Source organism: Strix uralensis, chromosome 1 (genome assembly GCF_047716275.1).
Source record: "Strix uralensis isolate ZFMK-TIS-50842 chromosome 1, bStrUra1, whole genome shotgun sequence".
Classification (NCBI taxonomy): Eukaryota; Metazoa; Chordata; class Aves; order Strigiformes; family Strigidae; genus Strix; species Strix uralensis.
The window spans coordinates 43,009,158-43,133,479 of record NC_133972.1 but is presented as its reverse complement, the minus strand read 5'-3'; the positions used below and the strand labels follow the sequence as shown (position 1 = coordinate 43,133,479).

The 124,322-nt window shown below is 38.5% G+C and overlaps 3 protein-coding genes across 7 annotated transcripts; 2 read left to right on the top strand and 1 right to left on the bottom strand.

Moving 5' to 3' along the window:
• The first annotated feature begins 7,370 nt into the window (after positions 1-7,370).
• MIOS (meiosis regulator for oocyte development) lies at positions 7,371-20,620 on the top strand. 4 transcript variants are annotated; one of them, XM_074863801.1, is made up of 11 exons: positions 7,371-7,457; positions 8,423-9,789; positions 9,993-10,091; positions 11,023-11,280; positions 12,505-12,674; positions 14,291-14,356; positions 14,965-15,123; positions 15,896-16,048; positions 17,378-17,582; positions 18,664-18,793; positions 19,025-20,620. In XM_074863801.1, exons 2-11 carry the CDS (start codon positions 8,493-8,495, stop codon positions 19,119-19,121), a joined length of 2,634 nt encoding a protein of 877 aa, XP_074719902.1. In that variant the 5' UTR covers positions 7,371-7,457; positions 8,423-8,492; the 3' UTR covers positions 19,122-20,620. The 4 variants fall into 4 exon arrangements, 2 of the variants coding, with proteins under 2 accessions (XP_074719902.1, XP_074719890.1); XM_074863789.1 differs by lacking the exon at positions 7,371-7,457 and adding an exon at positions 7,467-7,729; XR_012628272.1 differs by lacking the exons at positions 7,371-7,457; positions 17,378-17,582 and adding an exon at positions 7,467-7,729.
• A 3,531-nt stretch (positions 20,621-24,151) lies between these two features.
• On the bottom strand, positions 24,152-27,899 carry RPA3 (replication protein A3). Its single transcript, XM_074863777.1, has 4 exons — positions 27,766-27,899; positions 27,352-27,426; positions 25,198-25,306; positions 24,152-24,699 (listed from the first exon to the last, which is right to left on the bottom strand). Exons 1-4 carry the CDS (start codon positions 27,862-27,864, stop codon positions 24,617-24,619), a joined length of 366 nt encoding a protein of 121 aa, XP_074719878.1. The 5' UTR covers positions 27,865-27,899; the 3' UTR covers positions 24,152-24,616.
• Positions 27,900-27,954: 55 nt separating this feature from the next.
• On the top strand, positions 27,955-113,162 carry UMAD1 (UBAP1-MVB12-associated (UMA) domain containing 1). Of its 2 annotated transcripts, none has more exons than XM_074863753.1 (4): positions 27,955-28,022; positions 35,954-36,067; positions 92,976-93,061; positions 111,584-113,162. In XM_074863753.1, the coding sequence occupies exons 2-4, from the start codon at positions 35,986-35,988 to the stop codon at positions 111,839-111,841; spliced, it is 426 nt and encodes a 141-aa protein (XP_074719854.1). In that variant the 5' UTR covers positions 27,955-28,022; positions 35,954-35,985; the 3' UTR covers positions 111,842-113,162. The 2 variants fall into 2 exon arrangements, with proteins under 2 accessions (XP_074719854.1, XP_074719864.1); XM_074863763.1 differs by having other exon boundaries at positions 27,961-27,983.
• Positions 113,163-124,322: the final 11,160 nt, after the last annotated feature.

Below are 124,322 nucleotides of genomic sequence, written 5' to 3'. Positions count from 1 at the left end.
GAATCAAATATGAAAAAGCATAACAGTCATAGGGAAAAAACCTGTTTCTAACTAGTATATTGAAACCCATTAACTAACCTTGGTATACTCTGACCTCTTATGAATTTTAAAGAGATCTTTAAAGAAGAAAAGAAGCTCAAAATGGAGCTTCCTCTGTACAAAGTCCCTACATGATTAAATATTCTTAAAGAACTCATAGACTTGTACATAGAGCAAACTTGGAATATTCTGTAGAGTTATAAAAAATGTAAATTTATACCTCATCCATGCAGAAAAATTGCTGAAAATAGTTTGAGATACAACTGCATGAAAGCAATTCCCACATAGGGTATTAGAATTAAGCAGATCTTACAAAGAATATAAAAGGGACTGATCAGAAGTGTGAGCCATGTCTGAGAGGCCAGAAAATGTATGATTAAAATGAGACTTGCTAAAATTGAGCTGAATTAGACCCTTAATGATTTTTTTAATGTGTAAGTTTATTTAGCCATATCAATTACAAGGAACCAGGAAATATAAAAAGAAGCTATTATGCAATGGTGATGAAGAGATTAATAATAATTTAGGCACAACCTCAAAACTAAATAAATGTTCTGCATTATTTATAAATAAAGATGCTGCTATTGGACGAAGGTGCAAATGTAGAGATAGCTACAGGAAAACTAAAAGTGGAAAATCACTGTGTGAAAAACATAAGCAAAGATCCAAGAGTTTAAAAGGCTCTGAAACTTTTGAGAAATTCACAGTGTCACTAACCAATCACTGGTCCAGCATTTACTCTGAGATCAACATATGAAATATAATTTCTGAGATCAATTATAAAACGTGTATGTCCCAACAGTTCATGTGATCTAGTAACTGTGACACAGTGGTCTCTGAGAAGCTGAAATTCTTTTGCATTCTTGAACACTGAATAACTCTTGTGTTTCCATTAAACTTGCTTGGTACTTGTCATTACAGTAACAGCATTTACTGGTTAAAAATACAATTTTTCATTTTTAAATTTCTCTGAATCTCTCTTGTGCCAGAGACACAGGAAACGCCTCTTCTGTGGTTAGTGTATATGTTAGTAGTGTATTTGGACCATCATCAGGACTCAAGAAATGAGTAAGATGTCAGCTATTTAGCTGCTGATTCCCTAGGACCTAAAGAACTTCCTCTTAAAATCAAAGTTACATGATACGGTTATTGCAAGTATTAACTAAACTCATGTCCCATACCTTCCTATGGAAAAATGTTAGGAACACACAAACTGAAGCTCATCTTTGTTATAAAAAGAACCAGTAGGTGATTATTAGAAACAGATGTGAAAAAGTCACTCTGTCCCACTTGAACAGTAGCAGAGGAAGTGGAATGATGAAAAATGAAACAGATAAGCATCAAAATACAGGCTGCCAATTTTGTCTTTGATATATGATAGACTACTCTATTTGAAATAGTCTTAATTTTTCCACACATTTTGGCCTACTTTATTTATCAAAACAATTGCTGAGTTCCTAAAGATTACTATAATTAAGGAAAAAATGCTGATTTTATGAGGAAAAATGCTTCTCAAATAGAAGGAATATTAGAATGAAATCTAAGCCAACTAACTGTTGCACCATTCGACCACATTTGTGGTTTAAATTAATAAACCCTGTGAATATATAACACATAAAATGTAGTTTCTTGGATAACACAAATTCTCCAGTATAGAAAAGAAAAAACAGCCAACAAACATTAACACAAATGATGGAAAAAACCAGTCCCTCCACATGTTTTTAAACTAAAGGCACTGAATACAGGGGGATTATTGGAAGGATGGAAGAACAATGGTTTATCGTATGTTTTCTTTAAAAAGTTTTGCAAAGCTATAAAATCATTGGAAAGATCATTAAAAATTATTTACTGTAATTCAAAAGAAAAAGTAGGAAAAGATTTAATAAGGAAGCCAAAGACTATGTGTTTGCTTTGTTTTCTGAGAAAAGAAATAAGTATGAGAGGCAGCTAAAATAAGGAACTAAGTCCCTGACTCTAACAGTGCCAAAGAAACCATTAAAAATGTGACATTTAAATATTTCCAGGCCAACTATCAGCCTTTATATCTGAAGAAGGAAGTTATTCAAAGGGAACCTGAAATTGTCCAAACAATACTTCAGTTTATAGTTTCTATTTCAGACAATTTTAAAGAGAGTTAATAACAAATAACAAATGGATGCCCTCTCCGTGGAAGTGTTCAAGGCCAGGTTGGACGGGGCTTTGAGCAACCTGGTCTAGTGGGAGGTGTCCCTGCCCATGGCAGGGGGGTTGGAACTGGATCATCTTAAGGTCCCTTCCAACCCAAACCATTCTATTATTCTATGAAATAAAGGAGAAAAGGTAAAAGTGCACATCTCCATGGCTTGCAGAAAAGCAGGTTCTGAAACCCTAATCACACAGGACCAAGGAAATCTCTTTTTTTCAGGTAATTCATAGGTAAGAAGAAAACTTTATTACTGTGAGTGTGATCAAACACTGGAACAGGTTACCCAGAGAGGATGAGGAGTCTCCATTTTTGGAGATACTCAAAAACCAACTGGGCAAGATCCTGAGCAACCTGCTCTAACTGACCCTGCCTTGTGCAGAGGAGTTGGACTACATAATCTCCAGAAGTGCCTTCCAACCTCAGACATCCTGTGATACCAGACCATATTTCACTGAGAAACTAGCCCGTATTTCAGAAATTTCACTCAAAGTATGAAAATGTTCTCATAAGTGTACCTTACTCCCATTGCAAGTTGTCAGCAACTGTGTGGGTTGGGTCCCAGACTTATTAATGCGTACCTATTTCACCTGACTTTTCATAGCGTTAAAAAACTAATTTCTGATCTTCTGTGAATGACATGAAAATGCTTATCATCCCTTCCTCTGTTAAATATACAACAGATCTGACAATGGGAAAAACTATACAAAAACACACCACTACACAGAAGCATTAGAAGTCACAAATCCACTAATGAAAAAGATAAGCAAAGCAAATTCTTGCTTTGTCAAAGCAAAACTGATGACCTAACCATACAAGTTTGGAAAGAACTGACCAAGAACCCAGGCATGCCAAACCCAGCATGCTCCAATTCAGATGCCTCCCTGTTTTAAAGCTGTAAGATCAGCTAATTTACTTGAGAGGAAAGACATGGGTTAAGGTAGGCATGCCTACCTGTTTAATAACCGGTTTTCCTGCATTGTAGTTTTGAGCTGACTACTAACTGAAAATGTTACCAGCTATTTTAACAGCTTTTCTCTTTCATTTAAATAATAAATTCTACCCTATTAAGTTAATACCTAAGGGACATGTAAAAATCACCAACATCTTATGTAAAAGTCTTACAACTCAAAAAGTATTCCAAATCATCATTCTTTTATGAGTCATTTACTTTTCTTTAGGAAATAATGGAACTTACTAATATGTAATCACCTATAAATACATTAATATAGATTGTTATGTTATTTATTGCATGGCATATTCATTTATACATTTATATATGTTAATTGGGGGTTGGACTAGATGACCTTTAAAGGTCCCTTCCAACCCAAACTATTCTATGAGTTATATGCCCATTAGTAAGTAATTAATTCCCACTATTTGTTGTTACAGTAAATTACTGGATCAATCCTCTGTTTTAGTAGAATATTCATCTACTTTTCAGTAGTTGTTTTGTTTGGTAGGAGAAGTCTGTCAAATAGAAACAGAATGTAGGCTGTTACTTTATGCAGCATTAATGCAAGGCTTGAAATGATTATAGAAGTAATAATCAAAATAACTAGTACATACTTAAGAGGTAATTCAATCTGGCCTGCTTCCACCTTAAAAAATTAGTTTAATAGAAGTCAGTTGTGACTTCACCTGGAAGACCAGCTAACATTTTAAAGTATACAAATTGAACACTGCAGTAACAGCTTAATTTCTGCAGGGAAATGCTGACTCCTTTGTTCCTCTTTTTAATCTGTTTCATGGCAGATATTAAATCTCTCAAATCCTTAATGTTCTTCTTTAATAATTATCAAGAATAACAAATGTTGGTTTTTCTTAGACAGCAAACATTTGGTTTTGCTAAAAATACTAATTTTGATTAGTATTGTAGAAACGACACTGTCCACTATAGGGAAATTGAGTAATATTGCTTTAAACTATGCGGAATGGAATTTAGGACTAAAGGTTCATGTTCTGACCCGAGTAAATTCTCGTTAAGTCCCTACTCTGTTTCCCAACCTCAACCATTCTGTGAATCTGTGATACTCTGTATGTGCTGTACTGTTTCATCTACTCCAGAGATGCTCATGTCCAGGCAGTCGCACTGAAGCGGAGTAGGAAAATTCTGTCCTCTCTTTGTGGACATACAGAGCTGGCAACATACGACAATGTTTATGAGATCCCTGTCACAGTAAGCAATTCTCTACAGATTCCTGTGTCCTCTCCAAAAAGACTGTAGAAGTTAAAATACCCAACAGCTGCTTTAACCCCTTCCATCAACCACCAAGACCAAAAGCATCAGGGACACCTGCCACTGACAACCTGTAATGAAAAAAAAAAGTGTGTTGGGCTACCAAGGGGACTCTGCTTTGATTTTTCTCTGATTCAGCACAGAGTTATTTAACAATCACAGCATTTTTGAGACTGCTTGATTGGTTTCAGTCTCTTCGGCTGTTGGAGGAGTTACTTTGCAAGTCATTCTGTGGAAGCTTCCACTTTGGCTCGCCAGAGTACCTCGCCAGAAATTCCAGCAGCAGGGAAAAAGAACTGGCAGGTCCTCAGTGAAAGGAAAATAGTGTCACAGCCTATACGGAGGGCCCAGCTGAACAGCTGACTGCACCAACACAGCTCTGTGCCCCATGCCAGATGTGCAGCAAATTCTTGGCATTACCAGAATGTATTATTTTTTGCCCCCAAATGTGTACCATTTAGCAACAAAATTAGATTGTGCACGAAATGCACAATCTCAGAACTCTCAGAAAACTATGTAAGAGCATTTCTATACCTTATGTTTCATTTACTTGAGGTCCCCAAGGTCCTTCAGGGCCAAATGGACCTTCCAGTCCCTACGTATAAAAAAAGGAAAGAAAAAAATATTTTTATTTATTAACATTTCTGAATAAATACCAATAATTTGGTTGGATTATCAAAAATTTAAAAATACATTTAAAATAAAACATATGCAGTATTAATTTTTAAACATTAACTTAATAAAAAATTTCCTTTTAAACAATATGCCAATATTCTGCATTGAAATACCCTGAACCATCCTCCTTCAGAGACAAACCAAGTCTTTTGCTGCCCTTCTTAGTTCATTAGTTCATTATAGTTTCTGATACTTTATAGACGATAAACGCTTGTTTCATCATTATCTTTTACAGGTTACCTAAGAAAGGTTTATAATCCCTCCCAAGAGATTCTATGTAGTTTTCCTGGCTCCTTTTTTTCATGTTCAGGTGGCCTTCAAAACATGCCCTGAATAATTTCCTGTTATCTGATAAAATAGTTTCCCTGGTCTCCCAACAGCTTCTTAAAAGGTTGTTTAAGACATTTTTTGCCTTTCTCATATGAGATACTAAATACTTCTTCTGTAATTGATGTTTTAACTTTTTCCTTTTCTATAATTCCCTCATTTCTGAAGAGATGCTACAAACCCCAGGAAAGACACAAAATTTCCTGTGCCTTCAGAACATTACGATGCTGCAGACTAATTTTTCTTTCTTTTAACAAAATTTCTTGCTTTCCTTTGAGCTCTTTACTGAAATACTTTGCTTAATGACCGCTCTCTAGGAATTTACAAATGTTTCAATTTTGTCTTTGATATTATAGAATGTAGAGAAAAATATTCAGAAATATCATTGACAGGATTTAGTTATGATCCACATCATAAATCTGAGCAGTGACAATAATACCTATTTTTCAGTATTTTTTATTCACATAAGTGAGATAATTTTGAGTTTATCCTACATGTCTAGGTAATAAAGCTTCAATTGCTCTTGCCCTGGGCATGCTTCTGAGTCTATGAAGTCAAAGACTCCTGTTTGGCATCTTGTAGGGTGTGGAACAGACTCCATATCCACTTGCAATTCCCATCACAGAGCACATTCAAAACCAGAGATGAAACAAAGGACACATCTACAGACCGTGTATAGAACACATCTGTATAATTACTGACAGGCTGGGTATCATGCCCTTTCACTAAGGTTGCCCAGTATTTCCTATTTAAGACTCTGGGTTTTGCTGTTTATAGCTTTATGCAACTTTGAAGACATAAACTGAATCTATTCATGCCAGATGTCTTTCCATCTAAATTTTAGCCAAAGCAATCCAGTCATTTCCAAGAATGCTAACAAAAGCCAGGTGTTTTCCTTTGGTTAAATAAAATCTGCATCCTTAATGTTTTAAAGCAGTAAGATATACTTGGGAAAGTACAGAATTCAGGGGAGAAGGAAGTTGAGAGGGATGTACTTGCTGTAGTTTTTATGCAGATCTGCTGAATTTTGGCCAAACTGTAAGCCTTTGAAAAAGGTAATCTGCACCCAGTCATGAAACACTTGGAACAGGGGAAAGAATTTGGAAAGAGACAAGATAAGAGGGACTAAATGTGAAAAGGACTGAACACGAAACTAAGAGAGCAACTGCTACCAGAAAGCTTGTGTGTCACACGCGGGGGAAGGACTCTGGAAAGCCCTTTGGAACGCAAACAGGCAACAGCAGGCTCCAAACCGAACGAGATTTTCTGAGGTTTTGCCATCTCAGCTGACACCCGTCGCATTTCCAGTGTCAGTAATACTGATCAGCTCTTCCTGCTTACAAGCTACTTCCACTAATGGGTAAAAACTGGTATCGTTGCCACTGTTAGCGCTTTCCCCACCTGCCACCGGCACGCTTTCCGACGCTACCCATTTAGTGATGACACTGAACACCGTTCCATAAAGCAGTAAGAGCATTTCATCAAACAAAACCAGAGCGAGTGCCGGGCGATCCATCCCCCGCTCCGTCCCTGGTACCAGCGCGGGGTGGCCCCTGTCCATTCAGCCGTGCGGACCCTCGCACCTTGGATCAAAACCCCAGTTTTTCACCCGTAATTAAGCCACCCCAGCCCAGCCCGCGGGTGTACGCTGCCGCCCGCGTGCCGCTGCCCAGCGGCCCCGAGGGCAGCCCCGCCTGAGGGGGGCGGCCCACTGCACGGCCGGCACCGCTGCCCGCCAGCCGCGGCGGCGGGGCGGGGCGGGAGGGGCGGGGCGGGGCTCCCGCGGGCCAATGGAGGAAGCGCGGCCCGGGGCCGGAAGTGAGCGCTCGGCTCTGTCCGGTGCGGGCCCTCTGCGCGCGCCGGAAGCGCCGCGGCGTCCCTGCCCCGCGCACCGGAAGCGCCGCTGTTTTCGCTGCCCCCGGAAGCCTGCGGTCGCCTCCCGCTCTTCCTCCTGGGGCGGCGGGGCCGGCTGGCGGCGGCGGCGGGCCCTGCGGGGTGGGTGAGCAGCTGTCGTGCCCGGGAAAGGTGGGAGGGGAGCGGGCGTCCGCGCTCCGGCCCGGCCCCGCCGCCGCGGTGTCCCGGTGGGCCTCGGCCGCCTTCTCGTTCCGTGGCTCCTGCGTCGTGCTGCTCCTGGGTGGGGGGCGGCGAGGCGAGTCGGGCTGCGGCCGGGGGGCCCTGCGCTCCCCCCGGAGCATGTAGGAACCGGGCTGGGCTACCCAGCAGACACACAGCGGAGGCCTGGGAGAAGTAAATGATTTCCACGTCTGGTATGTCCGTTTCTCCGATTGCAGGTTTATAGGATTTGTGGGGCCTTTTTGTATATAGGCACGTGTAGCGATTCTGGGCGTGCAGCTGCTGAAAGTGTAAATGGAATTTAAGAGTAATGTACCTCTGAATGCTGCTAGGCCAGATATGAGCGAAGACAAGGTAACGTTGGGGCAGAAGGTGGGGTTAAGAGCAATAGAATAAGATGGGGAGTTGAAAGTTGTATTTCTGTAGAAATCTTCAAAAGAGGGCAAGCCTTTCTAGGCTACGGAGCAGACTTCAGATAAAACAGACAGACTGCTTTTTGTCAATTAGTGCACTTCAATTTGGCAGAGACACTTTCTTCTATGTTTTAGGGAGTGGCTCTTTACCAGCAGCACACCCACATGTCATGCCACATCACATCTCAGTTAATCCCTTCCCTTCTTCTTTAATACTGGTGTGGAGTTTGTAAACACAGTAAGTCCTCTTGTCAGCTTGTAGGTGGCTGTGTTGGTTCTGTCTCAGTAGGTATATACCAGCAAAAACAGAGTGTGCTCTGTGGAGAATGCTTAAGATGTTGGCCTGAAACGTATATACTCAAACCCTTGGGGTAAAAGTCATTCAGAACCATGTTTTTGTTTGTTTAAAGATGATCTCAGATTACAAAGGAATTTGAGTTTTGATAACATTCCTACAAATTATTTTCTCCACAGTTTCCATATGCATGGATATCACCTGAATTTTCTTACGAGAGCTTAAATTGTGTGTCAGCTTACCCTAAAGATGAGTGGCTCAAAACCTGATATTCTGTGGGCCCCGCACCACGTTGACAGATTTGTTGTATGCGATTCAGAGTTGAGCCTTTATCACATTGACTCTGCTGTAAGTTCAGACCTCAAGGCAGGGTCCTTGCGGTTATCAGAAGAAACTACAGCTACGCTATTGTCAATAAATTCAGATACACCGTATATGAAATGTGTGGCTTGGTATCCAAAGTATGATCCTGAATGTCTCCTTGCCGTTGGACAGGCCAATGGTCGAGTGGTACTTACTAGCCTTGGTCAAGATCACAACTCAAAATCTAAAGATTTGATAGGCAAAGAGTTTGTTCCCAAACATGCACGGCAGTGCAATACCCTTGCATGGAACCCACTAGATAGTAATTGGCTTGCTGCCGGGTTAGATAAACATCGGGCTGACTTTTCAGTATTGATCTGGGATATCAGTAGCAAATACGCTCCAGAGACTGCAGTTGCTACAGAGAAAGTAAGACTTTCAGCAGGAGATCCAGAAGCAGGACTGGTAGTAACAAAGCCACTGTACGAATTGGGACAGAACGATGCTTGTCTCTCTCTCTGTTGGCTTCCACGGGATCAGAAGCTGCTTTTAGCTGGAATGCATCGAAATCTGGCTATCTTTGATCTGCGGAACACAAGCCAAAAAATATTTGTAAACACCAAGGCTGTCCAAGGAGTGACTGTCGATCCTTATTTCCACGATCGTGTAGCTTCCTTCTATGAAGGCCAGGTTGCCATATGGGATTTAAGAAAGTTTGAAAAGCCTGTTTTGACCTTGACAGAGCAACCAAAACCTTTAACAAAAGTCGCGTGGTGTCCAACAAGAACTGGACTGTTAGCTACTTTAACAAGGGATAGTAATATCATTAGACTGTATGACATGCAGCATACTCCCACCCCCATTGGAGATGAAACTGAGCCAACAATAATTGAAAGAAGTGTCCAACCATGTGAAAACTACATTGCTTCGTTCGCCTGGCATCCCACAAGTCAAAATCGAATGGTAGTAGTGACTCCCAACAGGACTATGTCTGACTTCACAGTTTTTGAAAGAATTTCTCTTGCGTGGAGTCCAGTGACATCCTTAATGTGGGCTTGTGGGCGACATTTATATGAGTGTACAGAAGAAGGAAAGGCTAGTTCCTTGGAAAAAGACATAGCAACCAAAATGCGGCTCAGAGCTCTGTCAAGGTATGGTCTTGATACTGAACAGGTTTGGAGAAATCACGTCCTAGCTGGAAATGAAGATCCTCAGCTGAAATCGCTTTGGTACACTCTGCATTATATCCTTTATTTTACTGTAGTTTATATCCTAAAGAAGTAATATACCTTTATATGTAAACCAGTTATATGAAATGCATGAAAATATTTAAATAGAATGCAACATCCTGTAAATAATTTTCATATGCTAATAGGATGTGAATTTAAATTAAAAAAAAAATTTCAAACACTTGGGAAAAATTAAGCTTCCTATACATGAAAATACTTATGAAGCAGTATACTGAAGATATGGATCAAAAACTTACAGGAAACAAAGGTCCCTTAGTTTATGCTGGCATTAAATCTATTGTGAAGTCATCTTTGGGTAAGAATGTTCCAACTTTGATAAGTTCTATCGTAGTATGTTTACAGAATGATGTACTCATGGGTTAGTCTTTAAAAACTGGTGAAAGAGGCTATTTAAAAATACAGAAACAAAGTATTTCTCTTTGTGTTTTAATATATGTAAGTTAACAGTTTGTATTAGAGTAATTTCCAGAACTTTCAGTGTTCTTGGGAAGTCAGTAATCATAAGAACAAAGTATCCTCAGAGGTGAATCTTCAACTGAACTAATACAAATGTTTGGGTTTTGACTGCAGCACTGAAAATTCTTGCTCCTCACATAACTTATGTTTTTCAAAGTTCCAGATAGGGGTGTAGTTCTAGGAAGCTGACTTTACTGTACTCACTGATAATGTATATCTGTATAATTGTGTTTAAATAAGCTGTCTTCTGAAGTGGTAATCAGCCCTGGTGCATCACATTATGCCTCTCATGCTTAGTGAAGTTTTAGTATAATCTATTATTTGAATCTTCTCTATTCATTATGTGTCTTATTAATATTTATGCTCCTTGGAGAAAAGATAACTCTTCAGTGGTGGGAAGAGCTTCTAGCACATTGATGCTTGCTAAGAAGAGAACTGGTACAGCAGGTGCTTGACTGTGTATTACATATTTTCAAAGTGAACATACTGATAACTCCTGTCAACTGTAACAAAAACCTCCAAAATCTTACGAGGTAGAGGAAAGAAAAAAGACTTAGTGGGGATTATGTATCAGGTTTAGATGCATGATTTTTAGCAGATCAAAATAATTTTGTGTATGCTGCTCCTTATCATGGAGTTTTTAGTGATGTTAAAGTACTAAAATATACTCAGCTTCTGTACTCTGCTTTATGATTGAAATCAAATCATTGCATTGTGATTGCAATTTAAATTGTGATTTGAGCGTAATCTGATTTATTTTCCATTTCTAGGAACAACAGAGAACCTCAGGCACAGCAGGAGTGGATCTGATAGACAGGCAGATATTATTCAGTATCTAAGTGAGGAGAGATCCTTGGCTTTGCAGCTCTGTGGGTGGATAAAGAAGGGAACAGACTTAGATGTGGAACCTTTTTTGAATTCGTTGGAACAGGAAGGAGACTGGGAGCGAGCTGCTGCTGTAGCACTTTTCAACTTGGACATACGGCGAGCCATACAAATTCTAAATAAAGGGGCTTCCTCGGGAAAAGGTGCGTATTCTGTTTAATATCTTTTATTTTGGCATTATATCACCTTAGATTTTTTTCTGTAAACAGAGTTATAGAAGATAGTATGGAAAAGATACCTGTTTTCTTAAAAGTAGTTACTCAAAGTGGTTGTATCGGAGCCTGAGAATCTGACAAATCCTGATCTTTGGCTCCTCAGACTGCCATATGCCTTACCGTCTAGTTAAAATAGATTGTACGTTTCAGAATTTCCTATTGATACATACCCCAGAAAGTGTTACACTCAGTGGGATTCTGTTATTCTAATGGAATCTCATTTTGGCTAGATGTGTATATCTGCTTCTGTTGGGCTGTATGCAGCTTTCCACCAGTGCGATGGTTGTGGAATAACTGAAATGTAATATTCAGGGTCTGCGGAAAACATTTGTTTTGGAGTAATATTTGGTAAGAGTTGCAGTGTATGAGGGAAAAATTAAGATACTGGAGACAGGAGATGGGAAGTATTTTTGTTCTGTTTTCTTGCCTGTATTCCTCCTACAACTCTGATTTGCATCTGTGTTCTCCTGTTAAATTTAAAAGACTGTCTTGCCACTGAAGTAGGTAGGTAAGACACGAAGGGAGCGGGTAAGGTTCTTTTGGTTTTAATATTGCCCTTTTTTGTGGGGGTAGGTGTGTGTGTGCTTTCTATAGGGAAGTTTTGAAGTGGAACCATGCTATCTTCCAATTCAAAAATAAAATTGAACTCTCTGACAGAATGAATATTTAGATTAAATAGATTTAATGTTCTTGGAAAACTTGTTAACTTGAAGCTGCTATATGCAGTTGTCATCATCCAGCTAGGTCTGTTAAGTGATGGCTATATATACAATCCTTCTTTTCACTTCTTGTGGATATGAATTATGATGACAGTCTTATGATAGCAACAGGAACACATTCAGCCATTCGAAACTGTTTCAAAATACCAGAACCAGAGTGATGTTGCTTAAAGTATAACTCAGGCTGTCATGCATGTGGGCTTGTGACTTTTAGAGCTGTTAACTTACTTGAACAGAGGCATTTAAAGCAGAAACTAATAAATAAATGCTAGCGTATGCACATTTATCTTAGCTAGTGTTAATTCTACTGCATTTTGTCTTGCCTCCTGACAAAATGTTGTTTCAAACGGATGCTTTCAATTACAGCTTTAATTGGATTTTTTTTAAGTCCTTAACTTGAATATTGTTTCACTGATTGTTTTTAATAAATCAGGTGATCTGAACCTTAATGTAGTAGCAATGGCTTTATCAGGCTACACAGATGAGAAGAACTCACTTTGGAGAGAAATGTGCAGTACTCTAAGACTGCAATTGAACAATCCCTACTTGTGTGCTATGTTTGCTTTCCTGACAAGTGAGTCAGGTTCATATGATGGTGTTTTGGTGAGTAAATTTCTGTTATGTTAAAATTCCTTTAAGTAATAGCTGCATATATTTATACACACACACATGCAGGGGAAGTGCTATATACCCATGAGGTAATGAGATTAGAATGTATTATTTTCTCCTGATACTGGCAGGTAACGTTTTTTTCTGCTAAACAGACATCTCATATTAGTGAATGTTACGTTAATGAACAAAACATGCATAAGCAGCCAAAATACCCAATATAGTTCACACATTTTTTAGAGGAAATTTTTTTTAGCATGGAGTTATTAAACCACTAGAAATACATTATGAAAATAATTTAAGCAGGTGGAAAAAAGGGGAGAAAGGTTAATAATGGAAATGCACAAAACAGAGTAAGTGCAGGGTAGTTTGCAGAACTTTCATCAAGCTATATTTGCACTGAATTGTATTTTTTTTCTTTGTTTACTTGTTAAAATAATTTTACTGTGTTGCAACAGTAAACAACAGTTTCACATCTTCTGAAATTGGTATAAAACTGCCATGTGAAGAGCAAACTAAATCTTATAATTATGAGATACTTTGAGCCTTTGGAGGAGTAACATACTTGATCCTTGGTTAGAGAATGACAGAAATACTTGATTCAGTAGGAGTTATTTAGCCCAAGGAAGGTCTCCTATAATGCAACAGGGTAATTGGCCTAAACCCACTGAAAACAAAGTTGTCATAATATAATGCTTTTAGGCTATTAAAAAAAAAAAAAAAGTAAGAATCCCAGAGAAGAGAAACCTGAGTCTTATTTTTTTTCTTTCTTCAAGAGAGAATGTTCTTGTTCTCTGGATGCTAGGTAATAATTTTATAGTTGTTTTTTATTGATGAATTGGAAACTGTCAGATCATAAGGTGTGTTATTTTAATTTTTACTTCAGTGAGACCTGTTGAAGTTTGCATGAAAAAGATTTTGCCAAACACATCTCCTTGTTTTGGCAGTGTCAATCACAGTTTCTATTCTGAGAACCTCAGAAGGGAAAAGTACGGGCACAGAATTAGTCTAGTGAAGGATTTCTTTTCTTCAGTGTAAAGGATTAAAAAGCAGAAAGTAAATATTACTGCATCGCTGCACCTTGAGTGTACCTGTGAGAAATCCATCTTCTGGGTGTTTGGAGTTAGTTTTTGGTTGGGGGTTTTTTTGTTTTAGTTACTAACTTATAGTTGTGATTTTAGGAAGGAATTGAGTGGTTAGGCTAGTTATTTTGTAAATATGGTAAATGAAGGTTGGCTTGTTTTTCTTCCGTCTGTGATTTGGTGAGACTCTTGTTTATATGTGCTAGAAGCACTAAGCGCAGCTCTACATGACTTGCAAAGTTGCTTTTTCTAGAGTTTCATAAACCACGTCGGATGTATTGTACCAGACTTTTCCTGCCATTTGAGTAGATTGTTCCAGTAGCTGCAGTCTTGCTCTGATACCTGTATCTGAGTATAAACAGTTAATCTGATACTTAGTGTGAACTTTCTTCCAGTGTTTTCTTTGTACATAATCAATGTCATAGTATTAGTTATACAGTAGTGCAAATGTTCTGACTTTTACAAACAATGTATTGAAAAAGTGGAAACTTGCACGTGATGGTAGTATTCCCGTTTTTCTCTCCAAAGTATGAAAATAACGTAGCTGTAAGAGACAGAGTGGCATTTGCTTGCAAGTTCCTCAATGATGCTCAGGTAAGTTTGTGGTTGCACATTTAAGCAAACTGTTAAGCTGGGCTTTATTTAGAGGCGGAAGAAACGCTGGGGTGGAGTGGTGAACAGTGGAAGCAATGAGTCATGAGTGATTTGTTTTTTCTTTTCACAGTAGGATATAAGGTATGCTACAGTCTGGTGTTCAGTTTGGACCTTCAGTTTGATTTTTTTTTTTTCTTGTTTGTTTGGGTTTTTTTTAATGACATGCTAGTTTGTTAAATTGCATTACCTGTATGTATGTTTTACTGGAGAGTATTTGTACTTACTTCCAGATAGTTACGTTCTCTCAGATTAAGGCCTGGTTTTGCAGCAGGAATGTTTTCTTTTAAATTCACTGAAGTATTTAAAGGATACGTAACCTCCCTCTCTGCATTTCCTATCAGGAGGCTTACAGTTTGTTAATAAATGCTTGATTTCTTGGAGTATAGTGGATATAGCCATCTAACTTTTTCTGTGTAATACCTAGCAAGCAGAAGACACTCTTAAAGAAAGCTATTCAAATTGTGAAAAGTTTTGTCATATGCCAACAGAAATGAGTTAGGAAGGGATGAACAGACGGCAAAAGTTAAGTAAATTTTTTTTTTTAATAGCTGAACAGGTTTATTGAAAAGTTGACGAATGAAATGAAAGATGTTGGGAATTTGGAGGGAATACTATTAACAGGGCTGACAAAAGATGGAGTTGACTTGATGGAAAGTTATGTTGACAGAACTGGAGATGTCCAGACAGCAAGCTATTGCATGCTACAGGTTAGTGTTTCACTCAAAAATAAATCTTTATAGAGGAGAACTAAACATAGTTTCTTTAGCAGTATAGTACTGAAATTTGTGAACTAAAAAGTATTTTCTATAATAAATTGGGGCAATATATATCATGCCTGTTTTGCAGAATCATCTGAAACACTCGATGTTAACTATAAACATCTATCTTCACTCTCTCTGGTTGAGATTTTATTAAACTCTCTGAGCTTGAGGAGATAGTAGGGGAAAGAGGCAAAAAGAAAACATGGTCCTTTTCACTAGCTGAATGGGGAATACCCATTCCCCTGCTTATTGCTGGTGTGTTATCCTGACAGGTTGATTATTTTTTTTTGCTCCCAGGATTTTGACAGAGAACTGAGGTGAGGTTCTTTATCTGTGGGCATCGGGTTTGGGTTTTTTCATGATGGACTTGTCTTGGCCCTTACACAGTTGCAGCTATTGCCAGCACTGTGTTTAATTGTGTATGTAATCATAACAATGATACAGACTGTGATATGTGACAGATTTTATAACCCTTCATCTGATAGCCATGAGTTTTTAGGAGGACATGGCAGCACAAGTATTTTCAGCCAGAGGGGCAGACTGAAGAAAATTTTTATCAAACTCGCATTACAGTTTAACAGAAAATTATTCTTTTTCTAGAGAAATTACACTGTATTATTTCTCAGATCTTGTACGCTTTGTAAAGCCTTTTGAAAAAGTGATTATTATGTATTGTGAATCTTCAGTGTGTCTGACATTTTTTTCCTGCCTGCCTTAGGGTTCTCCATCAGATGTACTTAAGGATGAGAGGGTTCAGTACTGGATCGAGAACTACAGGAATCTTTTAGATGCTTGGAGATTTTGGCATAAACGTGCAGAATTTGATATCCATAGGAGTAAGCTGGATCCCAGTTCAAAACCTTTAGCCCAGGTAAATGTAATTGTTGTATATGAAGTATGACTAGTCCAGAAAGGAAGGTGGCACAGTACATACTTCTGTGGAGAAAAGTTGCTGGCTGCACCTTGGCTTTCATGAGGATTCATGTGCAAAAGAAAGATTTCAACTAAGGCTGCCCTAAAAAAAGTAGCCGTGTTTTTTTCAAAATACTTTTTTAGAAAGGACTTGATAACTGTTTTGATAGAGAGTACAGAAATACGGTGAACAAATCTACGTTTCTTCATATCTAATCCAGGAAATCAGTTCACTACCATTTTATTTGTGTACTTTCTTTTTGTTTCTTAAACATTTTTCTTTCAGATAACAGGTTGTCTTTCAGAAACAAACTTTTCAACACTTTTTCTGGAAAAGCTGGGGGTTTTTTCCTCCCTTGTTGAAAAACAAAATCAAAGATGTATCATGCAGCTCGTGGGGGTGAGAATGATGCTAAAACCAGGGAATATGAACCAAGAACTAGTTCAAATTGGCTCTGTCTTAACTGATGCAAACTTCAAGCTATTGTGAAGCCCTTGAACCTTAAACTAAAAAGTGAACAGCAGCAACTTTCATTATCAGTTCTGAACATAAGCTAAACCAAAAACTAATGCCCTGCCCAAATGCTATCTACTTAACATCTGGTGGCATTTTTAGCCAACATGGTCTTACCACAGCACTTCCACTCCCTCGTGTCTGCTAAGTCTGTGCATTACAAGCCTTAGGGCCCAAGGGTTCCGAAGGAAGGCTCGTTTTGATTTCATCTATCCGTCACAGCTGTTTAAGGAGAGCTCTATCTGTACTGCTCCAAGTGGGAGGGAGTTGAGTTTACTGCTCCTTCCTTATGTGACCAACATAAATAGCCCCTAAAGAGTTCAAAATGTGTGCTCCTTGGTACCAAGTTACAACTTGTGGCATAAGGTATGCAGATAAAGATTATTAGGAAAATCTTCATGTTGGGAACTCTAGAGTGGGTCACCTGACTATAAGGAGGGAAAGACCAGATTTAATTACACAGTAAGACTAAACTTCTTTCATTACTGCAGATACAGATTTTTATTACCTTAAATAATACTTCTCCAAGTTTTAGCAATTGTGCATGTTTTTATGTACTTTTGTGGTAAGTGCACATCATTAAGGCCTACGTCTCAGGACTGTGTGCCACATCTGTAAGCCAAGAGGTTAGGAACTCCTTCACAGGTAACCTTGGCTTTCCAGGGCACTAGAATAGCTAGTAAATAAGTGTTTGCTAGCTTGAACAAATTTACTCATAGGTGTAGCAAAAGGGGGACCAAACAAAAAAAATTAATGGGCTTTTGTTCTCTTTAGGTGTTTGTGAGTTGCAATTTCTGTGGAAAATCAATCTCTTACAGCTGTTCAGCTATTCCTCATCAGGGGCGAGGTTTTAGCCAATATGGAGTTAGCGGTTCACCAACTAAGTCAAAAGTTACAAGCTGTCCTGGTTGCCGTAAACCCCTTCCTCGCTGTGCACTTTGCTTGATAAATATGGGAACACCAGTTTCCAGCTGTCCAGGTATGACACAGTGGGTTTTAGTTATTCAGCTAGAGTACTAGTTAGAGGCCTAATTAGTAGTTCCTGTTGGAAGATCTTCTGTTGCACCTTCTTCTTTCTATTTGTACTCATACTGTAAATATTCATTCTCGTCATTTTGAGGGAGGAAGACCCTAATAGAAAACTCATTTACATCCCATCTGATTTAGATGAAACCAATGTCTCGGTTCTTTAGTGTAAGACAGTACGCACAGTTACTTGGTTCTGACAGTTTTCTCAGTGAGACTGTCGGTGAAATTCCATGGTTAGACAGATTAAAAGATTCAAGTATTGTGGTGACCAGTATTGTGAGCTTTAAAACTGTAAGAAATAGAAAGTGTGTTTTCTTGAGATGAATTGTAGGGATGCTACAGAAATTTTGGAATGTAAATTAATTGTTTTTCAGCTGGAAGAGAGAATAAATTTAATGTGGTATACTTCTTGTCACTAAGCATGAAAGAACGTATAGGTCATGCTGTCACAGCTAATAAATATTACAGCTAGAATCTTTTGGTTCTAAATGTCTCAGGCTCAGCATTATACAAGGACTAAATGAAACTACTTTTGTCCATATTTTTAGGTCATTCTTGTTACAGAGCCATGAGCAGCTGTGCAGTGGTCATCTATTTATATATCTCTTCTCATCCTTTCACTGATCTGTGTTACAACTTCTATATTGTAGTTGTTCCAATTCATAACTTAGATTTTGTTGATTTTTCTAAAGCAGAACATTTCATGTGCAGTAAAACAGACCCATAATCAGTGGAACACAAATCAATCACTGAAACATGAATCACTGTTGAAAGAGATTCTGTAAAATTTATTTAATAGGCAAGTCTAGTATGTCCATAAGATGTGAAAGAACAGCTCAGCAATATAATTCTTGTTTTGGCATTCCACCAGTTCTTAATAATTTTACTGACTTCTATTTTAAAATCAGGCCACCTCTTCACATAATATTCCTAATTTCATATTTATTCTAATAACATTACTGGGACTGACATATAAATGAAGCATAATGATTTACAAGTGTATTTGTGGGGGTGGGTTTGCCTCTGCACAGGAGGATCCAAATCAGATGAAAAAGTGGATCTTAGCAAAGACAAGAAGTTAGCCCAGTTCAACAACTGGTTTACTTGGTGTCACAACTGTAGGCATGGTGGACATGCCGGGCATATGCTTAGCTGGTTCAGGTAAGTTGCTCTTAAACTCCTTATTTCTCATGTGTATGCTGCACCAAGTAGGACATCCTTTGCTGTATCTCATTACAGTATTTTGTTGGTTTAGAACATATGCAAAACTTAACAATGATGCTGAGTTTTTCTGAGATACTACGTCCCTGCACATACTTAAATGTATAGATTACAAAATTCTTCTTAGTTTTATTTTACCCATTTTTTCTTTTTTCTGCTATTGCTATCTAGGGACCATACCGAGTGCCCAGTTTCTGCCTGCTCTTGTAAGTGTATGCAGCTGGATACAACAGGGAATCTCATTCCAGCAGAGACTGTCCAGGTGTAAATATTGTCTGAAAACGTGGGGCTCTAATGGATATCCATCATAGTCCAAGCATAGATTTTGGACAAAGGTAATTTGTGACTTATTGACTGTGAAAAAATAAATTGCTATCAGATTAGTAAAATGCTGTGTGTATGACTGTGCTTGGTAGAAACAGGTATTCCTGAAATGAGCCTCTGGGTATCATCTGTGGTCCTTGTTCAGAGGATTGAAGCAGTTCAGTTCAAAAGCACTCCTGGAACTGTAGACTTTTTGGATTTGCTAAAATCCAAAGAACTTTTAATAAAAAGTTTTCAGGGTAATGCTGATCAGCCCTGTTATTTGTTTTCCAAACAAAGCAGTGTTTATATGCTGTGAAAAATGGGCCTTGAAAAAAAAACCACCTGAAGAGTGTTCTTCAGAAGATCAGTCATGCTGTGGATTCCTCTGTTCATTGTTTGATCACACTTTCTTGTATGCAGACTGTGTGCAGGTAAACTGTAGGAGGTTTGATTGATTAATTTTTAACGTAGTACTATGAAGATCTGAAATTTTAAGGACTGGAGACTTGTAAATATTTAAGTTTTAAACTACATGCTGAGTTTTGACTACAAAAATATTTGAGACTTTTGGATAATCAACATTTCCTTGTACTTCTGAAATATGCTGGGAAGTGTGAAATCAACCTGTATAAATCCTGCTTCTGGTCACTAGCTGGCACCAGTCTGCTCCCAAAACACTGCACAATATTAGGTCATTGACCAGAAGTAGTTTTAGATATGTTACCAGCTGGAATTAAGATTATTTTTAACTTGAGAGAGAGTCAATAATATTTTGCTAATACTGTGCTAGGAGCTCATCAGTATTGTTATCCTTGATTTTGTAGGCAACAAAATTGACACAAATTAAAGGAAAAAAAACCTGTTTTAAGGTATGGGATAATAACATCAGTTTACTTGGTGTGTGTTTATTTACCAGTAGAAACAGTATATGAGTTACTTAACACTTGCGTGCTATGAAATACTAAATGGAATGCTAGCAATAAACTGGTACCGTATTGCCAGGACTGTGAAATCTGGTGTCTTAAAAGAGAATATATTGTGATATATCACTAGTTCTAAGTGCTCTAGTGTAGTTGCAACAAGATAGAATGTGGAAATGTTTTCTGTAGATGTTCATGATTACATTCAGGACTTTGGATTCTATTTTCTAATTTAGCATTAATGTTGTAACATATCTGCTACATTTATTCTGATCTAAAATTCTTGCTTAATTGACAAAGATCTCTTTAAAGTTAAAAATCTAAGAGGTACTTGGTATTTGTGGGCATGGGAGTGCAGTTACTTTTTTTTTCTTGTTAGAGTATTTATTTCTCTTTCCAGTATTTTTGCACACTTCATGTTGCTGTTGAAGAGCTCTTCAAAATGTCCTCCATTTATAAATGTAAACTGGGGTTTAATGTATGATACCCTACCCTATTTATATAAATACAGGCAATAAAAATTTTGCTTTTTGGAAATGAGGATTTGTAAGTGTCAAGGATATGTTTTTATTCCACTGTAGTAACAAAGTTTAGTGAATTTTCCTGATAAATTCCATGCCCAGGTGAATGCAACTACAAACTTACGACTGTCTCATTTTTTATGTAAAGAAACTAATTTATAATGTTTTTGACTTGACTATACCTGTTGGTGTCCAATTCTATCACTTCCTTAAATTAGATGCTTACTTTGATACTCAACATGGCTTTGAAATGTTTTGGATTATGAATGTGTGCATATTCTGGCACAGTGTAACTATCAGTCTTGGCTGCTGTAATTGGTAATCAGGCTTTCAGGCCAGCAATTACAGTATTTGCAAAATTTACAAAGTAAGAGGTGTATGTGTTTTAATGATCAGATTTTTTCCTTGTTTTGCTTTTAAATTGATAAAGCTGTGATTTTGGGGGTGATTTGTCATCTTCTAACAAAAAGAATAGCTACAGACATTAGCCACAGTTACTTTTACATTTACTGTTTTCTGATGTCTGCTCAACTCTGCAGAGTTAACTAGATGAAGGTGGCCTTGCATGCTGAGATGTTTTGACCCAATGGTTCATGCTGATGACATTTTGTTATTTCCATTTCATTATATGCTCCAGCCTTGCCTCCCTCCCCTGATTAAGCCCAAGCACTTTCTCATCGTACGCACAGGCTGCTTGCACATGAGCACAACGTAAGTTGCGTGTGTGTCTGTGCCGGAGCAAGGACAGCAGAGCAGGTCTGGTGGTGGTGACCAGGGTCGGCCTAGAGTCCAGCCTGCAGTGACCCCCCTGAGGCTTCTCCCTGAGCAGCCCTAGGTTCCTGCACAGTACCTCAGGGCACAGCTGCATTCCGATGGCCTCCCTCATGATCCCTACTAGAACTGAATTTCCCCAAGAGAATTTGTCAGATTTTAGTCTGTTCTTCCATTTCAGACTCATAGACTGGTTTCTGGGACGCAAAGCCCTTTCCCCTCTGGGCTGTCAGAGCAGAGGGAAGTCACAGTAGCTTGCTGGCCCACAACAGGCACTACTCCCAGCTTCCTTACCCAGGTGTCCTTCTGCCCCACTGCTCCAGGCCTTTGAGCAGGAGTGACTCTTAACCACCATGTGATGATTTCCATGTCCACCAGGCTTGCCAAGGAGAGGTTTGGCTGGAGAAAGTGAGCAGCATGGCCCTTGTTACAGTGGCAATCTCTTGTGACTCCACACAAGGGCCAGTTGGGATGCAGCTGATTCTTGAGTATCTCCAAAAAGGGAGAGATTCTCTCATCCTGTGTGTAGGTTCCCTAAATAAAACTCTTCCTCACCTCTGTTTCATAACTTTCATTTGCAGTTTAGCCTGCTGGACAGCTAAAGCAGAGTGCTGGTTTAAGAACTGTTTCTCAAAACATAGCTCTCTAACTCAAAACTATTTCATGAAGACTGGCCCACCTAGCAGACCCTGCACTAAGGCAGGCAGCCTTAAGCTGCCTCTAATTTTTGAAGTGCTGAATAACCAGCTTCTGCTAAAGCCTAACCTCCACTGCAGCCAAGGGAGCCCAGTCTGGGACCTGCTTGTTCTCATCTCCACCTTTCCAACAGCTGTCTTGCCCAATCTGTGCTTCCCTGGGCCTCTGGCAGACACCCTTTCTATACCAGATCTGGTTTTTTTCAGTTATGCTTGCTTAGATCAGGATCCTGCCAGCTGTGACAGATGTTACAGGAGGAGAAGGCAATGTGACCGTGTCCCCCATGCCGATGTTAGGAAGGGTGCTCCAAACATTCCCTGTGTAAAGGCAGGGGAAAAGGGGCTGGGTCAAAAAGGGCCAGGTACTAGAAGCTGCTCACAAGTGTGGTGGGAGCAGTTGGCTTGCTGTCCTGCTCCAAATGACAGGAACCTCTCCCAGTCAGCCCCAATGACATCATTCACATCATACTCCCCTTTCTGCTCCAAGGCTCCCACCCTTTCCCACTTTCACATCTTCCCCAAGCAGCAAACAGCTCCCATTCACCCCTCTGTTTCTGGCCCTGGTTTTGGTGCCATCCCCCTTCAGTGTTTATGACCGTTGCCCTGGTGACTCCCCCTTGGTCAGTGACCCACAGAGCTGCTATTTCCCATTCTTTTCTCCTCAAGGCTTGGCAGTTTCTCACACCTGCATTGTGTCAGTGCAGCCCTAACTCAGGGTTAGCAGCCCCCTGGTTATTCCTTTCCCTTGGGTATTGGTTCCCACATTGCTATCCTGGTAAGGGCATATGTGACCTGACCATGACGTTAATATCCGGAATATTTTACAGTTCCTTGCGTTGCTGTCCTGTTAGTACAGCCATAGAGCCAGGGTAGGCCATTATTCACCAATGTTAATAGTCTATAGAAAAGCAGATAAATGAAATCCACATAGTGGAAACTTCTGTTTGTATACTGCTTGCCCAGCCACGCATCATCACTGTGGGACTGCCTGAACAAGAAGAGTCCTGACTGACAAAGGGAAACTGGAACATTTACCACTCAGATGTGTTCAAACATTACACACAGGATCACATATCCAGGGATGGTCTCTGGCTGGGGATAAAGTGCTATAGCCATCTGGTGGTAGGCTATTCTGATAGGCTTGGATAGTCTTGGTAACTAACTGTACATAACATTTTACAGACTATATATACATGCTCAAAATATCAATTTTCTAAAATAGAATAGTATGAAAGACTTCTAAATGCTAGGAATATATGCATGTAGTTGTTAAGAATGACATTCTACTGAGCACTAAAATATAGCTGTGATAGCACTACAGGACAGAGCATGGTATCATGCCACATGGACCACACTTTGCTCTATGAGGCTGACTCCTACTTCAGAAATCCTCCTCCTTCCCAGTGACAGTAACTTTGTCACTGTCTATCTTCTAAGTAGAGAGGGGAAAAAACATAGATCACCTCTTAACTTGATCATCCACCCAGTTTGTAGTAACTTTGGTAAGTAAGAAGTTTTTAAAACATTAATTCCTTGACTGAAAACGGAGATGTCTATAAATAAGCACAAAGCGAGTAATCTTAGTAAGGCACTAAATCTAGCTATTAAACCTGAAAGCTGTTTGCGTGAAAGGCTAATGAACACAACTAAGGTTTATTTAAAGTACTTTGAAGTATCTTATTTATTAATTCACAGAGAATATTTCCAAAGTTAGATTTTACTTGGACTATGTTACTTAAGAGATGCAAGAATTCTGCTATGTGCTCTAAGTAGCCTGGATAGTAACAAAATTGGGAACTGTGTGGAAGTTTACATGGTTAAAGTCATCATCACAAGCTGGCTGAATCTGGTACTTCTGCTTAGACTCCCGCCAAGAATAAAAGTTGTGATGGGAACTCAACTGCGCTTGAAATCTCCAAGACTAACTAGACATCTTCCAACTGTTTAACATCAGTGCAAAATGCAAGTACCTTGTACTCCACTTTGTTAAAATTACCTGTGTAAATTTTACATATATAAAATAGGGGTCACCATGTATCACTGAAAACAGCACTCTAACATGTAGTACTGACGCGAACAGTTAAATGTAGTCAGATCTTTTTTATTGGAGAAGAGACTATTTTCAAGATGCAAAATATGTCCCTGTGTTCAATAAATTTTTATCAAAGCAAATTAAAAAAAAAATCTTTACATTAAAACCCCACCAGATGTCTTCAACACAAGTTTCCTGTAAAGTATCCTAGAACCTCTACCAACAACAAAGTTTCCTACAAAACTTCAGTTTCTAGCAAGTCCAATCATGCAAGAGAACACTCCTTATGGATCCAAAAGGGTTAAATATATACAGACAGTGAGATATCCACAGAAGCATTATCCTTCTCGCTGAATAAATACATTTTAAAAAAAAACATTCTTCACTGGCAATACATGGCACACATAACAATGTCTTTTCAGTATATTTGTTGGAAATAAACTGCTATCATGCTGTTAAGGCAAGAAAGTTACGATACTGTTGTCCCCTCTGAACGTCTAAATATATGCTAAGAAAAATCAATTGTTCCTCCCAGTACCGAATGGGAAGTATTCAGGGAATTCATGAATAATTTTTAGTGCTTCATTGTAGAGTTCCAGATCTGAAACAGGGCAAAGAAAATGGTTATGACGCAGAAGCTAAACTCCGCACAAGCAAATGACAGCATTAAAGCACTACTTATTTTAAAGCAGTATAGCTGAGTGTTCCCAGTACCCCTCATCCTCCTCAGTTTTCCCAAGGCAGCCACACCCTCATTGCTTCCGATCTGGACAGTTATTTTAGGCCTACTAGCTGCACAATCACATAGGTCCAGTGCAAGGCAAGAACCACGAGGCTAGGAGTGGAACAATCATCAGACCATGACCTAGACTGGCTCCAACTTCCAGTCAGTCCCTACAGTTTGACAGTAAACCAGTATATTTTGTACAGAATTTTTCCCATGACACTCTCCTTTTCTACATTCCTCTCCATGTCTGTCTGGCAGCTTGAGGAAGGACCTTGTCCTTAAGAAAAGATTACCAATCAGGCTCTCTGTTCTTAGTTACTGAAGAGTTCAGAACACAAAATGAATTTGTCATAATGTATATTTCTTACTTACCAAATGGACTTTTATCTTCTCTGAACTGGACGTATGACATGCACATGATGGTTGCCTGATTTGTTACTCTTCCCACTACTTCAAGAACTCCTGAGATCTCTTCATCTAGCTACAAAGCATACCAAATACAAAGTTAGTATCACTAAATTAGCTGCCCTCTCTACTGCACAGCACTTAAGCTAGGAACTCTGCACAACTGAGTGTTTGTTCATGACAACAGATTCTGTTCCATGTCAAACAATACAGTACTACTGAACACCCCTGTCCCCCTCCTCAAAAAAACCCCACAAAAGACCTGAGCCACTTGGATTTACAGGTTTTGTAACAAAAAATTCACTACCGACACAAAAAAAAAAAATAAAAATTGAAGAAGCATCAGAGGGAAGATGCCAGTTTATAAGTATATAAAACTGTGTCATTTAATCACTGAACAGACTAATCTATGACACAGTGCGCAGAAGAATCCAGATTTTAATGCACTGCATTCAAACCTGAGTAAATTATAGAACTCTGTAAGAGCTAAGGAGGTATCACGTGTGCCAGAGAGCAGTTCCAATATTCCAGATTCAGGAGGTATAATCAGAAATTATTTCTTAGGTAATCTGTCTGTATGTGTTCAGAATACAAAGACACTAACAACAACAAGCCTTTGGTTGAACAAAGGAAAAAAAAGGCAAACAATTTTATCTTACCCCAAAAATTATATAGCTTGAACATGCTTTCTTTCTTTTTTAAGATACTAATTTTAAGAGTGCAGTACTACTTCAATAATGTTCTTCCAATATCTAACTCTTAACGTTCTAGCAAGTTTCCTGGAACACAGCAATAGATTTCCTCACCACATAATTTTGCATTTCTCTGTTGAACGAACTACACACAAGCAAACAAAGCAGGGGAAAAGTTAGAAAAGCATTTTGATTAGCAGATCTAGAAGTTCGTCCATTTACATCAGGCAAACCACAGAGATGAAGCTGGCACATTTTTCCTGTACACACCAGTTTCTCCTCCCTTACATATCAATACAGACTGCAAAGTGACCAACATAGCAGTTTTGCATTTATGAAATTCAACCATTTACTCTATTATGGAAAGTTGTGGAATTGTTGGTCAGATGCTGACATCTTAAGATTTGACAACCCAAGGCAGGAACCTTTTCATGAGCTCAAGAAAGAGTTAAGGTACAAGCAGAACTTGTAGGAGACATTTTCTTGCAGTTCGAAGATGAAGTCAGCAAGCTTCACGCTCATAAAACAAAACTCTGCAAGATCAAACCGTATTTTCAGTCAACAAGGTGAGACTCCTGTCTGTGAAGTCAGAGAATATCACGTGCAATTATTTTACAAGAAAATGGCCAGATTTCTCAGTTTAACAACTCATTCCAAGAAAAAGATGGAGGAAAGACTACACATATGCTCAGTTAAGCTAGAGCATTCACCATCACAATGAAAATAATCCTTTAATTACAACATTTCTTAAAGAAAAAAAATAAATACATAAAGACAGAAGAGAATGCCAGGGTATTATTCCCTTGGTGATATGCAATAAAAAAAGGAAGCAACATTTCTGTGCAGTAGTTATTAGCATATCTCATAACCATTGCAGTAATCACTAGATCTATTTTTTTTTTTAAGAAAGAATGCTTCAAGCTAACTATGAAGTTTACTGGAATGCTACGACAAGTGTTCTAAGAGTATAGAGAAATGTCAACTCAAAAGACTCTTGAGAATATCATATTCTTCGATTTTTTGGATTATCTTCACAAAATATTCTGTTAGGCTTATAAAGGCAATAAATAAGGGAGGAAAAAGTGAAAGGAAATAGAGCTAATACATGCAGTGGACTATATTACACTGTAAACAACAGAAAAGACAAAGTAGCCAAACAGGCTGTTAAGGAATGAGTTCTCTCTCTTAACACCAGCTGAAAATTGATGAAGACCAAGGCAGTTCATGAATATGAAGACTGCAAGTCAGCTGGAAAATGTAAGAAGCAGAAGCAATGAAACATAGGTGGAAAAGGGAGAAACCGGGGATTATTTTTTTTCCTGCCTAAAAACTCTATACATGCAAGGCATGCACAGGTTTCAGAAGGGACAAAACCTTCGGTATCCACAAGAGGCAACATCAAGTATTTCCAAAGTATTCCTTAACTTACAGGTTCGCTCAGCTCCACAGTCGCATGTTTTCCTTCTCCATCCGAAAGCACTAAAAGCTTCCCAGTAGGATGAATCTACAAAAGACATCAGGCTCGTGCGCTCCCAAGGCGGCTGCCAGCGTCACAGGCTGAGCCGCCTCAACCAAATCCGCGCAGCGGGTCTTTCTCCGAAAGATCCGACCGTTACGGCCGCCTCCCGCCCTACCCCGGGCCCGTCCGGAGCCGCCCGCCTCCCTCAGGCCAGGCCGCAACGAGGTGCACCGGGTCAGGCGACAGACACGCCCTCAGGGCCCCGGCCCAGGGCAAGGCCCTATCCAGGGCGACAGGGCAGCTACACATCTCCTCCCGCCCCGCCCCGAGTCCCCGCGGCGCGGCCCAAAGAGGCGGGAGCCGAGCGCCGAGCAGCTCACGGACCTTCTCGACGCGGCCCACGAAGCAGACGGGCTGCCCGATACGCTGCGCCAGGTGGCCAGTGGCGATGCGCGGCCGCGGCACCTCATGGACGTCCGCCATCGCGGCGCGATTTCCCGCCCTTTGCCGAGGGGTGGAGCGACGTTGCCCCTGGCAACAGGGGAACCCGGGGAGGGCGGGACTTCCTCTTCTCCTGACGCGACCCGGAAGCGGAGGCGGAGGTTGGTGAGCGGCGGCGGCGGCAACGGGCGGCCGGGCCGGTGGGTGACGGTGGGGCGGGTTGTCGCTTGCTGCCGCAGCGGGGAGGCCGGCGGGGGGCCGAGCCTCGGGGAAGCCGGGGCCCGGCTTCCCCGGGGCTCGGCCCCCCGCCGGCCTGCCCGACCGGCCCCTTCCCTGTCATTTAATCCTTTTCCTTAAAGCACCCCATATTTTCCCTCCCTAACGGCCGTTTTGCCTCTTCCTTTAGATCCTGACTCCCCTCAGGTCACCGTTGCCCAAGCCAAGCATTCCTGTCACCGGTCTGTTAACCCGGTGTTTTACAGGCCGTAGTAGATACTCTAAACGTTGCATGTTATGGCTGTGATACCCAACGCATTTCCACAGACACAAGTATAGATTGGGAGAAAAGTGGCTGGAGAGCAGCCCTGCAGAAAGGGACCTGGGGGTGCTGGGTGACAGCAAGCTCAATGGAAGGCAGCAGCATGTCCTGGCAGCCAGGAGGGCAAACCGCATCCTGGGGTGCATCAAATACAGTATGTAACCAGTCGATCAAAACTGGTGATTATCCTGCTGTATGCAGACTTGGTGCTTCCCCACCTTGATTTGGTGCATCCTCAGCTGTACTGTGTGCAGTTCTGTGCACTGCAGTTACATCCAGAGGAGGGTATCAAAGCTGGTGAAAGGACAGGAAGGCATGTCCTGTGAGGAGTGGCTGAGAACTTTGGGCTTGTCTAGTTTGGAGAAAAGGAAGCTGAGGGGCGACCTCATTGCTCTCTACAGCTTCCTGAGGAGGGGAAGCGGAGAGGAGGGTGCTGAGCTCTTCTCCCTCATATCCAGTGACAGAATGCCTGGGAACAGTTCAAAGCTGCAGCAGGAGGAGGTTTAGAGTGGGCATTAGGAAGCATTTCTTTACCGAGAGGGTGGTCAAACACTGGAACAGGCTTCCTGGAGAGGTGGTCGAGGCACCAAGCCTGTCAGTGTATAAGAAGCATTTGGACAATGCCCACAATATGCTTTAACTTTTGGTCAGCCTTGAAGTGGTCAGGCAGTTGGACTAGATGATCATTGTAGGTCCCTTCCAACTGAACTATTATGTTCTATTCTATTAATTTCATTTCATTTTGTTTGACCATTAAATAGCTTACGCTTGATCCCCAGAATTAGAGCAACTGATGGATGTTAAGACAGAGCCAGCTTCTGAATGTGGCACTCTCACCACATGTCTTGCCTTTTTCCTTGTGTTTTCCCCAACTGTCTCTTGCGTGGAGAGGTTTCTCCCCATTGCTCTTGTGGCAAAGCCAGCTACTGGTATCCTGGGCTGCATTTGACCTATGTTGCCAGCAGGTTGATGGAGGTGATCCTTCCCCTCTACTCAGCACTGGTGAGGTCGCACCTGGAGTACTGGGTCCAAGTTCTGGGTACAAAAGAGACGTGGACATACTGGAGAGAGTCCAGTGAAGGGCCACAATGAAGATTAAGGCCCTGAACCACTTTACGTATGAGGAAAGCCTTGAGAGAGCTGCAACTGCTGAGCCTAGAGAAGAGAAGGCTCGGGGGATCTTATTAACGCATATAAATACCTGAAAGGAGGGCGCAAAGAGGATGAAGCCAGGCTCTTTTCAGTGGTGCCCAGTGACGGGACCTGAGACAGTGGGCACAAACTGAAACACAGGAGGTTCCCTCTGAACATCAGGGAACATTTTTTTTTGCTGTGAGAGTGACTGAGCATTAGCACAGGCTGGCCAGGGAGGTTGTGGAGTCTCCATCCTTGGAGATACTCAAAAGCTGTCTGGACATGGTCCTGGGCAGCCAGCTCTAGGTGGCCCTGCTTAAGCAGGGGGTTGGACAAGATGACCTCCGGAGATCCCTTCCAACCTCAACCATCCTGTGGTTCTGTGATTTCCGTTTCCAGGACCAGTTTTTCAGGAAATACTTGAGAAAATCTAACTGCTCCAGCTTAAAAGGGCGATCCCAACATTGCCTAGATGCTGGCTGTCTCTTCTAACCAGCTGTGGGTTAGTTCAGCTTGCTAACCAGCACAAAGTGGTTTTTGTTAGTTGGCTGGGTTAGTGTTGTGATGGCTCAGCAAGCTGAGCCAGCTTGTCAAGGAAGCTGCTGCCAGAAGCTGTGCAAAACCAGCATGTTGCCGGGGAGAGGAGTGCTGTGGGGTTATTTTTGCTGGTGTGTAGCTGGTTGTCATCTCCTCAGTGTCACTATGCCATTCACCTTTTCAGTAGTTTATTTGCAAGAGAATATTCTCATTTTTTTAGTATATATATCTTCAGAGATTTTAAAGGAGACATCTCATAATGTAACAGTTGGAGCAAGGTGCAGTGCTGGCTGCTCCAAAGTGGCTCTTCTAGAGCTGTTTGTCTGCCACATCTGAAGGGTCAGCTGTTAGAAAAACACAACTGTAGACATGCTTACAAATATGTGTTTGTATCATGCTTAGCAGCTGTTGAAGGTCTGCAGTCAAGAGAACTGTTTGCAGGGAAAGAAGTAGCTTCCAGCCTACTCAGTATTGGTTCTAATAAACATCTAGCTTTCTATTTTAGCATTTTCTATCTTCTTCAGGGTTTTAAATGTTGTCATTGGTTTGAGTACTGTTATTTCACTCCTGGCTTTGCCTTTGTCACCTATGCTTTTATTGTCCTACTTGATTGTGGTGGATTTTTTATGATTCACCATCTTTGAGTGTTTTTTATACTATGGTGATTTGGGTTGCATAGTTCTTGGTACATCTGCTTCCCTTAAACTTTATGAAAACTTTAAAAATAAATATTCACATTTTATGTAAGTAAAAAAGTCTTTGATAGTGTTTTGTTATATGTATATGCCTTTTTTGTATTTGTGTTTCTCGTGACACTTTCTTCTGTTTTCAAGAAGCATAAACTAAGGGAATATGACTAATGTTAATGCCAGATAAAAGAAATGTTATGTTGTTTTTCCTTATGTTTTTTTTTCCTTCTTCACATAGTAACTTACACTAGGCCAAAAGCTTTTAAACTGTTCTCTTGGTGTCACACAAAAGTCTTTTCAACATGTATGTTCCTGACTCTTAAATTGGTTGTTTTCATGTCATAAGCAGGGCTGTACAGGGCTGTAAACATCTTTCTCTTTTTCTGATTGCTACTTTATTGGTGAATCATAGCAGATGCTAATATGGAAGAAAGAATTCCTCTGATGCTCTGTTTTTTCCTTCCATAGATTATATAGGTTAAACTGCTAGATGTGAAATTAATTATTCTGCTTTTTTCTTTAAGGTCGGTTTTGTATCTTGTTCTGACCTTATTTCATCATTTATGTAATTACCGGTAGTGCCACTGCAGTTCTGTTTTGCTGTATTCCTGAGCATCCTCTCTTTATCTTAGTCTGCGTCTTTGGTGTTTTTAATATTGAATTACCTTTCTCCTCCTGTCACTTGTGAACATGCAGGAAAAAGCTGAAAAGTAATGCTAAATATGCCAGGATCTTCACCGTATAGAAAAATTTTACTGGATTTAAAGTATTGGTTTGGCTCAAAGGTCACCCATACTTATTGTCAAAGGAGACTGACAAAATGCAGGAGGTATACATTAACCTCTTTGTGCAGCTCTGTAACTCATCTTTGTCCAATACCATGAATGTTCTAGGAGCCTTACAGAAAGACAAAATATTTTTTGCATCCTCACAGAATTGCTATAGTTCACAGTTTATTACTTGCTAATGGCTGAAGCAGTGCCAAAAGCATTATTCTTAACTATCAGCGATTGAGATTGGAGAAAGAAAAAATTGTGTTCACTTTTTGGTGAGGGGGAAACATGAGGAGAAGGGAATTGCATATTCCTACCAAGGGAGATTTTTATCTTTAGGCAGTGAATTCAATTTCAGGTCTCCTATAGAAATAAAATTAATCCCATCTGGAAAGGAAAAGTGCTGTGCTATATAGGAGAAATTACGGCAGAAACGTGGTACTATCTCTGAATGGTGGGTGTATTTTCTGTGATTTTGTGCTGACAGCTTTTAAAAAAACCCACACAACGAAGTGCTTTTTTCTCTAGTCTGTGTGACCATGCATCCAGGTCCACAAACTTCAAATTTAATTCTTACTCTGAAATGAAACTTGTGTGGAAACTGGTTGTTCTCAGCTTTCATTAACTGAAACCTCATCTTATCTACAAGTAGTAAAACTCCAGCCTGATTCTGCAAATGCTTAAACTGTGTTCTTATCTTCAAGTGCACGAGTGTTTCCATTCAACTCTGTGTTTCTTTGTTGGACAGGGGCTTTGTTCTGTTTTTAACATGTAATTCAAGAAATTTAGTGGTTGCATTTCCCGTTGTTGGAGAGATTTATGTCTACTTTTGAAGTACCACAGTTGATAAAATTCTTAAGAAAGCAAGTATCACGAATGTCCCAGCATTGCCTGTCTACAGCTTCTCCTTTACCTATGCCATGCTGTATACAGTTCTACTTTTTGTTTCTGTGCCCCCCTTCTGTATTGTTAGTTGTTCTTTGTTATTTAGTTTAAACTTAATACTGTGTTCAGCAACGGTACTGAAATCCTGTAAGTAGTAGTTGGCGAGCTCCTTCCTCCCCATCAGTTACACAGACCTGAGGTCTACAAGCACAAGTTTTGTTTCTAAGTGGTGAACACTCAAAGAAGGAAACTGCCTCACTAAGCACATTGGTCTTTTTAATATGTAGGTTCCTTACCACCTCCCCAACATTCACAATCACAAGATACAACCTATGCTATTTTCTTACTGTTGGACCAGTGATTCTAACAGCGTAAGAAGTTGAGGACTGAGCTTAGGGGGTACTTTTGTTAGCTTTGTTGTTCTGCTTCAAGCAAAAGAATGTGTGGGATTTTTTTGTTTTGTTTTCTGTTTGAGAAATACTGCTGGCAGTGGAATTAAGTTAAAGCTACTTTAGAAACTGAAAACTACAAAGTAGAAATCAACCCTTATGTATGTTGATAAGATGAATTTTGTGGGTTTTAGAAACAATTGGGATACTCAGGCTGCCTTCTGTCAATGAAACGAAAAAATCTAGTATGTGAAAGCACTTGTAACATTAATTTGACTAGATCAGATTGTACTTACTGTTAATTTACTCTGAACTGAAATGTCTGTTGTCCTTTAAGGAGTGAAGTTTAGGTATGTTAAATATGCAGGATTTAAAAGATGACAAATGCATGGTTTCCTATACAACTCTTTTGTGCCACATACATACCGATTAAGATGCTTTTCTTTCTGAAAGAGAGAAAGGAAGGGGAACGCTACGTGATAGAGCTGAAACCTGTACAATAACGCAGAGCTCAAAGACAAGAAAATGTGGCTGGAGCAGCTGCCTGACTGGTACCTGAAGGGGTTGACTGGAATCTGAGCCTTTACCAAACCTATCTGTAAGATTTTGCACATCAAGTTGATTTTGCTTCTTATTGTTGCACACTTAGGATGAAGGTAAAATTGCATTTTAAACTGTTCCACAACTGCCTCTCCTTCATACATCATTGGAGCAGAAACCTGACTCTTGAGCATTACAGCACAGGTTTTTACCACTTGAGCTATGGGACTGACAAGCCTAATTGGTAGCAGGAGAAGACTTACTCCCTGAGGGCTGAAAAAGGAATATGCTGCTGGCGCCATGTGTTGAGCCTGGGTGTGGGGGAAGGTAAGGAATAAATGAGATAATTAGGAGTTTCTACTGCGTAATCTCTACGGAACTGGAAATATCAGTATTTCACGTGGTAAGGTAGAAAAACAAGCAAAAAGGGATAAAATGCAGATAAGTAACATTTTTTAAAGTTACTGCATACCTGGAATTGGATGGTTTGTTCTGTTCTTGTGTACATCAGTGTAGTTTATTTGGTCACTGGAAATTGCACTGTGTCAGCATAAGCAAGCAGTAGCTGGCCAGCCTGCGGGGTATTCAGTCTTTAAGTCTCAGGTATCAGGGCACAGTTTGAATTGCTGCTGCTTTTGCCATGTTCTATTTATAAACTGTTCCTGAAAGCCAGTGCTTACACTTCATATAGGACTTTCTGTGATCTGGAGTATGGAAGTGTTTGCTGTTGCTTCTAACAGCGGAGTGTGAGGCAGTTTATATCTGGTGAATAATCAGTGCTGATTGTGAAGTTAATTGCTACAGGTCTCTGGCTAGGGCAAAAAAAGTCTTGCTTATGGTACCATGAATATTTGGGTGGGAAGTGAGGAATTCCGGCAAATAATTAATCCAGGATTTTTATCTTTCTTTCATTTTTTTAAAAATCCAAACACTACATGGTAGCACTATTCTCTCTTTCCCACCTTCTAAAGATTCTTTTCTTTAAACTTAGTGTGAAATAATGTTATTGAAACTTGACACTGTACACCTCTTTCTTGAGACTGGACTCCTTTGTTCTACTGGGGGTGTATACTAGATGTTGCTATTGGTTTGTCAGTCCCTTCTCCTTTAAATGCAGGTGTCCGCAAAGTAAATCAGGATTCTGTTCCTCAAACTCTACTTCAAACTTGAAATGACAGTGTTCCACTTTTCCCAATTTTATATTGGTATCTTAGCAGAGAAGATCTTTCTTTTTTAATACCTTTCTTTAAACCTTCCTGTTTGGCACACAGCGTGTTTCAGCCAGATGCCAGGCTGCTCCATAGGTTGGTTGTTGTCCAGTGGTCCGAGTTCAGCCCTTGAGGGCTGGAGGTGAGCACACCTTCAAGGGCTTCTGCAGTGCCTCTTTCTTCTTCTCGTTGTCCCAGCGCTATGGACAGAGCTGCTGTTCTGGAAGGAGTCTGGGGAGACTCTCAGTTGCTGCATTCAGTGGTGCCAGTTAGGCAGAAAATAGAAGGCAGGTGGTGGTACGTTGGTAGTCCTCTCAGTAAGCTGAACCTGTGAATACATGCTTTGCATAGTTCTGTTGGTTGTTCTTCGAAAGAGTGATGCTTCCTTACAAAGCTTTTCTTATAACTTCTCTTGGAAGAAGAGAAACTTCCTTGAGTCTACATCTTAAAAGTTTAGAACAATTAGAGAATTTCCTTAGAAAAAGGTTTGCTTAGAAAAATGTTTCAGGATGTATCTGTGTTTGTATAGGACTTAATTTTGTAAAAGCTGGACCAACTTTTGGCTGATGCTCATGGGGTTTTTAATATGAATTTGTCCTTTTAAAGCTATTCAGAATTGCCTCTATGTAATCTTCCAATCTTGAGAGAGAAAAGATACTGAGCATAATCTTTTGCAGTTAAATGTTTTTATCCCACGGGTTTCCTTGTTTTGTTTGAGCTGTTGTGAACTCTTACCTGCTTTGGAAGATTCTTTTAATGAATCATTGTTATGAAAAATTTGCAACATATGATTTTGTTGCAGTTTCTTTTAAGGGAATCAGTGGTAACTGTTAATCAAATACACCCAAGTGTTAAGCTGTCTCTAAGATTGCAGACTGGAAAAATGAAAATAGATACTATGCTAATATTGTAGGAGTGGGTGGGTTGGTCTTTTTAATTGCTGCACAGACATTTAAGACTAAAAATCTCTTGTGCAATTTGCTTTATTCAAGTATTCCTGCATTATAAAGCTGCATTTTCTATAGGATCATGTTTTGGGCTTTGAAGTTTAGATGCTTTAGCACTAACTCTGATGAGAAAGTTTGTGTAACAACAATTCAAAGTAGCAGAAAAATATGAAAATGTGCAGGATAAATGTTGAAGGGAGTTTCCTTCTTTCATTTTCTTTTAGAAAGGTTGAAGTTTTTTTTTTTTTTAATGGTTCCACTCCATTCATATCTTTATAGAAAAGTCTTTTATACTTCACTCTCTTTTTGCCTGTTGAAGTCAGTTGCTACATCAACAAGGTAATCTGTCCGACATACAAATGCCTGATATTTCAAATCAGGTAATAAAGATTAAACTGTAATATCATGTATGCGGCCTTTGGCATGGTGTGAACTTCTTATGGTAAATTCTGTTACCTTTTTTTATTTAACATGTTTTGTCTTCATTTTAGAGAACAACTTAGAAGAAAAAACAAAAGAGGCTATGTTCAGTTTCTTCCGAAAAAGTCAAGATTCAAAGAAGGTTACAGTGCCAGAAAGAGAAGCAGATGGATTTGTTATTGTGGGTAAGTGATGCTTCTGTATAAACTGATTCTTACCATCTTTGAAATGTAAAAATTTCTTTGAGATGCTTAGACCAAAGAGAAGCCATGATAAAATTTGTTCAGAATTCTTACTTTTCCTGAAGGAGTTCATATTCCTAGTCTCGTCATTTGGACTAAGTAGCTGAAGTTTTATTTACATAGGTGTGAACTCTTATTCAAGAGCATTGAAAATGTAGTTTCTTGTTTTCCTCTCCTATTGTGAGCAGGTAGAAGTTATGTCCTTACAAAACAAGAAAGCTTGAATTTGAGTCTTCTAGCTTTATGATTACAGTTGTGGGAAGAGAGAATCTTACTGCAGTTGTTAGAGGACTCTTTTTTTCAGGTTTGTTCCTTTTAGTGTTACCCCTGAAGTCTTTTTATATTAGAAGCCAAGAAGCACCAGTGTATTTCTAGTCATATGGTGAATGTGTATGTTCTGTCTTGGACTCTGACTCTTGCTTAGTTTGGTGAAAATTAAGCAGTTTAGGGTTTTCAAAGTCTTATTCAAAAACTAATCTGAAGTGTACTCACCTGTGAACTGGCTACATTTGCAGCTTTAATCAAGCTCTTTCACAGTCTTGTTGGATGGCTCAAGCATGCAGAAGATAAAGAATTTATTGCTGTCATGCTGTAACTGATCCTTTTCTTTTTCCTCTTCTGAAAATTTGTTTTTTCCTCCTTGTAAATCTGTCATCATCAATATTCGGCTTCCGCTGCTCTGATTTACTGACTTGTTCTTATCAGGAATCTTACAGTGTTTCTATATTTAACTGTTACTTCTTGAGCATTTTCAAGTCACAAAAGCCTCTAGATTATCAAAACCTAACAATATGAGAGACTATTGGAACTCTTTCTGAGGAGAACTTAATTACAATTTTTGTAATAGTTCTCCATTAAAACAAATCTGGTTTCACATCTGTGACTCTGTGTTGTCATGTTTAATGGTTGCCTTCCACTAGATCTTGTTCATCTGCACTGGTTTTGATGGCTACATCAAATCACTCCAGCACTTGCATTGTGGAAGGGTCAAAGGAGACACATCGTCATCCCAAAAAAGTCTGGAGACCGTTTAGACTTTCAAATTCTGTAGCAGGCAGAGACTTCTGCACCCAAACATTACTTATGTTCCACAATTGCTGGTCCTGATTCTGCATTCAAATTAACTTAATTCCTTTTTCCTGAAATGCTGTCAGTGACTATTTAAACTTCATTCATATAAATTCAAATTAAATTAATGTGTTAAATATAAACAAGAACCAACAATTTTGCTTGAATCCTTTATTTCTATTTATTATTATTTTTTGCTCAGACAGAAGTTAATTTAGCAAACTGCAGCAAAATGGACTGTAATTTCATCTTAACTAACTTTTACTGGGCAAAAGAATTGCCATCAACCTTGTCAGTGGAGCATATCACTGTCTTGCTAGATGGATATAGTTGCAGAATTATAGGTCAGCACTTAAGTAGATACTTATCTAGAGGTTTTGTTTGTCTAGGAATAGTGGCAGTCCAAAAAAAAAACCCCAAACTACAACACCTAGCTGTTCTGCGGTTTGTTTTATTACTCAGATGGGAGGTTCTGAAGCTTTTTTAAACTTAGGCATAAAATACTGTAGAATGCCAGCACTAAATGTCTTTAACAAATCTCAGTAGGACCATTAGTGTGAATACTTCTGTAGGCAGTGAACACTCCTGAAGGGAGTAAGAATTTAATTTCTTATGTTTTAAGTTGGTTCCTAAACCCAGTCTTTCATCCAAAACATACGAACAAAAAGCCTGGTTTGCTGATATTCTGTGGATTTAGGAGGAAGTGCTTTGCTTTTGTTTCCTGGAGAAAGAAGAGGAAGAATACATCCTCAGGGGACTCTTGTTGCTGATTTCCACTGTTGTAGTCAGGAGAGCTTGTCTGTCACAAATCCCTTGCAAGATTGTTCACACCATGCACCACTGATAAGGGCAGTCAGAAGTCTTACTGGAAGTCTGAATGAGACTTAACAAGAAAGGGTCAAATGCCATGTCCATTAAAGTATGAAAGATCTATTCAGTAATGTAGTGGGAGTACTGAGTATCACAATTAAATGTGGATAATTAAATGTGATTTTTCCCAACAATATTTAATTATTTTAATCTCTTTCTGTATCATCTGATATTTGAAAAAGAGGGAAGAAGTTCAACACTTCATTGAGAAAGATCCACCAGAGCTATCACCTCATCGATCTTGAGGATCATTTTTTTTGTTTTCTATTTTTTTCATAACTCCTCCAAGTCTTGTTATATATTACTGTATTTTAAATCTGCCTTTGCTTGTAGAGTATCAATGCCTTTGGAATTTCAATATCTGAATACCTAGTCTTTGACTACAAAGATGACTCATAAAAACACTGGAAGAAACAAAAACAACTTTGCAGCACAGAAGCTGAAAGAAATTCTCTATTTTAGCTTCTGAGGCAAATACTGCATGTGTGGGAGTCAAGAAAAAAGAATTTGTAATTCACTGTCTACAAAATAAAAACAAAATATAATTTTCTACCAGAAACTAAAGCATTTTTATGTGTAACTACCAGTTCACTTATTTTCCAGTTACTGGTCATCTCATCTATTCATGAAGCTGTAAAAGTGGTGCTTGTTCTGTAACAAGCAGAACCATTACTCTGAAAAGGGAAAAGAGGCTTATGAAATACACACAACACATGCAGTTGGTTTTGATGGGTGAATCAATTGCAGAAATATGAAAAATGTTTCAGAGGTTTGCCTGATTGTCACAAATTATTTCTAAAGTTAACATTCTGAATGCCAGAATTCAGGAAACAAGTATTCAGTTAGCTTGGGGATGTTGAAGTAGTTCTTAAGGAATTTCTTATGTTCTGTGGCTATTGTAATATAAAATAAATTCCAGCCTACCATCCATTCCTACTGTTGCTAGCCACACAGGTTAGTGCTAGCATTTTGGTGTGGCACACAACTAAAAATTTCCTATCAGATCTCACAGATGCATGCGACTGGTAGTGCTAATCTCAGCCTAAAATCAGGGATTGAAAAACTCAGACAGCAATGCTGGTTTCCACGTGGGTTTGGCAAGAAGGTCAGAAAGTCTGCAAACATCCACATGGTGCTGGTGGTTCCACTGGGGTGGGCGGTGAGTGTTTTTTGCTTGAAGACGACTGAAATATAGAATCATAGAATGGTTTGCGTTGGAAGAGACCTTTAAAGATCACCTAGTCCATCCCCCCTGCTATGGGCAGGGACATCTTTCACTAGATCATGTTGTTCAAAGTCTTCTCCAACCTGAGTTTGAACACAACTTCTCTGAGAAGCCTGTTCCAGTGTCTCATCACCCTCATCGTTAAAAAAACAAAACCACTTATCACAGAATATTGTTCTATATGTGCTCTTTAAAAAATACTGCTGAATGTTAATTTTGTTTTCAGGTTTAGTTTCAGATGCTGATGTGCAGGGTCTTGGTTACTTTTCTAGAAAAATTTGAAGTAAGCCAGTGTGAGGGAGCAGCAAGTGCTGATGGCTCCACCAGGCAGATGAGCCTGCAGCCAAGCGAGGGTGCCAAGAAGGCAGGGGCTTGGGCAGAGACCTCACCTGTGAGGGGTGGGGTCCCACACTACCTGAGCAAGGACAACAGGGGGGATCTGGTGACCGCGACCAGGGTCAGCCGAGAGTGCAGTGATTGCCAGGCAAGTCTGCAGGGATGAGGCAGATCTGAGGCCAGGCTGGAAGTCAGGTCAGAGGGTTGGGGTCATCAAGGTGCACAGGCAGGCTCAGGCATCCCTGCAGGGTGGCTTCTTGGCAAGAACCTGAGATGAGGCTTCTCCTGCAGCTCTTTGCCTGGACCCTGATGGATGTGCTCAGGCTGCACTGTGTCAGTGCCGGCTGTGGGCACGGACGGCCAAACCCCCTGGGGTTGGGGAAGGGGCAGCTGAGGCCAGTGGTGCCCTCAGAGCTGAAGAGCCAGGATGGCTGTGTTGTCTTTCACTAGCGCCTGGAGGCAGCGGGGTTCTCTGAGGAGCTCTTGATCTGAGCCTTTGACCATGCCTGAGTTCAAGCCTGCTTTGTTTACTTTTAACTTGTGTTTTAAAGACCGTCTGATTATGGATTTAAGAGTTGTTGATTTTTCTTTTGTTTTCTCTCAGGGATCTTTTTATGCCATAAATTGGAGTGGAGTAGATGGCTTGGAGAAGCAGCTCAGTTGCTGGTGCTGATAAACCTGATTTGTAAACATATTTAACTTCTGTTTCTTCCTGGAACTTAGGACAGCTTCCTGTTTCATTTTTTTAGATTTAAATTAAAATGGATTTTCAATACTGACCAATGGCTACTATTTCAGAGCTCTTCTCTCAGCCTCAGGTGCAGATCTCTTAACAGGTGGTAGGAAGTATTGTTACTGACTTATAGGGAGCACTTAACTGTCACCTGAAGGTAGTTTTCTGAAATTCAGCAATTTCGCTGTAGAGTTTTTCAAAGTTTCAAGAATAGGTACCCAAGGAAAAATGGACAGGCACGGGTTTCTCATCAGAGTGGAGTGACTGTCACAGGTGCAGGGAGGCTGTGGCCATGGAGTTGGCAGGAATTTTATAATGAAGATGCTATCCTGCTCTGTAAATCTTCCTTTTCCATACCCTACTTTCCTAGATCCTTGGAGGTCATCTAGTAAGCACATACTGGATTAACACCTATTCAATATGCTTCTCACTATTGGAGCAAATATGATTTTTTTGCCTGTTATGTTTCCTCTCAAGAGAACATAAATAGTCATAGACATAAGAAATTAAATGTTTGGAAATCTCTTCCCAATAAGGAGAAGGACTTGTGGTATTTAAGTGAATCTTGGACCTGTGAAATTAACCAACGTGTACCTTCTGTTTCAATGCTGATGTCTGAAGAGAAGGAGCTCTTTGGAACAAATGTGGTCAGGCTTGCACCAACATCTAAAACTTCACAGAAAAGGAGGTGGGAACTACTGTTTTTCATCCTGTGAGATGAAATACAGTATAAAGCAAATACTTCTTTCTTTCTAAGAAAGTAGAAGAGAACTGGTATTAGATGAAAGGTGGAAAGTTCAGGGATTTTTTTGCGAGAAGCAAGGTGTTGTAGAATTCATCACTACTACATGCTGTGACAAAGTCAGGAACATAACAGGATGCAAAAAGAGTGCACAATGATTTTGATAAATTATAGTGGATGATAGCAGATATTCTTACCTCACAATTTTGGTGATCAGGTATGACTTATTATTTTAAGCTAATCTCTGCAAGGCATTCAAACTTTGGCTTTATCTTAAATGAGGTACTTGAACCTTCCTCTGATGTATTCAGTATATATATTACTGAGTTAATTCAAGTTCCTTTGTGCAGGAGCATCCTCACTCAGCTGTGAGACTGTGAAAGTATGATTAACAGCCAACTGAATGTTTCCCTTTGTTAACTGCAGTTATATTGCAAAAGAACATCCTTAACAAATCCGGAAGTCTTCTGTACTGAAGATATAAAAAAGTAAGATGATCAACACAAGTCAGCCTTTAGTTCTGGAAATCTTGGCTGGTTTTCTGAAGACCAATTTTACATATATTTGTTCCCCTCCAACTCCCCATTTCTGTTTTTCCATTAATTTATTCTGCATGGAGATAGTTTTTGGGGTACTTTTTACTGTGGAAGGAACAATTGGATAAATTGTCTATTTGAATTAAGGGACACCCCCACTGTCACCCAACATGTAAAAAGGTCTTACAGTAAGATCCTTATTGTTTCCATATTGATCTTAGTAATACAGATATACCTACATATATTTTGAAGAACTCCTAAATGTTTGCTTCTGAGAGAAATGTGCTATTTCAAAATCTTCAGGAGTCTGTTATGAAAGGGAAATTTAATATATTGATCCTCCCAAATCAAAGGACTACCCCCATACTAGTTTATTACTGCAATTCAAATAGTTTTTTGGTTTCTCCTCTTTGCCTACACACCTCACAAATTAAATGCATCAAGAGATTTGTAAAATCATAGTGTAACTGCTGCTGTTTGTTTTCTAGGAGTGAGTACTAATGTGTAGTAGATTCCTGTGAATCTTTACATTGTTTTTCATTAATATTTAAGGAGCTTTTAGTGGTGCTAGTAAGGAAGGCTGGGCTGCTGCAGTGTTTTAAAATATACTATTACGTTAAAGAAATGCACAAGGCTTTGTGCCAGTTGGAAAAAAGCAGTCTCAATGTCCTTTCACTTTCTGCATCAATGGGCTTATATTACGTATTTTTTATATAACAATAAGTGCTTGTGTAGTTATTTCCAACCCTGTAGTTTTCAAATAACCAAACTACTATTCCATTATGTTGTTTAAGTTTAAAAATATTTAATACTAACTTTCTAATAATCTGAGATTTGGGGAAATCTTTTAATATTTTAATCTAAAGAATACTTTATAAGTGTCAGCCTGTGCCACTGTAAGTGAACACTTTTGATGCACACCAGGAAGTTACTGTATTAAGTGACCTGTTTCTTGAAGTGCTGCTTTATGGGTTTTTATACTTAAAAATCGTTAGTAGCTCATTTGGGCATTGAATTTTATAGTCAGAGTTGACTGAAAAAGGTGGAGGAGGAATTCGGAAGAAACAGTCCTCTCCTGTTACCGATCCTTAGTTGCATAAGGAGGTAATGGCTACCCTTCATTCAGTAATGAAGTCAAACTAATCCTCCTGGGTACTAATTTTGCACAAAAACAAACTGCGTTTTTCAATGGTACCACTAGATGGAGATTTCTCTTGTATTCCAGAGTTGTAGGGCTTTTCTCTTTCCCTTTCATGCACACACACACACACACAAAGTGGAGTAGTAGTAATTATCAGTACACCATTTTATTAGACTGTAGGTTTTCAGCAGATTTATAAAAAGCTTTTTAAACCCTAATATCAAATCTATAATGGCATTCCAACCTAATAAAAATAATGAAGCTTGAAGTGTTGACAGCATGTATCTAGATGTTGGCTTGTAATTCCTTCCAAACAGATCTGTTGAGGCCCATGTGGGACCTAAATAACACAAAGAAGTAAATTTGCATATTTTACAGCAGGGGGAAAAAACAGAATGCAAAAACATGAATAATTAGGAGCACAAGCTTCATGCTATATTAATACTGTTGAAAAGCATGTGTTGATTGTATTCTGAAAGCCAGTAGTGATCTGGTTGAGTGAACTCAGTCAGCATCTCTTATGCAGATTAAAGGAACTGGGTTACAGAACAACTGAAATTCATTGTTTTGCTGTATAAGTAGGTATATTTCTTAAAGGAAATTTTTTTTCTTGGATTATGTACAGCACACAGAATCTTTCTTTTTAATGCCTCGTCAAAGCATGTTTTTTTTGACAAAGGACCATGCAATTCTTCATTTACTTGTATACCTCTAGATTTTAAAAACCATTCTCTCAGCAACAAATCAGATGTTAGTATTTTTAGCACTTTAGTATACATGACCTACTTACTTTTCATTCTGTAACATTTCTCTTTTCTTCTTGCTTTCTAAGACTTGAGCCCCTGAAACACGTTCATGATGCTTCCATGCTATGAATTTCTTCTTTTTTTTTTTTAATTTGCAGAAATGCCCTTCTTTAAATGTTAGCATCCAGGCCATTTTTGAATCTGAATAATATGAATCATTGTGTTGGCTTCTGGTGATTGCAACATGTGCAACATACTTTTTATGAAAAAAAAGTTACTTAAAAATAGTAAATAGTATTAAAAGTGATTTATTGATTGCCTTGGCTGAATATTGTCTTGGCTCCTTAACTCACAGCTATCTCAAAAAGTTACCTGGTTTTGAACACTGGCTCATGGGAGCAGAAAAGAAAGAAGATGAAGACTTCTTTTTTAATTTCTGCAGCAGTTTTCATTCTGGGGAGAAAAAAGAAATATGTGCTGCTGTGTTAGAGCGCATTATTTGGGGGCTTTAAGACAGACAAAAATGCACAGAACCAAACATTTTCAATCTGTCTTTTAAGCACATCTTAATTTGCATAACCAAAAGAGGAAAACGGTAAAATGTACCAGTCCTTTTAGAAGTTGCTGTAATTGTAAGAGGTTAAAAAGGCATCTGGCAAAAGGTTGTTTTGAGGTCACACATGCATCTGACAGTTTGCTGCCAGCCCTCTAAGAAAATATTGTTTGGAGTTCTGTTTCTGTTTTTCATATTAACTGCCTTCTGACTTGATGTATAATAGCCACTTTCTACATGTCCAGGTCTCCAAATTGTTCCTGAGAGGTTTGGTCCTACGGATTTTAACTCTTGCAAATAGTGATGGAAGTAGAATATGCTGAGATAAGAAAATTCTTTTTTTTCTAGAAATTTATTCTCAGAAAAGATGAAGGCATTTCTTGGGCATGACTGTTCTGCAATGATGTATTTACATAGCTGACATAGCATTCTTTAACCTTTGCTTATAGTAGGGTGATTGTTTTTGACACCTAGATTCTGACAATTTTACTCCCATACATACTAGTTTACTCTCCACTAGTATTGCCTTAGTCTAGTGGTCCATATAGCATTCTTAAAGCAATTTGTGGTTGGAATGTAAGAAAGGAAAATACTGATTGCTTATTGTAAAACGGAGTAGAAATAGCAATATGTAGTGTAGAAGTAAGGATTTTCAAGTGCTGGTTGTAAACTTTGTTTCCCAGAATATGCTGGTCATTAAATCTCTTTTAGAATTAAAAGCTTCCTCACTTTATGATGCAAAGAACATAGTTCAAGACATGATAATAAATTTTTAGCTCAAGTCTGATTTTCCTATATAAGGTGAACTCACAGCTAGGGCTAACTGCAAAACAAGAAGTGGAAAATGTGTTGCAGGAGGGCAAGTTGCTATTCTGGCAAGTGATAAATTCAAGTTGAAGTCCCTCTTTCAGCAATTTACAGCATAGTTAGAAGATCGTTCTTTGCAAGGAGAGCCCTAGTCATTAGCCGGTGCAATCACTGCCTGTCTGGTTGGAGTCATTCAGACTTCTACAGGTGTTGACCAGTGTTAATTTTCTCTGAAGGAAATGTTACATTGAGATGATTTTACACACACCCCGCCCTATCTCTGCAAATAAATGGTTTTGTACATTTTTTCAATGGAAGAAGAAAAATTACTTTGCCAAAGATACATTATCTTGATTATTTTTAATTAGGTAGTATAAAGAAACTCAAGAAGGTTATGTTCTGTGTTTCACAAGTGTTTCAAGTCAGTCGTGTCATAGGCCTCAATATGAAATAGTAACATAAGTGTAAGGGTTTTCTTTATAAAATGAAAGATGGCTTGTTACCTTGTGCATAAAGGTTTTTTCTTTAGCTTCTCTTTCTTGACATACTAGTTAAGTACCTTTCAGTAGGGGCCAAATAAATGAAATGATAGAGGTGATTTATCCAATTGTTTTGCACTTCAGTGCTATTTCATCTGCTTCTGCCATAACACATCTTTGGTGGTTGCCAAAAAATGTAATGTGCTTTCTGATCTCTGCTCACACAGCTGAATGATCTTCAGCTTTTTCATGTTGCTTTTTCCCCACAAATGAGGGCTGCATGGAGTCTGTTCTGAAATTATTCTCTCTTCCTTCAGTCAAAAATAAGCATTTGCTCACAGCATTGACCACGGCTTGCTGGGGAAATTATATAGTCATCATTTTTTGTGACCATGATCACTTTGTGCTTTTTATATCTTTTAGGAAATTATTCTAGTGCTATTTCCATTTTCATGGGTATGTCCTTCTACATGATAGTAAAAAATAAAGAGGAATGCAAAGACGTCCTAGAAGTAGTAGGTTGCTTCGTTTGTGCAGTTTGTTTCTTTAACAATTAGTGTACAGTTTGCTGTTATTATGGTTAACCATGTACATCACAGGATGTAATCACAGTCTTAATTCTGGATATTGTTTCCTCGATTTATGCATGGTTATTTGCTACAAAAACTGTATGGGTCAAAAATGATAATGGACAGAAAATAATTCAAAAACTTAAGTGAGTTTAACTCAGGAATATCAATACAGTGTGAATGTTTCTCTGTCTTTCCCCCTCCCAGCAGCTGAGATAAATACAGGACTTCAAATACACTCAGCAGATGTACACAGTCTCTTCATTTCCTTTTTTTTGTTTTTGTCAGGGTGTCTAGGTGAAGTTAGGGGAATATGGATTAGGTGAATATGGATTTTGTATTTTGTCTATAAGAGTACAAGTACGAACTGTAGAGAGAGTTCTCACAATTGGTAGTTTTAAATTGAGGTTCATTTGTTTTGGTGGGTTTTTTGGTGTTTTTTTTTTATCTTCTCTTTCAATTACCCTCAGATTAATGATGAGGTCTTTGAGCATATGACTGCCTTTAAACATGTACAATATACCTTTTTTTTGTTTCGTTTAAAATGAGCAAGCTTCCTTAAAATGATCCAAAGTCCCAGGCCTTTCCTGGAACAACTAAAAAAAAAAAAAAAAAAAAAAGATTTTTCTGTTAGACTGCATCATTCTAAATCTCTTTCTGCTGAGATTTGTCTAGGCCAGCAATATACTGCTGTTATTCAGGAGTTTAAGCTCATAGTTTTCCTATTCCAAGGTGAATAATGGAGAGGAACAACTTAAAACCCACAAGATTAATTTTTTTTATCCTTCTTTCACTTTGTATGAAACTTCGTTTATTTGAGAGGGAGGGAATGGGACTTTATGGCTACTTCTCTGCCATTTTATTTTTTCAATGCGAACTTCCTACATTATTTCTTGAGTGACTTCATCCTTAGGTCTTGTGGAAGGGGAAGGCCATGACTAAGGAAGATTTGATTTACAAAAACATTAGCAAAGCTATTATAGCGGAAAGCAGCCAATAATATCTTTAAAACATGGGTATTAAATATACATACCGATGCATCCTTCATTAGGAGAGAGAATTAGGGGTAGATTTTTTTTTTTTGGCTAGAACTGCTTGCCTTTACTAACCTACAAGTTATGTCAACACTGTTATAAAGAGATGGACAAAGAGATTTCCTTAGATTTAAACAAAATGTAATATACTGACTCCAGTTGAATATAAACTTCAGTTGGCTATACCAACTCTTATAAAAATTTACTCCTACTTACCTGAGTACACCAGAGGTGAGACCCAGGAAAGAAGCAGTAGTAGTTTCCAACTTGTGCGCTGCATTTTAAAAAAATAGGAAAGAGCGAACCAAAATGTAGAATTGAACATCTCTGAAATTTGGTTTACAAAATGTGTTTTGAGCATATTTGCCTAAAATGACCCACTGGCAAAAGCAGAGACCAGCATGTATAAGCTTGTATTCTTGGTATGCTCTGGAGCTAAGTGTCTGAATCAAGGTATCATACATCAAGCACGTCTGTCCACTTGATTCAAAACCAAAATCCAAAGATACAGCGTGTTCTTCTTGAAATATGTTTGGTGTGTACTTGTGCTTATTCAAGCATTCATCTGAGAAGCGGGAGACCTCAAATTTAGTTCAGCACAGGTTTAGTGCAGTCAGATGCACATCTTCTAGCATCTAAGTCTAAAACAGTCCAGTTGGGAGGACCTCCACTGTTTATATTGGCGGCACAGTGGTTCTACTTCAATAATGCAGAATGTAGGAGCTTCTGTGATACTGCATTAATCATTGAACTGCAGTGACATGGGAGTAAGGAGACTGGAATACTGCTCTCTACTCCCTAGCCTGTGTGTGTTGTGGGTTTGTGCTTTTTTCTCTCAAACTGAAATGACTAAAGGTTTAAAAAAAACCCCAACCCCCCAAGAAACTGTGAAGAGACAAGGACTGTTGCCAACTCTTAGGCATCGGGCTCAGACTCTTTCTGATTTGTTTTAGCTCTGTCCCAGGCAACCTTTTCTTTTTGGGTGAACCAGGTCCAGCTTCAAAAGGAAGGGGAGAAAGGTGCCCCACGCAAATTAAATTGTAGCTGACTGGGAGGGCTGCCTGTGGGAGGCAGGAGCTTGAATACCTTCAGGCTACAGGGACCAGATCTCAAGTCCATTGCTTCTTGAGTGGGCCAGTTGGAGGGTGAGGGGACAAGTGGGATCTGCTCTCATTTCCCCTGTTTTAATTTCCAGGGAAAAGGTGCCCATTATGCCTGGAACATGCTTTTGGGGAGGTGAGAGGAGGTGGGAGTTAAGCTGCTTCGCGATCAGATCCAGGATACTTGTGTTCATGTACAGAAGTGACAGCTAATTAATTTAGATCCCTAATGCATTTTGTGGCTTCTGAGAAAGCTGCTTTTTTAGATTATTGTTTCAGGTATGCCTTTCCAGGCATCATACTCATTCTAATATTTTTGATAGAAAAATGTGCATACTGTGTGAAGATAATAAGTCATGGTTTGTTACAATATGCTTTTCATTTTAAATAGCATTAAACAGCAGTCAAATTCTATACTTGCAAGTCTTTGCTATTAGACTAAATCACCTTTTTAGGAGTATGAAGAAACTATTGAAAGAAGGGGGAGAACTTTAGGAAAAATAATTGAGGCTCATACTTTCGGTTGATACTTGTCACAGCTGCGAATGCATTCATTATCTGTCAAAAGTTGATTAAAAAAAGCCCTACTTCGTTGCTGGGAGGTGTGTTGCAGGCGCAGCTGTTCAGCGGAAGAGGGTGCGTTTTGTTTGTGCATGCGGCTCCTGCCGGCTTAGTGATTCGGCTGGCACAGGCCCCCGGCCCCCGTGGGGCTAGGGCTGACAACGCTGGCTGGTAAAAGAAATGAGATCTTCTTCTATGTAAAATAATAGTAAAAGCTATCCAGCACATTGTATAAGAAGTTTATTGAGAACTTCAGATTAGCAAATGTTTTATAAATTTTATTTGCCTGCATATTGGATTTTTTAAGCCTGAAGCACACAGTACTGCTGTGGTTTAAAGTTGATCGGGGCCATAGAGCGATAGTGTTGGTCTGCTCTTTATCCTTATACTCCCAATTTATCTTGCAGTGTTTGGGGTTTTTTGCAGTCTTCTATCTTAAAACAAAAAGGCAAAGATTATTTTTTTTTCTTTTTTAAAGACCCTCTCTTCCCCCTAATTTCTCATGATATCTTTTACTTGTTAAGCAATACAGGCTTCTACCTGCTTAATGTCAGCAGGTATCTTCCAGTTGCATGTCTTACACACTGACCTTCGTAACAGCTACTCTTGAGCAAGAAATGCTTTCTTTCCTAACCTCTGTTTGATGAATCAGATGTTAAGCTAAGGATGTCTGTGTTGCTCTTTTATGTTCTTATTTCAGAAGGTGTGATATGTGTAAGTGGTCTTGTCTACTACTTCCCTTCTCTTTTTTCCTACCCTCTCCCTTGGGTCTAGCGAAACTTCTGAATCCTCTGGGTTTATATTTCTTTCAGTCTTCAGCACATTCCTGGCAGCATAAGCCATCTGTTTGCTTACATTCTGTAGCTAAAGTCAATGAACTTCTTGTGCAGAGAATGAATTATGAAGTCAAGACATTTCTGGTGAGAACATGTGTAGGCACTTTTGATCTTAACTCTGGAGATCAGGCTTAATACGGGGTGCAAACGAACACACTCTCAGAGACTCTTGCTTTAAAACTTCTATTTTCATTCTACTACTGATGACTTTACTATGTATACCGTACATTACCTTTGCCAACTGGAGAGCAACCAACAGTTAATTTTGTTGTCTGACTTAATGTAAGTGCTCTGATGTGATACCTGGTGTTAAGGACCAGTCTATCGATGTAGTGTTTCAGGAATCCAATGTATTCTGCCCCTTTTGAGAGAATTGAACCATGTGCTATGCTGACATGCTGCAAGCAGAAGATGATAGCTGGTATACTGTGGGGATATTATTTGACTTTTGCTTTTAGTTTTACTTTGTAAGTATGTCCGAGATGCTTTTTATTACTGTTAAACCAATAAGAATAACAGAACTGGTGTTAAAATGAAAAAAGCAGACAGTTTTTGAGAGGTCAGGATTTTGAGTGTATTGTTTAAGATAACTAAACAGATAAATGCATATAAACTGCCTCCAGAAGTCATCTGAAGATCAGAACATAATGTGACATGGTCCTTGCCCTTCTTTCTTCCCTCCAAAACAACAGCTTCTAACTGGGAACTTGTATTCTGAATTATCAATTCAATGATATGTATGAAACATAGTTGTGAAGTACAGTGTGCAGGTAATCAGGATAAGTAATGTGACCATCACTGCTTTAGAAATACCCTGAAATGGTAGTCAAGCAGAGGCAGAAATATCCTGAAGTGCATTTACTTCTGCCAGTTGTTAAAATCCTGTCTACTTTTAGATATTCCTAGCTTCTGATGTATTTATTAACAAAAGATAGATAAGAAGAGTCTCAGCTTGTACACTTCATGGACAAAAAGATACCCAAAGAAGAGCTTTCTATATTCTTACACTCCCCACATTCTAGTGGGGTACTAACTAATGCTAAGTATTTTTTCTTCTTAAATGCAAACATCTTATTTGTGTATGTTACTATACACCCCGGAGCTAAGCATGATGGACTCTTTCTAAAAGACATGGTGAAGAAGCTCAGGAACGGTTTGTAGATTCCATTGAAATGTTAGGGATGTGTTTGTTTGTGGTCATGTCTGTGGCCTTCCTACTTTCCCAAGGTGGATTTATATACAATTCTTTTTGTTGGTAAAACTGAGGTTCTCTTGCCAGTGAGCATAATTCATGCTATAGTCATAGTGGAAGTGTTTGGATGTTTTAGATCTTGATGTAAACTTTGTAGATAGATCAAATAAATACAGTTTGAATAAACAGCATTGCAGATGGGGGAGGCTTTGTTACATTTAGTTGATTGTAAACCGAGTGTCTGGTTACGTTTTTTTCCCCCTTAAGTTCTGTCCCTATTTTAGTGTGGGAGGATCAGTTGTTGCCTTTTTTCCCCTTCTTACACAGTGTAGTGGAAATACTGGACTATGGAATTGATCCTTATGGAACACTACTAAAACTTTACTGCATGTGCACCACCTGCTTCTGAACAAATATTTCTAGCAAGCCATATGTATATGCTTTTCTATTGGCAATGAATTATTTTCTGAACAGTGAACTGAACAGCCTCAGTTAAAATAAGTGTGTGCACTGGAGATAAATTCAGTATAGTATTAAAGTTGAAAAGATTCAAAGCTAAATGTGGAGTTAATCAAGTGAAGCAGAGCTCCACAGTTCTTGACTTTTTCCTGTGAGATCTTCCAGGGGAGATCCTCAAGCAGTCAAGTAATAGGTAGACAGAGTAGCAAAAGGCTTGAAAAAGATTTGAGTAACTCATCTGGTCTCATAGCACCATTTAATTCTTGTATCCTGGTATTCTTCTTCATGGAGGAATACCAGGATATAGTCAAGTGTGATAGTATCTTCCATGATCATGGCCTCTTGACAAAAAAAAGTTTCAGGACATTAAACATTGTGTATGATGGAACCACTGCAACTAAATCCTCTGTTAATGCCTTAGAACATGAGAGGAAATGGGAGAGGGACCAAATATGTCTTTAATTTACCTTTGAACTAACTGATTTCAGGTGGCCTGTCCAGTAAGTTTGTTGGTCCATGTAAATTAGAGTGCCCTTCTGACCCCAAAGCTAACAAATTTCAGAATGAAGAGGTAGGCTGATAGGAAAAGCATAATTTACCAAAGACATGATACAAAGTATTAGCTATCCTCCTTCAGAATTCAGCTTCTATTGTTGATAAGACTTGTATTTTAAAGAAACCAATAGCTCTTGGCGAGTTTCCAGACACTCGGGAAACTTTAGGTTATAATTACTCTTTACAGCTTCTTTTGATTAAAAAAAAAACCCCAAACTACTTCATGTTGCAAACAATTTACTTGCATCTAAGTGCTTTCATTAAAATAAATATTGTACCAATGTGAAAATTTGGTTCATAAAAAATTGAGCCTAATCTTTAGGAGTTCTTATATGTGAATATATTTCACAGATATATATGATTATGTATAGAAATTGTTGGTTTTAAGATTTGGCCACAGTAAAGTTTTCTTTCTCTGTATAAACTGAAAGCAATGTTAGTTTACTTATGTTTACCTGTTATTTTTTGCATTGGATGTAAGCTGAAAGTTGATGACATCTATTTTGCATGCAGCTGTGTGCATTTTCAATATAGGAGGAAATACAATCAGTTCAGCATGACTGGATTACTATAAATAGTTCTAGAAAATACCTTCATTTCCTCTCCACATTTATTTTTGTCATATGCCTTACCAACTCTAAAAATCTGTATGATGTAATCAAAGTTGAGTGTTATATTTTTATTTTAAAAATTCAAAGTTACGACACAGAGTCATGCCAATACTTGAGAATAATAACAACAAAATAGAGCCAATCTTATAAAAAAATTTTGGGCATGTTTTGTTTATTGGAGGTAAAGAATTCATTTATTGCAGATAATAGTGATGAAAGCAAGAATGCAATATATTCTTTTGTTAAAACCATAAAAAGTTATTTTGGGAACTAAATAGTGCATTTCTGCATTAACAAGAAAAAGTACAGATTTCGATCCTCTTTTTTCTTCCTTCTAGTGGAAGCTAATTAGATAACAATGGTTTTACATTATTTCTAACTTAATATTCATTTGTAGGTTTAAAAGTTGAAATTTTAAATAGGGTAGTTATGCTTTCTAAGTGTGTCATCATCTGCTAAACTAGTGTGACTTGCCTGCTTCTAACTAGGTATGAAAATCACGCATTTTGTGAGTCAGATAAGTGCAGGCTGCAATAATACGCAATGCGCAATAACGCATCTGAAAGGAAAAGCACCTTTCAGAAGAACTTGTTGTTCCATTACAAGTAAACCCCATACAGGCTGCTGTCCTATGGCTTTACCGCTCGCTAGCCTTAGCCCTCCTCCCTTATGGTTCTTCAATCTCATCCCTTCTCCCACAAATCTCTCCTTTAATAGCTTGGCAAAGGAACGGCACTTCTGAGACTAGCTGGCATGCTAGTCTGAAGTCACGACGGTAGCCACCCTCAAATAAGCCTAATGGAGCGCTTGGCTTTGGGCCGCTGGTAGGTAACAACTGACTAGAGAGGCTGCGCGCAGCCATATAACCCTTGGTTGCACTGATCTGGTTTAGCAGCTCAGTTTTAGGGACTTGGTTGAAGCTTAATTGACACAGGCCAATGATCACAAAAGTTATTAATGAATAACAAAGGAAAACACACACACACACATCGAACTGTTAAAGCCTTTTTTTTTTTTTTAAAAAAAAAGAAATTGTAGCTGTGTAGTGCTTGAAGCTTTAAAAACACTAGTATTTTTTTGTACCCCTTGCCTGTGAAAGGGTAGGTGTTGTTATTCTAAACTAACTTTTTCTTTAAAATACATTTTTCAACCTTTTAGAAATGTTTTCCTTTGTTGTATCCATTACATAAAATTTTATTAAAAGTGAGAAAAGTCTTAGATTTTCATGCCGAGTCACTGTTATTTTTGCTTTCAAAACTGGGGGTTCTCAATGTATTCCTTTATTGGTAAAACAGTATCGTTTATGTATATAAGACTTTGTAGATTAGTTTTACGTTTACAAAAACTGAAGTAGCTGTAGCTTAGTTTGTTCCACAGACACAACTGAAGTATTGTGATACTGGGTTGATACTAATTCTTTTGTTTTGTTTTTTTGATTAATACTGTTTTTATCCTTTGTTTGGAATTATTTCACGTAACTCTCTAAACTCTGGTGGGTTTTACCCCAGAGTTTGTTGGGTTTTGTGTGTGGTGGTTTGTTTTTTTTTAAAAAAACCAAAACGTACTCAAGTCTATACTTGACTTCCTTACTAAGAAAGTAACTTTCAGGAGAGCTGCAAAAAGGTCATAAAAATATTAGCACTGATTGTTCCCAGGGAATTTGATTCTCACTGTTCTACATGGCAATTCCCCCATGCCAGTGGAAGATGAAAAGCCATCTAGCCATATAAAAGCTGGGTGTTAAGGGTTGTGCCTTTCTATACAAAACTTGCTGCAATCCCCAAATTCAAAGTAGATGAGGATGTGTGCTAGACATCAAGAACAATTGAACAAGGGAGTATGCGATGAAATAAATGTGCTGGAATGTAGATGGATCAGGGTGACTCTGCAGAAATAAAGCTATGAATTTTGCTGTCCCTAAAAGCATCTTATTAGGTGAATTCAAAGCCTGTCACTGGTGAGCTCACTTGTTTGAGTAGAAACAGTTATAGGCAACCTGTCTGAAAGCAAGCCATATGCCAGAAGTTGACTTAAGAGTATGATAAGCCAATGGTGTTTCAGAGATGTATCTTTCCGTAAAAGACAGTAGCGTGCTTTTGCAAATTTCTGTGCTAGCTAGATACCTGGATGGTTTGATATCTCAGATGGAGTCCTTTAAAAAGGAGGAAAGGCAAGTACACAAGAGAAACATTTGAAAAATAAAAAAGGCAAAAAAAAGCATTGGTTTTTAGAAGTCCCATAAATTGGGAGCAGGATGCCACTGCTTTTTTCCTGAATACACAAGTTGCCACCTGGAATTGTAGTGAAGGTGTCTGAGAATAGATGGATGAAGCGTGACACATAGTGGAAGAAAGAAGTCATGTCTACAGAGGTATTGGTTGATAGCTTGTAACTATTAAAGCCAAGCATCATCCAAAGAAAGTAGATCCCTAAATCAACTGACATTGTTGGAGAAAATACTGACATAATGCCTGTATGTATACAGATGCATCTGCATAGCCATTGCAAATTTGTTCTTTAAGCTGATAGATTCCAGGGTGTTTCCAGCTGTAGTTCAGGTAGTTTTACTGGTATGTTTAAGGGGCTTACTACTGTTTTTTAAATCAGCAAAGGCAGTTTTTTCCACAATGAATTAAGTACATGCACTGTGCCCCACAGTGAATTCAGGTTGAAGAAGGTTGGAAAACTTATTCCAGTGCTAGTATGAAAGATGGCTGATTATCAGCGGACTCAGGTAAAGTTAGAACATTTTATAAGGCTGCAAAAAAATCTGTAAGTCTCCAAAAAAAGCAGTTACCATCTGTATTTCTGCTCTGTATGGAGACTCATCTTTTTTCTCCTTCCTCCATGTTGACCAAGTTAGCTTTCACTTAAGAATTGCAAAATCTTCATATGATTAAGTGAAGTTTTTAGAAAGTTAAACAGTTTTGTATACTTGACACATTGAGATAAGGTGTTTAATATTACCCATAGGTAGTACCTTCAAGTTTATTTTTAGTAAAATGTCAGTTCTTAAGAATTCCCGAGTGCTGAACAGAGCAATTGTCACCCTGAAAGTTTACAGTGGCAAGTTTTAGCTTGTACTAACTCGAACTGGGGAGGAGACCTATCTTTTCGTTTATCTTTTCACCATGGTGACTTGTGAGGATGAAACAGTGTAGTTGGTAATTCTGGATTGCTATTGAAGGAGATCATCCATCTACGTTGTCGGCTATATGTCCTTCTAGTGTGTAAACATTTCTAAATTTTGAGAACCTAGAAAATACAGAATAGAAGCATGTAGCTATTTCTGCTTTAAATTAAAATGTAGTTGAGACTTACTCTCAGGTGTGCCAACCACACTTTGAAAGTAGATTTTTGAAAATAGCTGAGTAAGGGCAGAGCAAATGCCGAACAATTGACCATTTCCTGAAATCTTTGGACAGAATTTGGAGGTAAAGTAATAGAAAGAAATGCTCAGTATACAAGTGAGGAAGATGCAACAATTCATGAGATGGATTGTGTTGAGTAGGTCTAGAAGTTGAGTGTAGGTCTGGCATGGAGAGCTTCTGTTGGCTCTGCTGACCAAAGCTCAATACTAGTATTAGCCAAGAAAGGTTGATTGATTTGTCTTTCACTGTTGTTACGCACTTCAGCTAATGAAGTGTTCTGTGGCATTTGGACAATGGTAGTAATATGGTATTTTGGCATCTTTCAAAGAATGTGAGAAAGGCTGATAGGAATTCTGGGTCTGCGTACTCTCATGCATTACTGATCCAGATTTCATAAGATATGTCTATACTAATTACAGATGTTCTTGCATACCTTGTTCCATTACATCGTGTCCAAGTACAAACTGAACTCTAGTTCTGTCTTCCGGTGCCACAGCAGGTACGAGTGCAGAGAAATCTGAATGTTCAGTACAGTGGGTTTCAGAGTGAGAGCTACACCTACCCATTTGGCCACATGCTGGCCACACTGGTGTCTCAGAACCCACTTTAGATAGTCTTTCTGGTTTTGCCTGTTGGTGCATCTGAGGTGAGGATTTCCTAATCACTGGAAGACGAATGGAGTTGTTTTGATTCTAGAGGGGGACTTTCTAGGTGGAGCAAAGTTCTTTCTAGGTGGAGCTGTTCTAGACAGAGCAAAGTTTTCCCCTCTCTGTACATAGTCCTCCAGGGGGGGAGATAAACATCAAAATTTGCAAGAAGAAGAGCGTACCAGCAGAGGGTTTGGCCAGGCAAGCCTTTTTGCATCTGAGAGTGCAATACCTTGTTGCCACTCCTGTGTGTCAGAGTCAAGATCACAGAATAATAGAATCATTTGGGTTGGAAGGGACCTTTAAATGTCAGCTAGTCCAACTCCCCTGCAATGAGCAGGGACATCTTCAACTAGACCAGGTTGCTCAGAGGCCTATCCAACCTGACCTTGAATGTTTTCAGGGGCATCTGCCACGTCTCTGGGCCACCTGTTCCAGTGTTTCACCATCTTCATTGTAAAAAATTTCTTCCTTATATCTAGTCTAAATCAACCCTCTTTCAGTTTAAAACAATTACCCCTTGTCCTATCACATCAGGTCCTACTAAAAAGTTTGTCCCCATCTTTCTCATAAGCCCCTTCTAAGTATTGGAAGGCCACGGTAAGGTCTCCCTGGAGCCTTCTCTTCTCCAGGCTGAACAACCCCAACTCTCTCAGTGTTTCTTCATAGGAGAGGTGTTCCATCCTTCTGATCATCTTCGTGGCCTTCCTCTGGACCTGCTTCAACAGGTCCAATTCTTTCCTGTGCTGAGGATTCCAGAGATGCATGCAGTACTCCAGGTGGGGTCTTACCAGAGCAGAGTAGAGATGTGGAATGGTGGGTTATTTCTTGTACTCTTGAATAAAGAGCAAGGCCATCACTCTATTTTTAACTTTCTGGTGCTATACCTTTACCCTAGTAAAACCTTGTGGGAAAGAGAATGGTAGTGATACTGCTTGTGGATTTTCTTAAACCTTTCTGCCTGGATGGCCTGTGGCTTTTGTGATCGCTTTAAGTTATATCTTCGGTGTGTCTGGGTTTGTCTGTATGGATGAGTCCAGAGAGATTCCAGTTCATTTTGTCTGGACTCGTCAGGTTGTCTGTACTTTTTAAAATGCAAGTGCTGAACTGTGCATGAGCTGATGACATGGATGAGAGGAAAGTTTTGATTACCTTGACACTTAGGGACACAGTAATGGAGCTACATTGTCTGGGCTGGAGCTGTCTTGACTTCTGCCAGTGTAGCAGGGTTGGCAAAGGAGTTTGTCTGTCAACATATAGCTATATAGGCCCATACTTGGTTTCAAGAGCAAGTGTGTTACTCATTCCTGACTGTAAAATGATTGGTTTAAAAGGCTATTGAAATGAGGTGGTTCTTTAGGCTCAAGAGACCAATAGACCTTAAGAAAAATTAATTTATTGCTAGTGGCTGCTATAGAATTTATACTGTAACTTCTCTCATGATTTAACCCCAGCTGGCAACTAAGCCCCACACAGCCACTCGCGCACTCCCCCGCAGTGGGATGGGGGAGGGAATTGGAAGACTTAAAGTCAGAAAACGTGTGGATTGAGATAAAGACAGTTTAATAGGTAAAGCAAAAGCCACACAGGCAAGCAAAGCAAAACAAGGAATTCATTCACCACTTCCCATCGGCACGCAGATGCTCAGCTGTCTCCAGGAACGCAGGGCTCCATCATGCGTAACGGTTACTTGGGAAGATAAATACCATCACTCCAAACATCCCCCCTTTCCTTCTTCTTCTCCCAGCTCTATATGCTGAGCATGATGTCATATGATGTGGGATGTCCCTTTGGTCAGTTGGGGTCAGCTGTCCTGGCTGTGTCTCTTCCCAACTTTTTGTGCACCCCCAGCCTGCTCGCTGGTGGGGTGGGGTGAGGAGCAGAAAAGGCCTTGGCACTGTGTGAGCACTGCTCAGCAACAGCTAAAACATCCCTGTACTACCAACAGTGTTTCAGCATAAATCCAAAACATAGCCCCATACTAGCTACTATGAAGAAAATTAACTCTATCCCAGCCAAACCCAGCACATTTTCTTTACCGTGTCAGTCCAGTAAAATGTAACCCAGGGAGTCTATATTTGAACTAAAGGTCATATGTTTTACAATCTTTTGAGCATGTTCAAGAAAAGGAAGTCCTATGAAATGCCTTTTTTGGGCATCAGTCTTGTTCTAAACCTGTTAGTTTAATAATAAGTTCACTTAAATCTCTTGTCAACCGGTATAATTTTCCCAGAGTGATTATTTTCAGTCAAGCATTATAATTGAAATTAGGAGCTTTCCTTAAATCTTAGTATTTAACTCAAACAATTCTAACAGTTTTTTCATTCTTAAAGAGCATATGTTGTGATAAACTTTTTTCCTTCAGTTATGTGATCATGTGAGTTACGGTGTTCAAAATACAAGCTGATTGGGGATACCTAGGAATATTTAGCCATAAGTGATGTCATTTTCTTTAAAGATTTATTTTTAACATTGTTAACATTAAGACTACCATCATTTCCATTTTAGCTTGGTCTACAAGTTTTTTGTATTAGTAGCCTACAAAAAAAAAATTTCAAGTTGGAGGGAGGACAGTGGTTTTTCCCCCATCGTATTTTGCGTAACACTGCAAAATGGTTGGCAGAGCTTGATGTAGAAGTCTTATGAGAAGTTTTCCATTAACTGGAAAGCCCTGTAGATGTCAACTTTAAAGGTAAAATAGTTGAAGTTGTATACAATATGTCATAAATAGTTGTCAGGTATATTTACATTTGATTTTTGCCATAATATTTCTGGCCAGCTGCTGATTTTAGGAGAACCACTAAAATTGCACATGTGGAATATTTCGAAAGACTTTTTTGGCGTTGAATTTTTTTTTCTTCGTTTGCTCAGGAGATATGTTCTTTGACAAATAGCACAAGTCTGTTCTAGTGAATGGTCGTACAGTTTAGCTGTAATAGTTCAATCTGTGTTTGCTAAAGATCTTGTCTGATTCTTTACTGTTTGTTTGATATTAAGGACTGCCATTATCAATTTGGAAGGTATGGGGGAATCCAGGCTTTTACCACTAATTGTTTCCCTGTTAGACTTTTATCCTGATCAGTGAGTTTTATGTTTGTTGGGGTTTTTTTAATTGTAAATTTTTATGGTAAACCACATTAGTTTTTCACTACATCCTGGAATAAGCATGTTTAACTAGCAAAGAACCTCATCCTTGATCTTTTCTTTCACTTTTGTGTTCAGCTGTTCCTGAATAACATACTAAAAATAAACTAACTTTACTGAGATCTCTTGTTGACATTTGTGTTCAGTGAGTCATTGTAGTGTGTTGCTATATGATTAAGATCTGTTTTGGCTTTTAATCATACATCCATGTGGTGTACTCTTGAAAACAAGCAATTCTGATTTCTGTCTTACCAATTTATTGAAGTCTAAATCTCTGTATAATATTAAGCTTCCTATCTGTCTGTTGTCTGAATATATCAGGAGTCAGCTATGGTGCATTTTTTTTTTTTTGCTGTAAAGGCTCAACACTTATATCAGCAATAACATGGATAGTGTCAGTGACCTAGTACAGACTGTGTAATAGATTAAACAGGAATTATCATTGAACTGTACCAATTAAGGACACTTTTGGTGCTTTGTGAAAAGAGGACATCTAGAATCTAGACTTCAGCAAACAAGAGGGAGACCTGATAAGATCTGTGGGTTTTTTTAAAGTAAGATTTTTTGTACATGCAATGTTAAACTTTCTGTAAAAGGATCATAGGGCTGGTATAGAGCATGTATAAAGAAAATCAATATATCATTTGCCAAATAGCATATATGGCAATTTATATAAATTTATGTGTAGCATTTACTGTTATCCATGACATTTGCCGTCTTGCATGCTATTTTGGCATAAGCTGGCAGATAGTTTTTGTTAGTCCATGGTTGCTGTTTGCAAGCCTGTATATGCATCCCCTGAAAAGTGGCAGCGACATACATTCCATGTGCCAGCATTGCTGGTGTGGCTGCACACAAGTTGGATCAGAGAACTGATCAACTAACCAGGTACATGTTGAGAGTCTGGCCTGAGGGCGATGATGCAGTCTGGCTGGGATGGGGAAGCGGGTGGAGAGAGAGGGGGTGACAGCACAGCTGATTTCAGCTCCAGCTTGCACTTAATGTTGGTTAAATTGATTGTGAAACCAGCCCTCAAGGTAAACCTATAGAGCATATGTGTGCTTACTAAGTTTTTGTAAATAAACATGCAATGAGGAAAACCTAGTGCTTCTTATAAAATGATTATTACAGTTCTCTGAATTTTCATAGTAGATGTTGCTGTTTTTCACAAGCGTGAATCAGAAAATGTGTAGGCAATGCAAGGGAGATTTGTTTTCAAGAGTTGTCCTTTTTCTGAAAACTGGTTGCATTCAAAACTCAACATAGAAAAAAGTAATCAGAAATATATCTTAGAATTAAGTGGACATTATAATTAACATAAATGAAAAATCAGTTTAAGTTAGTGTATCATGACTGTATTGATTCCACTAACATAGTTACTCAGTAGATAGCTCTCTTAATGGTCTGGCTTGCTGCTCTTACTGAATTTCCTTGTTTTTATATTACTCGGATTATCCATGAGGTTAAATCAGTGAGGAGGAAAAGACCATATCTGCATGTACATCTCTGAGGGGTTTTTGAGTCCATCAGAGGCTTGCTCAGAATTTTCTTTAGGTGCAAAATTCTGACCTGGCACGGTTTAAGGCAAATATGAACATTGTTTTCTTAGTAAGGAATATATTTTAAGCAGCTGCAAGATTCTTGGTATGAAACCAGAAATTTATCTTTCATAAAAAATCATACCAACTGAAAAGTCCTGAGTCTCATTAATTTATGGTTCACTTTGTCAACTTATCTATGACTAAGAAATGGTGTTTTTCATGCAGTACGTGGGGTTTTTTTTTCCTTCTTGTTTTATTGTTACTATAGAGTATCACCAAACTGGGTAAAGATTAATACTTAATTCTTGATCTTCAGAAAACTTTTCCTAAGTTGGTTTACTGTAAAGATTTCAAGCAGTTACACTTAACAGTTTAAAACCAGGACATACTGGTTCATAAAAAGTCTTGCAAAATTAGGGAGCTATATGTAGAAAAACCCTAGGAAAACTGACTGCTTCCTTACACCATGCGTCAGTGCTGTACAACATATTTCAAAGTAACCAAAGTTAGCGCAGATGTAAGATTTATGTATGTATGTGTGTGGGAGGGTCCTCCACATCTCAACTATAAAAGAGCTGCTGCAGTATTGTACTAGTGGAGTTATTTCATTACCATTTTAATTTTCTACTCATAAAACTTACTGCAGGGAATCAGCTTTGCGCACGTTTCTTCAAAACAGTTTTCAATCATATATTTGTACTTTGCAGCTTTGCTTAAAATCACACAAATGGAGCAGATTCTTAAATGTCCATGCAGATGTATGTATTCATACGCTTTTCATACTCAGGGTATTGTACCTCTCTTTACAGTGATAGTAGAGATTTTTTGAAGAATACAAAATCAATATTTGGGGAGTTTTTAAAAAGAAAAAGATTGACGGATTCTTCTGGTTAGTTGATTGCAAATTCCTGTTAAATGACAGGTTGTTTTAAAGTCTGTTTTTACCAAAAAGTTCTGTTAAACACAGAGCAAAAATAATTTCTTCCTTAAAACTGAAAAAGCAGATTTTTTAAAAATATCTATTTGTCATATATAGAATGTACAGTTTTAATTGACCATTATAAAGTTTTGGGCTTCAATCTAGTAATATATATGAAATTCCAGCATTCACAAAGCTCTGATTACAGAGCATGGGACTAGGTGCATGGCAGATAGAATTTCTCATCTGTTGTCACTGCTTGCTAACCTAAAGAAACCATGCAGATACTGACTTCATCATTTTAATCTTGACCAGACATGCTTTAAAAGACTATATTAGTTTGTCAAGAACTAAATCTCACTTTGAGAAATACATGTACATTAAAAATCTGTAACCAGATCAACTTTTAAACAGTGTGCAAGTAGCAAATGAAGGAAACTACAGAATGGAAGAAAAATCACCTCCACTTTACTGTGTAAACAGTGTTCTCATAGAGCATTGCTCAAGTAATAAATCTTCATATTTACCAAACTTTCATGTAATAGAAATAGATGTCCAGCTGATAAGAGTTTGTTTTTTATAGCTTCATTTATGGCCCTATCACTATCCACCAAACTCGGAATGTAATAAATGACTCCCAGAAGTAGATCAACTAAATTATAGTTTAATGCAATAGTGCTGGGTATAGTGGAGGAGTGATTACACTGTGCCTGAACACTCCTGCTGGCTAGTCATTAGAGGAAGGGACATTGGATTATTTTCTGAGTATCTAGTTCTGAAGTCCTTGCTGAAGCAAAACACTTTATTTTTTTAGGGGGAAGGATTTTATTGTGTTAGTACAGGGACTATAGATTGAAAAGAAACAGTCCATTAGAGGGAAATACAAGGTAATAAACTGGCTTAATTTCTCCTCTGGACATGCATATGTTAAAGCCCAAATCAAGACATTTTTCATTTTAGGGATGGAATAAAAGAAGTTGTACAAAGCTTTCAGAAAATTTCAGCTGCAGTTACTTATTCTCTTTTTCATCCCATGCCTTTAGTCTTTGTAATAAAAGCTATATTTCAGCTCTGATTTAAACAAAATTGTTGCAAAGTAGTAATTCCTGTTTGGTAATAACTTTGTTTTGTTTAGTAGCCAACTTCATGATGCAGTGTTATGGAAAGTGTCCCTGTCCCAAGAGTTTGTCATCTGAAAGATGGAAAAGAGTTGCACAAATCAAGAAAAATATGAAAGATCGTGGAGATTTTTTTCTTTTTTAAAACTAAAGTTAGGGTTGTGGTTGCTAAATGGCAACCTGGTGTACGTGTTCCAGGGAGCAGAATTTTGGGCATTGTCTTGAAAATTCTTATGAATTTTGTGTTGTAATTTTTCCCACGCATGACTGTTGGCATCTGGGAGTTCATCAGAGAAACTAGCTGATGTTATCTTCATGGGTACATTGCAAAAGAAAAACAGCAGCAATACAAATGGTGGAGGTTTATTCAAAGTAAGGAGCTAACATGGAAAAGGGTGGCAGCAAGGCGTAGTCAGAAAAGGAGAGCAGAAGGATTTTGGCATCAGCAGTAATTTGGTATTTGAGTTATCTGGAGCAAACCTTCATGGTTGCAGCTAAAATGATGCCCACGCCATGCATAGGGACAACTTGTAGAGAATAGTGGTGACTACAGATTTTTGTGCATTACATAGAGACTTCTTAATTACAGAGTTACTCTATTAACTGATGAAGTGAGTTGCTGCTAGCCATTATGGATTTAAAACCAATTTTGTCAACCTGATTGTCATCTCAGCAGAAGGTTCGAGACCTGTCCATTGCATGGGCTTTGGATTGTCATGCCCCAGACTAGCATATGCTTGAGTTTCAAATATTGGCTTTTTGGACTGAATTCTTACCTGTGAGGGTTTTATCTAACCAGGCATTAAATTAAGGCCATTACTACCTTTTAAAGTACAGGAGACTCAATTAATTATATTAATTGTTACTAATTTTTCTCCAAGTCATAGTCACAGTATTTTCTAGGGCAAATAGGCCTAACATTTTGCTTTGAAAAGAGATGAAGATCATCGGTATGGTCTCTTCTGCTGACTGTTCTGCAGGGTTGGTGACCAGCAGCTGTGGGGATGGGAACTGCTTGAGCTGCTCCAACTGGTGTCAGATATCCTTACTGCAATAACGTGCGAGACTGTATTTGAGGTTTTGGCCAGATGGTGTCGGTTATGGAACCGAGAACCGAACTCAGGAAATGCAGAAGTTAAGGCTTGATTACACTGTGTTAACTGTTTATCCATACACATCATATTAACGTCTCTAATTAATGACAACAGGCTATTTTAAAAAAGAAATGTTTAAGATATGACTGTACTTTGCTTTCTGTGCTTAAAAATTATCTTTGCCTTATGCTATGGATTCTTTAATGTCTTTGAACTTACAATTGCAGAAATTTAATTGAATTTGCCTCATGTTTCAAAAGCAGATTAGTCTTTGAATTTTTAGTTCAGATTTTCTCTCCCTAAACCACAGTATATGAGAACATACTTAAATGTTATATTGAAAGCTTCTGTATTTCTCCTCTGCTTCTCTTGTTGTAACTCTGAGGTAACCTGATCTCTCAGTAACTGGTATAGAGTTTGTCTTTCAGAATTATTTTTTGATTCATTTAGGTTTTATTTTACATACTTTGTATATTTGGTAAAATGCCTTTAGGTAAGACATCTTTTATAGACAGAGGTAATATCTCCTATTAACCTTGAGTATTGTTAGACAAACTAGACTAGCTTTTTGGAGATACCAGCCCTTCTTCAGGTGTGAAAATGAAAGCTGCTGCTCCTCAGCCAGATAGCATCTGAGGCAATTGCTCAAAATGGAGGTAATCTAAACCATCCTGGGAAAAAAAGAGAGTTGATGCTTTTGAAAGGAGAGGAAGAGCTAGTGGGGTGGGAGGAAAGGTGATAGGCACCCAGATTTTCATGGCAGAGAGAGGTTAGTAGTGGATGGGGATTGAGAATTGCTGTAAAACAAAGATCTTTCTTGAGGGCACAATTTTTAATGTCCATCAGAGAAAATAACAGATACTACTTACAAACTATGTGCAAACCTGTGGTCAACTGCAGACAGTCATTTTGCACTCATATTCCATTGTCAAAACTTAATTGCTTCTGGTTTTAGGCTTAAAGGACTTGTGTGACCCAAAGCCCAATATTTCTGTCTACTCTAGTCGATCTAAGATATATTACCTTTGCTTACAGACTTTGTCCTTCCTGAGTTCTTAGACCTTTACAACCACAACAAACGACTACTACAGTTATTTTTTAAAGTTGCTTGTTATTTTTCCATAGTCTGAGAGAGATTTATTTTATTCTGATAGTTGTCTGAGACCATGTGTGGGAATATTAGGAGGTCGTTCTGGATATTTCCCCCTTCACTCTTTCTTGACCACCATTTTACATTTCACACAATCTACTATTTGGGTTCTCCAGCAGACTAAGCTTGTTTTTCAGTGAGATATGTAGACATGATTGTTATTATCCCACAGATATGTCCATTGTATTGTTACGGGGCCCATAGCAAAACATGCAGTTAAACTGGCAAGTTGAGCTTATTTAAAGTGCCAGCCCAATTTAACTTTTCTTGCATTCACATTAAATGCAATGCTTTTATTTGTGTGTTGTTTCCAAGCCAATTATTTGCATATGTTTAAAAAGCAATCAGATCTGGTCTGTTAGGTCAAGATAATATGAACATAAATGCACCTTCTTACAAATAAGCTGCCCTAAAATATAAAGTAGAAAAACAAATGTAGTGTGAAATGCTATGTAAAGCTCAGGCATGGCATAATTAGCAAAGGACAGTAGAAATGCTGTTTGTTAGGACTTGAATAGTAACAGTCAATTAATTTCTCACAACGGGAAACAGCAAAACATTTAACAAAGAAACATCATCTGTCTCTACAGCATAAAGACTACACACAGAACCACAAAACTGAGACAATCGTAAGTCATGAATTAAAAAAACAGAAGGGACTGACTTCATATTTCTTTGCAAAGAAATCTGTCTATACATTTTAATAATTGATAGATTTAAAATTTTTAATAGTATATAAATGATACTATTTTTTATAAAACAAGCACGTACACAAAGCACAGCTAGGTATGTATGTTGTGGTAAATAATATGTACAATGAAACTGTAGGCTTGATAACCTAAGCATAGCCATCGTTATTCAAACTAACTGTAAAAAAACCCTCAGATTATCAGTTCAAAGTTAAGCTAGTAAGGATATGATTAATGTTTCTTCCCTTCCTTTTCCTCAGTACCAGAATAATGGAAATGATCTAAGTTGGATAAACAGAGAGGCAAAGAAAAAGCAGTTATAAACAAATCAAGAGCTTGAGTTCTTGTAATGAAGTCAAATCCTATGATAAAACGTTTTAACACTTTCTACTTAAGTACCTTGAATTGCCCCCAGAGAGCTTCGGTGACCATGTAAACTCACTAGGCTTCAATTTAGGTACCTTCATTGAATTCCTTATTGTATCATGTGGATATCTGCAACAAGCTTATTTTCAGTATATAGACAGTAGAATCATTCTCCTTCTGTAGTAGGCTTGATCTTGCATCACTAAAGTTAAGTACTTTTCATAGGACCAGGATCAAACCCCATGAGAGGATACAAGGATATTTTAAGGGTAACATAATTAAGGGAAGAAATAACATTATCTTGAAGTGTTCTGTTATCTGGAATTTCTGGTTTACTTCTCAGTAGCTTTTCCAAACATCACATGTCAGGGCTGTTGGGAAAGGTACAACTTTCCATTTAGTTCTCCAGAGCATGTGGGGATCTGCTTAGCAATTTTTTGAATTGGTTTATTTTGAGAAAGGCTGATGCCAGATAGGTATTCAGTAGATTTTTAATAGCTGTGCTAAGTTTGCTAGTGATACCATGGGTTTTGATGGTGCTGCTTTTTACTCTTGTTTACCTAATATTTTGAAAGTCCTGTTACAAAGCACATGCAACTTTGTATCGCTCCTCTGGTTATTTGGAAAAAAAACCCCAAATCCTTCCCTCTTCTCTTTCCCCACCCAACCAAAAAAAAAAAAAAAAAAGAAAAAAAAAGAAAATATTTGGCCTCATTTAAAATAGAGAGATGAAGGCTAATGTAAATCAATTCCAGAAACAGTGGATAAGGAGGGAACAAGGAGAGGGGGGAGAAGAACTTGACTCTACATAGCCTCTTTTACCCACAGAGGAATGTTGCCAACAGGAATCTGGACTTGCTGGAAATTAAGTAAAGTGATCTTTCTCAGAGCACAAAAAAAGTAAAATATGTCTGAGTTGCTGTTTTTTAAAAAAATATCTGTTTCTGGGCCAGTGCAGCAACACAGTATTCGTTAGTCACTGCCGTTAGTCACGGCAATCTACCAACAGTCATACACAGAGTGTAATATGCTTGATCTAGTGGTGCTGCAGTCAGATATGCACATACAAACATTATCCAACAGTTAATGTTTAACTTTACTGGGTTGCCTTTGGTCTGCATGTTTACAGCTCTTTTTTTTCTTCTGCAATGTTTTAAGACATTTGTCCACTGTAGAAGTACTTTAAGTGTAATACTGGGGAGCAGTGGCAACATCTTGGAAATTGTGAATGCCCCAAAACACTTGGTAATAAGCGGTTGATAATGTACTGATATCCTGATGAATTAGGGAGTCAAATGCAAATGAAATTTAGGATATGCACAATGTGACATTTTGTACTAAATCCCAGGCTGCAATTTAAAAATGTAATTTGGATTCTATTGAACATGCATAAAGTGTTTTTTTTTTTTAAATTCTCCTACTTCATTTTCAGCAAAGCTCTAATAGTGTGTTTTTTTTTCTCTGTGGGGATACTACTCCACCCTTGCAACTTTAAAATGCCAGCAGCTTCTGCTACAAAGAATTTTAAAGAAACATTCTACTTAGTGATAATTTCAAAGCGAGAGGCAGAATTTGGAAACAACTCTTCATATATGTCCCTGGAGATACCCATCACAAATATTTAATATAAAATGGCTGACTTCCAGTGCCAAAGACATGGTGCTTTTTGATTGGTATATTTGCATATTAAAACTTTGGGCAATAAACAGTGTTGCATTATGTGTGATAAGTGATGAAATTTTAGAGCTCAGTGAATTGCTGATTTTTAGTTTATCTGCAATAAATGTCTGTCAGTGTTCACACACCCCCCCCTTTCTGAGGCACAGCCTAGTACTAGCTTCAAGTGCCATTCTTATAACATCCTTCTGTTTAAAAAAGGAGAGATAATTTATGAATAATGGAGAATAATCTCATGGGGCTTTGCCCAAGAGGCTTCCACTTAAGGTGCAGATAGGACTGATGAGTTCATTTAACAGATCACTGTCACTGAAAGGGGCTGGCTGCTTCTCCCCTGCACCTGAGTCAGTCTAGCCATTTGTCTGATTTCTTGGTGTTTTGATTCATTTCACTAAGCTGGTGAAAAACAAGTCACCCCCCCCCACACACACACATGCTTTGGCATTTCCTGCCTGCTTAATAAACTGAACTGTCTCTCTGAAGTGTCAGATGAACAGCAGAGACAGTTTGAAGGACCAGCTCCCTTTGTAAGGTTTTACCTTGGTTTAGGCTGTCTTAAAACTACAGGCTAAGAACGACTGCATGGTACATAATTTATAAGAAACAGAATCATGTTACTTCAGGTAAATACTCTGTAAAATCAGCTTGAGAGGTCATGTGTTTTGAGTTGCAGTAAAAATGCAAAGACATTCTGCTGCTGTTGAACAAATATTTGAGCAAAGATGGAAAGTAGCAACAAGAGCATAGAAAGGAAGTGGCATAACTGGGAGATAAAAATCCATAGAAAAGCTTAATTAAGAGCAAAAGAAGACAGAAGGTATTGAACAAACGGGTGGCTTTTTTGTTCTACTAACAATAGCCCTCAAAGACAAATATTGCCATCAAGAAAAGGTGATTTAAGCTGTGTCTGGTAGTCCAAAGGAACATGGTCTTCCCAAATGTTGATTCCTGTTTGTCTTAGCTTTTACCTGGGCTCAATATCATACATTTTTCTGCTGTACCATAATACATAAATATTTTTTTTTTAAATTTAGCTTTTTCAAATCCAGTAACTTCATATTTGCATTGCTTCATTAGACTGAAGAGGCTTAAAACATAAATTGATCACTGAACAAATGTTTTAAATGAGAGCTTGCAGGCAGTACTTTGCTGATTCTGTGTACTAGTTACTTCACTTCTTGAATCTCTAAAATGTGTGTGTGGTAAAATCGGCACTTGCCAGTTCTCTGAAATGCTGCAAATTTAGTGAGAAGTATGAATAAAAGTGTGCAGAAGCCACTTGGCCACCAGTCTAACGCTGGAGAAAGGAGGTCACTGTGCAAACTGGGTGATGAGTGTATTTGTGAAATTTGAAAGTGGAAACCTGTCCAGGATGGTGACTCACATAACATAGACCAAAGTCTTCACACACAAGCTGTATTACAAAGGCACCATGCTTTTGTTTTCCTCTACTGCCCTATGTCAGTGAGTTCAGCCTCTCAGTCTTCTCTTCCAGCTCTTTAGCTTGTCACTTGCAGTGCCTATTTCTAGACTTACCTTTTCAGAACAAACTTGTGTCAGTAAATGCTGTGTGGAAAGAAAAAACCCAACTCTATCATCACCTTACCATTATCAATAAAAAATGGTCTATAAAATGCATCTTGACTTTCTACACACACATTGCTCTGAGTTGCTTCCCCGTGTCCTGAATGTTGCAATCCCTGGTAGGAGATATTAATAAGGGAAGGAAAGCATAAACATTATGCAATATGGAAAATGTTCCATTGCAATAAGAAGAAACTGGTGTTGCTTTGCCATATATATCCATTTATTGATAATATTAGTGTGGTAGTACTGAAGCTAATCTATTGCCTCTTGAAATTCTTTCTTTCTGTCAGTTGTCCACACTGAAAAGGACTTTTATAAGGGTTTTCTGTAATGGAAAACATGTTGTAGCTTTTGAATCAGGTGGTATTATGCTCTTTCAGATATCAGTATCAGCACTGCCACTTTCAAGTTAATTGAAGTGCAGATGATTGAGAACAAAGGGTTCATGTGATTTAAATGGTTTTAATCCTGGATTATTTCATTCAGAACTCAACCTTAAAATATAGTAATACTAAGTGGGAGGGACAAGCTTGGGATTTTACTGCTTTTCATAGTAAATGATGGTATCCTGGCTTGCATCAGAAATAGCGTGGCCAGCAGGGACAGGGAAGTGATCTTACCCCTGTACTCAGCACTGGTGAGGCCGCACCTCGATTCTTGTGTTCAGTTTTGGGCCCCTCACTACAAAAAGGACATTGAATTACTCGAGCGTGTCCAAAGGAGGGAAACGAAGCTGGTGAAGGGTCTGGAGCACATGTCGTACGAGGAGCGGCTGAGGGAACTGGGGTTGTTTAGTCTGGAGAAGAGGAGGCTGAGGGGAGACCTCATCGCCCTCTACAACTACCTGAAAGGAGGTTGCAGAGAGCTGAGGATGAGTCTCTTTAACCAAGTAGCAAGTGATAGGACAAGAGGGAATGGCCTCAAGTTGTGCCAGGAAAGGTTTAGACTGGATACTAGGAAGTATTTCTTTACAGAACGGGTTGTTAGGCATTGGAATGGGCTGCCCAGGGCGGTGGTGGAGTCCCCATCCCTAGAGGTGTTTAAGAGGCGGGTAGACATAGCGCTTAGGGAGGGATATGGTGTAGTTGGGAACTGTTAATGTTGGGTTGTTTGTTGGACTGGATGATCTTGCAGGTCTTTTCCAACCTAGACAATTCTGTGATTCTGTATCTAGCCTGTTTAAAACATTTATCAAGATTTACTTCCTGTCAAAGGTTATGATAGTATCCAGTTGATTCCATTATTGCCATGATATTTTATCAAAGTAGGTATTGAATCCAAACACAGCTTCTCACCCCTTGAAATACTGTTAGGTCTGCTTATTTCTGATTCTGATCTTATTTTTGATCTACACTTTGCAGGTTGTGCCTTGTACTTTGTCACAAAATCCCTGTCAATCTTAAATATTTGGGATTTCAGAAAAGGTACTTTATAGCCTTGTGATACCCAGTATAAACTTTCAGACCTGCTAAATGACTAACACAATGACTGCTGTATATGCATAGTGCATTTTGGTGTTCATCAAAGTGTATTGATTGTGGTTAGTTTTTATTTTACATATCTAAATGACTACGTTTAGCTTCCTTTTGAAGCAGCTGTGTATGAAGAATATATATTTGAAAATGTGGTTTCAAAAATGTTTTCAGGTCTTACGTAGATTTTTGATCTTAGTTTACATGCTCCTTACTAGCTTTCTTCTGAGCCCTTAAGGAATGTCACCTGATTTATCTTACTAACATTGCTGTAGTAGGAGGTCTTCCGTCTGAGTGAATTGGAAAGTGTTATCAAAAGTAAAAACTACAAAAGGAGTTTCATAACAATCTGTTATGGTTAAAACAGTTTTCTTTAATTTGCATCCTAAAGCTGATTCTGCATTTCTTTTAATTCAAAACCTCCAGATTAGATAATGTTCTTGATGACACATTTATTAGATAATTAAAGATTAGACTTTCTTTTAAGCTTCTCATTCTCCCCATCTAGAAATACTCAGTTGTTGTAAGAAAATGTGATGTGATATATACATCATAACAGATACCAAGTGGGTTTTTCGTTAAAAACTTGTAATGGTTTTTTACCCTGCACCCTCTCCCCCGATGAATTCAAGTGAGACATTTTTCTGCTGATAAAAGGCCTAGGCCCATCTGTGATTGAAAATAAGGATTCAAAATGGGAGAGCAGCCAGCAAGTAACTAACTTTGCCTCTTTATAAAAACACTAGAGGACTTGGAGGAGACAAGGATCCTAGAACTTTTTCAAGTAGGCATTATTAGGAGATCTAGTACAATGAGAAATGACTTTCTGAAGAGGCTAAAAAAAAGTTAATATAGGCTCAATACGTAGGTACACTCACGTCCTTCTCCCCCCCTGCCACCGCCCCGCTCTTTGTATGTCAGTTATGCTGAAAACACACCAAAAAAAAAGTTATAGAGACTGAGAATTACATTGCTGCTTCTGGGAGGGCTGGAATTATTGTAGTCCTGACTCCTAGGGATTTTTCTCATTATTTATTGCAAAATCTGGCTGAAGGTTTTTCTACAGTTGGAAGCTTAGTTTCTCTCTGCACAGCTGCCTTGTCCATGAAATCTGTGAAGATGTAATAATTTTTGAGACATATAGCCTTGTGTTGTTTGGTTGAAATGAGTTGCTTGTTCCTCTTAGAAGACCAGACTGAAAGAGAGGGACTGTTGCCTGCGTTGTGTTGAACAAGGTTCTGTTTGTTTTTCTCATTCTTAATCTGGCCTGAAAATAGCTGGAAACTACTTCGGGGAAAATTTTAAACACTATCTCTTGACTGGGTTACAATGTTTAGAGAACTGCATATAATTCTCCAAATACCTAAATTTCAGAGACATTTTCATATTAGAGGAAGGACTGGGGAACACCAGCGCATCGGGTCCATTGACCTGGATTCGGTGAGTGCCGTAAGAAATTGAAGTCTTTTTCTTGCCACTTTGAATGGCCTCCAGACAGTCTGTGTCTTCCCTGTCTTCTGAAGTTAGAGGATTGAAAATCGAAAGTAGGGCAGGATTCTTCCTTTGGATACATGTGTATACTAGACTAAAAATTAAATGTAGATTCAAATTGTTAACTTTTGCTCCTAGAAGTATGAATTTTCAATACTTACACTATTTTATATGCAATCTTACCAAAACGAACATACAGTTTGACAGTTACCTAGAAGTAATTTCTAAAATGAGACTAGTAGTTTTACATCAAGAAGTTCAAAAGTTGTGCTGAATTTAACTGCCTCAAAGACTTTAAAAAAACAAAACAAAACAGCCTGGAAGTGGCACAATAACTTTGTGACAGGAGCTGTGGGAAGACCATTATAAATCCTTATTTTTCTTAAGGTCAGAACTTGTCTATAGAAAAACCGAAAAACACACCAAAGCCCCAAACAAATCAGTTCTGTACTATGAATACAAACTGAAAGTAGTGTTTCCACTGAAATTGGAAATTATGATTTGCAGATAAACATTTGCTTTCTCTTCATTTTTCACAGTCTTTTTTTGTTTACAGAACAGACTAAAAAAACCCTTTAAAAACAATTTACAAATCTGTTGACCTTTTCATATGGAGTGTGTAGACTTGTGAAGCCATATCCACCAAGTAGTTGTTAAAATCATGAGATATTTTTAAAGGAAATACTCAAAAGATATTCAGTGTTGTTAGACTGCTATCCTGAGTTATCACTTTCAGACTACATTAAAAAAGCAAGAAATGTGTAAAATTTGCTTGTAATCATTTGAAAATGCTGCAGTGATACATGTAGCCTAAAACTAGTCCTCGTTAATTTGCAACAAAGGTTTGATTTTTCAAACCTTTTCCAACTCCTAAAGGTAGAATGAAAAGTAAGGTAGACTAAATATTTGGGGTTTTCTCTTTTTATATGCTAAAAATTGTAATATTCTGAAATCTTCTGCAATGTCTAGTCTATACACTTAACCTGGTGTTTCTGATCTAGCTCAAGTACAATAGGGATAAAGGCAAAATAAATGAAATGGTGACAGGGAAGCTACAGACAGTATTTTAAAGAAAAGTCCTTAATGCAGCTCAACTTTTTTTTGTTACTGGAAAAGGAGTGAATTTAAACACCTTGAAGGAGTTGGTTCTCATTTTTGCAACATTAACTTAGGGAAAACTCCTGAATATTTTTGTATGAATAAAATGGGAAGTGTTTTCAGCTAGGCAATTTATTTGTGGCTGAGACATCAAATAAATTTCATGTAGCCAAATAACTAAAAAACAAAAATCTGACTAACCGTTCACTGTTTTTGAAGTACAAAAGTTAACTTACCTGTAAAGTGTTTCCTGGACCCATGCTAGCCAGTCCACCAAGGAGGTGTTACTAGGATATTGTAGGAAACCTATGTAATGGTTTTGGTTCTGATATTTTAATGAAACCAGTTTCAACAAAGTAGAAAACAATTCTCTTTCAGTATTTTTGTGCATATGTTTTGGGTGTCTTACCTTTTTTATTACAAACACTTATATTTTGTTGTGGTTACCTAAAAAAAATGAGGCAGTACATACAAAAGTTGTGCATTGCAAGTTTTACTAAACATGACTTTTATCCAAATTACGTATTATGACTTAATTTGCTGCACCTTCACTGTAATGAGATTGTTTTATTTCATGTGTTGTAGAGAAATGTACGTTCTTGGAGAGCCAGTGATCAACAGTTGATTGGTATTTTGTCTTGATGAAGGAAATTACATTTTTTTATAATTGTGTTAATGTAAATAATAATAATGATGATGAGAATAATAATAATAATAAAATTCTTATCCTTTCACTAAATACAGTATTTAACAGCTTCAGTAGTGATCAACTGATTAGCAGTATCTTGGTTTGTTAGGTTTTTTTAAAGTTAAGCATTGCAGTTGCTGTTTAGTACATCTGCAAACTTTCTGTAGATGGTCATTAAAAGTATCTACAGGAACCCGTGTGGTGTGTGTATGCTTGGGGGAGGGGTGGGTTTTGGTTTTGGTTTTTTATTCATAGAGGAACATTGATGTAGAAATCAAAAGCTCAGAGTAGAAAGAAAACACTTGTTTCCAGAATAGTGAAGACTTTTTTTTTTAAAAGTCTTTGAAAATTTGGAAGTAGTGTGGTTTGTTTTTATTGTGAAAACTCTCAGGAAGAACAATTCAGAGTCGGTGCCATTCTTCCCAGCTGAATGGCGCTTGGTTTGTGAAATGGAGCAGCTGCGGTAGTTTTAGCTTGGCTCACAAAACCATTTGCTTTTTAATCAAGAACTTCAGATTCTGTGGTGGTTGTTCATGATGGAGATGGCCAGCTATGCCCTGTGAGACAGCTGTAGTATAATTGAGACAGACTATGTGAAGCAAATATAAATGCTGGATGGATGTCTTAAAAGCAGAATATTCACTAAACTAACTGAATTTTTAAAAGGATGACAAGCATTGACACAGGCAAGAATTTACTACACGATGAAACATTTTATGTACAGTGATGTTCTTACATATATTGCATAAAACAGGCTTTAAGTCCTCAGCATTAGCATTCAAGTTATACAGTGCAATAATCCAGGTTTTGGTGAAGTGTGTATATAACTGCATAATGAGAAATGCCCCACTTTTCCAGAAACACTGTTACAAATACAGTTGAAGTCTCTTTCTTAAAATGTCTGGGATGCGTTGTTTGTGTGAATGTAGGTGTATATGTCACTTGATCATACATACGCTTATTTTAATAAAGATGCTTGTATTTTATCAAATGGAATAGAAGGCTACTGGAGGCACTGAGAGGAGCCATTAATCTTTGGTAGCAGTTATGGCTGTTACACATTTAGAAAAATTTTTTAAAGCAGGTAAGTATTAGAGAAATAAGTGCTCCATCTCTTATAATGTGAAACCTCAGACTGACAGTTTGTTTTAGAAGTATTTTTCTAAATAGCAGTTTGACTAAACCAAAAGTATCTTGTTTTACATCAAATTAAAAAGTGCTGCTCATATGTTTAGGAAAAAAAAAAAAGGTTGAGTTTTAACATTTTGTAGTAATTTTATAGTCACAGTTAATATGTATTTTGAACTTGGAGTGGCTAGTTGTATGTTTCATGCTGAACTATATTCATCTATATTCACTATATTCATATTCTTCATATATGTGACAAGTTTCTTATGGATTAATTATACAGATCAGAATGTTTCACTCTCCAGACAGGCTATTTCATGCTCTTGCCATCTTTTACATAAAGTTTAGCTTAACTTTTTAAAAAGACTTTTCCCAAGTTATATGAAGATTAAGGTGGCAGAATATGATGTTGCTCCTAGATGTTGTCCTTTGTTTTCAAACACTTTGTCCCATTTTATGTTTGCAGTGTGTGCAGTCTCAAGCCTCTTTGATGCTGACTAATTGGGGGGGGTGGGAAGACAATGTAAAAGGGTTAATCCGTTACACTGGTATTAATGAGTCAGCTGGATCCCTGCCATTCTCTCGTTTCTGGTTCACTTAGCACTGATTAGCACAAATGACACTTAGTTTTGTGGGAAGCAAGCTAGGAGGATGGTAGGTAATGCAGACCTCAGATGAGAACAGCCTGGTCTCAGGTTAATACAGGTAAATCAATCCATGCCATGTGGGTTGAGATAAGAAAATAATCCTGTTTTCCCGCTGGACCCCAGGGAACACTGAGAGTGTTGGAAGGGCTGGGATATTTTCAGCTCATATGTGGTAGATCAAAAGGTGGTCAGGTTGCTTGCTGAACTCCATTCTCTGATGCGCTGCTGGGGATTCGAGCTTTGGATATACTCACCTGCCACCCCTGTATTAGAAGGAAGATGGTGAAAGAAAGTAACGGTTTGCATGTCCGTGCAACTTAGAGCCCCTTTCTTAAATCTGAGACCTCTTGTGACAAAGTTTTGAAAAAGTCTGGTTGGATATTAATGCAGTGGTAATGTTTCTATGGTCGGTCCTGAGCTTTTAATTTGGGATTCAGGGACACTAATAAAGAGACACTAATTCCAGGATGTGTTGTATTTTCATTACTTTTGATTGCAACTATAACTGTAAATTGATCAAAGAAACAGATGGGGAGAAGGAAATCATGCTTCAGAACACACTCGCAGTCCAGTTACTTTTTACAATGTTTTTTATTAATTTAGAAATAAATTCAAGCAAGGCAAACTCAGAATCCCTCTCTTACACCTTCATTCAGCATTTACGCTGAAGTCCAGGTGCAGCTTCAACTCCTGTTGCCTGGTGCTTCTGGCATTGATCTTCCCATGGTTAAGGCAATGACCCCTGTTCCCACCTCATTCCTTCACTACAGGCATCATTTTACCTGCAGTGATGCCTACAAGGAAACACATGCAGGGTGACTGCAATATGGGATGGACCTCAGGCAAGTAGAGGGGGGTTGAAGTGTCTGTTGTGCCAGAGCATTTTCTTCCTCTCCAAATCTCTTCAGTTGCTGGGATGCTCTAAGAGTCATGCTCACATTCCATATCTGAAACTCTTCTTGCTGTAGCAAAGCTTTAGTTCTGATTGCATTTCAGAACAGCTGCCTAGGTTTGATCTACCCCTCGTGTTGGAGAATGGTGTAGAAATCATGGATTAGGTTGCTTATAGGAGTGTTTGACTTCAGATGTCTTCATTTGGGAGCAATTCTTCCAATTTAGTCACTGGAGAGAAAAATGCTTCCCTTCATGTGGAGCAGGTGTTTAACATAGGCACCTTCTGTTCACCTTTTGGGGAAGCCTGTAAGCAATAGCTGCAGGGGGAGCCTGATCTCCTAATTTAGGGATCTATGTTGGCCCCAAAACATTCTGTGCATTTGTACACCACAGCTACATTTTGACAAGCTCACAACAGGCACAGTCTTCTAACCTCCAAATGGCTTAGAAAGTTTGAGACCAGTTGTTTTTGAGGCCTTCGTTCCTAATTAATCCCTTTGGAGCAGGACAATAAAGCAAAGGAATTTTTTCTAACCACAAAAGATTTAAAGTTAAGTAATGTGGGTTATCTCAAAGGCAAAATCCTGTATGCTGTCTTCTCCCATGTCTGATCTTACTCATTTAAGAGTTGTTTGGCCAGTAGCAGTTTTGCAAAGTGAGGATTATCTGATTTTATCAGCTTGCTGCCACCCAAAAGCAAAGGTGCTACTTTCCTCCACTTCAGTGCATCTTACTTTGCTCCAGCTCTGGTGTTTGCTGGACTTTGTCAATTGGCTCAATTCCCAGAAAAAGATAGGCTAATAAGCGGAAAGTCTGATGTTTGTCAGAGTCAGTGCAAGGGCAGGGCCTTCGAGTGAGCGGAACAGGAATTCCCCTCTTCAGTGGTGGTGAGTGATTAGATCAGCTTGATCAACTTGCGTGGTCTCACACAACATCACCTTTATCCAGGCAACAATTAAAGATGACTGATCATCTTGCATGCAGAAATGGTTGCTCTGTTGAGAAAATCACCCTGTCTTAGGCTAGCTCTGTATGTAGCTGGGCTGATCTTTTGCCCTTCTGAAGAGGGGCCAGTTCCTTCATCCCACTTCAGACTCTACACTCTTGCCACTTTATTTTTCTGCAATTTTGTGTACTTTCTTCTGGCTTAGTGTTGTGCCGATCTAGTAAGGTGAATTGGTTCAAAGGGGTTGAGTGATGGAGCCAGGTAAGGTAAGAGTGAAGACAGAAATGGGAGGTATGAATGGAAACACATCCTAGGGCATTCATGAGCTGCTCAATTGCCTCTTAGTGTCTCATCACTCAGTACTATTCAGACACCTGATAGGGAGCCAGGTCTGCTTACTGAGGTGAGAGCAAAGTCAGCCAACAGAAACAGTTCTGGATTAGAGAGCTGAGTGGACACCCTGAGGAGCCAGACTAGCCTCAGAATGGATGGAGGGAATGGCAGGAGCAAACAGCTCAGAGCAGAGAGGAAAGATGGGTCCACAGATTTGACAGCATTGAGTTGTTCTGACGGCAACCATGTACACTATCTGTCCTGCTATGGTGCTTGTGTGTGTAACCTCTAGGCACTAAGCCTGTCATCCTTACCTCTTCTCAAAGAAGTCAAAGGAGATACGAAATCAGTTGTCTTCCAGACAGAGGCCGTGTCTTTGAGGAAGAAAGGGGTGTCATTTTGTGTTCATGGTGCTGGATTTTTTTTCCTTCTAGTTTTTCTGCACATAGGCTGCATAATGATTGTGGGCAGATCACAGTGTGAGGATTTTAGGTTCTGAATATAGGACACATTAAAGAGCACACATTAAAGCAGTAACTGCATCATGGAAACTGAATTCTCTCTTGTTTTGTGAAAAATCATTAATTTACCGTAGCGGCTGCCTATCAGATACAGGAGTTCAGGTCTTTGTGACCTAGAATTTCATCTGCCAATTTTCAACTAGTTGAATAGGTATCTGGTAACACAGCCCTTTGTGTATGGGACGGATTGGTTTGTTAGCTTGTTTTATAGGGAGACAGCAGGGTGACGTTGTTGGTTGGTCTGTGCTTTTTTCTGAGTACTGAGTTCAAAATGGATGTGGTAAGGAGTATGGCTAGAAATAGGAAAGAATATCAGTATGACTGTTTCAGGTCTCATCTTTGCAAAATTCCTCATGTTCAGGGTTCAGGTAAATGCATCTTAAACAGAAATTATAAAAATTGCATGACCTTACCTACTTTTTTACTACTATACCCACAAGAAATTAAATACTTGGATGGATTCTTTGCATTGACCAAGTAAGATTTCAGATTTTTCATAAAATTAATTTGCCCATGGTAATTTTTAAAGCCATTTTATGGAAATCCTGAAAGAGCCGTCATCCAGACTAACGCTGTTTGTTTCTCAAGGGGGCTTCTTGAACACAGCAATTCAGCTTAGTGTCGTGGGTGTTCACTTATCTGATTTCCTGGGGCTGACAAAGTAAAAATGAATACAAGTTTCTCATGAGGAGAAAGCAAAAGACAGAAAACTAGTTGCACTGTTGACCCCTTAGGAAGAAAAGGAAGAAAACTAAAAATACATATTAATCTCTATCTTCCCATGGCCTACTGATAATAACAAAGACGCGCATTTCCTAATATAATAAATCGTTTGCTTCTTTTGGTATGTTTAAGAATTTCATCATGTTTTTGATATGTGAGTGCTAGCACACCTTTGAAACTTTCCATGCTGATTTGTATAACGTCTAGAGTGGAGACTACATTTAGATCCGAAATACTGCCTTCTGTTTTTTCACGATGGAAAGCAAGACTAGTGCTATGAGAGGGTATATTTCCACAGGACAGCTGAGCCACCTAACTGTCTGAAGAATGGGTCATCCTGCTTCTTGCTCCTGGAAGCAGGATTACTTTCCATCACCTGTGTGCCAGCTCTCCCAGCTCATTTGATGTCTTTGATTTAGCTCACTAAACTGGCAGAAAACTAACCCAGCAAGAAAGGGAATATGCATTTATCTTTTTTTAACCAGTTCAGTGAGCTCAGGTGGCTTGCAAGATCTTAGGAGACTCTGGGAGCCACTACAAAGGAACCAGCGGGAGCACCAGGGCTGAGGGGAGAGGCAGGACTGCTCCTTTTGGCAGCACTGAGCTGTTAGGCTGACTCAGCCTTGTGAAAACTCACCCTTAGGTAATAATGTTCACACTACAGGTTGACTGACAGTTCTTCAAATAGTAGCCAGAAGGGAGTTACCAGATAGGCGCAGTTTGTTTTTGTAGGGTGGCCCTGTCTGTTTTCGGTGTGTTGTGTTTTGAAACAGATACTCATTCTATTCTAATTGTGTTACTGCATGAAAATATTCTTCAGAAAAATTACATGTGCGGGGTAGACCTGTCTGGGAACTTGACATTGAGCAAGTGGGTAAGGAGCCACAGAACTTGGAAAAATTTGTATTTCGGCCTCTGGGACAATCTGCCTGTTGGATTTTTGGGAATTCAGAAACCTTTGTGTTTCTGATCTGGTGAACATTGCAAGCTCAAAAGCCCGAGACAGCTTTCATCTTTGAATATCATGAAGTTTTTCTTAGATCTGGTGGCCCCTGTTAACGTAGCTGACACATCACCATGGATCTTGAGTGCCCATAAGCCTGGAGTTCTTGAAACCCTGGCTGCAGAGTTGGAAACCCACCGCAGCTCACCCTGACGGCTCCCCAAGGCCTCTGGGCAAGTGGGTGGTTGCCATCTCAAGAAACAAGAAATGCTCTTTTTGAAAACGGCCTGTCTGCTTTTGTGCTCTTGAAGCTGGCGTGAATCCTATGTGGGTGTTTTGTTTTTGGTTTTTTGACAAATTGAAATGTTTTCATTTGAGCTAGAAAATGCCATTACTGTTGAGTTTAGGGAAGGGACTGATGTACAGTGTAGGCATAACTTGGCTTAAGTGATCGTAGCCCTCAGGACAGTTCCACACCATTAACAGCTGATGATAAAAGTTACAGCCGACTATGACCTTTCTTCATGTTCTCCATGTATGAGAAGAATATGGTACAAAGTCCCGGCAGAATTTAATATGTTTTTTAAGAATTGCTCAAGTACTGCACAATTATTTTTTTTTTTTTGCTTTGCTTTGTGGACAGTGTTAATGATACTTTTTGGTGTACATGCAAGTGTTTGGACACTTCAGTGAAAGATGCAGCCAAAAACATATGAGCTGGACTTTTATATCTGTTGCCCTTGTATCTTTGTAAATGGATATTTTAACATGGTGGGGCTTTTTTAAACTTTGTAAACTAAGTTTCTCTGTTCAGAAATTCTCATTCACCTCTTTTCTCCCCAAAATAACCTCTGCCCTGCTCTTTGGATACTTTTAAAGAAGTCTGCTACTGCTAGTGCTTTTCTGTGCTGATACTTCAATTTTTTTCCTACCAGATCTCCACTACTATGTTTGTGTAACATGAAAATGCAAATGAAGGATCAAACAATGGTTAGAAAGGTTTTAATATACTGTAGCCAGAAATACTAAAAATCTGTGAATATTTAATGCTATTTGTCTTATTGCCTTTAAATTCAAGCGATAATATGTTGAAGTGAACATTTCCATGTTGTTTACACACAAGTCAAAAGTAAACCAGAAGTTCCATAATGTAGTTTCTTCTTCAAAGCTGGCTTTAAAGTTCCTAGAAATATTAAACCAGCTTAAATCACCAAAATAATCAGAAAATAACACTTTAATCCTAGTTGATCCACATTATTGACCTATGTGCTCTAATAAATAAATAAATAAATAAATAATTTAGTCCTTTAATCGTCTGTGTGGAGCTGGTTATTCATTTTGTGAATGAATAACTTTTGTGAAAAAAAGCTACCGTGCTTTTTTTCTGCCATTTCTGAGGAGAGGTTAAATGGATTTATGTTTTATTTTTTGAGGAGACTGCCTACTTCTTAACCTGTTTTGCTTGGCTGATTTTTGGTTTTAGATCCCTTTCCTAAGTCTGAGGTAGATCAGAAGATGGTAGTAATATAATGGAATTAACAGTGTAAATCAAAAGTAATATTTCAAGGAGTTTTGGAAGCAGAGATATTTTGTTTGCTTTATTGAATTGTTTGTTGAGACTGCTTTTGGATGTAGGTTTTCCTTTCTTTAATATTCAGAACCTTTGCATAACAATTTTAGGTATGTTTATAAACTTGTTACTACACAAAATCCAAACAGAGAGTTTATACTTCTTTTTAGAGGAAAACAAAATATGCTGTATTCAGAAATACTCTGCAAGCATGTGTCAAAAATGCAAAAGCAACAGAGGATGTACCATAAGGTTTTCTGCTCAGAATTGACATTATATAGTCACAGTGACATAAGATTGCCAGGCTGCTATCTAGGAAATAACTTTCAGAAAAATACAGGGAGAGAAGCTTTTTGAGCCGCCGTATTTGTAAGTCTTCTGATGGAAACTTAGAATTTGTGATTTAACTTCCTTCATCAGGTATATTGGTGCCTGTATGTCACACAGGCACATAAAAGCCGTGTATCAGTGTATCTATGTAACTTCGTGTGTGGTGTTTATATTTTAAACGAATTCTGCTTAACGTGGCTTCAGAATGGAGTGGGGACTTCCATGCCTCTGAGAGGATAGTAGCACTCTAAGTATCATTGATAATGATCATTACTTTGGAGAAGATTTCTTATAATTATGTCACATAAAACACTCACTTAAATGAGTGTTCTGTCTTATGCATTAATTCTTCTCCCACAAAGTACTAACTCAGCTTTCTGCTACTTTCAGAGTTTCTAGAAGATGTGACAAAAAGAGTTCTTAATAACTAACATGAATGTTGTAGGCAGCTGCTCACACAGGAAGGCTAGTTATTGGGATGAGGTGGTATATGATCATCTGCTCATCACAGTGCATCCCACAGCAGCTAGTGGGACAGAGGTGTAAGTGGCCCTAATTGGGTAGACTGAGTGACTGATTTATAGATTTTTCTGTGTAATGTAAACCACAGAATTCATTATGTAAAAATTATTTCTTCATTATGTAAAAATTATTTCTTGTTTAAACATACCTGAAATGCTATCAAGATAGAATAAAACATGGCCTTCCCTGGAACAGGAAAAATGATGACGTTCCATTTCTCAAGGACCTCCTTGAAGATCTCCTAGTCCTTCTACCCCGTTACAATAGCTCTGGCTATTTCTCTGCATTATTATAGTGGCCTCCCTTGCCTTCATTCCCAGTGACCAACCGCAGCAATATTTGCCAATTGACCTGCTAGCAGGCCAAGAACAGAGAACAAGGGGTTTTTCCTTCAGCTGGGGCATTACTCCTGGTCTCTTTTTACTACCCAGTTGCAGATGATTATATTCTGTAAACATCTCTTAAGTCTTCCATCTCTGTGCCTGTTTCAACCACATTTGACAATGTTTTCCTGCGTTATCAGGGACAGAAGATTGGACATGTAAATCTAATTCCTTAGGAAACCAGCTTAAATATGCATTATTTGTTTTCTAACATAATTTGCATTTATGTAGCAAGCTTCATATGCAAATATTAGACTATCAGCTCCTCAATTTTTGGCAGGCAAATAATATTAATGCATGCTGGACCTACTGACATTCAAGTTACACAGTGTAACCAAGAGACTGAGCAGGCAGACCACACTGCAGATTTTTAAGTGCTAGGAAAATCTCTGTCCTTGTGAAAGCTGTTTTCATTCTGGACAGGATTGCCTTTAGAACCACATCACAAATAAAACAGGAGGAGGAGAGTCCTAATCTCATAGTTAAGTGAGGATAGTGAAATAATCTTAATTTCATAGTGAAATGTTGGATGTTATAATATTTACCTTTTGAACAACACCTGAGCCTGTGATCTGAGATAGGTTTTATAGGTTGGTCTAACTAGTGACAAGAAAATGATACTGCTGAAAAGTGTTTAAGAGAAGGTTGCTTGCCAGCAGTACTCTGTGTGAGCTGTACTATTGTCTTCAACTGAGTTTGTTGTTGTTACCAATGTTTCCCCAAAGCCTTTTACTGCTCATCAGGAACTGAAGAGGTAAAGTGTTTCATTGTTTTGAGATTAAACTTTTTATCATCCTTCCAAGCAAAATAAGAAAACTCAGGAAGGATTGTGAAGGTCACGAATTTCATATTCTCATCAAAGGTAAAGAAGACAAAGGCAAGAGAAACAGAACAAATAAAGGCAAATAATATTGTCTTATCTCCCTCCCTTGGAAGAGCAAAAAAGGATCTAGTGGGAGACTGTAACCATGGAAAAAAATCTATCTCGCAAACTGCTGCTTCTTTTGCACTTGTTGCATACCAGAGCATCCATATAGCAATGTTGGATTGATTATGCTAAGTGTAGACACCTTTCACTACCCAGGAAGCAGATCTGAGAGTGAAGTGGAAAGGAAGGAGATTCTATAAATTAACACTAAACTTCTCCAAACATCTGCAGATTTAAGGGACTTGTTTTATTCTTAACCTTAAAATAACATACTCATTCTGTGGGGTGATTGAGTTGGCCTAGATAACCATGACAATAAGATAACACTCTGATTATGTAAACAATAAATATATATAAAAAAAAAGAGATAATCAATTGATAAAACTTTTCTTTTTCAAAAAAGTAGTTTAAATGGTTTACTTACCTAGAAAAGTATGATTCATTTGGGCTTGGAAGGTTGCATTTGTTTTGATATGAAGAGGAGGGTCTTAACTGGCAGATGAAGTGAATGACAGGAAGATTTAAAGGTTCTCTAGGAATGTCAAGAACAGTGACTTAATGCATGTGGAGACTGGCCTATGGCATCTAATCTATGCCTTACAGGCAGTTTTGTAGATTTTTTTTTTTTAAGGACAATGTTCATGATAAATACTAACATATAATAGATATGCTGGGGGCTTATCCGCAGAACAGTATCAGTTGAGCAAAGGAAGAGTAGTGAATAGTTTTAAGGTTCTCCCTGAGGCATTGGCACACACGCTCAGATAAGCATGATTGTTGGGTCAGAAGACTTAGAGGACATGCACTTCTCCTGAGTAGCTTTTGTTTTCAACTTCTTTCTTATAAACTGATTGAACATGTCATAAGCCCTTACTTAGTACAGGTTGTACTATGTTGGTTGCTTCAGTACTAAGGCTGTATTGAGTAGCTGATAAATCATGTTGCCTGCTCATTCTGATAGCAAAACTAGGTAAGAAAGGTGTGGCAGCATCTAGGGTAATGAAATCTAGAATGGGATTTCCAAATAGCAAAAAGGAAAAGTGAGATTTACTGAAAGATATGCTGTGGTGAGAGGGTTCAGTGTTTTTGTGGGCTAGTGAGGCTAGTATGCACTAGAAAGGCTAGTATGCACATATAATGGAGGAGAAAGTACTTGCATGGATGCATCACACCAGTAAATCAGAATGAGATTGATCTTCAGCATTTCTTTATGCTTGACATGAAAGTATCGTAAATTAAAACCAAAATAACGCTTCATCATTGGTGATCCTGGCTAATGGATGAAACAATTCTACAGCTTTCTTTGAACATGACAGTGGACCTGGAGGTAACAAATAGTAGAGGAATAGATATAACTGAGAGACAAGAGAGGCTGTGGAATCTCCATCTTTGGAGACTTAAAATTAATCTGGGACAAGCACCTGAGGAACATAGTTTCACTTTGAAGTTAGCCCTGTGCTGAACTGGAGGTTGGACTACTGTGACCTCTAGGGATTCCTTCCAACCAAAATGTTGCTATGAAACTTTGGCTTTTGACTCATCAGCTTTCTGAAGGAGTTGGGCACCTCTTAAAAGAAAGCCGTATAAATGGGGGTTGGGGGAGCTGAAATGATTTAGCCTCAGTGAAGTGGTTGGAGATGGAGTTGGATTTAAACTCTAAGGGTCCTTTGTTTTAGGATCCAGAAAAGCTTTGAAAGAAGTCAAACTTTTAAGAAGTTGGAAATACGAAAAAGGACAGAAATAAAAAGCTTTTTGCCATCTTAAAAGTAGATAGATCTGGGATACTACAGGAGCCTCTAATCCTCTCATACTGTTTTTCCATATTCCTAAAAGTTCTCATTTGGGGAAAAAAGGTTTCTGTAGGTTTAAATCTGTGGTTTTGCTGTGATCTTGATAGTGGGATGCAGGTTGAGAAGACCCTAACAGAATTGTTTAGGAAAATGGAGACCCTATATTAAGATCACCTGCAGAAGGATGGGATACCAAAATGAAACTCAGTGGCAATGTGGAGTGCCATTCCCGTAATCTTCAGTGGCATGTGCTGTAGTTGGATTTGTTATTCCTCTTTATTGGGAAAGGACTGAACCTTGTTGCTTCATGTCTGTAAATGCAAAAACATTCAGGATAATGTTTACCTTGTTACAGTTTCCCCCCTCCCTTTTACAAGTTTGAAGAAGTCAGTCTTTCAGGGTTCTCAGTCTGAAGGGTTTATATAGATTTTTCTCATGGTTCATCAGGATATTTAGAGAAGATACTGGTAAGTTCTACTCCCAGTCAAAGATTTATTTGTAGGACCCCTTAATACCCAGCTATAAAAACACTCTTGAAACTCAGTATAAGGCTGCCAAAGACTTACCATGTGCCTCCTTAGGCTAACACAGACCTCTGCCTTAGCATGAGCTTACACAGACTTCCTTCTCATTCACCCTTATGCAGCATAAACTCTTAAACTCTTGTTTTGATGAAAGTTGCAGCTGTGAAGAATCTTTTTGCTGATATATTGGATTTTTAGGGGGTATTATTAGCTTGTTGAAATGAAACTGCTGTCGATACGAAAAGCTTTAATATGAAACCAGGATGAGGTGACTTGAAACTAGGATGACTTCATTGTTTTGCCAACTATACATATTCTTATAAGGTTATTATGTCTTGGCCATGTGCACATGGAAGCTAATGAGGATTAATGTGTAGGTTTTATAGCACTAGTGCTAGACAGAATGGTAGTCCCACTTTTAAGAAAAGAGAAGAACCACCTATCCATCAATGTCCCATCTCTCCCATTGAAGAGGGCAGCAACTGGCCATTGTCTTATTTGATTCAGATGGATCATTGAGTGGTCTGTTAATCACCATTGGGAACTATCAAATTGCTTACTGTTTATTATATTTTGCTATAATTGTATACAGTCCATTCAGGGAGCGTGAACTAGATGGTCTTTAAAGATCCTTTCCAACCCAAACCATTTTGTGATTCTATGCTCATTAGCAAAAATTTCTAAAGTTCTTCCCTCTGTCTTCTGTGAATTGTCTCGATCCCATAAAACTAGCACAATTTTGTGTTCTGAGTACTGCTATTAGTGTTCCCTGGTACCACCCCACTGCAGTCTTCAACTCACTCATTGGGTGGGAATTGGCTGGTAAACATATTTTACTGATATTCTGTATTGGCAGCTCAGCACTCTTCTTTGGTACTAAATGTAGGTATGGATTCTTCTTGAAAGGAACCAGGGCAACTGAGATGAGGCTTGAGGATGGAAATGGCAGTGAGGAGAACAGCAGCCACTTGATATCCATTGCTGATTGCCCATCTCCTGTATGCACAAAGAAAGGAAAATAACTTTTTGCTAATAAGTTTGCAGGGGTGCTGGAAGTAAATGGAAGCTGTCAGACCCTGGCAGTGAGTGCTGGAGAAGCAATCAGCTCTGGGGAGAGACTGAGCAGAAACACACTTCACCATTGCTGAAGGAGCTGGAGGCTGAGAGGCTGAGAGAAGAGCAGGACTCAGAAAAGTGATACTGTCAAACCCTTTTTCACAGAAGCACAATTGTAAGGACTCCTGAGACTCAGGTATTCAGAGGGAAGAGGGAATTACAGTACTTAAATATCTCCGTAGATTGAAAGCGCTGGCACTATTGGTGGACTGTTAGCTTATTCTGGAGCAGAGTGACTTAAAATTGGTGTGTCTGGCCTCTCTTTCTTCCTTATCTCAGGGAGAGAGGGGAAGATTTATGAGTAAGAAAGAGGGGCAAGAAACTGCAGTAAAAACTTGATGCTTCCACAGAGTCAGCCTCTCCAGCCTACTAATCCTCTCCTAAAACTTTTTGTCTTTTTGCTTTCAAATAGAAGCCAGAATACTCTTTGTTCTTGCCATTTCTGTGCAGGGTAAAAAAGATAATGACAGGCAACAAAGAGTTAAGCAACTAACTAAAGTATAATGGAAAATAGCTGTGTTCCTCTTGAAGCTGAAGTTGACATTTGAAAATCCATGTGTTTGGTAGCTAGTTACTGCTTGCTGTGTTGCGAATGTTTCACTGTCTCACAGGATTCTTGCACAGACCAGGTCAAATGGCAATCTAAGTTACAGAAGACTCAAAAATATATTTACAATTGGTTTTAATTTTTTAAACTGAGGGTGGGATAGACTTTAAATGCTGTCTGTTGATCAAGAGACTACACAGCTTGAGGATAACAAAATGCTGGAAGAGGAAAGAGTATAAATAGAAACACCACTTCCTTGTTGAGTAGAAGCCAAACTTGTGGTTGAACCTTTCTATATGAGAGTTTGCTGAGGTCCAGATAGGCAGCTGAATGCAGATTTCTGAAGAAACCAAAAATTCTGAGGTCTGAGGGGGGACGTACGTACATACTGAAGACTGGACTGGGTGTTTCCTGTGCAACACCTGGCTGCAGTTCTTGGAAAATGAAGGTACCGGTAGAACTTGGAGAATGTTGGTCTAAGTCCAGCACCAACTCAGTGAAAGGAGAAACGTATGTCTGACCTTTGAGTGCAACACCATTTATTTGGGCCTGGAAGAGGCTTAATATAATTTAAAAACAGCCTCCTGAGACCGAAGATTTGAAATATGGGCTTATCTGGACAGTAGTGTAAATATGTCTACTTCCCTCCTTTCAAACTTGAAAATATTTTTCCATTGATAAGTAAGAGAATATTTTATAGCAATAAGCATGCTTATTTTTTTCCTGATAAATTTTCCCAGTAATGTCCTGCATATTACAGATTATGCTGCTAACGTGTAAACCATATTATGCTGCATGGAGCGCCCTTCATTTCTAATTCTTATAGTCTCTAAATAGTACATGACATTTTTAGATATATTACTTAGATTATTTTATAATAGAAGTTTTCTGACTAAAACTTTGCATAATGCTTTTAAACCAAGGGATATATTAGCCGGAATCTAATTGTTTTGTAAAATGAATTTTGTCTGTTATCTCTTAGTTAAAATACAGCTTTAAACTTGCTGTAGTTCAAACATTAATTGAAGAAATCTTATGGCCTATATTTATACAGGAGGTTAGGCTAGATGATTGCAGTGGTCCCTCTGGCCTTATCTATGAACATATTTGCAGTTCAGTTCTGATGAAAGACCTTTTTGGGGAGTGGTGGTGGATATTTGGTAGCTCTTCCTACTAAGGTTATGTGTTTGTGATTTTTTTCAGAGCCAGAGTTCAGTTGCTTCATTTGGAAAAATTGTAATTATATACCTGTTTACGTCAGGATTGTGTTAAGGGAAATGGTTTGGGTTTGGGGTTTTTTTCAGGGTGTTGGTGGGGAGGAGTGGTTTAGTTGTTTATTTTTTTCCCCCAGTCAAAAACTATCAACCAGAATGTGTAACGTGCTCAAAAGAACTCACATTAGTTCCTGCTCCCAAAGGTCTGTGCTCTCATGGGATGTCTCTCTATTCAGTGTTTACCTTCAACTACCTTCCTAATATGTAGGTAGATGGGCAGAGGAGATTGCAGGCTTGCAGTGAAGAGAAAAAGCCAGATCAGAGGGAAGCATTTGAAAGGCTGAGCCTGAAGAGAGAAGAAAAGCTATGACTTCCAGTTAAGGCAAGAGATTAGAATTTAGGTCAATGGGAAACATGGCAAGCTGAACAACAAAAATTCAGGGGTGGCTAAACAAGATGGGTCAGCTCTGGCAAGCTTGATAAGATTGGGAACTGGTGGAGCCAGGGAGGTATGTGAGAATTAATACATTATTTTGGCTAGTAGAAATAAGGATGAGTAATCTGTTTGGATATTTGAGATAGGAACCGGTGAAAGAAGTACACATAAAATACTGATTTCTCTGGAGAACTATTCTATCCTAGTGGACATCTTGGGCAGCTTGCTGTGCAGCTGCTTGTAGCTGTTTTAACTCCATTAGCTCAAATAATAACAGTTGATACAAAGATTCATGGCATATCCTTGCAGGACCATATGCCTGAAAATTTGGTAAGAGGTTGGGATTTTCCCATTTGCTTTTTTTTTTTTTTTAGCAAAGAAGAGCTCTGCATTAAAGTTCAGATTACAAAGGCAATTTGAGTTTTGAAACACTATAGATTTTGCTACATTTTGGCCTCCTTAAGAACTTATGACTTCTGGGAGTTGAATGTCAAAGTTCTAAGTCAAAAAATTTCATTTCTGTCCAAATTAGCTGTTCTGATTATTCCTTTCCTGTGAACATTTTTACATTTTTGACCTTTTGGTCTTGATTTCACACAAAGGTATGTTTTCATCTTAAGAAAAACTAATCACAGGAAAAAAGTATATTCTGGATAGCATTAACACACATGAATTTGGTCTTTTTTTTTGCATATAAAAACTTCCAAGTGCTTTCTCAGGAATGGTATGTAAAGACAAAGAGTAAGAAATTGGTTCCTGTGTTTCTTAAATCTCCAGTGTAACTCTCTGTCAGTATGTTCATGCATACATCCAACTTTACCCAATATGCATCATCTCAGTGGCTTCAATTAGCTGTCCCTTTGCTACTGACTGGCGATGCAGCTCTTCCCTTACACACTTGATGAGTCTTTGTCCAGCTCGCTGCAGTCTGCTTGCATGTTCACAAGTCTCCATGCAGCCAGCATAAGTTCCCTTGACAAATCTGGATTTTAGGGAAGAGTATCCTGTAGAGTCTTTCCTCCTGCATCCTTCATGGAGTGTAGGACTAGAAGGGAATACTAAAGGTCATTCATCTTTCTTGTCTTGGCAGGATTGAAACCATTTGTGACAGATGTTTCTTCAACCTACCTCTGAAATCTTTTGGAGATGGACCACTGTTTTGAGAGACCATTTCCTTAGGTTGTTTCAAGTGCTTAAGTAGTGTTACTCTTGGAGAAACTGATTTAGCCTAAATTTGGTACATTTTAAACTTGTTTGCACTCTCATCCACAGCAAACATACCAAAAATATGTCTTAGTGTCCTCTTTATATATCTGTTAACCATTTTCATGCCTCTTCAAGGTTTTGCGATGTTTCATTGCAGAGCACGTTTACAAGACCTCTAATAATTTTTCTTTGAAGGCCTCTATTTCATTACAAATGTAAACTAATGGTTTGACAAAATTTATTTTCATGGCTGTTACTTACCTCATTGTCTTATAGGTGCTTACAAATTTTGTTTTTTACAGTATTGTGGGGTGGAATTGAAGATTAACTGACTCCCCATCTCCTTTGGTCTCGCCTCTTTTTTTTTTTTTTTTTTTTTTTTTAAGAGCTGGTGCAAATACAAGTGCTTTTGAGTATTTTGTGTAGAGAATTACTAGTTTACTGAGAAACATTTTTCAACTCCAGAAAAGATCTTGAAAAGTGTAGACATTAATGGAATTATAGACATTAATGACCTATAACAAAGATAATTTATTGATGATTCTCAAAATACACTGTTAGGAATAATACTTGGGGATTAAAAAGCGTGCCTGATGACTAAATATTACTGCTTGTTTTCATAAGTTACTTTACCAAATATTGCATTGTACCCAGGGGACGTGACCAGTCAGTCCTTGGGGTCCGATGACCACATGGAGCAAGCATGTGTGGACCTGTGTGTCATTGGTTTCCAGGCTAACGGGGCATGGGCAGAAGCTGGCTGCCATTCCTGATGGCTTCTGCCAGGTATGGCGGCTCTAACTAAACTGCTGGAGAACATGGAACAGAACAGCCAAAACCACAGGTTTAGCAAAGGAGTTGAACTACAGTAACTTGAACCCTTTCATTTAGAATTGTTGCTGCAGGACTCTTTAAGGATACAGACTTTCAAAATACTGCATTACACAAAGCAGTGCCAGTTCAAATAAAAATAAAACCAGGATTATGTGGCTAAATCTTTCACCTTCCTAAGTTGTCTCCTCTTACAAACTGTTTACTGAGTAGCACTAACAGCAGAAGGTGATAATCCACAAAATCTTTACAACTTCTTGTACACCCTCCCACTGAAAAAGAAGATTGTAAAAGATAGGCTAGGTGGATATTTGTTTTACAATATCTGAGAAACAAATGCTGTTTTTTTTTTTTGTTTTACTGCCTCTGCCTTTTTAATAAAATTAATAATGTACCTTCGGTCTTTAAAAAAAAAATAAATACTCTTGTCTCTAGTTTATTGCTGCCTATCTTAGATTGGTTTCAGCTGCAGCTTTTGGGATAAACTGAATCATGTCTCCTCAGTAAAATCCCAGACAGAGGTAGCCACGACTGTGTAATGGGAGGAGGTTAATGCCCAACCTGCTAAGTAGTCATTGTCCTGGTATGGTCAAACCCAGGCAATTTCTCTCAGTATGCTGTGTCTCTCTTTCAGCACTCATGCAAGATATCCTCTGTATAGGAAACGAGGTTACAAATGAGGATAGAGTAACGGTGCACATGTCCTCCTAGCCTGACATGGGACTGAGATGTGGCGGATGCGTGCGCCTGGTATCGCCTTCGCAACAGATACTCATACTGCTGTCTCCTTTGTTTGACACTTTGCCACTACTAGAACTTAATGGTCCTAAAGTGTGCAAAAATAGGGGCCCTGCTTTTTTTCTTTCTCTCTTTTTCCTCTGAATTTTTCCTTTAAGCTAATTGACACAGGGTTTTGCAGACCATTCTCAACATTTTTCCTTGTGTTCAAAGTTGTAAAATATAAATGTGGCAACAGAGTTCTCCCTTTCCCAGGGAATTGTATAATTTGATTTTAGGAAGACTCAAGACTTCTTCTTATTCTGCATAAAATATGAAGGATTTCAGTGATTTAATAGATTGATTTTTTTTTTTTTTTTTTTTTTAACTTTGCTAGGTGACACAATTGATGATCAAAGTAGAGAGTCAAAGGATAAAACTTCTTTTCCGGAGACCAGACCAATGTACAACCAACCTCCACAGGTAGGAAACTATTTCCTTACACACACATGATGAAACTTCCATAGCAGCTCATTTAAGAAGCATGAATGACCTGCAGGAGAAGGTTTCAACGCATTCACGTCCTCCACAGACTGAGTGCCTACTCAGCCTTCCTTGTCATCTATCATAAAAGAAGCACTGCTAGTAATTAGATGGCAATATTATCAAGGCCGCTGATATTGATTTGAAAAAGAAATAGTGAGAAGGCTGGGCTGTATGGTATTGCTGAGTATCTTATTTTTATACTTGAGATGTGCAGGCATGAAGCTAGCTAGAATGTTAATGCATAGAAGCATTAGCGTGGTGAGTAGTGATGGAAGATGTCAAACATTTCTGTAAGTCATTTATTTCCACAGCTACCATTATAAGTAACATGTTGTAAATATGTGAGTATAACAGACTGTCTTCATTGTGTGTTTGCTTTCTGTTTCAGTACTGTGTGACTGTAAATCTGGACTTCTTTTTCTTCATCTGGTTTATTTAGTATTTAATCCATGTATACCAACGAGGGCTTTTCAGAATATTTCTGCATAAGATGTACACGTATTTTCTTCTCTGCCTCCTCTGAAAATGTTTCTGCAATGAGTATGAGCCTGTTTTCCATTGCCATATGGCAATGGAAGTTTTAGATGTTTACTTTGAGACCTTTTGCTTGGACTGTTTGTGCTTTTGTGGTGTTTTGGGGCTTTTTCTTAACCTATACTTTCTCATATCTAGCTTTGGAACTAACTGTGTCTCTGTCTGTCTCTCCTCAATGCCATTTTAATATTTATTACTGTTAAGTCCCTTCGTATATCAGAGGTATGTATGATAATGTGGCATCTTTAAGAGTGGTCAACATGTGTGTATAATCTGTAGTCTTTTTTAATTTCAAATTAAAAACTATGTCTGATACAGAAATCTTTAATTCATCATAAGTAATAAGTGATTTGCTTTCTGATAATGTGGAAGTATGATTAGTTACAATTAATCACAAAATCTTAGTCTAACTTCTGGATCCATGCACATCTGAGCTGGCGTGTTTTGCAACTGAGGTCCTGCAGTTTTGAGGCAGTATAATGCACTGATGTTGTGGTTACCTACTGCACAGACATAATTTCCCTTAATGTGATGTTCTTGCTAGGTATTGTGAACTGCCAGTTACTGTAGCATCAGTGGTTTGTTCAATTCTGTGGAATTTCAGTAAAATAGGAACCTGTGTAGATTTTAAGTGTTTATGAGTTAGAGGAAAGAAGGAAGGTTTTCAAAATAACACAGCAGATATTACAGTGAAAACAAAACAGATTTATTTTAACCTTTCTATTAAGAGGCTTATATGTCACAAAAATACTTGTATGACCTGGCTTGTGACAACAACACTTAAATTAAGATACAGCATTTGGTAGTATCTAAGTTACTAATTCTAGTCTGGATTTCAGTATTTGGACTTCATGTTTACTTGGAGAAATTATCAATTTCTCAAATTAAATAGAGTAACTGAGAATCATGGAAATTACATGGATAATTCTGGCCATTAGGAAAGCAATATTCCTATTTGCAGTCATGAGTATATTTTTATAAACTTGTGGGAGAACTCTTCCAATTTAACAAAACTGGAAATCATTGCCTGACATATTCAATATGTCATTGAGACATAGAACATTAATTGAAATAATAAACTTGTTAGCATTAAAACAAGAATAGTTCATAAACATAGTACAGTATGTTAAAAGATACTTGTTAGACTGCAAAGTAGTATTAGATATTTGTCATGCAGAGTTGAACAGAAGAGCGTTTAGTTCTTCAATTGCATCTTTCAATTGCTGGAAACTTGCTTTTATTTTAAAATATAAACTATTTCACAACTTATCAGATGTAGACTTTGTAGAACATGGAAAGTGCTTTTAGAAATGTGATTTAAAGAAGAATGAAGTAATATTTGTTCATGGGTCAATTCCTTATTCAAAAGGAAAATGAGGTTGAGTCTGATTTTTTGAAGAAAGTATCTTCTGGAGTATTTTTTGGTAACTGTTGTCATCTTTGGAATTTCCCATTTACTTAGATACTGTTGGATTTGTTTGCTGGACTGAATTCTCAAGTACATATTTTTGTATAATCATGCATAAATTATATAAACTAATGCATAAATAAAAGCTTACACCCAGATCATCTCGCTGCAACTAGCAACATGTAACAGAACCTCTTATAACAACTTCCATACCCACAGTCTGCATTATTTGAAGAGGTTTTGATATTGCATGCATATTAGAGGAACTGCAGATACTTAGAAACTTGTTCTCAAAGGCCAACTTTAGTCCAGACATTTCATCTTCTGCTGCAGGGAGTGGAAACAGAAGCTCCTGCTTTGAACAATCCCATGTGGAGTATCCACTTCGTCTCCACAAGTACAGATGAAGGTTTGGGAGGGTCATCTCCTGATGCCAAGTCAGTCCTAGGGAGATGCATTGTCCGGCCGGGTAATGAGTGCTCTGGGCCTCATCAAGCATGTACGATCCTGCTGAAGTTGCTTCAGGCTCATGAACTAAAAGTCATACACACATTTAAGTGCTTTTCTGGATTGAGGCCAAAATGCTTAGCGCTGTGCGTGGCCGAGAACTTAAATTAATCTCTTTGTGACTGTGAAATACAAAGCTTCTAATTTTAACTGCAACATCATCATAACAGAGATATTACAGTTTTATTTTTTCATGCTTATGAGTTTTCCATTATTATAGTACAATTTCCAGATAATTCAATCTTTATCTGCTTTCACTGGGAATTTAAGGTTATAGAAAAGAACAGAATGAAAAGGTTAGTTTTGATACATGAAGAGTGCTGGAAACCATAGTAATGTGATGGGGTTATTTTTGATAATGAGCTATTCCATTGGTAAAGCAAATTAGTGCAACCATGTATTTTTGTCCTACTGTGAGAGCAATTATGTAGCATATCTATTAGGAGACATAAAAAATATTTTTGACAGATGGTATAGCTGTGAATTAGGATTTATGAAGATTATTGTATGTCTGGTGTCCAGGACACCTGGGATTATTAAATTGATGCAAGAAACAACAACAACAAATTACATTTCCAGTAATAGCTGCAGTGTTTTGTATCTCCCTACTGTCACCTTAAGAAGCAGCTTGTGTTTATTTGATATTGCACTTTTTAATAATCCAACATGTGCTCTTTAGCCAACAGATGTCAGCAGATTTAATGGCTGAAAACTGTATCACTAAGTGTATTAAAATAAACTTTCAAAAATGAGAGCCATCTTTAGATTGTAAATTAAGATTTTTCTCTTGCTGTGTGGGGTTTTATTTGGTTTTCTTTATAGTCCTATTTCTCCCTCAAATACTTAATAGCTATTGCCTTCTATCTAAGGAGCTTGTTATAAGTTTTCTATGGCAAGAGAGAATCTCCCAAGGGATTGCTTAATCCATAATTACCTAATTTATATGTTGTTGTCATAGCCCCTCTTAATTATATACCTTGCTGTGATACTTATCATCATAGGACATAGTTTTCTTTATGAATTGCAATAGTTCTGTTACAGTTCTGGTGCCCTTTCTTTTCATAATTTGCTACTAAAATCTGAGAACGTAGCAGAAAGAAAAAGCCCGTGTTTCCTGAAGTAAATTTAAAATTATCTGTGGTTTTCCACATATAGATACTGGTGTGCATTGTTTTGGGCAAGTATCTAAATAAATTAGAAAAAACATGTTTATATCTGGATTGGCAGATAATATCCTCATTAAACTGATCCTTTGTAAAGCTGCTATGTAAGGATTCTGAATAGATGTAAATAACAGTTTCCTAGGCATCTGGTTATGGGTCATATTAGTCAATTGGAAAGACAGAAATACTATGAGATACAAAATACCAAGAAAGAGATAATGTCAGTTGTGAGTGCACAGAGTAGGGGAAAAAATTAATTTAATTTTCTTTTTACTCTTCTAGAGAAATTAGCAAGTATTGCTGAAGTTGATACACTTTTAAGATATCCTTTTCAGCAGATCACCTGATATAATTCTGGAGCAGGAATATTGCTAATCATAGAATCCTAGAATGGTTTGTGTTGGAAAAGACCTTAAAAATCATCTAGTTCCAACCCCCTTGCCATGGGCAGGGACACCTTCCACTAGACCAGGTTGCTCAAAGCCCCGTCGAACCTGGCCTTGAACACTTCCAGGGAGGGGGCAGCCACAGCTTCTCTGGGCAACCTGTGCCAGTGCCTCACCACCCTCACAGGAAGGTATTTCTTTCTAATATCTAAACTAAATCTGCCCTCTTCCAGTTTAAAACCATTACCCCTTTTCCTATCACTATACTCCCTGGCAAAGAGTCCCTCCCCATCTTTCCTTAGGCCCCCTTTAAGTATTGGAAGGCTGCTATAAGGTCTCCCTGGAGTCTTCTCCAGGCTGAACAACCCCAACTCTCTCAGCCTGTCCTCACAGGGGAGGTGCTCCAGCCCCCTGATCATCTTCGTGGCCTCCTCTGGACCTGCTCAAGCAGGTTCATGTTCTTCTTACGCTGGAGGCCCCAGAGCTGGACACAGTGCTGCAGGTGGGGTCTCATGAGAGCAGAGTAGAGGGAGAGAATCCCCTCCCTCGACCTGCTGGTCACGCTTCTCTTGATGCATTCCAGGATACAGTTGGCTTTCTGGGCTACAAGTGCATGTTGCTGGCTCTTAATCAGTTTTCCATCCACTAGTACCCCCAAGTCCTTCTCCACAGGGCTGCTCTCAATCCACTCGTGTGTATTTGTGCTTGGGATTGCCCCGACCCACGTCCAGGACCTTGCACTTGGCCTTGTTGAACTTCATGAGCTTTGCACAGGCCCACCTCTCAAGGCTGTCCAGGTCCCTCTGGATGGCACATCCCTTCCCTCCAGCATGTAGACCACACCACACAGGTTGGTTTCGTCGGCAAACTTGCTGAGGGTGCACTCAATCCCACTGTCCATGTCACCAACAAAGATGTTAAACAGCGCTGGTCCCAACACCGACCTCTGAGGAACGCCGCTCGTCACTGCTCTCCACTGGGACATGGAGTCATTGACAACTCTTTAAGTGCGACCATCCTGCCAGTTCCTCATCCACTGAGTGCTCCATCCATCAAATCCATGTCTCTCCAATTTAGAGACAAGGATGTTGTGTGGGACAGTGTCAAATGCTTTGCACAAGTCCTGGTAGATGATGTAAGTTTCTCTTCCCTTATCTGCCAACACTGTAACCCTGTTGTAGAAGGCCACCAAATTTGTCAGGCACAATTTGCCCTTAGTGAAGCATGTTGGCTGTCACCAATCACCTCCTTATTTTCCATGTGCCCTAGCACAGTTTCCAGGAAGATCCACTCTGTGATTTTGCTGGGCACAGAGGTGAGACTGACTGGTCTGTAGTTCCCCGGGTCTTCCTTTTTTTCTTTTTTCCCTTTTTAAGAATGGGGGTTGTTTCCCCTTTTCCAATCAGCAGGAACTTCACTGGACTGCCATGACTTCTCAAATATGATGGACAGTGGCTTAGCCACTTCATCCACCAGTTCCCTCAGGACCTGTGGATGCATCTCATCAGGTCCCATGGACTTGTGCACCTTCAGGTTCCTTCGACAGTCTTGAACCTGATCTTCATCTAAAGTGGGCGGTTCTTCATTCTCCCAGTCCCTGCCTTTGCCTTGTTATCTTGTTTTCCTTTTTTAAAATAAAAAGAATTAAAATTAATTGGTTCTTCCAGACCTGTTATTGCCCAGTTTTTAACTAAGGCTTGGCTGGACGGATTATTTTTACAAGTTACTGGAAAAGGAGCTATTACTGATCATGTCTCTATTCAGTCACGCAGCTCTTAGTTTATGGTTCAGAGGGTCCCATGTTTAAAATCTCAAGAAGGGTGTTCTGGGCTAGATTTACTGCATCATATTAAATTCCCTAAATTTGCTTTAGAGAAGGTGGTTTATATTTCAAAACTATTGGCTAATGTTTGTGATTAGTTTGCTCCATTTTGACAAAATATAGTGTTTATAGAAAATATTGTGGCTTAGATTGGCTCTTTTTTTTTTTTTTTTGCTTTTTTTTTTAAGCTTTCATAAGCTAGCATCCTGGTCATGGCCTGGTTAGATTAATTGCTTGTCATATGTCATATTAACTCCAAGATCATCTTTTTCACATATAAAGCCCTTAAAGCATGTTGTTCCATATTTTCTCTCTTCTTAATTGGGTATGTAAGCAATAATCACTTAATGAAAATATCCACTCTTAGAAGGGACCGGAATAAGACTGCAGCAAGTCATCAAGCTTTTGCTTTTCTCTGAATGCTGGTACTTTCAGAAGAAAGATCTAATGTTTTGCTCAATTATTGTATATGATCATAAAGCTATAGGAAGTGAAGTTTTAACATTACGTTTAAAGAAGGATGACTAGTTTTCAGTGTTGGCAGCTGCAATGGACATAATATTTCTTAGCTCTCTCCATCCTTTGCATGTATAATAAATAGCTGGCAGTTCTCTGGGGGATCCATGTGCAGCCACAGATCAAAAGTGCGTACAAAGTAGAGCTGCCATATGATGAGAAAGCCACAGTATATGGTTGTGATCTTACTGAGAATGAAGGTAAATAGCCCAGTCAGATAAAAAAATCAACTATTATATATTACAACTATTACTGTACAGTAGCATATTTACTTTATAGAGCTTCATTATATTGTAATGTTCATATCATTATCTGTTTGATAATTGACGAAAATATTTAAGAGGTCTTTTCATACTGGGAAGATCTCCAGAATATATGGACCAGTGGACTTCCGTCTGCACTCAACAGTGGGGCAACTTAGGGGGGAGGAGAGGGTGTATGTACATATTATGTATAAATATATTAGGTATGCATATATACATATGTAAATTTTAAGCAACATGATCATCCATAAGAATTTCTGCTTCTGCATGTCACAAAGGATTAGTTGCAATGGCCTCACAAACAACATTTTATAAGGTCTGATTTGTGCAATCTATTGACCCCAGGTGAACCAGTAAGACCTGGGGTTTCTTGTAAGACTATCACCTTGTAGGGTTTTTCTCAATTCTAAAGTGAATAGTTAAACTTGTTATCTGTGTAACATGATACACAGCTGGGGTTATTTCAGATACTTAGTAGTCACAGTAACATCAAGAATGCTACATCCATTGTCTTTTTTTTAAAGGGAAGCATTATATTTTTAGATCTATGGAACTGGAGTGGGAATTGAGGCTTGTGAATTAACATGGTTGTCACCGACTTCCTCTCTGAACCTAGAAAACCGTTCATTTTCAAAAAAGTTATGCAGCGCTCTCTTACAAGACACTTTTCTATAGCATTTTGCAAGTGTGAAATACCATTAAACCCTTTGTTTAACTTCGGTTGAGATTTCATTATTACAAGAACTGAGGAAGCCTTACAGTCTTTTAAGATGGGACTTGAATGTTCTGTCTGGCCAGAAAATATATGTACACACAACAGATGGATTGGAGCACCCGTCCCTCCCACAGCCCTGCCTGTGGAGTCCGGAGTCAGTGCTGTGGTCAGTTTGTGCGATTGGAGAGGTTTGAGCAACAGAAGACAAAATCACCTCCTGTAGCAAAAGAACAACACACAAGCATGATGTGTTTTCATCATTTAGTGCCTATAAATAGCAATGTAAAAAGTTCATAAAATAGTAAAATTGACCTGATTGGCAGCGTTTGCATTTTGAGAGCTAGGCTTTAGTAGAGGAACATATACTCCAAATAGTGGCCAAGGCACACGTATCCAGAAGCACAATTTGCATACCTCCCTGTTTAGTTTGGGCAGAGACTCACTATATGCTTGACTTAATTGTTTGCTTATTCAGTTACATTGGATGGTTATTTGTAGCAAGAGTTGCTCAAATTGGGTGCCCAGATGTTCCCATCACATTTTTTAGCCTTTCTCTAATTTTGGGATCTTCTGACTAGCTTAATCCCCAGATAAAACTACTGATTATCCTGTATCCCTGGCCCAAACACATGCAGTTGGTCTAAAAGCCTGTAATGCTGGTGTCAACAAATTGATTGGTCAGTCATCCTGCCTCTGGGAGCAACCCTTCTGGGCTTTCCAAATATTAAAATTGATCTAAAATGCAATGTAGATCATACATCACTTGATGAGGCTGTGTGCTAATACAACCTGATGGTACAGTGATATTTACAACATGATGCATTACCGAAAAAGGGTGGCTGAAAGACTGTAGTATAAGGCAACTTATTAATAACTACTCTAAACACCAAGTTAGGAAAAGAACAATGTTTTTAGGTTAGTTTCACTGCCACTTTCTGGGGGGAAAAAAAAAAACCACAAGCCCCACCACAAACTGCAGTGGGCAGTCCATTTTAATGAAGACGACATATGACATGAAAACTGCCTCATTTCAGTCCAAAATGCTAGTATTGAGAAGACAGGAATATGTTTTTCTGTACTTTCCATCAGTGTGGTTTGATCCTGTTACCACAATGTGCCACTGCTGTAATTTCTGCCTTAAAATAATCCCCCAAACGGAACCACTCTTCAGTCATATCAGACTTGTGAAAGACCATGCATTAGGTAGAACATTGTCAAGTTTTGTTCTAAAGCATTTCTTAAAAATGCAAGATAAAATGGAAATTATTTGTTTGCAAATTTCTTTTCTTTGTTTCAACAGTATTATGAATGTTAAGATTACTTTTCTAGTGTTGTAATGCAATTAGTAGTCCTGCTTTATAAAACCAAATCTATTTTAAAAGCCAAAAAAGTACCCTTCTTCCTTTTCATTATGGTCCAATTATCTTCCTCCATAGAGAGCCAAGAGGCTGAAAGAGGCCACCTTAATTGAAAGAGACGACCGACGTTTGTTCCCTTTTATTTATTTATTTATTTAATTATTAATTGTTTGGTTCTTTACTGCTTTAACAGTCATCCTGCTTTTATTCCTGCATCTCAAAAGCCTAAGCAGTAGATGCTGAGGACAACTCAGTCTTGTTACTGCTTGTAGATTGAAGTTTTACAAGCTCTGGCTCCTGGTAACCTGTTTGCTGAAGGTGCTGTTGACAAGTGCTCCAGACTGTGTATGGAGGAACTTAAAGTCAAATATCCATTTTTCCTTTCTCTTACTGACTTGAATCTCTATGGAGAGAGCAGGTGGAAAATTGTGTTAGGAGATACTTGCCTAATTCACTTTTTCGGCATTAGAATATTTTTAATTTGTAAATAGGACATATTGCTAGTCTTGCCACATGCTTGGATTTTCAGCAGCACAATAAAAACCTCAGAACAAAGGAGTTGTTTTTTATTCACACATCTGCCTGAGAATCCGTTTATGTTCTTTAGGACTGAAGAGAGAAACCGTTAGGAAGATCCAGGGGTTTAGTTACCTAACAAACCTTCTGAAAACGCGGCTGAGGATGTTGTTTGCAGTTATCACTGGAGGAAGCTTCACGTGGGTTCAGACTAGTAATTATTTTTTGTTCACTCTACTTAATTAGCTTTTTTCTGAAAACCAAATCCAAGATCATTTCCTCTTATTGTAGATGGAAATTGTTATCCCTCTGTCTTTTTCCTCTCACTGATATTAACGTTCTAGGGAGACATTTCACGGATGTTGCTGACTACCTCAATTACTCAAGGAAAGATTTCCTTTTCTTCTTGAAACAATGACTTCTGATTCATGCAGTTTTTCCCAATTGTTCCAATTTGCTGATAAATTTATTGACTATTTTTTGTGAAACCATGTTTGCTAAATATTTTCTTACTAGTCTTTTATGTTTAATTGTCTAAGTTCTTTTCTTAAGTAGGCAGCTTCCTTTCCCATTCAAGACCTTGGATTTTCATACACTTAGAATAGTGAGAGAATGCAGTATTATCCCTCTTTTTTAGAGGTTCTGCTCCATGGACATCTACCATCTAAGAGAAACTGTCATCTTTTTCCTGCCATAGCAGGTTATCATGTTGGAACTTCTACAATAGCAGGGTTTGGGAACAAGAGGTAGAGACATGGAGGCAGAGACCCAGTTTGTCTAAGTTCCTCCTATAAAGGACATCAGCTTCCCAAAAAGTCTTCAGGATATTTTTTTGCTTGGAGCAGCAGAGAGAAAGAAGCTCAAATCTTGTTGTCACTAACTACATTGACCAAATGTAGCTGCTAAATTAAAATGGATTGTTTACATACTGTTTATTTCAATATGCAATTAAAGTTTTATAGCAAATGAATGTCTTAGTATATTCTCTGGCTGTATTGGAAAGTTATCTGAGTTTTGTATTACATTAGGAATGAAGATAGCAGCAAAATAAATGTCAGTACTTTGTGCTTTTGGATGACACTGAAGCAACAGAACAAATCCATTATCAGCATTTATCAGACTTCTCTATTCATTTTGCAATATATTGACTTGTCCTTCATTTCTGATTTGTGGCTGTGGAATGCACTGCTGGATGTCTAGAGCTGCCTGCATTTTCAATTACAGTTCTTCTGGCTTGCAGTTTACTTGCTGCAGTAATTTTCATGAACTTTATAATCTTTCAGCATAGATGCTACAGAGAAAAGAAGAAGAAATCTGGCCTAGTTAGTAACATTTCCTGGCACTGGCAGAAGCACAGCGTGCTGAATATTGTTCATGTTGCTTATTATAATGTGTAAGATCTTTGCTATGAGTAGCTTGCATAGTACTTCGAAGGAACAGAGAAACTAAATAAACTGTTCCTTACTGAACCCACACCTCTCTCTTTCTTCTAAGATAATTCTTATCACAATATTCATGTTGCAGAGGGGAATGTTGTCCAAAATTTGCCAGTTAGGACTATGCCGTAAGCACAGGGGCCTTCAGAGGGGCACAGGGAGGCATCAAGAACAGCAACCCTGCTACTGAGGGGGCGTAAATGCTAATACAGCTCTTCAGTTATCAGATTCAAAAGTGCTAAAACTGGTTGTGATAGAAGGAAAGAGAAGAGTATGATTATTTTAGTTATGGTGGGAAATTAAGACTTAGCATTTTTCATAAAGATTTAGAATCCTTTTCTGCTTCCTTATTTCTGCTTTCTCATAGTTCTGTGGTCTTTCTTCATGTTGAATCTTATCCCTGTTTGTTCGCAATTTTGTAGTTTCTCTTTAGAGATGCCCATGTTTGAGATTATAAAAATATCATTATACAATTTTGGTTATATTAAGTTCATTATATTTGCAAAATTTATCACCAGACCCCCTCTAAATATTTCCTGGGCCCAGTTGTTATTATACGGGGTTGAGTAAAACCAGAACCTTAATCTTGTTCTGGTTTGAGTTTGCAAAATTGTTAACAAAGAAAACCAATTTTTTTCTTCTAGGATGAACAAATGAGTTGGTTTACACAGTAGATATGCAGTCTTTTGTGGTACTTAAGAATGCTTTTCAGGGTAGAATTACATTCTATACATGTTTCATAAATAAAATTCACAGGCATCTCTAGTATTTACTAGGATAATTAAACCAACACACGTTAACCGTGGAACATTTGGAGTATCCAGAGTTCAAACAGCAATCTCACAATTCTTCCCCTCTGCAGAGATTAACAGTTTTAGCTGTTTGAGAGGGCAAGGAGCATGTACTAATTACAGAAAGTTCATTCTGTATTTAAAATATCAAATTGTTCCTATGTTAGAGAAAAAGCTAGTTCTTTACACTTTTCTAATTGCTTTAATGCCAGTAAGGATGTACAAATGTACATCATTATTGATACTGAAACTGTGGTTTAGCAAAGATTCCCCTACTGTTCTTTGCAGGCCAGGATACTTTGTGGGAAGCTTGCTATAATAATGAAAAACTGTAGAACGTCAGAGGTCCTTTTCACTGTTTCTTTAGAATTTTTTTCTTTAAGATTTCAGCAACATTAACCTGACCTTGATTCCATTCTAGTCTAAGAAACAGCTGAAAAGCATGCTTTAAAGAGGAAAATGAAAAAGAAAAATATGTAAAATGTATGTCACAAATCACTACAGGTATTCTTAAATGCTTATTTTAAAACCTGGTTCTGTTTTACTCTGAACAGCAATATTGATAAATGGAAAAAAAACCATGCTGCCTACTAAACACACAAAATTGTACAGGTGGCAGGAGCTCTTTAAGAAAGACAAATCACTGCTGTATTACAGAATGAGAGTCATAAGAAGCTGGGAAACAAGAGCCCAAAGCAAATGGGAAGGCTGATTTTCACTGACAGCCATTCTTACTTTTAAAAGCTTCTTCAAGGACTCGGTCTTAGCCCAAAGCTTTCAGCATGGAAATCTGCCCTATTGCAATCACTGACAACACCAGTCTTAGGCTAGTATTACAATCCCATTCACTGCATTTCTGTTAAGAAACAAAGAAAGCAACCAGAAGCCATTTGGATACAGCAACAAGCTACTGCAAGGTCTCCAGCACTTCTTCTTCCATCTACTTTTGTTCCCGCAGGTAGAAATAACTTTTTTCTTGAGTCCTTGGAGGAGATTCTGACTAAACTTTTGAGTGACCCTCAAAAGAATCGCAACTCTCATGATTCACTGAGTTTTTCTGAACCATCTCAGGGGCATCTGTATTGTGCTCGTCTTGGTGAGTTTCTTCCCTTCTTACAGTTCTGTGAGGGTATAGGTCACGTACATATTGGTGTGTAGGGTGTGGGGCTGTTTTGTTGTTGACGTTTTGGGTTGGGTTTTTTGTGACATTTAAAAACTATAGTGTCATGTACACTTTTCCCCACTCCAGCAAGGTTTTACTGATCCTTTTGTCCTAGCTTAAATTTTTGAATACAAAGTGCTAAACATTCAGAATGCTTTGTGAATAATTTTCCTTTTCCCCTCCATTCCTCTTTGCCATTACTATTCTTATTTGAAAAGTGACTCGTCATCAATGGAGTGATGGAATTCATACAAATTTTCTAAAAAGACCCAGTGAATACCCTAAAAAGCATCAACTGAAACACAATTGGAAGAACAATCCCCTAAGACAATTTCTGTTTCTGGATATGTCAGAAATAACTGCATAATGCTAAATAAATTCTGAGATACATTATGATACAGTCTGAAATGTAGTATTTCTATATCACCAGTAGTGTTGTAGATCTCTGTCATAGTTATGATATTGGTGGATATTTACTAAATATTCTGGAAGACTGAATGTACTGTTTGCTTCTCAAGGCTGTCTCTTTAAGGAAAATGGGTTTGCTTCTGGAAAAAAACCACCCTTTTTTAACAGAAAGTACAAATTTCTTTGAATGAACAACTTTTTATTCGAAAACCTTGTTCAATAGTTTGGATGATAATAATGCTAGCACTGATCTTTGATTCTCCTCAGAGCGCTGTAAATCCAGCTTCTAAGTACATTGTAAACTATGCATTTTTTCTTCCTTACGAGACTCTTGGCAGACTTTATGGTTAGCACACAGAGATGCAGCAAATTAGATGTTTTTAAAGGCAGCTGAGAAACATTTTTTTTAAAAAAAAATAGCAAAAGGAAGAATTTACTTTAGGGGATAATTTTATACTTTGTCAGTTTTGAAATAACATGTAACACCCTTGCCGTCAGAGCACAATTAGTGTCTGATGGCCAGCTACCATATATGTTTACACAGTTTCTTTTAACCCTGTTCATTTGGATTGCAAACCAAGAATGAAGAAAACACCTTGCTTATTTGAATTAAATCTGATTACCAAGCCTTCTGTGATCTTAACTGATTTTTTGACTCCCTGGTGTTTGGTGAAATGTAAATTGTTTGGTGATCTTTTAAGTGCATTCAATTAATATTTCTCATAGCAGGATTGTGTCATAGCATTTGGCAGTGCTTTGTTTAGCTAATGTCTAGAGAACATGCTCTGATTGTATTCTGGATAAATAAGTTAGGCATTTAAGTAGAAACCAGTGTGACTAATGTGGGATATCAAATTCTCTAGGACTTGCAGTTCTATATACGCTTGAAGAGTGGATGCGTGAAGACATAAGCCTTTTCATAACCTTGACTTCAATTGCATCACATAGCTGTGTGCTGGTGTTTGCATTGTAACCAGCTTGGGCGATCTCAGCACTGATGGGTGATTGATGTTCTCTACTAGAGTGTCCAGTTCTTCATTACATTACCACAGTAGCTATAAAAGCCTGGTGGTCAGGCTGGCCTCATCAAGGTCTTTTCACTGATGTGGATTCTCCAGCGTATGAGTGAAATATGTCTTAGCCCATTTAAAGGATGTCTTTATGGTTTGGAAGCATAAAAATATGTCTAGCTTGATCAGATCTTTCACATGAGGCCAATATCTAAATATCTCTGCAAGAGTGCTCAGAAAATTCTGCATAGCAAAGAGCATTATGATTGCCTGTAATGACTGCGCTGAAATTGAAAAATTACTTCTTGCAACCTGAATTGTTCAGGACAGGAACTTTTTTCTTTGTATGTAGCTACCTAATAGATAATGTAATACATGCCATACTGCATATGACACACTGTATACTAGATAAAGGGATGGGCTCCACAATATTCAAGGAGTTAAACTGCAAACATGACAGAGTTTTCCAGCAGCCTATCTTCAGTTAACTTTCCAGGTTAACTTTGGCCAGCATTTGTCTACCATGTTTGGGTTTGCATGCTGCATTAAAGAATTGTCCTCCCCAGGTTTTATATTTTTCCCATTGCATAATTTGTTGGGATGTCAGTCCAATAATTGTAACACAAAATGTGACTTTCTATAAATGAAAAAGTGAATGTGGACATTTAAAGATAGTGAAAAATAGCTGTTTTCATGGGAGAGACAGTAGCGGTTTATGTGTGAAACTGAGATAGGAAATCCTGAGTCTTTTTCTCATTTATACTGTAAACTGATCTTGTCATATTGGACCCAAGACCTTCTCATTGAGGGGTTGGGTAGACTGGGACCCAAAGACCATTGGATCCAGGATGAGATTATGGCATTTGTTATACTGACCTGACACTTTCCTTTGTTCCTGACGTATCTGTTATGTTGGCCCAGCCATTTTGGGCTTTATTTATGATGCTGTTTTGACTATTCAAATAGTATCAGAATCTATAGCCTATTAAGAACCTTGCTGACAGTATGCAGAGATTGAGTATGGTAAAATTATGTTTAACAGTAAAATAATTCTAATGTAATTCATCCTTCTGTACTGCGGTCTTGCATTGAAACACGGAGTGGGACTTGAGAGCCAGAAAAGAGGGTCTTGCTCTATCATTGTCAATACATGGTATCTGCTGTGTGCTGAAAGGGTTTTAATTTCTGGGGCTGACCATTTGGCACCCTTCTAACAAATGTAAGATTTCTGGAGGAAAAAAGAAGATCCAAGATGCTTTGTGCTCTCTCTGATTTTTTTTTTTTCCCTCTTTGAAGTTAGTTTTGCCACGTGATGGTCTAATTTACATTGTAAATTGAGTTCGTCCAGTTTGTGGGACAATTAAGATATAAACAGGTGTTCATAAAAGTATAATTTGCCAAACAAAATAAACATTAGATTCTAGGGATTTCTGATTATCATCTGAGCTTTGGGAATAGGACAGTGAGTGAGGGATCATTTTTCCCTGGAATGTGAGAGTGGGGGGAGGCAGAAGGGCCTTTGGAGATCTTGTTTAATTGCTTCCTAGATGTAACTTTTTCCCGTTTTTCATTTGGGGCTTTCTGGCTCCGCTCTCCTCTTCAGAATATGGGACTGATGTAATACAAGCAAATACCAGCACCTCAGTAAATGCTCCACAGGTTATTTCTTTCAAGAAGGTATGTAAAAAATTTGTGCAGAGTAGAAATTAAGGGAAGTTTTTAAGTTTACAGCAGCTACAAATTTAAGTACTTATTTGAAGTATTGTGGGGTTTTTTTCAGATAAATATCATTAACATAAGTAAATGTTGTGTGTTTTCGGCAGTGTTCTAAGCAAGAGGATATGTCTGTAACAGAAGATGTTTATACATTTTGTTATGATGCATGCCTTGAGCCTATTTGGCCATGACAAGAAGGAAGACTTCCCTCTAAGTGTTATCAGTTAGCAGCTATAGAAGCTAAGCTGCCTTCTAAAGTGAGAGCTGCTGGTCTTCAACTTGAAAATAACTGTGCTGATTAGAACAGACAAGTACAAGAGACATTAGGGTTTTTCCTGAACTTGCAGACTTGCCTGTGTTTTTCTGCTCAGAGCTTTGAAAGCTGCAGTAGGAGAACTATGCAAGCTATCTTCCTGAGTTCTCTGCTGGCTTTCCTATTTTCCTTGCCCTCTAAAGGTACCAGAATCAGTAAGGAAACCCAAAAGAAATCTTCTTTATCAACTCTTGCCTCTGCTGTTGCGTGTGGCTTTCTGAAGAGCTATTAGCTACTCATTAGAATCGAGAACTGAGAAAAGGAAAGCTGGGGAAAATAAAGAACAAGAAGAAGCATCTGTAAACTGTAGCTGTAGAAATTATGTAGTACAGACATGTCAGTATTACAATAGCTTAGAGAATATTGTTAAAGCAAGAGAAACCCAGTGACATATCCTGTCTAACTCCAGAAGGCTCTGAAGTGGCCTAGAAGAATAGACTGCTCTTTCCTTTTTGATACCTATAAAATAAAGTGGCTTATAACAATTAGCCAGAAGGTGATCTGAAAGAGGGGGGGAAAAATCAAATAGGATTTGTACTGGGAACTGAATACCAGCAGCTCAGTAGGAAGGTGCTTTCCTCACTTGCCTCCTTTGGAGCTCATTGGCTCCTCTTTTGTATTGGATCATAACCAGTAAGGTTAGTAGTTAGATCTAGCAGTCATTCCTTTTAAAAAAAACTTCTGACCTTAAGAAATAGTACATTATTATCCTATGAGATAATAGTAACAGATCTTGGGAAGTTTATCTTAACCTTTAGGTTTCTAGTAATTGTGAGTATAAACAAAAGCTTCCAAATAAAGGTCCATTTCAGAGCGTGCAGCACCACGAACGCCTTCTGTCCCAGTAGCTGATGGAGGAGCGAGCTTCCTCCGTCACCTAAGACAAGTACTGACTCTGAACTGACTTAGATTGGCAAGATTATCTATTTCATTGTTGACAGTTTAATAGAAGGTTTTAGTGTTTATCTGTCCTACTAGATGAAATGTTGGGTTGTGTCAGGAATGACTAGTGTTCGGGTTGTGTTCAAGTCAAATCCAGTCCTTCCCTTGAGAAGGAGATGGAGTGCCTTTTACCTGGCTAAACGCTTAGCTGTGCTACATACTCCCAGGCTGGAAAACAAACAACCCCACCACCATCCCACTGCCCAAACTGTCCTTCTGTAAAACAGCCACAACCTCAGATTCTCTGTAACATTCAGCTCCAGCACAGGTCAGATCTCGAGCAGCAGAGCTCCCCTAAAAATCATGGAATCATTTAGGATGAAAGCAACCACCATACAACTAGATCCATTTAACTCTTATGATCAGTTGAACACCAAATTAGGGTTTAGAGCTTTCAGTGCTCTCCCCTCCCTAATCAGAGTGTAACCTTTGGACTTTTCTGGGTGCTGAGTATGGAAGGTTGAAATGAAGAAGTCAGGACTGTAATCAGAAATTCATGTCTAATGTTCTTGGCTCTGACATGACTGGTTAAGCACTTTTGAACAAGTTACTGAATATTTCTGTATGTGTGCTTATAAAAATTAAAAATCCATATAACAAACATCTTACTCCTAGAGATGATGTGAGAGCTGTCAGTTTGCATAGCATTTTATTGCTATAAATAGTAAAACAAGTTAGATTTGATTTCTAGAGGCAGAGTAAATAGTATTTTCTTTGTTTTCAAAACAGCAGAAATTTTAGGATAGACAATAAGGTGATATTGGTAGGCCATTATCAAAGCTCGCAAGTCTGTTGGGTCTAGCATCTTATCTGCTGGCATTGTCTTTAAATTCTGTAGACTTCTTCTGTATGGCAGGGGGGTTTTATTTTATTGCTGGTTTTGGTTTGGTGTTTTTCATGGTTTTTTAAGTTTAGTTAACAGTGGTTTTCTATAAAGCACATATTTGGCAATGCATATGTTGCCATATATAATAGACCTTACCAGCCAGTCATGCAATTCCGTTTCAAATTGGAAAGCAACATCATTAATACTTTGAAATAACTGGGATAGGAGTGGTTTTTAATCATCAAAATCATGCCTTTGTTGGACAACTTCTGAAGAGGCACAGGGGGAACAAAAGATGGAGCTTCATCAGTGTATGCAAGGAGTTATATGAAGTAATTTCCTCTCAACAAGACTGGACATAATGACAGAAAGTCCCACCAGCCTTACGGGTTTCATAAATGCAGAGTAACAGTGGGTGGAGAAATCCCACGAATCATTCAAAAAAATCTGTTGTTGTTTTACCCTTATTTCAAGTCAACCTGATCTAAAGAATTATGTCAACATGTATTAAGAATTGCTATTTTAGATCTACCTGAACCAAACTCTGAAACTGATTTTATTTGTTGTTTTATTTTTTGTTTTCATTTATTAGTAGGTCATGATGGTTATAAGTACAAAGCCTTAGATGCCTGATTTGTAGTGTCTAAATTTCTGTTCTTCTCTTTAGATAAATACAGGGCACCGATCGCAGTTGACTGTATCAAGTGGAGAGGTGGGAAATGAAAGGAGTCAAAATTTGGAAAGCAGCCCTTTCATGTCAGATCTTCTGAGTGACATACCCTTTGCCCTAGCACCACATGTGTTAGCAGTGCAGGGCACCCATAATGATGTTCCTGACCGATTGCTCACCTACGACATCAATGATAATTTATCAAGATTTTGGTATGACTTTACGCTTGAAAATTCAGTGCTTTGTGATCCATAATGTTTTCTTTATGTTTTCTGTCTGTGTCAAGGAACAAGTCTTAAAGTGAAGATAAAGACTTACTTTAATTGACTTAATATTTTCGGGGCCTGCCACTGGTATATCAGATGCATTGTATCAAAAGAATTATTATTCACAACTGTGTTCTATTTGTTAGCTTTAAGTGAACTGTAACTTGCGATGTTAAATATTGTGTTTATCTCCAAAGAAATCAAGCAAAACTGTTTCAGCTAGAGTATGAGACTGGCTGTTGGTAATCTAGTAGGTAGGCTGCAGACACAAACATTTCATAACTTTAAGATGAAGTCTACACAGGTCTGCACTGTTATTTCACTCAGATACTAAACACATAGATACTGTTACACGTTAAGATCACCTCTGATTTTCTACAGATAAAAACCAGTATTAGCGTTAAAGCAAAGCAGCTTTGCACTACTGGACAGACAGTTTTCAGTTAAACCAAGTTCTAAAACTCAGAGTTAATTACGAGTACGTAAGTAATTATGAAGACTTAATATTAAACTTACCGATTTCAAAGTGACAATCAGTTGCTCCTTTCCCTTTCCAGTAGATGGTATTTTTGACCATCTCTTTTTGTGCCCGGAGAAGTCCTCCCCGCCTGCCTGTTGGCTGCTGTTTGTTCTCATTACCACATGTGTTCCTGATTTATACACAGATCAGCTTTTCCATTTTAACCTCTTTGCCCCCTGAAGAAGGAAATATCAGGACATGTACTTTTAATGGTCACACCCTTCTTTTTTTAATTTGTGTGCCAGAGATACAGATGGCAATGTTTAACAACAGGAAAACATTACATTGTTTCTTATCCAGCTAAATTAAATGGCTAAGTACCTAAACATGCATTCTCACAGACCACTGTGTCCCCCACTCACAAGCTTTGGGCATGTTTTTCCCGACTAAAACCAGAGCTGCTGTTGCATGAACAACAGCTCTCTGATGTAACATCACGATTTGTGATGAATAATGATCTGTGTCACACAAAAGACTACACTTGTTTTCTCTCTTGGGGTAGAATATTTATATTGTGCCAAATGTTAGTGGATATTTTCATATATTTTCTATGCTCTGTGATAGCTTAAAAGACATATATTTTCAGACTTGCATCCTCTTACAGTATTTGAGATAAATACTGTAAAAGATGGAGAAATTACATTGTGAATATGTCTTAGGTTGTTATTCATGTTTTAGATTTTTAAAAATGTATGTAATATTTTTGACAGCTATGTTCATAAATGTTTTGAAGTTACTGTTTCAGGGAAAGTATCTGTGCTGCACTCCAATAAAAAAAAATGCTAAATAATAGTGAGTTATTTTTTATGCGTGAGAGTTATTACTCAGCTTCACCTGCGTTGTTTACTATATGTGTGACCATTCAGACTTCATGGGAGCTTGAACTTGGTAATTCAATTTGGAAATCTTTTCAGTGTCATTTAAAAATCAGGGTCCTTCTAATCAAGTATGTCACACTTTCATCTGATGTATTATTGTGTGTGCTATGTTGGTGACTTGCAGTGATTTAGGTGGCATCCATGACACTGCTCTGAGGATAGTGTGGCTGTGAGCTGGGAAGTACTCAGACCTCTTAGAAGGAAGAATTAATTTTACCAAGTTGTTTAGAACTGGTTTGTGTGCTGAGTTTTCTAGTTAACACATACCTGAAGTACTAAATTTAATTTTCATGATTGTTTTATATTTAATCGTTAACAAATTAATCATTCTGCAAATAGCATGTTTCCATTCAAGTTGTCCATTTTGAATCTGAAATGTTTCTGCAGCTCAGCTGGTCTAGAAGCAGAACTGCAAAACACTGTTGAAAACCGAACGAACTCACAATATTTGTTCTTTCTTTGCTAGCTGACTTGGCATATAATTTTTTGCATTCATTTTTTGCTTAAAGTTAGATCATTTATCTAAAATAATTACATTTTGTCAGAACGTTACAGCTTTGTTACACTCAAAAGCATCCTTTCAAAAGAAAAGGAGAGGCAAAGGAGAGTAGGGAGGAAGTTGTATTCACCCATGATGAAAAATGTGGACGGTCCATTTGGCCTTCATCCTTAATCGTGTTCCATAAAGGGTAGAATTTACACCTAGCAAGAGTGCTAGTAATGAACAAGTGTATTGGGAATGTGTCCCTTGACTGCCCTCTCTTTAGCAAGGGCTGGGGCTCAAGCCTCTCCCTTGCTTGAGATCGTCCATGAAATGTGGATTGAAGCCTAGTGGTATCCAGATAGAAAAGGTGAATTTTTTCCCACTGGCATAAGAAAAAAATACACCTAAACTGTTATAAATTAGTAAGATTTATGGATATTACTATTTGCCCACTAATAACATGAAGATGGCACAAAATCTTCAGAAAATGAAAGATTTCAAAGACTCTTAGTTCATTAAAAAAATGTTAATTGCTTGTGTAAGACATGTTTAACATCATACACTAAGTGATTATTGCATATAATATATGTGAATGTGTATCTGTCACTGTCAACAAATGGTTCTATATATTGTCATTCAAACATTTGACCACCGATGAAGGTATATAGTTAATTTTTAAAAATTTAAAAACTATTAAAATATAACCAATATTGATAATAAAATAGTAAATTGCCCTGGCTCTCCTTTCTGTATATTCTGTATATAATAATGAGAACTTGAATAGAACTGTGTGCTTTGTGTTGTGCATATATATGTAAATTGTTTAGACAGAACTGAAAGATATTTCATAGGTGATGTCATTAATGTCAGAATTAAGACAGATTGCCAACTCCAGAACTAATAAGGAAAGATCAAGGTGTGATCCTGGGCCAGTGACGTGCTGTAAATGGGAGCTTTGTCACTGCCATTAGTGGACATATTACTAGGCCTGCACTCCTGTATTAAATGGGTTTATTTGGAGTTACTTTAGTTCATGGGAGATTCTGAGTTTCATTTGCAGTTCTCTACATTTTCCCTGCAAGAGATGTACTATGCGTTGTGTGATAGCTTCCTTATGGAACTTTCTAATAAATCAAACATAACAAGACACTTCTTATTTCCTCTGGAAAAGTTGTAAATACAGGCTCTGGAAAAGTCTAATTTTAAACATAGAAAACGGGGAGCAAAGCCCACATGTTCAAAGGTAAATCAAAGAATAATTGCATCCAGAGCAGCTCGACAGAAGGCTGACTGGGAGCTGGTCCCTACAGACAACTCCCTGGTGACAAACTCAGAAGTGGAACCAGACAATGCCGTGTCCAGCAGGTCAGTCAGGGAGGTGGTTACAGATTCAGTTTCTGATGTTTTCTGTAAAGTATGATCCAAACCCTGATATTACAGTACTGCAGCTGGCAAATGTACACTTGTGTGGTCACAGATGAGAGGTTTTGACCTTAGAGCAAATAAAGGAAAAAAGCGGAGAGCATATTCACCACAGTAATTACAGTATCTCAAAATAACGCACAGTTTATTGCATTTTTAGCTGGAGAACCTGTTATGTTCACAGAAGCACTAAAGCAGCCTCCTGGGCAAGTCAAGTGGGTTGTTCTGAACAATAGCATGAAACTTGTGCTTGAGAAACCGCTCTCCTCCCCACAACCACCCTTTTGTTATGATTGATAATTCATCTTGCTTTGGGTTTTCTCTGCTTAGCCTAAGCCTAGTGAGCATGGAGAGGAACCAGAAGTGCAACTCCTAGGGGTAAGTCCTTCCCTTCTTAGGTAACTGCAACTCTTCTACTGATGACAGGGCAATTTCAGATTAACCAGATTTCCTTTCGAAGCCGGAGAGTGTCTGTTACAGCAACAGAGAGGCAGAAAATCCTCCTTGCATTCCAAAGGTAGGCTCCTGTTTGGTGCTGTAGGAAGAAGGTTTAGTAAGCCAAGCTGCATTTGTTTAGCCCACCTGCTGTGCTGCAGCTCTTCATCAGCATTAAGCTTGGCATTCTGTAATGAGCTCACAAAGTTAGAAGGCGGTATGTTAGGCCTGATTTCATCCCATCAGTGTGTCAAATTCCATAAACTAAGGCAAATTATTGATCTCCCTGTGTCCTCCATTGAGACTGTGTTCTGTCTTTACCGGTTAGATATTTACATCCTTTGAGTCTCCTAAAGAACTACCTCTTTCTTTTCAACATCCTTCACAGCGATGAGACTGTTTTCTGAAAAGACATCTGGGCTTCCTTCTGCCAAAGGGATCTGTTCCCATAGACACTTTCTTAGCCTTCCTTCTGTCTGAATCACAGCCATCCAAAAGAAGAAATGTTAAGTATTCATGCTTACTAGAAGGGAAGAAAAGTCAGTACTTTGTTCCCATTGTATTGACAGTCAGTTAGCTTGGAAGCATTACTGCCCATAGAAAGAAACTGAGATCTTTGTCAAGTCAGAATTTCATAATTTTCAGATGCTAGGAGTGTAGGAAGTAAACTTGATCTTCTAGGCATGGCATCTCACTGTCTGTTTAGTTCTGGAGCACACATTTTAGGTTCTTTGTACAGGTATGTGAAGTTTTCCTTTGCACTATATGATGCTAATGAGTAAGACTGTTTTAATTCTGTACATGCTGCTGGGCCAGCTGAATGATCTAAAAAGCAGTAAGATCCAAAGTGCTACTTTGACCTCTGTGGATGCAAGTCCCTCGTAAGACAGCTCTGTGTGGAGAATTTTTTTTTCCTGCATGTATAAATGGTTTTAAGCATTCAGTAGAACTCCTGAAAAATAATGCTTTCAACTTTATTTTCTGAAACATATTAATGGAAAGCTTTACAGCCTTTATGGCAAGTGCAGTAGATCTTGACTAAGCCTGGCTATTCTACATGCAATTACTTTGAGGCATTAGAAATTATTAGTTTTTTACAGATATTTACCTACTATGAAATGGCAAGGTTTTCATGTGTTTGTTACTTCTTTTAGTAGTATAGAAGGACAAATACATAGTAAAATTACATCAAACTAAGGAATGAGAGGGGGAAAGGACATGTAAAGCAGTTTTCATTGAATATTATTTCTGTAGTAACTAACATTGGCTGTAATGAAACTATGAAAACTAAATGACATGCAGGTGGTAAGAATATGATGACACTATCATATTGGTGATCTGAATGAGGAAGTGATTATGGCCCATAGTCTTTTTTTGTGTACATGTAGTAGATAGCACAACGGTCCCTAATGCTAATGCCTCTGTGCATTAACATAAATAATGCGAGAGTAATAATGGATCACATACTTCTTTCAACATCTCAGAGCAGATACTTCCTTTTAGTCTGCAGCCTTCCATGCAGTAGTCTTTCTAGACTGTGTTTTACTCAAAAAAAAGTGAATATTCTATTAAAGTTTACTTTCTGATGAGGTATCAGGGTAGCTCAAAGGGTTTTGCTGTATCACAGCTTGGTGGTTTGTCAAATATATCCCTTCTACAGAAGCAGAACAGTCTGAGCGTGCTGCATGGTTTGTGTAATAAACCAGGAGTTGTAAAGCTTTCAGCGTTGTACTGCTGGTCATGAGATGTTGGAGAAGTCTTTTTTTAATACTGTAGCAAAAGAGAGTATCTAGCGGTGGAAGTGGAAGTTATGATGACCCCAGAAGGATGCAGCAGCTGTAGAACAGAGAGACAAGAGAGGGCTTAGTTCTGCCAGCCAATTCAATTCACTTTTCCTTGCTGCAAAGATAAAATAAACTCTTGAGATCAAAGATCTCATTTACAAGGCTGTCCTCTTAAGTCAGTCAACACATGTACTTCAATAACAGAACATAAAAGAAACTGCTCACAAGCAAACAAAAAAAAGATGAGCCTCAATTATAAACATCCCTTATCCAACTGTTTGTGGATATCAGCATTATGGTTAGAGTAGCCACTCACATCCAAATGTTCATGTAACTGTTCTGGGAGGTCAGCTTTGGGCATCCACCTAAATCTCCCTGGAAAAGAAGTCTGAAGCAGATGGGCTCAGAAAATAAAGACTCAGGGGAAATGGACCATCACAGTGAGAAGAGAATTACTTATTTAAAGCAACTGATTCTTGTTAGAACTGAAAAAGACTGGGACTTTAGTCTGATCTCTGTGTCACCCTTTTTATGAAGAGATCTGCTATTTCTCTGTTTGCCTTAAGAAAATTAAGCAATGTGTTATGTTTTGGAAACTGTACTGTAATTTCCTTTTTCAGCTGTTTTTAGAAACTACTGGTGCATCTGCTTGGCTTATTCTGCTCTTAAAGACATTTTTAGATTCTGGTAACTCTGATTTTGTCTATTTTATGTTTAGATAGGGCTTTTGTCAAAGACTTAATATTTATCTTACCAATTGATTCAAAGGGTCTTTTTGTTGTTATTTGACTTTTATGTCTTTTGTAGTTTGGCTAGTTCTCCTTCAGTTGTCTCTCAAATAAAAAACATTTACACTTCTCCCTCTACTTGATACGGTGGAATAGAACACATGCATTAAATTTGTCCCAGAAAGGACTGCCAAATTTTATTTTAAGTAGTATTAAAGTACCTGCAGATATTACATATCAATCTTAGTATAATTATGGCTAAAACTGGAGACACAGGGTTAACATATTCTCTACATCTTTTGATGTAGTTCAACTCATGTTGTAATTTAACTCATGTTTTGGGGGCAGGCAAAGTAGGAAGGTATATTGGCAATTGATACTGGATTAATAGGGGGATTTAAAATTACTTCCTTTTTATGTGTTTCTGCATGTAGTGTGCAGTATATGCATCCACTCAATGATAAAGTTAAAATAACTGCTTCAAAGCTAGAACTTGCCATCAGGTTTTTAAATGGCATCAGATAAGAGGCTCTTGATTAAGAAATGGAAATGCAGTGTTTTGCTGTAGATCTCTCAAATGCTTTTCAGTAGAAATCAGTACTAAGATTCATCTTGAATCTTAATATCATAAATTAAATTGAAGACAAATTTTAAATCTTAGGACAGCTGTAAAAAATAGAGTGAATGAACAAAGATGACTGATGTATTTTTGTTTGCTTAGAGGCTACCTAGCAAGATTATCTCTATTCATGTTGCAGTTATTTCCATAAAAAATTTTGTATGGCGGACTGTTGTTCTAGCTATTTATTTGTACAAATCTGAGAGAATCTCTAGGAATAAAGCCATTTTCCAGGATGATAGGTTTTGTCCAAAACTGTTCACCTTCATGTTAAGACCTCTAAGTCGTCTCAAACTAATCCTCTTCATGACCACCTGCAATGGCTGTCTCTCCTTCAGAAGAAAGTTGCACCCTATTTTAGAAACACCAGTCCGATGCCTCCTGGGGGATACACTACTCCATCCAGCTGGGTCTGGACAGATGGTTTGTTTCTGTGATGGGGCATATCCTGGTAGATGGGCATCTCAAGTGTGGTAGTCCATCAAGAAAAGGATGTCACACATTGATACACTGTGGGTAAAAGCGACACAGACTTGACCAACTTCCATTCCTATCTCCTACATGACTAGCCACGCAAGTGACAGACACCTGACACAATTCCTCTAAGCATGCAAGGTGGTGTTGAAGTCCCACTCTGCCTTCTTGGAAAACAACATACCTTTAAAATCTTTGAACTTATAAAGATCATCTTCTGGTGATCTGCCACTCTTAGCAGATTGCCTGAGCCATTTCACCCTGCTTAGACCAAAAGGGGAGATTTAGGCCAAGATGCTAAAGGCTATCTCCTAGAGGAGGAAGTCATACCAAGACTGATGTGTTCACCACAGACATCAAAAAAAAGTCAGATAGAACTTGCTCTGTGAGGATCTCCTGTAGCAATGGAAGTTTCTGGCTATTTATAGGAATATGTGCACCGTGACTAAAAAGAATCACTTTTTGGTATTATATGGATTTGTGTATCTTTGTCTTCATGGCACAGAGTAGGAAAGGTGTTCCTAGTGGGTCCACTGCAACACCAACCTAGCTGTACAAAGATTTTCTCCAAAATAAAAGTAATCATTAGTTAGGAAGAATAAAAGCCAACTAGTACACCCTTCTTAAACAGATGAGGTAATTCAAATGAAGGATAAAATCTTAACTGGAAATTTGCAAATAGATTATTGTGGGTTTAGATAAATTGCAATTAACTGAACAAGGCCTTTCTGGCACCTACTGCCTCATCTTGCTTCAAAGAGTTATTTTGGCTCGTACATAAACTAATATTCTGCTTCCCCAAAAAAGCAAACTATGAAGATGATGCTGAAAAAGCTCTCCTTTGGAACACCATTCGCTTCTGATAGATCACTTTTGTCTGGAAATCATGACCCAGTAATTTGTCAGTCTCTAAGAGAACAGTCCACTCTCTTTTAGGACTTATTCCAAAACTGGTATCAGAACAGGTAATCAGTGCAAAACCATCTCAGCAAAGTGGATCAGTGTAGGCATTGCCAGAGCGTTAGAAGACAAGAGAAAGGCATCCCCATAATGGGATTTAACACAGAAACTTGTGACATCAGAAATTAGAATATCCTATGCTTTTCATCGGGGAAAAAAAAAAAAGAGATGTGGCACCTTGGCACTTTGCTCTTATTTTTAAAAATACTGAGGGTCTACTTTATAATAGTTGACAGAAATGTTTTTGAGACCATGGTAACTCGGCAACACTTGGCTTACTCTGTTTACCTATTCCCACTCCTCTGACCTAGACAAAGCCTCTTCTACAGTGTCTATTACATTATTATGATGAAATGTGGGGTAAACAGAAAAGAGGGATGATTCTTACCTGAGAATTTCCTCCCTTGAACCTTTTGTCCCAGGTACATCCAACCTGGACTTGTAGGTGCATTTCATAACTGCCTGATGGTATGCTGGCTCAGGCCAGGCCAGAAGGTCCAAGTGGGGAATTTCTCAGATACAAATCTCTCTTCTCTGCTTCCTCCATGCTGATGTGCTTAATTACAATCCCAGTCATCCTAGTTTCCATCTGCTCACAGGAGAGGAGGGAAAGACGAGCTGTTTGGCCAATGTTAAGATGAGAGTCACCCTCTGGCTTGTCCTCTCTTCCTTTGGCCATCTATGCAGGGAGACAGGCATGACTGCTGCTGCCAGAGATGGCTCCAGCAAAGTGCCTGGAAATGGGACAGATTTATCTATCTCAGCATTTTTGTCCTAACTCTCTCCCAATGAATTATTTCTGCAGAGATCAGACCTGTCGTTAGCAGTGGAAGGCTGTATTACAAATGGGAATTCATTTACTTTTAAATAAGTATTTTGATTTGTTCAAAGTGTTTAAGTCCTGACAGTGTGGTCAGGAAAGGTTCAGTGGGCTGTTTCTTTGCTCCAGATATAATGAAAGAGCTGGTCTGTTGCCAGTCATGAAGGGAGGAGGAGGAAATTAGAATATGCAGCATTTAAGGAAAAAGTCAGATAAAAATAAAACTTCATTCTGTAGATATCGTTTTAGTTATGAAGTGAACAGCAGTTCAAAGGAGAGAGATGAAGGGGAAGTTAATTTATAATGACCACTTCCTAAAATGGATTGAGGTGGAATTCAGAATATAAGGCATTAGTTTTAGGCCAGCAAACAGGGTTTTTCAATCTGCTGCTTTCTCCGAATGTGTGATAAAATGGCCTTGTGAGTTCATATAACTTCCATGAAGCTCAGTTGCTGGTTGGAGCCTACATCTTGTCCTTAGCGTAGAGATACTTTATGCACACACACAAAAAAGCAGTTCTGAAGGGAAAGAAATTTTTGCACAAACTTGGGTTTCAGCAAAGTTATTATAATTTACATTATCATAACTGAGAACAGGATTTATCCTAAAGGTTATCGCAAAATTAATGTAAAAAGTTAGGCTAACAGAAATGTGTCATAAACTCAGGTACATATACAGAGAATGTAGATATATATTATGTATGTGTGTATGTATGTAGGTATAGATAGTATAAAAGATGATTATTCACAAAAAGAGACACATTGTGTGAGATCAGTCTCCAGTTTCTCCAGAAGAATCTGCTTATGTCCTTTAATTCAGATGTCAGATTTTGCTGTACCTGCTTTTAATAACTCCGTTACCAGCTAGTTCACATGAAGAAAACAAAAAGATGATTTTTTTTAATGCCCCATAAAAAATAGTACTTGAAATTTTCCCAATTGTAACTTGTGTGAAGGGGCAAACAGGCTATATACATAGATGAAGTTGCAGTTTCTAGACCTGAATGTTTGCCGGTTTCATGTGAACCATGTGCCGTTAAGAACTACTCTATCCTCATAATTCCTTATTATAGGAAATTGCAGTTGGCAGCAATCAGGTTAAGTATTTAAATATTTTACATTTAATTTCCAATTTAAAATGTTTTCTCATCTTAACTACAAAATCTGGTTGTATGTTTTAAAGCTTTTTTAAAAAGTTAATACCAACTTAGTGTGAAAATACTTGATTTCATAAACACAAAAGAAAACACATTATTATCTTTTTCTTGTCATTTAAAGAAGGACACATTCTCTAGCAGGCACCATATTGTTTGTTATCTTGATTGCTGCCTTCCCTTCACTACCCTTCTCCATCCCTCTCCCAGTGATTGACTTTAAGTGTCAAATGTGGAGAAAATCTTCATAATGAAAGCGGTGGCAGAATCTGGTCAAGAACAGTGATCCCTCTTGGTAAGGGATCACATCCAGCTCATTTTTTGTAGTCTACATTTTCCTACTTTTTTTTGAGTCTAAGTGACTTAAATATTTCCAAGAATGAGGCTTGAGGAAAAGGAATTGTGGTGACCTCTTCTTTGAAGTAAGATTAAAAAAAAGGACAGGGAGAAAGTCTATTAAAATGTGGCTGTCTTCCATGCTTTTTTAAAAACCTGCTGCCTGCGTGTGCAATGCCTGCCAAAGAGCCTGTCTGCATCTTATGTGTTCCAGTCAACAGCGCACACCCTGCAATTGCATCTCATCTCCATTTTCGGGCAACTATGTCTCACCTTTTCTCTGATCTTAGCAAATATCTGAGAAATTCGCCAGTACAGTCTTCTTACCTTTTTCATAATGGTTTCAACTATCAGGCTGGTGAGGCAGCTGAACCCCGGTGCTGTTGATAGTCAAGGTGGGGTGGCATTTCGAGCAATGGGATGGATTTTAGAGCAAGAGCTGGGTTCATGTTGTCCTAGGGTTATTGGGATTTTTTTTAATCTAGACAATTTCAGCCATTTAATTCTAATCTAAAAGAGCATTAGGATTGCACAGCTAAGCATAAGAGTTCTACTGCTTTGGGGGGAACAGTCTGCGTCTGGAGTATTTCTAGAAGCTCAGCAAAGTGGCTGTTACCGCAGGGTTCCTAAAAGGCAGCCGACATCGGAGCTGTGCTTTGTAGGCCAGCACGTTCAGCTAATTGCCTGTCTCGCTGACTTAGATTGGAGCCTGCAGCCCCTCGCTGGGTTCACCTGCTGTTCCTGGAGACAGACTGATCATTGATCTCAGTGGAAGCAAGGAGATCGGTTGGGAGCCAGGAGATTTTTTTTCTTACAAAGACAAAATTTTGCTCCTGTGACTGATTGTTCCAAGCTCCTGCTGCATCTGACCCCTGCTTCTCATGGACACGGACTCCTACTTCACAGTTTCTAATAATTACACATACAATTCAGGGGTCAGAAAGACTTACTTCTTGCCTCAGATACACACCCAGATTGTATCCTGGGTGGACATCAAGACAAGGCTGTGGCCTCTGCTGTTTTTTCCCCACGTTGCCTTCATTTGGAAAGAATGTGTGTGGGTAGAAGAGGAGCTGTGGTGCATTTCAGCAGATCACCATCTGGACTATCAGAGATCCAGGCCTGCAGGACACAGCATCCTGCATCCCAAAGCATCCCTTCCCAAAGTTCACATTCAGCAGCAGTCTCATGGCTTTCATGAGGAGCTCTTGATCCTCAGGGTTAAATCCTTGCCTTCCTCCTCTGTTTCAAGCAGAGGGGTATGTGTTCTACCTTTAGAGGCTGGCCATAACAAACAGAAGGTTTTAAGAAAAACAATCTGAGAAAGAGCATTGCAGTATGGTCTGTTCATAGTCAAAATAATATACCATTGGAAAACAAACGTTTCCAGGTGTTGCTAGGAGTGAAGGATGAACTAAGCCTGATGTCATGGGCAAACAAGTTCTGCATGCTTGGGCTCACCACAGCAACACCGCAGCTCCCTCCGTGCCTCAGGCGGACCAGCGCGATCTCTGCACGCTGTGGAAGTGCCGCTCCTCGGCGGGAGGCGCTTGGGCAAACATTCACATTCTGCTAGGACCAACTCCATTCAGGACTTTGAAAGCCAGCAGAGCCTACTTAAAATCAATCTGCTGCTTACTGGGGGAACTTGTAAGCTGTCTCAGGACAGACACGGTGTAGTCACAGTTTCTTAACCTGCTGAGGGAGGATGCAGTGGGAGCAGCGAGTAATGGAACAGCTGGGTTTTAAATTCATACAGGATGGTTGCATTGGTGGAGGACAGGAGGTTTTCAGAAAATCCTGAGCCCTATCTATCCTCTTAAATAGACATCAGTTTAAGATGATAATCTGGGTAC

What these genes read in the sequence shown, in the direction of transcription:
- MIOS (XM_074863801.1), top strand. Translation starts at nt 8,493, where the DNA reads ATGAGTGGCTCAAAACCTGATATTCTGTGGGCCCCGCACCACGTTGAC. An exon ending in AGTTCCTCAATGATGCTCAG is followed by an intron (nt 14,357 to 14,964) that starts GTAAGTTTGTGG and finishes TTTTTTTAATAG; the next exon opens with CTGAACAGGTTTATTGAAAA. An exon ending in ACCAGTTTCCAGCTGTCCAG is followed by an intron (nt 17,583 to 18,663) that starts GTATGACACAGT and finishes GCCTCTGCACAG; the next exon opens with GAGGATCCAAATCAGATGAA.
- RPA3 (XM_074863777.1), bottom strand. Translation starts at nt 27,864, where the DNA reads ATGGCGGACGTCCATGAGGTGCCGCGGCCGCGCATCGCCACTGGCCAC. An exon ending in CTGTGGAGCTGAGCGAACCT is followed by an intron (nt 25,307 to 27,351) that starts GTAAGTTAAGGA and finishes TATGCTTTGTAG; the next exon opens with CTAGATGAAGAGATCTCAGG. An exon ending in AGAAGATAAAAGTCCATTTG is followed by an intron (nt 24,700 to 25,197) that starts GTAAGTAAGAAA and finishes GCCCTGTTTCAG; the next exon opens with ATCTGGAACTCTACAATGAA.
- UMAD1 (XM_074863753.1), top strand. Translation starts at nt 35,986, where the DNA reads ATGTTCAGTTTCTTCCGAAAAAGTCAAGATTCAAAGAAGGTTACAGTG. An exon ending in AGATGGATTTGTTATTGTGG is followed by an intron (nt 36,068 to 92,975) that starts GTAAGTGATGCT and finishes TAACTTTGCTAG; the next exon opens with GTGACACAATTGATGATCAA. An exon ending in TGTACAACCAACCTCCACAG is followed by an intron (nt 93,062 to 111,583) that starts GTAGGAAACTAT and finishes TCTTCTCTTTAG; the next exon opens with ATAAATACAGGGCACCGATC.